The sequence below is a fragment of the Mobula hypostoma genome, chromosome 4, assembly GCF_963921235.1.
Source record: "Mobula hypostoma chromosome 4, sMobHyp1.1, whole genome shotgun sequence".
NCBI lineage: Eukaryota > Metazoa > Chordata > Chondrichthyes > Myliobatiformes > Myliobatidae > Mobula > Mobula hypostoma.
This window is the reverse complement of record NC_086100.1, coordinates 200,799,739-200,939,014: the sequence shown is the minus strand read 5'-3', so window position 1 is coordinate 200,939,014 and position 139,276 is coordinate 200,799,739. Positions and strand designations below refer to the sequence as shown.

Below are 139,276 nucleotides of genomic sequence, written 5' to 3'. Positions count from 1 at the left end.
TAATTTCTGCCTGATTCCCAGGACCTCATTTCCCTTCCTGCCTATGTCATTGGTACCAATATGCACCGTGACCTCTGACTGCTCACTCTCCCATTTTAGGAGGTCCTGTGCCCTCTCTAAGATATCCAGAGAGTCATCTCGAATCTTGCTCTCAGCCTTAATGCCCATGACTATACAGTTGGGTGAATTCCCTTCATGGAGAATGCCTGTATGTAACTTTGTTTAAAATGGGGAGGCTGACGCACAGACAGCCACTACGCAGTCATTGACAGATCAGGGTCAAGGTCCGGTGACATGGAATGCAAGACCACTGGACTCCGCTCACTGTTGCAGTCGTCCTCTACCTTCAAAGACATTGGGAGGTGTCATCACCTTCTGCCAGTTCCACCATTGAGGCCTTGGTTGGATCGCTGTCTGACTGGAACCTCTCCTTGTCCTTATCACCAGGAGCCAGTCTCCAGACAGTATCACACTCAGGATCTGAGGGACTCACAAGTGCCTCTTATGACCACAGTGATGAAGTGTGTTGAGAGGCTGGTGTTGAACTATATCAGCTCCTGAGTGGCGACTTGTATCCACTACAATGTGTCTACCAAAGCAATAGATCGACAGCAGATGTTCTTCACACAACCCTGGAACATCTGGACAGCAAAGACACATACATCAGGATGCTCTTTCTTGACTACAGCTCAGCATTTAATACCATCACGGCTTCAAAACTGATCAGTAAACTCCAAGACTTGGCATCAATACCCCCTTGTGCAATTGGATCCTGGATTTCCTCACTTGTAGTGCCCGGTCAGTCTGGATTGGCAAAAGCATCTCCTCCACAATCTCCATCAGCACAGGAGCACCACAGGAATTGTACTTAGCCCCCTGCTCTACTTTTCCTCACTTGTAGTGCCCGGTCAGTCTGGATTGGCAAAAGCATCTCCTCCACAATCTCCATCAGCACAGGAGCACCACAGGAATTGTACTTAGCCCCCTGCTCTACTTTTCCTCACTTATAGACCCCAGTCAGTTTGGATTGGCAAAAGCATCTCCTCCACAATCTCCATCAGCACAGGAGCACCACAGGAATTGTACTTAGCCCCCTGCTCTACTTTTCCTCACTTGTAGACCCCGGTCAGTCTGGATTGGCAAAAGCATCTCCTCCACAATCTCCATCAGCACAGGAGCACCACAGGAATTGTACTTAGCCCCCTGCTCTACTTTTCCTCACTTATAGACCCCAGTCAGTTTGGATTGGCAAAAGCATCTCCTCCACAATCTCCATCAGCACAGGAGCACCACAGGAATTGTACTTAGCCCCCTGCTCTACTTTTCCTCACTTGTAGTGCCCGGTCAGTCTGGATTGGCAAAAGCATCTCCTCCACAATCTCCATCAGCACAGGAGCACCACAGGAATTGTACTTAGCCCCCTGCTCTACTTTTCCTCACTTATAGACCCCAGTCAGTTTGGATTGGCAAAAGCATCTCCTCCACAATCTCCATCAGCACAGGAGCACCACAGGAATTGTACTTAGCCCCCTGCTCTACTTTTCCTCACTTGTAGACCCCGGTCAGTCTGGATTGGCAAAAGCATCTCCTCCACAATCTCCATCAGCACAGGAGCACCACAGGAATTGTACTTAGCCCCCTGCTCTACTTTTCCTCACTTATAGACCCCAGTCAGTTTGGATTGGCAAAAGCATCTCCTCCACAATCTCCATCAGCACAGGAGCACCACAGGAATTGTACTTAGCCCCCTGCTCTACTTTTCCTCACTTGTAGACCCCGGTCAGTCTGGATTGGCAAAAGCATCTCCTCCACAATCTCCATCAGCACAGGAGCACCACAGGAATTGTACTTAGCCCCCTGCTCTACTTTTCCTCACTTATAGACCCCAGTCAGTCTGGATTGGCAAAAGCATCTCCTCCACAATCTCCATCAGCACAGGAGCACCACAGGAATTGTACTTAGCCCCCTGCTCTACTCACTTTACACCTACGACTGTGTGGCTAAGTACAGCTCCAACAGCATATACAAGTTTGCTGATGGCACCACTGTTGTGGGCTGTATCAAATGTGGTGATGAATCAGCGTACAGGAGGGAGGTTCAAAATTTGGCTGAATGGTGTCATAACAACAACCTCTCACTCAATATCAATACAGTAATGTCAGAATCAGAACCAAGTTTATTATCACCGGCATGTGTCACGAAATTTGTTAACTTAGCAGCAGCAGTTTGAGACATCCCACCTCTCCCGGAAGTTCCGGGAGTCTCCCGCATCTCGGTAGTGGCTCCCTGACACCGGAAATTATATACAATATCCCGGAAATAGATTTTTTGAGAGGGAGTGGGAGAGGGTGAGCGAGCATCCTGATTGGTCTCTCTTTGTGCTAAGAGTGGTCCCCAACCACCGGGCTGCGAGGAAACAATGTGATTTGGCGATATGAAATGATATGAGTCAGCTGCACCTTTCCTCATTCCCTGTCACGCACTGTTGAATTTTAATGCACGCGAGGTCATCAGTGACCCGAGACGAGCAAAGGAATGGATCCGTGACCCATTTGTGAATGTCCCCGGTGAATCATCCATGTCAGCGCGGGAAAAAGATCAACTCCTCGAGCTTGCGAATGACGGCCGGCTGAAAAGTATTTTTGACATAACATCTCTGACGGCATTCTGGATCAAAGTCAAGGCTGAATGTCCTGAGATAGCCACGGAAGCACTGAAAACGTTGCTTCCATTTCCAACATATCTCTCTGAAGCGGGGTTTTCTGCAATGAATGCAACGAAAACTAAATTGCGGAACAGACTGGACATAAGGAACCCCCTTCGAGTATCGCTGTCTCCCATCACCCCTTGATAGGACCATCTTGTTGCAGGAAAACAAGCCCAGGGCTTCCACTGATTCAGCGATATTGGTGTGTTGCTATAATTTTATATGTTCATACGGGGAAAATATGCGCTGTGTGTTTAATATCCAAACGTTACTTAAAATGTTATGATGAGATTGACTTATCACCTATATTCCGGTTGTGATTAATACCCCCGCCCCCCCCCCGTCGGCCGGTCCGCAAGAATATTGTCAATATTCTTCCTTCAGTTAATCCTGACGAAGGGTCTCGGCCTGAAACGTCGACTGTACCTCTTCCTAGAGATGCTGCCTGGCCTACTGTGTTCACCAGCAACTTTGATGTGTGTTGCTTGAATTTCCAGCATCTGCAGAATTCCTGTTGTTTGTCAATATTAAACCGGTCTGCGGTGCAAAAACGACTGCGGCCCCCTGCTAAGTAGACCTATCAGTTTTCTCTGTGGGTGGGCTTTACAGTCGACCTCAAAAATAATGACAGTGTTGCTCGCTGCACTGTTTGCAACAGTGACTTTTCTATTGCCCATGGTGGGTTAAAATGTAAAAGACATGTTGAGGTGAGTTTAACACATTCGTTCATTAGCATAGCTAACGTTATTTAAACTGGTTGGCTGGCTGCTAAGGAGCTATGCTATTGATGTCCTATGTAATGAGGCCAAACTCCCTGAAGACTTGCTTAAAGTTGTAATAGAATAAACATAATAATATAATATAACATAAGTACATATTTTAATGTCACATTTTCTGCATATACCCAACTTGGTTTACAGATTAGACAAAATCATTAAACAAAGTATTACGTACACCCTTGGAGGTCGACCGTGGGGCGGGGGGGTGATATGGGGCTGCGGGGGGGGGGGGTGGCGGGGGTGATACCTCCCTGAAATGAGTTTTTGCAGGGTGGGGTGTCTGCCTGCAGTTCAATGTAATACATAATATAGACGAAGAATAATAAAGAAATAGAAACATAGAAACATAGAAAACCTACAGCACAATACAGGCCCTTCAGCCCACAGTGCTGTGCCGAACATGTACTTACTTTAGAAATTACCGAGGGTTACCCATAGCCCTCTATTTTTCTAAGCTCCATGTACCTATCCTGGAGTTTCTTAAAAGACCCTATAGTATCCGCCTCCACTACCATTGCCGGCAGCCCATTCCACACACTCATCAATCTCACAGTAAAAACTTACCCCGACATCTCCTCTGTACCTACTTCCAAGCACCTTAGAACTGTGCCCTCTTGTGTTAGTCATTTCAGCCCTGGGAAAAAGCCTCTGACTATCCACACAATCAATGCCTCTCATCATCTTATACACCTCTATCAGGTCACCTCTCATCCTTCGTTGCTCCAAGGAGGAAAGGCCAAGTTCACTCAACCTATTCTCATAAGACATGCTCCCCAATCCAGGCAACATCCTTGTAAATCTCCTCTGCACCCTTTCCATGGTTTCCATATCCTTCCTGTAGTGAGGCGACCAGAACTGAGCACAGTACTCCAAGTGGGGTCTGACCAGGGTCCTATATAGCTGCAACATTACCTCTCGGCTCCTAAATTCAATCCCATGGTTGATGAAGGCCAATGCATTGTACGCCTTCTTAACCACAGAGTCAACCTGCGCAGCTGCTTTGAACATCCTATGAACTCAGACCCCAAGATCCCTCTGATCCTCCACACTGCCAAGAGTCTTACCATTAATACTATATTCTGCCATCATATTTGGTCTACCAAAATGAACCACCTCACACTTAACTGGGCTGAACTCCATCTGCCACTTCTCAGCCCAGTTTTGCATCCTATCAATGTCCCGCTGTAACCTCTGACAGCCCTTAACACTATCCACAACACCCCCAACCTTTGTATCATCAGAAAACTTACTAACCCATCCCTCCACTCCTTCATCTAGGTCATTTATAAAAATCACAAAGAGAATGGGTCCCAGAACAGATCCCTGAGGCACACCACTGGTCACCGACCTCCATGCAGGGTATGACCCGTCTGCAACCACTCTTTGCCTTCTGACGGCAAGCCAATTCTAAATCCATAAAGCAAGAAATAAGTAATCAATTACAGTATATGTATATTGGAGATTAAAAATCATGCAAAAACAGAAATAATAGATATTAACGAAGTGAGGCAGTGTTCACTGGTTCAATGTCCATTTGGGAATCGGATGGCAGAGGGGAAGAAGCTGTTCCTGAATCGCTGAGTGTGTGCCTTCAGGATTCTATACTTCCTACCTGATGGTAACAGTGAGAAAAGTGCATGTCCTGGGTGCTGGGGTCGTTAATAATAGATGCAGCCTTTCTGAGACAGTTTTTGGGTTCAGCACATTCATATTTAGCAAATGAGTTTGGCTATCAATCTTCATAAGATACAGGAGCAGAAGTAGGTCATTCAGCCCGTCAAGTCTGCTCAGCTATTCAATCATGGGCTGATCCAATTCTTCCAGTCATCCCCACTCCCCTGTTTTCACCCCATACCCTTTGATGCCCTGGCTAATCAAGAACCTATCTATCTCTGACTTAAATACACCCAATGACTTGGCCTCCACAGCCACTCGTGGCAACTGAATATGTATTGTGGATATTATCTGGAGTGCACCCCTGAACAATAGGGTCCTGAAAGCTCTGAATCTCAGGCCAAACAATGCTGATTAAAAATCATTTGGTTGTCTGTGTTATGTGTGCAAATATGGAGATGTGAATTTTCTGTGTAGTTTCAAAGAAAGCATTGTCCATACTTTGTAAATATGGAATTGTTCTTTGATGTTTATCACATAAAATATCGAGCCCCATGTTGGACCAGCAAGACATATCAACCGAAAGCATAAGACCATAAGATACAGGAGCAGAATTACTACTCTCTGCCTAAAGAAATTTCTCCGCATCTCTGTTTTGAGAGGACACCCCTCTATCCTGAGGCCGTGTCCTCTTGTCCTAGACTCTCCTGCCATGGGAAACATCCTTTCCACATCTACTCTGTCTAGGCCTTTCAACATTTGAAAGGTTTCAATGAGACCCCTCCCCATCAATCCTTCTAACTTCCAATGAGTACAGGCCCAGAGCCATCAAATGTTCCTCGTATGATAACCCTTTCATTCCTGGAATCAGCATTGTGAACTTCCTCTGGACCCTCTCCAATGCCACCACATGTCTTCTAAGATGAGGAACCCAAAACTGTTCACAATACCCAAGGTGAGACCTCACCAGTGCCTTATAAAGCCTCAGCATCACATCCCTGCTCTTGTATTCTAGACCTCTTGAAATGAATGTGAACATTGCATTTGCCTTCCTCACCGTCGACTCAACCTGCAAGTTAACCTGCAGGGTGTTCTGCATAAGGGCTCCCAAGTCCCTCTGCATCTCAGAATTTTGGATTTTCTCCCCATTTAGAAAATTGTCCATATATTTATTTCTACGACCAAAGTGCATGACCGTGCATTTTCCAACATTGTATTTCATTTGCCACTTTCTTGCCCATTCTCCTAATCTGTCTAAGTCCTTCTGCATCCTACCTGTTTCCTCAACACTACCTGCCCTTCCACCAATCTTCTTTTCATCTGCAAACTTGGCAACAAAGCCATCTATTTCATCATCTAAATCATTGATATACAGCATAAAAAGAAGTGGTCCCAACACCGACCCCTGCAGAACACCACTAGTCACTGGCAGCCAACCAGAAAAGGATCCTTTTATTCCCACTCGCTGCCTCCTACCAATTAGCTAATGCTGTAACCATCTTAGCAACTTTCCTGTAATGCATCGGGCTCTTAATTTGTCAAAGGCCATCTGAAGTTCAAATATACAACATTCACTGCATCTATCCTACTTGTAATCTCCTTAAGGAATTCCAAGAGCTTCACCAGGCAGGATTTTCCCTGAAGGAAACCATGCTGACTTTGTACTATCTTGTCCTGTGTCATTAAGAACTCCATCACCTTGTCTTTAACAATTGACTCTAACATCTTCCCAACCACTGAGGTCAGGCTAACTGGTCTATAATCTCGATATGATGCCTGCTGTATCTTGTTTTGTCGAATAAAGAAGCTGCTTTGTATCTACCAGTATTTATCTCTGGTGTCTTCATTCACGCAGCAACATTTGGTGTCAGAAGTGGGATACCTTCATCACCCATCGCGTGGCCAGTAATCTTACTGGTCTAAGTGGGTGAGTATTTTTAGAAATTAGCACTCACACTTGGATCTGTTTGAGTCGGTGGTACATGGGAACACGAGGTATTACAAACACGGAGAGCTGAACTGGTAGACATAAAAGTCGTGTGTGTGTGTGTGTTTGTGTAAGAGATGAAACTTTGCGTATTAATTTGGTGAAACGGAGCCACCATTTGTGAAGGGTGGTTACCAACGGTTCAGGACGCCAGAGTGGGGGCGTGTATACTCATTCAGGGGAGTTTCATTTTAGCGTACACGTTTTGCAAGTGTGATGCAAAGGAATACAACAGGCATCATGAGTTCAGATGCTCAAAAGTGGCAGATTGCGGAGTACATACTCTGCAGTTTTAAGTATGTGCTGTTTAACTGGTACCCATCTTTTATACTTTGTGAAGTGTGGGGATTCGTGTGGAGATATTTCAGGGAAAGGTTTTACCCAGATATATCTGTCAGGATGGCACCTATTGAGATCTGGCAACGTCAGGTCGAGATCCCTGATGATCCGAGCCAGCCCGTGACTCTGATTACGACCATTCATAAGCCCTTCAACCCCACCCCCCCCCGGGAGAAACAGAGCATTTTGTCAGAGTTGCCCCCACTTAAAGTTGCATGTGGGAATTCAGAATTCTGGTGCAAGCTCGAGGAACTGGTTGAAATTCATCAGATGCACCCTAAAGATATACATGTGTTGGTAAAAGCAAAGTGCCCAAGGAATATGTGGGACAGGGTGACCCAGGGAGTGCGGATTGGTACCTGGGCAACTATCGGGAACGCCAGCAATAAAGAAAGATATCGCTTTTTTAAAGGGGAAGTGAGGCAGCAACTGGGGGGAGGCAAAAGTAACTGGGGAACGATAATGGCAGAGGATCAAAGAGCTGATGAGACAGCCATGGATTATGCAGAATGTAAATATCGAGCGTATGAGGAGTATTCCGGGTTGGATAATCCAGGGAGGGATGAACAAGTCTTCCTGAAAATGCTGAAAGAAGGTCAGAGCTCAGCCCACCAGGAAATTTTAGATTTAGGGTGGGGTCAACCTACTCTGTGATAGCTTTGTGGGCCAGTGAGATAGACTGAAGAACGTGCAAGAGAGATCATAAAGTGGCTATAGCTGCTGTGATATACCAGAGAGTTTGTTTTGGTTGCCGGTGACCAGGGCTCGAAGCAAGGGACTGCTGGAATAGATGTGGGAGGGTAAGGGAGTTGATATGCTCCAGGTGTGGCCTATTGGGACATGGTTGGGGGCAGTGTCCAAAAAAGAGGAAAGAAAAACAGGTGAATGTCACAGCAGACACGCAATCTCTCACCCCACCGGCGCCCAGTCTGACTGTCGATCAGATCATAGGGCTGGTAAAAACGGCTTCTAGGTCAGGAAAAGATGTGGCGGCGGCCCTCACTGCCAGTGCTAATGACCCGTGGATGTACACAACAGCATTGTTAGGGGGACGGCAATGTAATATGTTAGTGGACACAGGGGCATTGGTATCGATAACAGACCTACCCTTGCCAACAACCGGACAGGTAATTTATATTCAGGGTGTAGAAGGGAAAACAGTGAAAGCAGAAAGAAGGGATTCGCAAATACTCGAAATCCAGGGAGTGCAGCTTCCAGAGAATTTCTGAGTGTGTCCAAATAATGAGGGGTACCATCCTTGGAATAGACAACCTAAGGGAAGCAGGGGCTGTTTTCGATGTGTGAAAGGGAGAAGTAACATGGACAAGTCAGGGGCAGCAAACATGTACAACCCACAGAATACACAACACACACAACACTGGAGGAACTCAGCAGGCCAGGCAGCATCCAGGAAAAGAGTACAGTCGACGTTTCCGGCCGATACGTCTCTTGCGTAGAAGAGAAATTACAGGTTATGGGGAAAAGGCAGGTGGGTGGAGATGAGTCCGTGGTCAGATCAGCTATGATCGTACTGAATGGTGGAGCAGGCTCGACGGGCCAGATGGCCGACTCCTGCTCCTATTTCTTATGTTATGAAACCCTTCGGCAGGACTGGAGAAAAAAGCCGAGGAGTAGATTTAAAAGGTGGGGGAAGGAGAGAGAGAAACACAAGGTGACAGGTGAAGCTTGGAGGGGGAGGTATGAAGTAAAGAGCTGGGAAGTTGATTGGTGGAAGAGACAAAAAGAAAAGGGGAGGAACACCGGAGGGAGGCGATGGGTGGGCAAGGAGATGAGGTGAGAGAGGGAAAGGGGATGGGAAATGGTGAAGGGGGGGGCATTACCAGAAGTTAGAGAAAGGCCCCCCACACCCGCCCCTTCTTAATTACGAGTTGCGGGGAGCCTGGGGCTTACAGGGATAGAGTGACACAGTGTGTGAAAGACCTCTGTAACCAACTTAAAGTGTTGAAGAACTGAGCAAAACAACAGCAGTGCAGTGCTGATCGGAGAGAGCCAGAGGGCAAGGAGATAGTCCTCCCCCAGCCTGGCAACCAAGTCATGGTGAGGGTGCTGCCGGAAAGGCCAGGGTTTGCTCCCAGATGGATAGGACCACAGCAGGTACTTTTGACAAGTGACACTTGGTCTGTGTGCAAGCTCGGCGAGGCAGCTAGTCGAAACACTGGACTCAGGTTAAACCGTACGACTCACCTTCTTGTTGCTCCACAGACAGAGCATTTCAGTGTCTGACCGTCACTCCAACCCATCCTTGTGGACCGTATTTGGACACACAGGCTACACTCGCACTCACACTCTCCAAGGGCACTGGACCTTGATCTATTGTGCAAGTGCATCAACAGTACCATCCACATGTAAAAAAATCTGTTAAGCAAAGATGCTTTCAAAAATAAAGAAATACCCAAATATCAAAAAATTAATATAAAGAGCAGTAAATAGTAAAAAATGAAATCAAATCAATGTTTGCTGTGACCATTCTTTGCCTTTAAAGTTATATTCTGTGGATGCAAAGAGGAAACACAGATGGTAGTTTGTCTCCCAGGTGCCAAGGTCCGAGATGTTCCTGGACACATCCACAATATCCTGGGAGGGTGAGCAGCCAGAAGTCGTGGTACATATTGGTACCAATGACATAGGAAGACAAAGGGAGGAGGTCCTGAAAACAGAATACAGGGAGCTAGGAAGGAAGCTGAGAAGCAGGACCTCAAAGGTAGTAATCTCAGGATTGCTGCCTGTGCCACGCGACAGTGAGGATAGGAATAGAGTGAGGAGGAGGATAAATGTGTGGCTGAGAGATTGCAGCAGGGGGTAGGGATTCAGATTTCTGGATAATTGGGACCTCTTCTGGGGCAGGTGAGACCTGTACAAAAGGGACGGGTTGCACTTGAATCCAAGGGGGACTAATATTCTTGTGGGCTGATTTACTAGAGCTGTGGGTGGGAATAGTTTAAACTACTATGGCAGGGGGATGGGAACCAGTATGATGGAGCTGAGGATGAGCCAGCAGGTTTACAAGTCGATGATGGGTGTAACATGAATGTAAGGAAGGACAGGCCAATGATTAGGTACAAATGCAGACAGAGCAAAGAGTTAAATTGTACCTCAGAGGCAAAATTCAAAATGGTGAAGAATGTAGGACCGAAGGTTCTGTATTTAAATGTGTGTAGCATTCAGAATAAGGTGGATGAACTTGGGGTGCAATTAGAGATTGGTCAGTAATACATTGTGGGCATCACTGAGTCATGGCTGAAAGAAGGCCGTAGTTGAGAGCTTAACATCAAAGGATATAGTTTGTATCGAAAGGTCAGCCAGGAAGGCACAGGCGGTGGTGTGGCTCTGTTGGTAAGAGATGGAATTACATCTTTAGAAAAAGGTGACATAGGGTCAGAGAATGTTCAGTCTTTGTGGGTGGAGTTAAGAAATTGCATGGTTAATAAAACATTATGGAAATAATTTAAAGGCCTCCAAGTAGTAGCCAAGATGTGGGGTTGAGATTGCAAAGGGAGCTGGAAAGGGCATGTAATAAGGGTAATGACACAATTGTCCTGAGAGACTTCAGTATGCAAGTGGAATATTCAATATGTGCTTGAGCCTACTCGGGGAAAGGCTGTCTTAGATTGGGTGTTGTGTAATATCCCAGATCTTATTAGGGAACTTAATGTAAATGAACCCTCAGGAGGTACTGATCATAATACGATTGAATTCATAGTGCAATTTGAGAGGGAGAAACATAACTCACATGTATCTGAATTGCAATGGAATAAAGGGAGAGAGGAGCTTGCCGAGATGGATTGGAGGAGGATACAGGCAGAGATGACGGCAGAGCAGAGATGGCTGAAGTTTCTGGGAATAGTTCACAAGGCACGGGATAGTTATGCCCCACAGAGGAAGAAGTTCTCAAATGGCAACCATGGCTGACAAAGGAAGCCAAGGAAAGGGCATATAAGGTAGCAAAAGTGAGTGGGAAGTTGGATGATTGGGAAGCTTCTAAAATCCAACAAAAGGCAACTAAAAAAGCTATAAGAAGGGAAAAGATGTAATATGAGGGCAGACTAGCCAATAATATAAAGCAGGATACCAAAAATGTTGTCAGTTATATAACAAGTAAAAGGGAGGTAAGAGTTGATATTGGGCCACTAGAAAATGATGCTGGTGAGGTAGTATTGGGGGACAAAGAAGTGGCAGATGAACTTAGTACTTTGCATCAGTCTACACTGTGGAAAACACTAGCAGTGTGCCAGAGGTCCGTGAGTGTCAGGGAGCAGGAGAGCGTGCCATTGCTGTTACGAAGTGTAAAAGTGCTAGACAAACTCAAAGATCTTAAGGTGGATAAGTCGCCTAGACCAGATACGCTACATTCCAGAGTCCTGAGAGAGGTTGCTGAAGAGATAACAGATGCATTGGTCATGATCTTTCAAGAATCACTTGATTCTGGCATGGTCCCGGAGGACCTGAAAATTACAAATGTCATTCCACTTTTTAAGAAGGGAGGAAGGCAAAAGAAAGGAATTTATAGGCCAGTTAGCCTAACTTCAGTGGTTGGGAAAGTGTAAGAGTTTATTATTAAAGATGAGGTTTCGAGGTACTTGGAGACTAATGATAAAATGAATCAAAGGCAGCATGGTTTCTGTGAAGCGAAATCTTGCCTGTCAAATCTGTTGGAGTTCTTCGAGGAAGTAACAAGCAAGGTAGACAAAGGAGAAGCAGTGGATGGCATTTACTTGGATTTTCAGAAGGCATTAGATAAGGTGCCTCGCGTGATTATCGAGAAATCATGGCATTACAGTTGGGCAAAGGCATTACAGGAAAGATACTGGCATGATAGAGGAACAGCTGACAGGCAGGAAGCAGTGAGTGGGAATAAAGGGGGCCTTTTCTGGTTGGCTGCCAGTGACTAGTGCTGTTCCTCAGGGGTCAGTGTTGGGATCACTACTTTTCACCTTGTTTGTCAATGATTTGGATAATGGAATTGATGGCTTTGTGGCAAAGTTTGTGGATGATACAAAGATAGGTGGAGGGGTAGGTAGTGCTGAGGAAGCAATGCGATTGTAGCAGGACTTGGACGGATTGGAAGAATGGGCAAAAAGGTGGCAGATGGAATACAATGTTGGGAAATATATGATAATGCATTTTGCTAAAAGGACCAATCGTGCGGACTACTATCTAAATGGGGGAAATGTTCAAACATCAGAGGTGCAGAGGGACTTGGGAGTCCTTGTGCAAGACTCCCAGAAGATTAATTTACAGGTTGAGTCAGTGGTAAAGAAGGCAAATGTGATGTTGCCATTTACTTCAAGGGGAATAGAGTATAAAAGCAAGGAGATAGTTCTGAGCCTTTATAAGACACTAGTCAGGCCACAAGGAGTATTGTCAACAGTTTTGGGCCCCATTTCTCTGAAAAGATATTGTCATTGGAGAGAGTCCAGAGAAGATTCATCAGAGTGATTCTGGGGATGAAGGGGTTAACAAATGAGGGACGTTTGGCGACTTTGGGCCTGTACTTACTGGAATTTAGAAGAATGCGGGGGGATCTCATCGAAACCTACTGAAAGTTGAAAGGACTAGATGGGGTGGATGTGGAGAGGATGTTTCCTATGGTGGGGGTGTCCACAACTAGAGGGCACAGCCTCAAAACTGAGGGGTGAACTTTTCAAACAGAGGTAAGGAGGAATTATTTTAGCCAGAGAGTAGTAAATTGGTGGATTGCTCTGCCACAGACTGTGGTGGAGGCCACATCCGTGCGTTTTTAAGGCAGAAGTTGATCATTTCCTGATTGGTCAGGGCATCAAAGGATATGGTGAGAAGGCAGGTGCATGGGGTTGAGTGGGATCTGGGATCAGCCATGATGGAATGGCGGAGCACACTGATGGGCTGAATGGCCTAATTCTGCTTCGATGTCTTATGGTCTAATATCAATTCTGTTCAGCGCAGGGGCGGCGATAAGATGGTGCTAGCTGGGGCTATAGCCCCTGCAGAAGTTGCAATAGCCCCACCATAACACCACCAAGAAATTAACTGCAGCTGCTTTGCTTTCTCCGTATAGTTTTGAATACAGCTTGTTTCTCCAGTTGATCTAGTGAAACAGATCCCCCAATTACCATAGCACCCACGCAGCAATAAAGTTATAAACTCTGTCAGATCCACTCTACACTTCTGCTTATTTTTCGTTGTCAATGTCTTGCCGTTGCTGTCCTCCGATCAGTTAAGCTGATCTAAGATCACTTAAGGTGGTGATGTCACTCACTCTCACTCACGCGAGAGATTGATAGTATACATTGAGGCACAGATTCATGGTCTCGCGAGATCAACGGATGCCACACGTGCACATTGTGCTTTTACAAGCGAGCGTGGGCCTGGCACGTGCATTATTTTGGCCGACATGAAGAATGGATCGATTTTTAGTCAGAAAATGACCTCATCCAGAGGAATCAGTGGTGTCTCAGCCTGAGCCTGTCTTAATTGAAAGTGACATGCAGAAAGAAGTAAGTGGGGATGAGGACGACAGCAGTTCATCGAAGGAGTTTGAGGGCCAAGTACAGGAACAAGAAATGAAGCGGGATTCAGAAAATAAAGGACATGTAAAGATTGTCCAAGAAAATCGTGAAATCGTGAGAGCAGTGGTTGAGTCTCTACGCTATACTGCGTGCCAAGGCATTGCACAGCTAGCACACCTGGAGGATGATTCATCTGGCAATACGTGAAACTTTGTTGAGTTGCTCAGTGTAATTGAGAAGCTTGTTAAGACTGTAGCTAAAAAAATAGAGGACAATCCTGGAAATGCAAGAACCACCCATCACGATATCCAAAATGAAATTATGGGTATTATGGCAGATATGGTCAGATGTCAAGTAAGTGCAGAAATCAAGGAGGCTGGATATTTTGCCATCATGGTGGATGAAAGTAAAGACTTGAGTGAAAAGGAGAAAATATCAGTGGTGGTGCGGTATTTGAATAACGAAACAGTGCTTGAAGAATTCTTGCACTTCACTCCAGTAGAAGGGTTGGACGCAGAGTCGCTTCTTAAAAGCATTGAACAGACACTCACCCAGTGTGTTATTGATACGAACGCGTGTATAGGTCAGTGTTATGACGGGGCGGCAGTGATGTCCGGGTGCAATAATGGGGTACAAGAGAGGTTCAGGAAAGAGGTCCCGCAGGCATTATATTGAAACTGTGCAGCTGCTTTACAACTTCTTTTCAAACTCTGTTGCCCATGATCTTTTCATGAAGAAACAGAGAGAACTGGAATCAACTGCACAGCCTGAGGAGTTGAAGAAATTGTTAGATATACGCTGGGCATGGCAGTATACAGCTTTGTGAGCTATAAGGAAATCACTCCCTGCCATTCTAGCTACACTACAGGATATTATGGGTCAACCAAATACACGGAGGAAAATGGAGGCCAGAGCTGTAAATGGACTGATTGACGAGCAGTTTGCTTTACTTCTCACTCTGTTTGAGGATTTATTCTGAATCACCAAGTTCATGTCAGACCAGCTACAATCTCCCAGTTTGGAACTTTCATCCGCTGTGGAATTGGCTCAGCCTGTTATCGATGCACTCTCAGCAAAACTGGGAGAGGAATCATGGAGTGAAATTCAGACAAGAGCTAGGGACCTGTGCGTCAAGGCCGGTATACAGAGCAGACCACATGAAAGGAGACAGGCCCAGCCACCCTGCCGCCTACATGATTTTGTTGTTGAGGCCCAGACTGAATGCACGCCTGTCACATCCTCTGATGACCTTCACAACCACTGTTTCTATCCAGTTATAGCCAGACTTCTGACTGAAATGAAAAGACGGTTCTCAGTTGAGACTGGGGGTGTTCTGACTGGAGTCTCAGCATTGAGTCCCAAACACAAGTTCTTCTTAGACAAGAATTGTCTTTGGCTAATGGCCCAATACTATGGAGTGACTGAAGTGAAACTGACTGCAGAGCTACATCAGGTTCGGCGTCTGCTGGAAATAAAACAAAAGCAAGGACAGACAGTGACATCCAGAAAATCATTGATGCTTTCACCACCAATCACAACAACAGATGGATTGTACTTCTCTGAAAACATTTATGGTGAGTGCAGTTGAATTTTTTAAAAATTTGGGCCAAGACTAACGCTGATTATTATTATTATCATAGACCAACGTAAGTGCATTATTGCCACCTACTGTTGCAGTGTGGAGCAAAGACAGAAAGTATACCCACTAATTTCCCCTCCACAAAAAAAATCTCAAATCGAAAAGGGTAGATACAGGATGAAGGAGTTTACTTTTGAATGTGCGCAGTACACAGAACAAGGTAGATGAACTTGTAACATGGTTGTAGATTGGCACGGATGATGTTGTAGGCATCACTGAGAAAAGACTATAGCTGGGAGTTTGATGTCCAAAGATACGCATTGTACCAAAAGGATGGACAGGTTGGCAGAAGGGGTGTGTAGCTCTGTTGGTAAAAAAATGAAATCAAATCATCAGAAAGAGGTGACATAGAGTCCAAAAGTGTTGAATCATTGTGGGTAGAACTGAGGAACTCAAGGGTAAAAAAGACCCTGATGGGAGTTAGAAATAGAACCCAACAGTAGTAAGGATGTGGTCTACAAATTACAACAGGAAATAGAAAAGGCATGTCAAAAGGGCTATGTTACAATAGTCATGGGGGATTTCAATATGCAGGTAGACTGGGAAAACCAGGTTCGTGCCGAATCCTAAGAGGGGTAATTTCTAGAGTGTCTACAAGATGGCTTTTTAGAGCAACTCCCGGTTGAGACCAAGGTGTTGTGCAATGAACCAGAATTAATTAGAGAGCTTAAGATAAAGGAACCTTAGCGACAAGTGATCATAATATGATAAAATTCACCCTGCAGTTTGAGAAGGAGGAGATAAAATCAGATGTATCAGTATTACAGTGGAGTAAAGAGAATTTCAGAGGCTTGAGAAATGAGTTGGCCAAAATTAATTGGAAAAGAACACTGGCAGGGATGACGGCAGAGCAGCAACAGCTGAAATTTCTGGAAGCAATGTGGAAGGCACAGGAGATATACATCCCAAAGAGGAAGAAATATTCTAAATGCAAGGTGACACAACTATGGCTAACAAGAGAAGTCAAAGCCAAAGAGAGAGCATATAAGAGAGCAAACATTAGTGGGAAGTTAGAGGATTGGGAAGCTCTTAAAGAGGATAACAAAAGTTTCTTCAGGTACATCAAGTGAAGATGAGAGACGAGAGTGGTTATTGGACTGCTAGAAAACGATGCTGGAGAGGTAGTAATGGGGGACAAGGAAATTGCGGACGAATGGAATAAATACTTTGCATCAGTCTTCACTATGGAAAATACGAGCAGTATGACAGAAGTTCAAGAGTGTCGGGGGCAGAAGTGTGTGAAGCTGCCAATACTAGGGAGAAAGATTTTGGGAAACTGAAAGATCTGAAGGTAGATAAGTCACTTGGACCAGATGGTGTACACCCCATTTTCTGAAAGAGGTGGCTAAAGAGATTGTGGATGCATTAGTAATGATCTTTCAAGAATCAATTGATTCTGGAATGGTTCTGGAAGACTTGAGAATTGTAAATATCATTCCACTCTTCAAGAAGAGAGAGGCAAAAGAAAGGAAATTATAGAGACCTGTTGGTCTGACCTCAGTGGTTGGGAAGATTTAGGGGTCAATTGTTAAGGATGTGGTTTCAGGGTACTTGAAGGCACATGATAAAATCGGCTGTAGTTAGCATGGTTTGTTGTGTCTGTACTCTTGACTCGGAACTTCACTCTTGACTTGGACTTGGAACAGACTTGACTTAGATACAGGACACATAACACTGAGCCGGGGCTCCTTCTTGGACACAGGACATAGAGCTGGGACATAACCGGAGTACGGAATCCACGGACCGGACCGTGAACTGGAATGCGGACATCACGGACCGGACCATAACAGATGATGCTGCTGCCTGCTACTCAAAGATGTCAGAGTTGGTGCATGAAAGTTGCGTGCAGTGTAACCATAAATGACAGTTTTGGATGATTTTCTTGCGATCACAAGACTCTGTTGGACATTGATAATGTGAAATGCTGCAGGCTTGTTTCCCTTGTTTGGTGACAAGACAGGCGATGAGGCAGCAGTGTGGCCTTGATTGCAGCAAGGACTAGGCCTCAAGCGGGCTTGCCTGCTGTTGCAGTCCAGGTGAGACAACGCTGGAGACAGTGTAGCATGGCACCCATGTTCAGATAGGAGATGGCTTCTCCCATCAGTGCTGCCCTCCAGTGTTTGACTGGAGGAATGACAGGCGGGATTGCTTGGAGCTGTACCATCAATTGCATGTCACTCAGAAACTGGACTATACATATGTTTTCTTACATAACAATGTGAGTTGTTGTTTTCTTCTCTCACTATTTTGAACATATGTTACGCACCTGGGCCTGGAGGAATGCTGTCTCGTTCAACTGCATCCATATAGGGTCTGAATGATAATTAAATATGATTTGATTTGATTTGAAACATTTTCTTCTGTATGTTATTTTTTATCTTTGGTTGTGCTTTTTGTTGCCTTGCACACTGTCTCTATGTGGCCTTGTCTATGACACTTTCAGCAAGCCTTTTCTTTGAACCAACATTCATTTGCATCATGGGAGTATTTATCACATCGATAAAATTTTTGGTTTTTTAGGGACCATTCAGGGACATTTTGTGCATTTTACATTCTAAACTCTTTTCCTGTAGTTCTGCTGCATTCTTTTCTGCAGTCTCTAACAATATTGCAAAGGTCGATGCCCATTCTAAGGTTAGGTCTTTCAGGCAGTAGCCTCTTCTGAGTGTTTTGACTATGCATTCCACATACAACCCTATCCCTTAACGCATTAGAAAGTCCATCACTAAAGTCACAGTATTGGGAAAGTTTGCACAGTTCTGCAATATATTCAGAAATGCTTTCGTCCTTTGACCGGTGTCTTTGGTGAAATCTAAATGTCACAGCTATTACTAGCAGTTTTGGGTTCAAGTGACTTTGCAAAATTGCAACAATTTTGTTGAATGTCCTACTTGCTTGCTTTTCAGGAGTAACTAAATTGCTGAAGAGACTATATAATTCTAGCACCCGTTAAGCTAAGAAGTGTGGAGATTTTCTTTACCTCATCCACATTGTTAGTATTACAAAACAGTTCAACCCTCTCGGTATACGATTCCCAGTCCTCATTAGCAATATCAAATTCATCAGCTTCCCTGATTAAGGCCATTGCCGTGTTATTTTTGTTTTAGCTTTGCTATACATGAATACTCATGTACAGGGTCAAGGTGCAAAAATACATTATTAACAGCCAGACACAGCGAGCACACACAAGACCACAATCACGTAATAAGACCACTCCCTCCTTTGTGATGCTGTGAGTTGATGCACAGTCCTCACACATACAAGTCAACAAACCCATACAGAATTTCAGTAAAAATACAATGATGCAGAATATGCATATAGAGCCCAGACCCACACCCCCCAGCCCAGCAATATCATCTGTCGACAGGCCTCTGATGCCCACGAGGTGACATCATGGCTCTGAGCCCCAGTTCTCACCCCGATGCCCGACTCCAGTGAGACAAATCCGCGGGTTTGAGGCCCAGCTCTCACATTTACAAGCACATATAGAATATTAGTAGAAGCACTGCCACACAAATACATATGTGTATAATCCAGATCCCTCAGTTCTTTGAAATCTTCAGTCACCACGAAGCTTGTCTTCTGTCGAGCAAAACCCTGGGAGGGCAGCACCAACTTCATGTATCTACTGCCCCCGATGAAGGGCAACAGCTTCATCCCCTCATTCCAGACAAATGTGAAAAAGGCGGCACTGAGGCTTCAGGCCTAGTGCTCACTACGACCGAGGACTAGCCCCCTCCATAAAAGGGTTGACTATTTTCTAAACAGAGAGAAAATTTAAAAACCTGAGGTGCTTGGGACTTGGGAGTCTTTGTGCAGGATTCCCTAAATGTTAATTTGCAGATTGAGTCTGTGGCGAGGAAGGCAAAATGCAATGTTAGCATTATCTTAGAAGGGATGTGCTGCGAGTCTGTGGTGGCCAGTGCGATCATGTTTGCTGTTGTGTGCTGGGGCAGCAGGCTGAGGGTAGCAGACACCAACAGAATCAACAAACTCATTCGTAAGGCCAGTGATGTTGTGGGGATGGAACTGGACTCTCTCAAGGTGGTGTCTGAAAAGAGGATGCTGTCTAAGTTGCATGCCATCTTGGTCAATGTCTCCCATCTACTACATAATGTACTGGGTGGGCACAGGAGTACATTCAGCCAGAGGCTCATTCCACCGAGATGCAACACAGAGCGTCATAGGAAGTCATTCCTGCCTGTGGCCATCAAACTTTACAACTCCTCCCTTGGAGGGTCAGACACCCTGAGCCAATAGGCTGGTCCTGGACATTTCATAATTTATTGGCATAATTTACATATTACTATTTAGCTATTTATGGTTCTATTACTATTTATTATTTATGGAGCAACTGTAACGAAAACCAATTTCCCCCGGGATTAATAAAGTATGACTATGACTATGACTAAACTGGAGAGGGTTCAAAGAAGGTTCATGAAAATGATTCTGGGACTGAAAGGCTTTTCACATGAAGAGCTCTGGGAATTTAGAAGAATAAGGTGTGACCTAATTAAAACCTATTGAATGTTGAAAGGCCTTGATAGGGGCCGTCTGGTGGCATCGGCACTGGACCCGGGAGCGGAGGTTCCCGGGTTCGAAACTAGTCAGGTCTGCTCCCGAGTACGCTTTCCATCCGCGCCGGGTTGAGCGTCGAGGTCGCAACTCAACCTCGTAAAACAAAGGGAGAAATACTGCGAAAAATATCTGTGTGAGGAGTGGCGCGCCACACAGTCTCTCTCTTTTGCTCCGCGCCTTGTAAAAGCCATGAAAAAGACATCATCACAGATGCACACACGCACACACACACACAGACTCACACGCACGCAGGCATACGCAAAAAAAAAAGAAAGGCCCTGATAGTGTGGACATGGAGAGGATGTTTCCTTCGGTAAGAGAGTCAAGGACCAGAGGACACAGCCTCAGCATAGAGGGGTGTCATAAGAACATAAGAAATTGGAGCAGGAGTCGGCCATCTGGCCCATCAAGCCTGCTCCACTATTCAATAAGATCCTGGCTGATCTGGTCATCTCCACCTACCTGCCTTTTCCCCATAACCTTTAATTTCCCTACTATGCAAAAATCTATTCCAACTTGTCTTAGATATATTTACTGAGGAACCCTCCACTGCTTCATTGGACAGAGAATTTCACAGATTCACCACTCTCTGGGAAAAGCAGTTCCTCCTCATCGCCGTCCTAAATCTACTCCCCCTAGTTCTAGTCTCACTACCAGTGGAAACACCTTTCCTGCCTCTATCTTATCTATCCCTTTCATCATTTATATGTTTCTCTAAGATCTCTCATTCTTCTGAATTCCAGCCAGTACAGTCCGAGGTGACTCAATCTCTCCTCATAGTCTAACCCCCTCATCTCTGGAACCTCCTCTGCACCACTTCCAAAGCCAGTATATCCTTCTGGTAAAGAGACCAGAACTGCATGCAGTACTCCAAGTATGGCCTCACCAGTACCCTGTATAGTTGCAGCATAACCTCGCTGCTCTTGAATTCAATCCCTCTAACAATGAAGGCCAACGTTCCATTTGCCTTCTTGATAGCCTGCTGCACCTGCAAACCAACCTTTAGTGACTCATATACAAGCACTCCCAAGTCCCTCTGCACAGCAGCATGCCGCAATTTATTACCATTTAATTAATAATCTGTGCTTTCATTTTTCCTTCCAAAGTGGACGACATCGCATTTACTAACATTGTACTCCATCTGTCAGACCCTTGCCCACTCACTTAAGCCATCTATATCTCTCTGCAGACTCTCTATATCCTCTGCACAATTTGCTTTTCGACTCAATTTAGTGTCATCAGCAAACTTAGATACACTACATTCGTGTCCCCTCTTCCAGATTGTTAATGTATATCGTGGACAGCTGCAGGCCCAGCACCAGCCCCTGCGGCACACTGCTCACCACTGCTTTCCATTGGTTAACCAATCTACTATCCATGCTAATACATCACCCTCAACTCTATGCATCCTTATCTTATGGATAAGTCTTTTATGTGGCACCTTATCGAATGCATTCTGGAAATCCAAGTAAATAATGCCCATCAGTTCCCCTCTATCCACTGCGCTCATTATATCCTCAAATAGCTCCAGTAAGTTTGTAAAACAGGGCCTACCTTCGCTAAGTCCATGCTGTGTCTGCCTGATGCCTCGCTATTTCTTCTTTAATGATAGCTTTAAGCATTTTCCCAACCGCAGATGTTAAACTAACAGGCCTATAGTCACCTAATTTTTGCCTAGATCTATTTTTGAACAGTGGTGTGACATTTGCCATCTTCCAATCTTCAGGGACCTGCCCAGAGTCCAGATAATTTTGTTAAATTATCACTGAAGCCTCTACTATAACTTCTGCCATTTCTGTCTGTACCCTGGCATGCATTCCATCATGACCAGAAGACTTGTCTATCTTCAGGCCCACAAGTTTGCTTAGCACTACTTGTTTAGTGATAGCTATTGTATCGAGGTCCTCACCTCCCATCACATCCATAACATCTCTCTTTGTGTGCAGTTTTGGGCTCCTTATTTTAGAAAGGATACACTGACATTGGAAAGGGTTCAGAGAAGATTCACAAGAATGATTCCTGCAATGAAAGGGTTACCAGGTGAGGAACGTCTGGCAGCTCTTGGGCTGTATTCCCTGGAGTTCAGGAGAATGAAGGGGGATCTCATCGAAACATTCCAAATGTTAAAAGGCCTGAACAGATTAGATATGACAAAGTTATTTCCCATGGTAGGGGAGTCTAGGACAAGAGGGCACAACTTCAGGGTTGAAGGACGTCCATTTAGAACAGAGATACGGAGAAATTACTTTAGTCAGAGGGTGGTAGATCTGTGGAATTTGTTGCCATGAGTGGCCGTGGAGACCAAGTCATTGGGTGTATTTAAGGCAGAGATAGATAGGTTCTTGATTAGCCAGGGCATCAAAAGGTATGGGGAGAAGGCAGGGGAGTGGGGATGACTGGAAGAATTAGATCAACCCATGATTGAATGGCAGAGCAGACTTGATGGGCCTACAATAAGATAGTCAGATATGTACTTATATACATTCCGATGGCAGTGATACTCTAACAAAATTTTCCTGTTAAACCGGATCTGTCCCAAAGATCTCAATTTCAGAATTAGATGGTTCCTCTGCTCCTTGGAGGACCTGCGTTCAAACAATGTACGTTGCACCATTTCTACACAAGTGCACTCCCTACAAATGTCCGTATCATGTATATTAATTCTGAACAAGGTTGATTCAACCTGTTATGTCCAATACACAAACGTGCAAGTATAACTTCATCGCCCCTCTTGTACCCATCTCCGGTTGAGGTCCCACCACCCTCTCAGTTTTATATAAATTCTGTCCTTCCTTTTCATTGTCCCAACTTTGCTGCCACAGAGATTGAATGGGCTTTTTAATTATCATCTCCCCCTTTGGCAAAGACACCACTGCATTGGAATCCCTAATAGTAAGTGATTGCTTGGCTAGAATGTCTGCCACCTTTCATTCAACCCCAACATGGGCAGGACCTGTTATGAAATGTCTACACACGCCTAGACCCTCTCAGGAAGAATATCTGGCCTACAGTTTGAAATCCTGAAGAAGGGTCTCGGCCTGAAATGCCGACTGTTCACACTTTTCCATAGATGCTGCCTGGTCTGCTGAGTTCCTCCAGTATTTTGTGTGTGTTGCTACAATTTAAAATACCTGTTTTAATAGATGTCAAGACTGAGAATGAATCAGAACACCTCAGTACATAATCAGGGCGTACTTCTTTGCCCAACTCTAAGGCTAAGAAGATAGCAACCACCTCAAGTCTTTTCTTACTAGTCAGCTGAAACTTTGAACATAATCTAGCTACAAGAACTTGTCTGGAATAGATAGTGAAGTGCTTCTCAACTCTTTCACCATGAATTATCCATGAATTGATCTTGAACAATTGTTTAGTAACACATCATTTAAAACAGCATTGTTTATTTCAGGGTCATGAAAATGTAATGCATGAAGTGAAGTGTGCAAATGACTATTCGTCGATTTTGGTTCGCTGCAGAAAACCTCTCCAACATGAGGTGTGCATGTATGGATGAGTTGTTTCTGGCATTGGACCTGTATTTAATAATGTCACAATAGCATAAAATGATACTGTTTTTCTAGTGTTGCTAGGTGAAATTTAATGATGTTCTTCCAAACTGAACTGTCATTGGTCACTCACAAGCCAACAAGATTTTAAGAATAATGATGGCTCTCCAACTGTGTTATTTAAAAGGATACTCATATTGTCACTTGCCACATATGGATTCTGCTGCAGGGCACTCTGGAAGCTGTGAGTCATTCTAAAGTACACTGAGTCACTTTAGGTGTTTATAATGAGCTTCAATGGAATTTCATAATTTGGAAGCTCTTATGTATATGTGATGCTTTCACTGATGTAGCAGTAAAACAGAATGGGATTTCAACTGGTAGAGAAATCAAGACTTACACAAAATTTAAGGGAGGAAGCATTTAAAAGGTGGTAGCCGAAGACCTTACCCGACAGAACCTGTAGTCCTACCTTGAGCACTGCAAGTATCCACATTTCTGTAGAGTCCTAGGGTCCATGGACCCCTCGATTAATGGTAAGATTCCATGGCATAAAAAAAGTTGTGAAACCCTGCTGTAGACGGCAGTTAACTAAGGTAGTTGTCACACAGATCTACAATGTTCTGTAGTCTCAACTATAGATTCATACCCTTATCTGACTGCTCTACAAGTTAAGATCAAGGTAGCTATTAAACTGTAGGGTCAGTACAGCCAGCTTATTGTGATCAATGCCATATTTTACAGTTTGCCCCTCTTTACTGTATTGCTAATTTCACTGATGTGCTAAGCTGTAGGAAATAAAGTGAATTTGTGGATTTGCCAACATTACTGGCTTCCCCAAATTTCAGCCCATCTTCTTTTATACTTAAAGCTTCCTTCAGGATCTGGAGGTTTTTCATAGATCACTAGCACTTTAACTCAATCAATTTATGGTCAGCTGTGAGAGAAACTTCCTTAAGGTCAATGTTTGCATGCCTCTTTCATTTTATGGTGTTAATAGTTATTACCTTTCTGGGAGGGGGCAGTACAGTTAATATAATGCTATTACAGTGACAGCTGTAACATCGGAGTTCTGTAAGGAGATTGTATGTTCTCCCCGTGATGGTGTGGGTTTCTTTCCACATTCCAAAAATGCATGGTTTGTTGTTATGGGCAAGTTATCCCGGCGCCTGGGGGGGGGGGGTGGCAACGCTTGCGGGCTGCCCAGCACAATCTTTGCCAAGCAACACACATCAAAGTTGCTGGTGAATGCAGCAGGCCAAGCAGCATCTATAGGAAGAGGCGCAGTCAACGTTTCAGGCCGAGACCCTTCGTCCACGTCTCGGCCTGAAACGTCGACTGCGCCTCTTCCTATAGATGCTGCTTGGCCTGCTGCGTTCACCAGCAACTTTGATGTGTGTTGCTTGAATTTCCAGCATCTGCAGAATTCCTGTTGTTTACAATCTTTGCCAATTTGATTTGATAGAAACAATGCATTTCACCGTATGTTTCAATGTACATTTGACAAATACCATAAAACTAATTTTGAATCTTTTAAATTTTTAAACATACTGCCCTGTTAGATGGATATTGCCGAATGAAAGCCTCACACTCTTTTCCTGACTTCTGACTCCCATGGGTTTTCCAGCCACTACTGCTTCAATGACAGGTTCAGGATGCTGCCTCAAATATTGTGTTTTTGCCTTTTTGCAAAAGAAGGTCTTATATGATCATTATGCATTATGATCAGAGATTAAGGCAGCTAGGGCTTTACTCTTTGGAGAGAAGGAGGATGAGAGGAGACATGATAGAGGTATACAAGATATTAAGAGGAATAGATAGAGTGGATAGCCAGCGCCTCTTCCCCAGGGCACCACTGCTCAATACAAGAGGACATGGCTTTAAGGTAAGGGGTGGGAAGTTCAAGGGGGATATTAGAGGAAGGTTTTTTTACTCAGAGAGTGGTTGGTGCGTGGAATGCACTGCCTGAGTCAGTGGTGGAGGCAGATACACTAGTGAAGTTTAAGAGACTACTAGACAGGTATATGGAGGAATTTAAGGGAGGGAGGGTTTGAGGGTCGGCACAACTATGTTCTATAAAATTACACCTGAACACTAACTACTGGATGTTTTGGACCATCTGTTTAGATATATAAGAACGCATAATATCTGCCTGTCAGATATAGCTGAACTACCGGTCTGTCTTCAGGCGCCACCCCGCCTCCACCCGGTTGCGCGGGATCCATCCAGAGCGCGGCGTTTGAAAGTCCCGCTCAGCCGCCTCCTCTATGCTAATTAGCCTGCGTTGGGCAGCCAGTCAGAGCCCGCTTTGCTACGAGGTGGGCCGGTATAAGATGCTGCGTCACGCGGCGCCGAGCCTCAGTCGGAGCGGGAGGTTGTCGAGGGTGGCGGCGGCGTCATGGTGAGCAGGCCTGGGTCATGGCGCCGTGAGGGAGTCGGGCATGGGAGAGGGGAGCGCGGGCCGGGTTAGGCCTCGGGCTGTGGCGAGGGGTGGGGGAAGTGAGGAGCGGCGTGGCCAGCTGGGGTCTCCGGGGTCGAGTGCGTGGCCGCCCCCTGACGCTGTTTCTGCCACCCTGCAGGTGCTGCTGCATGTGTTGTTCGAGCACGCCGCCGGCTACGCGCTGCTAGCGGTGAAGGAGGTGGAGGAGATCGGCCTGCTGCTGCCTCAGGTGAGGATATCGTTATCGATCGGCCGGCCTGTTGGCATCTCTCCCCTCCCCCCCCCCCACCAGGGCCGCAGCCACCACGTGTGGGGCCTGGACTACAGGCCGCCCTCTCCCGCAGTACGCACGCTGAATTCTTCCTGACCCTTTCGTTTCTCGTCCGGACGTGCCGCCAAACTTGGCGGATGTTCTCGTCACGTACATACTTACCCGCTTACTAAATTCCTTTATGTCTCAGCTTCATGCTCTTGCTGAACTTTCATCCCCTTTATACGTGCTATACCCGTTATATTTTGTTTACGTCCATTTTAGGCTTGCGGCGTCAGACTGCTGTGTTCAATATTGACATTGCAGTCCGGTTTTTGATGCTTAAAACATAAATCCGACTTAGTTACAGATTTATATGTCGTGAAATTTGGAGGCAGAAATGCAAAAGCATAAAATTACTGAAAAAGTGACGAAAATGTCTATCTTGTGTGTGCTTCTTCATTGATTCTGTTTTTTTGTATTTTAATTACATACTATAAAAATAAGTTTACTTTAAACTTTAGATTTCACTGGGTTGGGGTCACATTTTGGCTCATGGGATCTGTGTGGGAATGAGCTAATGTTGGATTTTATTTCTGAATTATTGAGCACAAGATGCTCTTTGAACATGGTCACCTCACTACCGGAAGGATGTGGAAGCCATAGGAAGGGTGCAGAGGAGATTTGATTTACAAGGATGTTGCCTGGATTGGGGAGCATGCCTTGTGAAAACAGGTTGAGTGAACTTGGCTTTTTCTCCTTGGAGCGACGGAGGATGAGAGGTGACCTGATAGAGGTGTATAAGATAATGAGAGGCATTGATCGTGTGGATAGAGGCTTTTTCCCAGGGGTGAAATGGCTAGCACGAGATGGCATAGTTTTAATGCTTGGAAGTAGGTACTGAAGAGATGTCGGGGTAAGTTCTTTCTATGCAGAGAGTGGTGAGTGCATGGAATGGGCTGCCGGCAGCAGTGGTGGAGGCAGATACGATAGTCTTTTAAGAGACTGCTGGATAGGTACATGGAGCTTAGAAAAATAGAGGGCTATGTATAAGCCTAGGTAAAGACGTGTGGACATGTTTGGCACAGCTTTGTGGGCTGAAGTGTCTGTATTGTGCTGTAGGTTTTCTGTTTCTATGACCATGGTGTACCTATCATGTAGTTTCTGCCTGACAGGTGGAGGAGAGCATTGTGTCCATTGGAAAGTTCAACAACATTGTTAAACTGGTGGCGTTCTCGCCGTTTAAATCTGCGCAGAGTGCCCTGGAGAACATCAATGCTGTTTCTGAAGGTGAGTGTTTCAAATGGGGTAATGGGTTAACTCCAGTGAGTGAGCTGCTCACTATCTCCAACATGTGCTTATATCCCCTGGCATGTACATCAACAGCCAATCCACCCAGGGATGTAGCCGGCAGGTGTCACCACGCCAACATGACATGCCCACCACACCATGTTCAGCAGAGCACAACAGCAAACAAGTCCCCGTTGCTCCCATGTGAACAGACCTCCCAACATGTCAAGAGTTTGATATCCAGGCTTCTAATTTATTCCCAGGGTGTGGGTGTTGTGGCAATCCATGCAACACAAAATTCCGGAGGGACTCGGTAGGTCAGGTAGCTTCTATGGAAAAGAAGTAGTGCACTTGTACATCTAGCTCACTCAGTGTTATTCTCATCCTGAGCAGAATAAACATAATACTTAATGTCACAAATAAAAAAAACCTGCAGATGTTGAGAATCAAAGCACTTTATGTTGTACATCTCTTCTCCCTCCCCCCCCCCCACACACACACACACCACCTGCTTTCCATAGGGATCACTCCCTAAGGGACACCCTTGTCTATTCATCCCTCCCCACTGATCTCCCCTGGCACTTATCCTTACATGTGGAACAAATGCTACACCTGCCCCTACGTCGTCTCCTCCCTCACTACCATTCAGGGCCCCAGTCTTTCCAAGTGAGGCAACAATTCACCTGCGAGTCTGTTGGTCATACACTCTGCTCCCAGCGTGGCCTCTGTATATTGATGAGACTGCTTCGCTGAGCACCTACACTCTGTCTGCCCAATAAAAGCAGGATCTCCGGGTGGACACCCATTTTAATTCCACTTCCTATTCCCCTTCTGATATGTCCATCCATCATTGTCAGGCCACACAATGGCCTGAACATCGATTTCTCAAACTTTTGGTAGTTCCCAACCCCAACCTTAACCATTCCCTCTCCCCTTGTCTGCCTGCCCATCACCTGCCTCTGGTGCCCCACCCCTCTTTCTTCCATGCCTTCTGTCCTCTCCTATCAGACTCCCCCTTCTCCAGCCTTGTGTCTCTTTCACAAATCAACTTGGTGAACCCTTCAGGTTTCACCCATCACCTTGTGTTTCTCCCTGCCCCCTCCACCCATCTTTTTCTCTAGTTCTGCTGAAGGGTCTCAGCCGGAAATGTTGACAACTTTTCTATAGATGCTGCCTGGCCTGCTCAGTTACTCCAGTATTTTGTCTTGATAATATTCCAAGTATCGAGTTCAGCTGTAGTGTGACTAGCAGCAAGCTGGGTGAGGAGGGATGTAGGAGTACAGTTTGTTTGGCTGGTAATTGGTTGCGACAGCTCTCAGTTTGCAGTGACTTTTCCTGGCTGGCTGAGTTGCTTTCTCTGCTTGGTCTGGGGTGGAGAGTTTGTGGGGACTGGCATTGGGCATTCCTCAGTGCGATGATGACTCATTAATCAAATCTGTCAATCCACTGACTTCCAGTGAAGTGAACCAGTGAGACTGAGCACTGCAGCGAGCAACGCGTCTCCCTCCCCTGCTCCAGCTCCGCTCCTCTCAAACTGCAACTTGCTCCCTCCCAGGTATCGTTCATGAGGACATGAGGCTGCTGTTGGAGACCAACATGCCGGCTTCCAGCAAGAAAAGGAAGGTGATGCTTGGCGTGGGCGATCAGAAGCTGGGAGCGGCCATCCAGGAAGAGCTTGGCATCCAGTGCCAAGCAGGAGGGGTGGTGGCCGAGATACTTCGTGGTGAGTCACCTGATGAAACAAGATAAGAGGCATAGTAGACAGCAGGATGTAATGGGGCATAATTTTAATGTGATTAGAGGAGCAGATAGGGTGATAGCAGAGTATCTGGAATGCCCTGCCAGGGGTGATGGTAGAGGCAAATACATTAGAGATGATTAGAGACTTGGAAAGGCACATGGATAGAAAAATAGAGGCTGTGTGGGAGTGAAGAGATTGATCTTGCAGTAAGTTTAATGATTAGTACAAGATCTTGGGCTGAAGGGTGTGTACTGTGCTTACTCTATCTGCCTGTTCTTGCCGCCCTGAGTGCATAATGCCAATCTGTTAGGCCATTAGATAATGGGGTGAGAGTGTCTCCCTGTTGCCTGGTTGGTGTTGTGAGGTGTCTTCTGTTGGTGTGTTAACCTCTCCTGATTCACTGGTTCTCCGCTGTTTTGGTCTAGGTGTCCGCCTGCATTTCCATTCCCTGATCCAGGGCCTGACTGCACTCTCCGCTGCCAAGGCCCAGTTGGGGTTGGGCCACAGCTACTCGCGCGCCAAGGTCAAGTTCAATGTCAATCGGGTTGATAATATGATCATTCAGTCCATCAGCCTGTTGGACCAGCTGGACAAGGACATAAACACTTTTTCCATGAGGGTCAGGTAATTCAGCAATTCTCTATGAGGGTCAGGTACCCGCAGGCTTGGCCAATAATTAGCGTATTTTAGAATCTCATTGTAGGAAGGATGTGGAAGCTGTTGGGAGTTCAGGAGATTTTTCAGGGTGCTGACTGCACTAGAGAGCATGTTTTGAAAGGTTGAGCGAGCCCAAGCTTTTCTCTTTGGAACAAAAAAGAAAGATTGCCTTTAAACTTGCCCAACATGATCTCCTCCCACCCCCCCGAATGTTAAGCGTGTGTCCTCTGGTGTTTGATGTAATACAGTGCTATCCATCCGCCCTGATCGTTGGATGTGTATTGAATTACCGGCACCCATGGGAGAAGGTAGGGGTGAGTGACCAGGAGCTTTTGAGGTACTGGATCTCCCCAAGCTTACCACAGGCTCTGCTCTCGTTTGGAGAACCTGTACAGGAAGGGGAGGCAGAGCAAGATCCCTGTTACACCCCAGTCCGGCTCTTCCTGTGGCCTGGGCTGGATTGTTGTCAGGGAGACACAGATTGCTGGCTTTGACAGGCTGTGCTGCACATTGAGGACGGGGATTGCCTGCTCTGCTATATCCTGACATTCTCTCATCCTTGCAGAGAGTGGTATGGCTACCATTTCCCAGAGCTCATCAAGATTGTGGGTGAAAACTACACCTACTGCCGGCTGGCAAAGCTGATCGGAAACAGGAAGGAGCTTACCGAGGAGAGTCTGCCGGCGCTGGAGGAGATTGTGATGGATAGTGCCAAGGCCCAGGCCATCCTGGATGCATCGCGCAGCTCCATGGGTAAGTGGGTGATGGGCTCTAGACTGTGGGGTGGGGTCTGGAGAAGGGATAATCTAAAGGCAACGCTCTGCCATTTGTGGAGCAGCTAGTTATTTGCTCCTGGGTTAGTCGTTCCCCTCTGCCCCATGATAGGGTGCTGGGTAACTCCACAATATGAGGTGCCTTCAGCTTCAATTCAGTTCAGCTTGGTTATGGATAGGACAAGCGTAGAGGGATATGGGCTAAACATTGGCAATTCGGACCTGCTTGGCTGGGAATGGCACAGACCAGTTGGGCCAAACGGCATGTTCCTATATACTGCCTGACGTGACCACGACCACGTGTGCTGGAGGGGGCCTAATGTTTTCAACATGGGGCATTAATTTAAAGCATTTACCTATACTTCAGTAGTTGCACAGCTTGGGTTTGTTCTGGTTCCAAGATGTCTGTCAATAATTACTCTCCTGTTGCAGGAATGGATATCTCTCCCATTGATCTCATTAACATCGAGAGCTTCTCGAACAGAGTGGTCTCTCTTGCCGAATACAGGAAAACTCTCCAGGAATATCTGCGTTCCAAGATGAACCAGGTGGCACCGAACCTGGCCACGCTCATTGGAGAGGTGGTAAGTGTCTGGTGTTTGTCTCCCGGCAGCTTAGTGCTCAGAATATGCTTGCCTCTGCTGGGATATTCCTGTCAGGCCTCCAGCAGGTTAGAGAGCACCTGGTCATGGAGCGGGAAGATTCCCAGATTCACTTAGTGTAAGTGTTGTCGTGGCCACAGATGGCACAGTGATTAGATTACCTTTATTTGTCACGTGTAGTCTGTCGCAGTGCATTCACTGTGTTTTGATGTACACGTGACAAATAAAGGTAATCTAATCACTGTGCCATCTGTGGCCACGACAACTCTTACTCTATATATGGGGAGAACGTATGCTAATGTGCTAGCACTGTATTCCTGGGGAGTGAGTTTCTGGGCAGACAATCTGCTCTTTTGTTCAGTAAGTCACGTGACTTCCTGGTGGCAAGGACGGGAAGGGTGCTGAATCTCAGAAAATAAATTCTAAACTAGAAAAAGAAAGAGCAAGGAATTAAAATGGATGGCGTCAGACAAAAATTAAGGGAGATTAATTGATAAAAAGAACAAAGCTGATTCTGGTATTTGCTTGCAGTTTAAGTTGTGGTTTTCTCCCTGCAGGTTGGAGCTCGTCTGATCTCGCACGCAGGCAGCCTGACTAATCTGGCCAAGTACCCGGCCTCGACAGTACAGATCCTGGGAGCAGAGAAAGCTCTGTTCAGGTACAACTGCAGGGTGGCTGTGATGATGGCAGCAGACTGGGAGTCCTTGTTGATGCACTGTCCGCAGTGTGTGTGATACCAGACCCCAGGCTCTGAGCAGCCACCACTTTGCTTCATTATGGTGCAGTGTGCATGTCTGTTCAGGGGTTTGGCAGGTATTTTGTCTTTCTGTCATGTTCCTCCAGTCTTGTTCTAATTGTTATCTTTAAAGTGGTGGTCCTCTGTGTTCTCCCATGACATACTCAATGGGCTGAATAGTGCAGCTGACTCTTGGGGTATTTAGTCAGTACCAGTTCCCTGTAACCCATTACAACATAGACCAGTACAGCACAGTGTGCTGAAGCAGTTAAATTAGTGATCAAACAAGCCATATACTTACATTTCCTTCACATTCATGTGCCTGTCTGAGTATCTAATCTTTCTGCATCTGCCATCACCCCAGCCACTCTTGTCATGCCCATTTACTACCTCCCACTAGTCTTCAGACAGTAACTAAACTGTCCATGCTTTTGGACTTGGGAGCAAAATTAGGCGAATCAGCCCATTTCATCATGGCTGATTTGTTGTCCTCAACCGCATTCTCCTGTCTCCCTGTAACCTTTGATGGCCAGTGACTTGATCTCTACAACTGTTAATGGCAGTGAATTTCAGACTAACTACCCTCTGGCTAAAAAAATTCCTCATCTGTTCTAAGGCAGCGCCTGTGTTCTGAGGCTATGCCCATTGGTCCTGACTCTGCCACTACAGGAAAAAATCGCCTCCACATCTGCTCTGCTCCTTTCAATAATGGATTTTGATGAGATTATTCTCTCTTCTCTCCCCCCCCCCCCCCCAAAACAGCATCAGGCCCAGAGCCATCAAATGCTTCTTGTTCATGGGAAGCTGGAAGCCCTGGGAGAGCTGTCAACTACCTAGGCTCAGGACCAGATGTGGGTCTCAGCAGCTCACCTATTGTGCTGCCTGCTTGTTGGAATAATTGCTCATTGGTATGGCAGAGGGTTCCGGTCCTTGTGGTGAATGGAGTCGTGTTTTAACCTTTGCTTCCATTTTTGCGGACTGCAGGGCCCTGAAGACGAGGAGCAACACTCCCAAGTACGGTCTGATCTTCCACTCCACCTTCATCGGCAGAGCAGCTGCTAAAAACAAGGGCCGCATCTCGCGTTACTTGGCTAACAAATGTACGATTGCTTCCAGAATTGACTGCTTCTCAGGTGAGTGGGTGTGGGGAGGTGTCTGCTGCTCCACTCCAGGCAGCTGCAGTGATGCTCTATTTTTCGTCAACAGCATCTCACTGCTGTGAATGTTGACAGCTACCTTCTGAGCAGAGTGGTGTGCTGTGTGGGGTTCCTTCGGTTCCCGGTGTTAGTCCATCACACATTCCTTGTCCAACCTTCCACAGAGGTCCCCACTAACGTGTTTGGAGACAAGCTACGAGACCAGGTTGAAGAGCGGCTGGCGTTCTATGAGACGGGAGAGGCTCCTCGCAAGAATATCGATGTCATGAAGGAGGCTGCTGCTGAGGTGGGTGTCAGAGCAAGCTGTGTGTTTAGTGTGCCTCGTCCTGGGCAGATCTGATGGAGGTGATGTGACATTACCCACCTGACTAACACTGGAGGGAAAAGACTGATTTAATGAGGCTGATCCAATTGGGTCTGTTTGGTTTGGTGATTCCAGCAGGGCTGCTGGTGTGTGTTACCTGGCCCTCCCTGCCACAGCAGAACTCACCAGCAGTTGTCTCCTTGCAGGCAGCGGAGGTGACAGCACAGCTGAAACGTAAAATGGAGAAGAAAGAGAAAAGGAGGAAGAAGAGGGAGAAACGAGCACTGGAAGCTGCAGCAGCGGAGAGGGAGCTGGCTGAGGAGGACCAGGAGCCGCCTGAGAAGAGGGTTAAAATAGAGAATGAGGTAAGGATCTGACTGAGTAGAGGGTTAAAACGGAGAGCACGAGCTGCCTGTCTTCTAACTCGAACACTCTTGGGTCTTCCTGCAGGTTGGAGACACAGAGCTGGTGAAGAAGAAGAAAAAGAAAAAGAAGGTGGAGATGCAGGTTGAGGAAGAACCAACAGTGGACAGTGTGGCAAATGGGGTGCAGGAGACTCCAGCCAAGAAAAAGAAGCATCGCCAGCCTCTCGAGGCTGAGACACCAGAGATCCCGGTACTGGACAGTAAAAAGAAAAAGAAGAAGAAACACAAAGGTGGGGAGGAAGCCTCTCCCCTGTGACCTTTGGTTGCTGGAGCCACCTGACCTGTGAAGTTGTCCCGGTGGGTTTGGTCTTTGTGGACCTGGTCCCCTTGGTGAGGAAGACCCACTGCTGAGCCTCTTCCTTCACCAGTGTCTGGCAGCTCCCTTGTCACTGCTGTCAGCTCGCAGGTGCCACTCAGATTACAGCAGTCATGTATTTGGCCTCTGGAGAGAGTGGGTTGCAGACTCGTCTGCCTTGTAAATATGTAAAGACAATAAAACTCCAAACTCTTTCAGACTGAGTTCACTGGTGTAAGTTGTATACAGCCACAGGGTACCTGGGTGGATCAGGACGCTACTGAAGGCTGACAGTGGAATATTGCATTGGAGGGAAGCCCTGTGATAACTGGGAATGAATGGTAATTGCCACTACTCCTTCCCACTGGTAATACTTGGATTTTTTTTTTATGTCTATTGAGATAATTCTGGAGTAGACATGGGTTACATCCCCTCAATGCCAGTCTTTGCAAGTGGATGTCTGGAACTGCAATACTCCTGGAGTGTTCAGAACAATGCTTTAATAGTTCACTTGTGCTGCTACAGACAACCCTTCTCCTACACAAACATAGACCAGTGCGGCACTTGAATGGGCTGTTTTGCCTAGTGTTGTACTAAACCAATTTAGTAATCAAATGCCAACTAATCTCTGCCTACGTAATGTCTGTATCCTTTCATTTCCTATTTCCTCCCATTCATGTGCTGATCTAAATGTCTACCACTACCACCTGCCACTGCCCCAGGCACCCACCATGTTATTTAAAACCTTGCTTCTCACATCTATAATTTTCCCCACTCATCTTAAATGCATGCCCTCTGGTATCCAGAACTGCATGCAATATTCCAAATGTGGCTTAATAAGTTTTATAGGGTTTTGCAACAGAACTTGCTGACTTTTGAATGATGTCTTGCATATTAATCACCCTACCCACCTGTGTAGCCATGTTCTGGGAGCTATGAACCTCTGCACATCTCCACTGAAGGGCAAGGCCCTAGTGTGGTTTCATTTCACAGTTGACACCAGGTTATTTCTCCACCCACAACTAATCTACATTCTTTGCCAGTCTAATGCTGCTGGACCAGACAGCATCAGCCCCAGGGTACTGAAGGTCTGCGAGCCAGCGGTCTGGTATTTTGCAGCACCTTTACAAGTCTTGAGTCAGGATAAGATACCAGTGCTATGAATGACTTTGTGCTTGGTGTCTGTACCCAAGGAGATGCCACCTGAACTTAAATGACTACAGACAAATTGCCCTCACGGTGTTGGAGAGGCTGGTCCTGACTTGCCTAGAGCTACAGGTGAGATCTTCATTAAACCCTTGACATTTTGCCTACCAACCTTCTGTGAGAGTGGACTCACTCTCACCTGGATGATGCTGGTGGCATTGAGAATCACATTTTTTTGATTTCTTGCACCTTAAATACAATCCAGCCACTATGTGAGAAGCTGAATTACTGACTAGCTGACAGATAGACCCCAGTTTGTACAGCTGGGTAGTTCTGTCTGAGATGGAGGAAGGGATGGGACTGACCTGTCTGCATTTCTGTTCACACTCTTCATCTTGGACTTTTAGTAAACATCAGAGTCTCCTGCAGTGGTTGGGGGGAAATCACTGCTGAATTTGGCCAAAACCAGGGAGATTTTAGGATGAAGAGGACATTTTGGGAGAAGTGATTGTGTTGGTGGAAGAGTACCTGGACACCAGACTTGACTACACCAAGGCTGTCCACAAGAAGGGGATGCTGGAGATCTTTTGCAGCATGTACAGCTGCCTCTGCGGCTTTACTTTGGGGGAGTGGTGCTGGTGATGCCAGAAGGCTGGATCAGTCCTTGGCTAAAAACCAAACAGGACACAATCTGCAGATCCTGGAGGAACTGAGTGGGCCAGGCAGCAGGTATGGAAAGCTGTGTTGCTTGTCTAAAACATGGACTCGAGCTAGTGGGGGAGTGGTCAAGTAGGCCACGGAAAGGATATTCCTGATTGTCCAGTAGTGGAGCACCCTTTCGAACAGACTCATTTAACTCTGCTGTCACAAGGATTGTTGCAGAAAACCTTTCCTACCAAATGTAGTGAGTATATTCAACAATTCATCTCTACAACAGGAGAACACACACAGTACAATATCATACATTATTGCACATTGGTAAATTGTGTATATTCTGTACTTTATTGATAGTTAATATATTTGCTTTTAAATGCTGTAAAATAATTTCCCACTCATGATCGATAAGTACTCAGTGTTAATAAAAATGTCTGCAAACTTGGGCATTGAAGGTTACTGGATGATGTTCAAAAATCTATCGGTCTTTGCTTTAAATATACTCACACCCAATGCTCTCTGAGAACAAATCATGTAGATTCACCACCTGCAGTTTAAAATTCATCTCTGTTCCAAGGGTACATAGATTCAACTATAAGAAACACGCACACCCTCAAGGTCTTTTAATATTTGATGGGTTACAATGAAATCTCCCTCATTCTTCTGAACTCCCAAGCCATTCCCAGAATGTTCCCCGAATCCTATGGTGAGAATAAGGAGTTTAAAAAGGGAACTTTGCTACTACAGATTAACAAAATTCACACATACACCAGTATGATTAATTCAATTTAATAACACCACAGATGTGTGGACCGGGCAGCACTAAAACTAATGGGTAGGCTTGAGAGTCTGGTGGTCTCAGCTCCTCTGTGTTCAGGTGCCAAGGTTGGTGATCACAGCTGCTGTGAATTCTGCTGAGGTTGAGTATCCGCCCATGTCGGCAGTCCGGACCTGGGAAAGAGAATCTATGTTGAAGGCTGTTAACAGTCTGCTATCAGTGAGGGTTACAGCAGCACTGGTCACAGAAAGCTTAATAGACCCACCTTTCCCATTCTGGTTCATCCACAACTCCAACGTTTACCCTTAAGGCAGTTATGCATAGGTGCTCATGCTGACTGACTACCATCACTGGAGATGCAGACATAGTTTCATTTAATCAGTCAGCATCAAATGTTAGGGGGGGAGGGAGGGGTTGAGAGGGATAATAAATCAGCCATGACAGAAATAGCCCAATTCTCCTAAGTCTTATAAGCAAAGCTGCTTTAATGAGGGCCACAGATAAGTCTTCCTTTCATCCCACATTCCCAATACCTGTTGCCAATGGAGCAAGGAAGCTTTGCACGCACCGTTTATAAACATACTGTCTGACTTTGTAGAAAAAAACCAATTCCTTGCCCCAAAGACCCATTAATCCTTCTCATCGAGGACGACTTCTTCCTGCGCACTGGGGACACTCCTAGGAGATGGAAGAGCAACACTTCATTCTGTCTAAGTACCATCTAACCTGATGGCATGAACATTTGCTTTTTCTGACCGCTTAACTTTTTTGCCCTCCCCCTTCTGTCTCCTATTCCCCACTCTGGCCTCTTTCCTCCCCGCTTGTCCTCCTTCCCCTCCCCCCACATTTTTGTCACCCTCCTTCCTTTCCAGTCCTGATAAAAGGTCTCGTCGTCCTCCTAAAACATCAGTTTTCCCATTTCCCTAAATACTGTCTGGCCTGCTGAGTTCCTCCAGCATTCTGTGTGTTACTTTGGATTTCCATCAACTGCAGAATCTCAAACGAGAAAACCTGCAGATACTATAAAAACAAACACACAATGCCGGAGGAACTCAGTAGGCCAGACATCTTCTATGCCAACATTTCAGCCCGAGACCCTTCAACATGACTTGGGGGGGAAAAAAAGATGAGTGATTTCTTGGTCTGAAACTTTTGGTTATACCTTTTCCCTATAGGTGCTGCCTGGCCTGCTGAGTTCCTCCAGTATCTTGTGTGTGTTACCTTCAGAATCTCTTCAGTTTATTATTTACATCGGGTACTGACCACTTTGCTCCATGGAGGAGCAGAGGGATCTGGGGATACATGTCCACAGATCCCTGAAAGTGGCCTCACAGGTAGACTGGGTAGTTAAGAAAGCTTATGGAATGTTAGCTTTCATAAGTGAAGGGATAGAGTTTAAGAGTCACGAGGTAATGATGCAGCTTTCTCTCACTCTCTTTCTACACACATTCTTTCTCTCTCTCTCCTTTCTCCCCCTCTGTCTCTCTGACTATACCCCTTGCCCATCCTCTGTTTCCCCCCCCCGCCGTCTTTCTCCCTGGGCCTCCTGTCCCATGATCCTCTCCTATCCCTTTTGCCAATCACCTGTCCAGCTCTTGGCTCCATCCCTCCCCCTCCTGTCTTCTCCTATCATTTCAGATCTCCCCCTCCCCCTCCCACTTTCAAATCTCTTACTCTTCCTTCAGTTAGTCGTGACGAAGGGTCTCGGCCTGAAACATCGACTGTACCTCTTCCTACAGATGCTGCCTGGCCTGCTGCGTTCACCAGCAACTTTGATGTGTGTTGCTTGAATTTCCAGCATCTGCAGAATTCCTGTTGTTTGCAGCTCTATAAAACTGGTGAGGCCACACTTGGAGCACTGTGTCCAGTTCTGTCGCCTCACTATAGGAAGGATGTGGAAGCATTGGAAAGGGTACAGAGGAGATTTACCAGGATGCTGCCTGGTCTAGAGAGTATGAGATTAAGGGAGCTAGGGCTTTACTCTTTGGAGAGAAGGAGGATGAGAGGAGACATGATAGAGGTATACAAGATATTAAGAGGAATAGATAGAGTGGATAGCCAGCGCCTCTTCCCCAGGGCACCACTGCTCAATACAAGAGGACATGGCTTTAAGGTAAGGGGTGGGAAGTTCAAGGGGGATATTAGAGGAAGGTTTTTTTACTCAGAGAGTGGTTGGTGCGTGGAATGCACTGCCTGAGTCAGTGGTGGAGGCAGATACACTAGTGAAGTTTAAGAGACTACTAGACAGGTATATGGAGAAATTTAAGGTGGGGGGGTTATATGGGAGGCAAGGTTTAAGGGTTGGCACAATATTGTGGGCCGAAGGGCCTGTACTGTTCTATGATCGGTGTTGGTCTCCACACTTAGATAGACCTTCCTTTGACAGAACGTCACAGGATAGGACACATTTTCCCTGCTCCCTCCACACTAAACACACCCTGGATTGTCAGTTCATGCTGGAGCTGCAGCCCAATTAAATTTTCCATCTCCATGCAAGAGTCAGGATTTTTCAGAGAGTGTAACAGATGGTCCATTGATTGGACTCTTTCTCATACCACACCAGTGGTTTTTAGATGCCTCCCTTCATCTAAAAACTCAAAAAGATCTCAACAGATGGACGTGGAGGAAATCTGCAAGAGGGACCAATCTGCTGTAAAACAGCCGCGAAAGGAGAGGCTGATCGAAAGACACAGCCGCCTGAGGACCCACCAATAGACATTCCCTTAGGGATCATACTTGAGTTCAGTGATCACACCACCATCCCTTCAAATAATCTCAGTCTTATGATTCTGTTTAATTTGTTAAAAAAGGACAAAGGAGATCAGGTCTGACCGGAGGGAGGTGGTTATTGTCAACACGCCTCCGGCACCAGCAGCATTTTGCGTTTGCATTCCCAGAAGGAGGGCTAGTCTGCTGGGTCCTGGCTCTGGGGCGCAATTAGTAGGAGGAAGTGGTCATGCAGGCACCACATGTCTTCCCTCTTCGATGCCCCCATCTCTAATCCAAAATGGCCAGCACCCAGTGGGATGTTTAACATGGCCCCTGGGCCACCCCCAGAGGAACTGAGGTGGGGCTCGAGAAGGCGGGCAGCCCCTGCCCTGACGGTGTGGCACAGCACTAGCGAAGGCGAGGAGGGTACAGGCTCTCGATGACGTTCTTCAGGAAGTCACTGGTGGTGCTGTAACCGCCCATGTCCCGGGTCCGCACCTGATCCGGGGAAGAAAGACCCACGGGAGAGACGAAAGTAAAAGAAAATGAGTGGAAACGAAAGAAATTGGAAAATTAACAACAGTCTTGTCAGCCCTGGACCCTGTGTACACACACTCACCATCATTCAGATTGGGCTGGCATGGCTAGAGTAACGCCTTACAGCATCAGCAACCGGTTTCACGTCCCACCGGTGTCAGCACATTCTCCCCGTGACAGCATGGGTTTCCTCTCTCAGTATAAAGGCATGCGGATTAGTACACGGGCTCACTGGGTCAGAACGGTCTGTTACCATGCCAGATCTCTAATCTAAATCCATTAAAATTTAACCCCAGCTTCTCCAGGCCACAACTCTCTATGGGTTCCTCTGGATTTCCAGCATCTGCTTCCTGTCTCCCTGCGACTCTGCCAGCCCTAAGGATGGTGGGCAAATGAGGAGTGGGGTTACACAGCCACTGTGGTACAAATCCCGAGGTCCACACTCGCATTCCAGTTGTGCCACAGACGGTCTAAAGCCCGGCTGCAAAAGGAGGAGGTTTTGCATGGGGCTGGCAAGCCAGTGTTAAAGAAACGGCAACAGGAATTACAGGGACCTCATCACTGGGAGAGGAAGGATGGGTCTGAAAGACTGGCCCAAGACAGAGGACCCTGGTGAGTTGCTGTTGGGCTTAACAAGAAGATACATCCAGAAACAGGCATTCAGGTCCCACCACAGGCTCAGGCCTGACTCCAGGTTCTGCGACACCAGTCATCCAGGTCACCAAGTCTGTGGCTCAGCTCTGATTCCCAACCTCAAATGAGTTGTAGGGAATAGAGAATCGACCACCCAGCCTCACCTGTCTCTCAGGGTCTGACACCACACACACAGGCCACAACTTTAGTGGTCAAGACCTCCCCTGAGACATAGGCCGTGGTACACCCCCCGCCCCTCAAGCTCTGTCCAAGGGCAGGACACCTCCCCCTATCGGCCCCCAGTCTCACCTACCTTGCCCTGTTTGATCACCTTCTTCACGGCCTCGGCGACCAGGTTGGAGTGGAAATCCAGGCTGCAACAGGACGAGAGGTCAGACTAACACTGCCACGCACATCCTGTCAGACCACCCACCTCGGGCAGAGTGGAACAGCCCCACCCCTCCCTCCAGAAATCACACCGCAGTACGGAAATGCTCAGCCTCAGACATCCAGCACTGTCTGTAGAGTTCTGCATGTGACATAGAAACATAGAAAATAGGTGCAGGAGTAGGCCATTCGGCCCTTCGAGCCTGCACCGCCATTTATTATGATCATGGCTGATCATCCAACTCAGAACCCGCCCCAGCCTTCCCTCCATACCCCCTGATCGCCGTAGCCACAAGGGCCATATCTAACTCCCTCTTAAATATAGCCAATGAACCGGCGTCAACTGTTTCCTGTGGCAGAGAATTCCACAGATTCACCACTCTCTGTGTGAAGAAGTTTTTCCTAATCTCGGTCCTAAAAGGCTTCCCCTCTATCCTCAAACTGTGACCCCTCGTTCTGGACTTCCCCAACATCGGGAACAATCTTCCTGCATCTAGCCTGTCCAATCCCTTTAGGATCTTATACGTTTCAATCAGATCCCCCCTCAATCTTCTAAATTCCAACGAGTACAAGCCCAGTTCATCCAGTCTTTCTTCATATTAAAGTCCTGCCATCCCAGGAATCAATCTGGTGAACCTTCTTTGTACTCCCTCTATGGCAAAGATGTCTTTCCTCAGATTAGGGGACCAAAACTGCACACAATACTCCAGGTGTGGTCTCACCAAGGCCTTGTACAACTACAGTAGTACCTCCCTGCTCCTGTACTCGAATCCTCTCGCTATAAATGCCAGCATACCATTCGCCTTTTTCACCGCCTGCTGTACCTGCATGCCCACTTTCAATGACTGGTGTATAATGACACCCAGGTCTCGTTGCACCTCCCCTTTTCCTAATCGGCCACCATTCAGATAATAATCTGTTTTCCTATTTTTGCCACCAAAGTGGATAACTTCACATTTATCCACATTAAATTGCATCTGCCATGAGTTTGCCCACTCACCCAACCCATCCAAGTCACCCTGCATCCTCCTCACTGCTAACACTGCACCCAGCTTCGTGTCATCCGCAAACTTGGAGATGCTGCATTTAATTCCCTCATCCAAGTCATTAATATATATTGTAAACAACTGGGGTCCCAGCACTGAGTCTTGCGGTACCCCACTAGTCACCGCCTGCCATTCTGAAAAGGTCCCGTTTATTCCCACTCTTTGCTTCCTGTCTGCTAACCAATTCTCCACCCACACCAGTACCTTACCCCCAATACCGTGTGCTTTAAGTTTGCACACTAATCTCCTGTGTGGGACCTTGTCAAAAGCCTTTTGAAAATCCAAATATACCACATCCACTGGTTCTCCCCTATCCACTCTACTAGTTACATCCTCAAAAAATTCTATGAGATTCGTCAGACATGATTTTCCTTTCACAAATCCATGCTGACTTTGTCCGATCATTTCACCGCTTTCCAAATGTGCTGTTATCACATCCTTGATAACTGACTCCAGCAGTTTCCCCACCACCAACGTTAGGCTAACCGGTCTATAATTCAAACAACAGGAATTCTGCAGATGCTGGAAATTCAAGCAACACACATCAAAGTTGCTGGTGAATGCAGCAGGCCAAGCAGCATCTATAGGAAGAGGCGCAGTCGACGTTTCAGGCCGAGACCCTTCGTCAGGACTAACTGAAGGAAGAGTGAGTAAGGGATTTGAAAGCTGGAGGGGGAGGGGGAGATGCAAAATGATAGGAGAAGACAGGAGGGGGAGGGATAGAGCCGAGAGCTGGACAGGTGATAGGCAAAAGGGGATACGAGAGGATCATGGGACAGGAGGTCCGGGAAGAAAGATGGGGGGGGGGGGTGACCCAGAGGATGGGCAAGAGGTATATTCAGAGGGACAGAGGGAGAAAAAGGAGAGTGAGAGAAAGAATGTGTACATAAAAATGAGTAACAGATGGGGTACGAGGGGGAGGTGGGGCCTAGCGGAAGTTAGAGAAGTCAATGTTCATGCCATCAGGTTGGAGGCTACCCAGACGGAATATAAGGTGTTGTTCCTCCAACCTGAGTGTGGCTTCATCTTTACAGTAGAGGAGGCCATGGATAGACATGTCAGAATGGGAATGGGATGTGGAATTAAAATGTGTGGTCACTGGGAGATCCTGCTTTCTCTGGCGGACAGAGCGTAGATGTTCAGCAAAGCGGTCTCCCAGTCTGCGTCGGGTCTCACCAATATATAAAAGGCCACATCGGGAGCACCGGACGCAGTATATCACCCCAGTCGACTCACAGGTGAAGTGATGCCTCACCTGGAAGGACTGTTTGGGACCCTGAATGGTGGTAAGGGAGGAAGTGTAAGGGCATGTGTAGCACTTGTTCCACTTACACGGATAAGTGCCAGGAGGGAGATCAGTGGGGAGGGATGGGGGGGACGAATGGACAAGGGAGTTGTGTAGGGAGCGATCCCTGCGGAATGCAGAGAGAGGGGGGGGAGGGAAAGATGTGCTTAGTGGTGGGATCCTGTTGGAGGTGGCGGAAGTTACGGAGAATAATATGTTGGACCCGGAGGCTGGTGGGGTGGTAGGTGAGGACCAGGGGAACCCTATTCCTAGTGGGGTGGTGGGAGGATGGAGTGAGAGCAGATGTACGTGAAATGGGGGAGATGCGTTTAAGAGCAGAGTTGATAATGGAGGAAGGGAAGCCCCTTTCTTTAAAAAATGAAGACATCTCCCTCGTCCTAGAATGAAAAGCCTCATCCTGAGAGCAGATGCGGCGGAGACGGAGGAATTGCGAGAAGGGGATGGCGTTTTTGCAAGAGACAGGGTGAGAAGAGGAATAGTCCAGATAGCTGTGAGAGTCAGTAGGCTTATAGTAGACATCAGTGGATAAGCTGTCTCCAGAGACAGAGACAGAAAGATCTAGAAAGGGGAGGGAGGTGTCGGAAATGGACCAGGTAAACTTGAGGGCAGGGTGAAAGTTGGAGGCAAAGTTAATAAAGTCAACGAGTTCTGCATGCGTGCAGGAAGCAGCGCCAATGCAGTCGTCGATGTAGCGAAGGAAAAGTGGGGGACTGATACCAGAATAGGCATGGAACATAGATTGTTCCACAAACCCAACAAAAAGGCAGGCATAGCTAGGACCCATACGGGTGCCCATAGCTACACCTTTAGTTTGGAGGAAATGGGAGGAGCAAAAGGAGAAATTATTAAGAGTAAGGACTAATTCCGCTAGACGGAGCAGAGTGGTGGTAGAGGGGAACTGATTAGGTCTGGAATCCAAAAAGAAGCGTAGAGCTTTGAGACCTTCCTGATGGGGGATGGAAGTATATAAGGACTGGACATCCATGGTGATAATAAAGCGGTGGGGGCCAGGGAACTTAAAATCATCGAAAAGTTTAAGAGCGTGAGAAGTGTCACGAACATAGGTCGGAAGGGATTGAACAAGGGGTGATAAAACAGTGTCGAGGTATGCAGAAACGAGTTCGGTGGGGCAGGAGCAAGCTGAGACAATAGGTCGGCCAGGACAGGCAGGTTTGTGGATCTTGGGTAGGAGGTAGAAACGGGAAGTGCGGGGTGTGGGAACTATAAGGTTGGTAGCAGTGGATGGGAGATCCCCTGAGCGGATAAAGTCGTTGATAGTGTGGGAGACAATGGCCTGGTGCTCCTTAGTGGGGTCACGATCGAGGGGTAAATAAGAGGAGGTATCTGCGAGTTGTCGCTGTGCCTCGGCAAGGTAGAGGTCAGTACGCCAGACTACAACAGCACCCCCTTTATCAGCGGGTTTAATAATAATGTTAGGATTAGTGCGGAGGGAGTCGAGAGCAGAGCGTTCCGAAGGAGTGAGGTTGGAATGGGGACAAGGTGCGGTGAAGTCGAGACGGTTGATGTCCCGTCGGCAGTTAGCAATAAAGAGATCCAGAGCAGGCAGAAGACCAGAGCGGGGTGTCCATGGAGAAGAGGAGGGTTGAAGACGGGAGAAGGGGTCATCGGTGGGGGTGGAAGAGTCCTTGCCGAAGAAGTAGGCTCGGAGACGGAGACGGCGGAAGAAAAGTTCCGCATCGTGGCGAACACGGAACTCGCTGAGGTGTGGGCGAAGGGGGACAAACGTGAGGCCCTTACTGAGAACAGAGCGTTCTGCCTCCGACAGTTGAAGGTCGGAGGGGATGGTAAAGACCCGGCACGGATGAGAGCTGGGATCAGAGGGGGGAGAGGGGAGGCTGGGGGTGTCAATGGAGAGGGGAGGGTTGGGGTGAGAGAAAGATGGAGCCTCTGAGGGCCCAGGAGCTGACGGTGGGATCTGAGGAAGACGGGGCTGCGGAGTGGTGGTGGGGGAAGGGGAGACGGGAGTCACAACAGCAGCACATAAAGACCCGGCCTGGTGTTCAAGGTCTATAATTCCCCGGTTTCTCTCTCCCTCCTTTTTTAAAAAGTGGGGTTACATTAGCCACCCTCCAATCCTCAGGAACTAGTCCAGAATCTAACGAGTTTTGAAAAATTATCACTAATGCATCCACTATTTCTTGGGCTACTTCCTTAAGCACTCTAGGATGCAGACCATCTGGCCCTGGGGATTTATCTGCCTTCAATCCCTTCAATTTACCTAACACCACTTCCCTACTAACATGTATTTCACTCAGTTCCTCCATCTCACTGGACCCTCTGTCCCCTACTATTTCTGGAAGATTATTTATGTCCTCCTTAGTGAAGACAGAACCAAAGTAATTATTCAATTGGTCTGCCATGTCCTTGCTCCCCATAATCAATTCACCTGTTTCTGTCTGCAGGGGACCTACATTTGTCTTTACCAGTCTTTTCCTTTTTACATATCTATAAAAGCTTTTACAGTCCGTTTTTATGTTCCCCGCCAGTTTTCTCTCATAATCTTTTTTCCCCTTCCTAATTAAGCCCTTTGACCTCCTCTGCTGAACTCTGAATTTCTCCCAGTCCTCAGGTAAGCCACTTTCTCTGGCTAATTTGCGGGTTTCCCATGGGTGCTCCTGTTTCCTCCCACTTCCTGACGAATGTAAATTGCCCTGTTTCTGGTGAGGGGGAATGACTCAATGGGTCAAATGGCCTAATTCTGCTCCTATGCCTTAGGGTCGAAGAAGGTAACATCCAATGATCCCTAGCATCTTCTCAGCTACCACCGGGCAGGAGGTACAGAAGCCTGAAGTCCCACACCACCAGGTTCATGAACAGTTACTTCAACCACTCAGTTCTTGAACCAACCAGCACAACCCTAATCACTACCTCCGTACAGCAACACTGTGAGCACCTGGCACTGCAATGGATTTATTTTTGTTCTAATTGTGGAAACTTTGTGTGTAATTGATGATTTTTTTCTCCTGAATTTCACAACATATAATAAAGGTGATTCTATCTGATACTGTGTGCCTGTGCGTACAGGTACTGTGCCCCTGAGGCTACAGCCAGTACCCAGCGGGGTCAGCCCAACGCGGCAGTCGGTACCCAGAGGAGTCACTTACTTCAGGTGTTTCAGCATGTTGGCGGCGCTCAGTAACATGGCGGTGGGGTTAGCGATGTTCCGGCCCATGGCCTGAGAGAATGGGTGGCGAGCTCCCTGAAACCAGACACTTTGTTAGTGGACGAACAGGCGGATACCTCCCCTCAGGTAGGCTCACAACCCCGTACCCACAGGTCCATCGCGGGTAGACATTCCACCCCCAACACCGAGCACATCAGGAAAGCAGCATCCGTACTCAGGGACCCCCAGCACCCAGGACATGCTCACTTCTCACTGCTGCCAGGCAGGTGGTACAGGAGCCTCAGGACTCACACCACCAGAGTCAGGAAAAGTTATTACCCCTCAACTATCAGGGCCCTGAAACAGAGGGGATAAATTCACTCAAATTCATTTGCCCCGCCACTGCAACCTATGGACTCACTTTCAAGGACTCTTCATCTCATGTTCTCGATATTTATCACATTTATTTATTTATTCTTGTTGTTTTTGCACAATTTGTTGTATTTTACACACTTGTCCATCTTGTGCACAGTTTTTCACTGAGATTCTTGTACTTACTGTGAATGAATCTCGGTTGTATTTGGTGAGATACATGTACTTTGATCATACATTTACTCTGAACTTTGAGGTAGGTGGTGGAAAGGGCACTGGGAACTGACTGGGAAGTCCCGTTACTGCTGAACAAGACAGGTTTTGGTGCAATCACACTGCAGGAGGGAGTGCAGCAGAGATTCGCCAGCATGTTCCCTGGAATGGAGGGCTGTACTTAGAAAGGCATACGGCTGATAGAAAAATGGAAGGCTACGGAGGAGGGGAGAGTTAGATTGAGCTTAAAGTTAAAAGGTTGCCACAAACTCATGGGCTGAAAGGCCTATACTGAGCAGTAGTATTCACACCCCTATCTGAGTGAGTGAGCAGTGGGATGGAAATCAGGTCCCTTTTAAACATTTCCTTTCTCAGAAAACTCCATACAATGTGCCTGACCCTTTTTGCTTGTTATTTTTGTTGGGGGGAGGATTTGGGGGTTGACGCGCCTGATCAGCTTTGTTCGTTTTTCTTGTGTGGGAATGGGAGGAAGGATCTGATCGGCTTTGTTTACTTGTTTGTTATTTTGCAGGGAGGTGGGTTCTGGGGGTTGATAATCATGTTGCCTTTTTCTTTTTCTCTCTTGGTTTCATTGCTACTAGCTGTGTATGTTGATAATAAAATGAACCTTTGAGATTGGTTACACATGACTTGCCACACACAAAGTCATGTTAACTATCCCTAACCAGGCCTTGCCCATCCAAATACTTTTAAGTACAAAAAGGTTGAGTTATGCCTGAACCCAGGGGGACCAATATCCTTATAGTAAGTTTTGCTAGAAGGTTTAAACGGGGGGACGGGAATTGGGGTGACAAGGCAGAGGATGCAAGTATACTTACATGTACACACATACAGATAGGAGCAGTGTCTCCTGAGACTGAAGAAGGATAGGCAGTTGATAGAGCTATGTTCTATGTTGTAAGGAGAGACTGGATAGCAAATCATAAACACAAGAGACTCTGCCGAATATCTTCAGCAACACGCAGAAAAATGTTGGAGGAAATCAGGAAGCATCAATGGAGAGGAATAAACAGTTGACATTTCAGGCTGACAGCCTTCGTCAGGACTGGCTTGACGTGCTGAATTTCTCTAGCATTTTGTGTTCGTGTGTGTTGCCAGTGATTGAATAGCCTGAGCTTATTCTCACTGGAGCTGAGTGTTTATAAAATTATGAGGGGCGCAGATGAGGACAGATGTCTGTCCCTCACCATTTTGAAGACGGATACACGGAGAAGGAATTGGTAGGGTGAGGTAGAGGACGCAACTGGAAGGGGGCAGGCCGGATGTCTGTCTCTTACCGTTTCGAAAACGGCATACTCAGAACTGAAGCTTTCCCCTGGCACCACGCCAGCACCACCCACCAGGCCTGCTGCAAGGTTGTCGATGATGTTTCCATAGAGATTCGGCATCACTAACACGTCGAACTGGTACGGGTCAGACACCAGCTGTGGGCCAGAGGGGCAGAGACTCAATGTGGGGGGTGGAGGGAGGCAGTGGGCTAACAGTGAGGATGGGGTGGGGGGAGGCGGTACATGACATGGGACGGGAAGTGATGGTTAGGCACACAGTGGGGGACGGAAGGAGTCAAGGGTTAGTACGTGAGAGAGGACAAAGGGATGACGGGAAGGGGCAGGGAACAGGGCATACGGCATGCGACAGTGGTGCAGGGTGGTGAGGGTTGGTGGACACAGATGGGGAAGGGTAACAGGGAGTGAGGGGGTGAGAGTTGTTGGACAGGCATTCATGAGACAGATGGTTTACCTGCATACAGCAGTTGTCAATGATAACTGACTCGTACTGGATGTTGGGGTAAAGCTGGGCTATTTCCTCACAGCACTGCAGAAACAGACCGTCAGCCAGCTTCCTGTGGACAGCATGCACAGTGTCAGAGAACCAGAGAAGGGGGCAGGTGAGGGAGAGAGGAAGACGGGTACAGGAGAGGGCAAGGGTGGGGTGGGGAGACAGTGAGTGAGGAGCGGTGGTGTGAGAGAGAGAGAGGTGCAGGTTGAGGGCAGGGAGGAGGTGAGGGGCTGGGAGGCGTCACTCACATGATGTTGGCTTTGTGCACGGCTGTGACTTTGCGGCGCCCGTTCTTGGTGGCGAAGTCGAAGGCAAACTTGGCGATACGACGCGACTTGTCCCTGGTGATGATCTTCAGACACTCAATAACGCCCTGAACACTCTGATACAAGACAGAGTGAGAGGGAGAGAGAGGGAATGCCAGGGTCAAAGGTGGCATCTGGGATTAATGGTCAGGTCTGGGCTGGTTGCAGACTTAATGGACAAGGTCAGGGCATTCAGGGGAAGGATTGAAGTTGGGTTGGTGATCAGGGTGATTAGTGAGGGGTGGGAGTCAGAGGCCGGGCACTCACCTGGTGCTCCAGCGAGCTATACTCGCCCTCAGTCTGCTCACGGATGATAACTAAGTCCAGGTTGTTGTGTCGTGTTGGGAATCCGGGCAAACTCTTCACGTGCACCACGTTAGCGAAGAGGTCCAGCTTCTTCCTGCAGAGCCCGCCAGCCAATCAGCTCACAGCACCCTGACCCCGACCTTTCCCCCCTCCTCAGACTGACCCTTCCTCTCCCCACCGGTCCTGGCCGGTACGCTGGGGTACCTTGCAGCGGCAGAACAGACGCACAGATACATATAAAACCACACACATCGCCCCCTCCCTCCGCTCTGCCCCGTCCTCAGCTGATCCCACCTCCTTACCCCTCCAACCCCCCCTCCTCACCACCAGTCTCTCACTCAGACACAGCCTCACATCCCCCCTCCTCACCCCCTCCAACCCCCCCTCCTCACCACCAGTCTCTCACTCTGACACAGCCTCACATCCCCCCTCCTCACCCCCTCCAACCCCCCTTCCTCACCACCAGTCTCTCACTCTGACACAGCCTCACATCCCCCCTCCTCACCACCAGTCTCTCACTCTGACACAGCCTCACATCCCGCCTCCTCACCACCAGTCTCTCACTCAGACAGCCTCACATCCCCCTCCTCACCCCCTCCAACCCCCCTTCCTCACCACCAGTCTCTCACTCAGACACAGCCTCACATCCCCCCTCCTCACCTCCTTACCACCAGTCTCTCACTCCGACACAGCCTCACATCCCCACTCCTCACCCCCTCCAACCCCCCCCACCAGTCTCTCACTGACACAGCCTCACATCCCCACTCTCCTCACCCCCTCCAGCCCCCCTCCTCACTACCAGTCTCTCACTCAGACACAGCCTCACATCCCCACTCCTCACCCCCTCCAGCCCCCCTCCTCACCACCAGTCTCTCACTCAGACACAGCCTCACATCCCACTCCCAACACCTACCTCAGCTTCATCTCGTAGGACGAAAGCTCCCCCTTGTATTCCATTGGTGTGTGTATCTTCCCTGGAACAACGAGGGAGGCATCAGAGGGACAAAGAAGCTGAGAGGGAGGGTACATGGAGAAACCCCAATAACTAACGCAATGTTATAACAAAGCCGGTGGCTGGAGGCTGCCCTGGAGTTGGAGGACTGTCTGAGTGGGGCTGATTTTGCTGAACATCGTGGATGTGCTGTGTCACTGCTGAAATGTATGGCAAACATTGCGGGTACCCACAGCATGTCTTCATTTATTTTGGTTGATAACATAAACAACATATTTCATTATACATGTGATAAATAAATCTCACACTGAAATTACAGGGGAATCTTAATCTGAGTAAGTGGGCTAAAGTATGGCAAATGCAATTTAATTCTGAGAAGTGCGAGGTGACGTCTTGCATTTTTGGAAGACAAATGAGGCTAGGACAGTGATGAAGAGAACAGGGTTGGTACATTACATTTGTTATGTACCCCAGGGGTTCCTTTTTGCTGTGGACTGTCACTTTGGGGCACAGGAGGGAACTGAGACTAGCTTTTGGATTTATGCTGAGAGAGAGAGGGGCGGAGTCTGTCTTTCAGCTCGTGTTTACACTTTTACAAGGACACTGACTACTGCTGTCAGTTTCTGGGTTGCCATAGAAAGAGAGAGAGAGAGAGCTGGAGTTATTTGATGGACAATCGATGTTATGGTTTCTCTGCAGCGTGTTTACTTTTTACAAGGACCGTTACAGACACAGAGAAACACATGCTCAGAGTCAAGGCGGATTCGATCAATGGAAGACACCAGTGAGTGAGGTCCTGGTTTAAACTTTCAGTAGCCCAAAAGGGGTAAGTTGAGATCGATCCTGAGTATTGATAAATGACTCTCACAAGTTTTCTGCAACTAGAATAAGTTTAAAGGAAGGGAAGCGAGGAGAGATAGGTTTGAAACAGAATAAACCTAGTGACAAAGAGGTCACTGTTTGGACTCTCTATGTAGCCCGTTAAGGGTGAGTTTGAGTTCTATTCGAATATGAAAGTGTGACTGTCACGTAGTTAATCAACAGGAGTGGGTTCTCTGGTGAGGGGAGTACCTTTGTGAATACCACTTGTGTGTTACCCTTGTTTGGGTGTGGTAGTTCGCTGAAGAAAGTCACCCCTGTGGCAAATCACTGTTGGAGTTATTTCGTATGTCGTGGAACTGGATAAATGGCTATCACGTTGTGTGTCTGGGGTAACCTTGTGTTGAAACTACCTGTGTGTGATAATCCATGCCTGGGTTGGTAGTTTTACAACTTGAGGACAGTACCTCAGTGATAAGCTACTGTTGGTGATAATCCATACGTGGATTCTGTTGGAGTATCCTGTGGCCACCACTTTAGAATGACCCGTAGCTGAATTCGGGTATGGTACCACTTGTGTTGAAAGGATATTCACTGTCGGTGGTATTTCGTATGTGGAGTGGAACAACTTCTGAGATAAAACCTACTACTATTGTTATCTTGTATTGCTGTCGTGGAATCTGTGGAATATCAACGTAATTGCCTTCTTTCGACATTTACTCTGGATTACAAATATCTCTTTCTCCCATCACCTATTCTGTGGATGAATTGAACTTTCATACGTTACCATCTCAAGACCCTAAACCTCGTTTCCCCCAAGCTCAATAGTTTGGGAGTTATATTTGCACACACATATACACGTAACACTGTTAACCTGTTTGATTTATCTGGTTTTATACTACTGTATTGCGTAGTTACTAATAAAATAGCTTTAGATAACAGCAATACCAGACTCCAGCTGTTTTCCATTTCTGCTGGTTCTTTAACCCGTTACGGGGTACGTAACACATTACAGTTGTATAAGATGTTGGTGAGACCTCATTTGGAGTGTTGTGGTTAGTTTTAGCCAATCTGTTACAGGAAAGATGCCACTAAGTTGAAAATACTGACAAAAAAGTTTATGAGAATGCTACAGGGACTTGAAGGACTAAGTCATGGAGAGAGGTTTTGCAGGTTGGGGCTTCGTTCTTTGGAGCATAGAAGGGAGACTGTGCCGGTCTGTAAATGGAGTAGCAGCAGTTTTGTGCTGCTCTTAGTTTTGTTTCTCCCCCACTAACTTAAATTTCAAATTTAAACTTTTTATTTGCTGATTCTTGAGGGGGAACAATATGTCTACGAGGAATGGGAAGAACTTGTCTGAACCTAGTGACAAAAATAATGGGAAAGGAAAGATGCAAAAGGAAAGATCTGATGAAATGCCACCATGGGCTGAAGATATCATTCCGACACTGAATTCAATTAGAGATCAGAATGGGTCAATTAAAGACCAACTGGAAAAGAATAGTAATGAAATGAAGTCATTTCTGGGAAAACTTAAAGACTTGGAAACTCAAGTTTTTACACACAAACAGGAATTGAAGATAACTAAGCAAAAATTGTTTGAAGCTACAACTCATTTGGAAAGATATCAAAATGAGATTATAGACCTGGAAACTAGGTCTCGCCAAAGGAATATACAAATTGTTGGGCTGCAAGAAGGAGCTGAAGATGGAGATTTAACTACTTACTTTGGTAAGCTTTTTGATACCTTATTTCCTACCATATTATCACAGCTGCCTGCTATAGAAACAACACAGAGCTTTTACTTCGAAATTTAAAGATCCAAATAAACCAAGGTCTGTTTTGGTTTGTTTTCATCACTTTAAAACTAAAGATCAAATAATGCGACAGGCAAGAAAACAGAGAGTTTTTAGAAAACTCTCTTTTTAGAAAGTTTCAAGAAAACGTACGATCTGCTCCCAACACCTGCCAACCTCAGTACCTGTCTTATGTTGAAGGTAAGACAGACAGGTGTGCTGCTTGTGGCGAGAAGGGAACACTTCAACATATTTTGAGTGCACGCAGAGTCAATCTTTCCAGTGGCATGTACACTTGGAGACATAACAACGTTCTCAAAGTTGTAACAGAAGCGGTTGAGCAGAGAGTACTGCAGCACAACTTATCTCATGCCCCATGCTGCACAGAACATTGCAAATCATTTGTGAAAGAAGGCTCCAAGTCAAGGGTGTACAGGGCAAGCCCACGATCAAGCATACTTTCTTCAGCCAATGATTGGTGTGTCAAAGCCGATCTGGATGGGCAAGGCAGTTTCCCAGAGCAAATAGCTTTCACAGCATTGTGTCCAGATATAATCGTATGGTCTGACACCAGTAGAGAAGTGGTTATTGGTGAACTCACAGTCCCCTGGGAAGACAACATCGATGAAGCCCATGAGCGCAAGTTAACCAAATATGCAGCGTTAAGATCAGAGTGCAGAGACAGAGGGTGGAGGGTCTCATGCTATCCATTCCAAGTAGGTTGCTGTGGGTTTATTGCGTTCACTTTCCAGAAGTGGCTGCGTGACCTTGGCTTCACTAGAAGAGAGATCAAGTCAACCAGCAGGGCTGTAGCTGAGGCAGCAGAGAAAGGATCAGCATGGGTGTGGACCAAGTATGTCCAGAGGGGCAGATAGTCAGACAGCGTATACATCTTTTGCAAACCCTTCAGTAGTTGCATAGACACCTGAAGAGTAGACTATCTGTTGGATGGAAGTGACCAACAACTCTGATAGAGGCAGATGCCAAGTTTTTAAGCTCACCAGTGGGAGGTGGTGCTTTAGCACTGCTGGCCTACCACCTCGAAGGAGTCTTGATCATAAGCGGGCCGAAACTCCTGGAGACAGGTGGCAGAATAACTGATGATCCCACTGGTGATAGCACAGGACAGTTAACATCTTAGTCCAAGTGTATTTTCAATTCATAGATTTAAGGAATCTGAGCTCTGTTTTTATGAGGATTATCTGAAGGAGGTAATGGAACAAAGATCAAGATTTGCTCTGGTAATGAAACAGGCATATGATAAGAAACTGTTTCCTTCTTTGCGTTACCCGACAAGAATTAAAGCTTTTCCTCCTAACTCTCCTCCTTGTACATTTTTTGATCCAAAAGCCGCACTGGAGTTCGTTCAAACTATACCTGCCGCCGCGACCAAATGAACTATCTGAAAGGTTGTTTGGTTATCTGTATATTATTAGCATTTCAGAAAGAAGATTTATGAAGGTTACTTGGATATTTCATTAAGCGACTAATAAAAGAAGGAGATTTGTTCATTATTGCATATTATTGGGTTTTTTTGGAAAGAAGATCTATGGTTCAAGTATGACTGTTTAAATAGTTACTTGGACATTCGACTGAGAAAAAGAAGGTAAAGGGACTTGTTCCTTTAACCTATAATCTGGTTTGATGTCTTGTTTTGTTTCTTTCTTAATTAATTAATTGGTAGTTTTTCCTACTAATGGGGCTTCTTTTTATATATATTTAGGGGAGGGTTCAATTACTTATGACATTATTAATTGGTATTTTTTGAAAATTTAGTTGCTATTAACTTTTTTCTGCTTTATTATAGCGTCTTATAACAGAATTTAAAGTTTTTTTTAGGGATTTAATGCTAAATTTAAAAATGGCACTGGTTTTTCTTCATAAGAGGTAACATTATTTTGGTTCTTTCTTGTTTAAAAAAAGATTAAATATAAATATGGGATAGCTTGTAGATGCTGGAATGCAAACTTTCCTTTGTTGAGACTTTATCGTTCCTCTTACAAGGTCAGTCGTTTTTTTTTAACTGGGGGAGGGAGGGAGAATCTTTTAAAAATTTCTTCTGTACAGACAGTGCAGTCTCTGGCTTCGTATTCTATCATAGGGTGTCTGCTTTTTTTTCGGGCTTTGGGGGGTGGAGGGTGGGGTTAGAGTTAGGAATTTTTTCCCATTGGGTGGTTTCGGAGCATGCGTGTTTTCTATGTGGTTGTATTCTTCATTGCCGCCATTTTTGATCATCCTGTACTGGTACGTGCTCTGCGCATGTGTAAAGTAGAATAAAATTATAGTATGGTATTTAAACCAATTAATGTAATAAGTTGGAATGTACGTGGTTGGAATCATCCTATCAAACGAAAAAAGACTTTTAAAATCATTAACCGATTCCAACCTGATATAATTTTTGCTCAAGAGACACATATCAGGGCAGGAGACCAAAATAGATTTTTTGGATGGTGGAGGGGTTTGCAGTTTCGCTCCACTTCTCCGAGTAAAACTACGGGCGTGTCCATCTTTATTAAATCCAATATATTTACTCAAGAGGATACTGAGTCAGATTTTAATGGTAGATTTTTAATTGTTAAAGGAGTGATCAGTAACAGAAAAGTTGTTTTGGTCAATTTGTACAGTCCTAATTTAGATGATTTTTCTTTTTTTAAAAAGGTATTTGCTTTACTGCCTGATTTAAATGAATATATGTTGATAATGGGTGGGGATTTTAACTGTTGTTTAAATCCTTTGATTGACAAGAGCTCAACCAATCAGCGACTTCCAAATCACTCTGCGTCACTTATTAACTCATTTTTGACTGATTTCGGATTGATTGAATTATGGAGATATCTACACCCTGATAACAGAGAATATTTTTTCTTTTCACATGTTTATAAAAAATATTTGAGGATCGATTATATTCTAATCTATCCTCGCTTCTTGCCTAGTGTTAAAAAATTGTGAATATGACACTATTGCTATATCTGGTCATGCGCCTCTGGGTTTGTCTTTTGAATTTGATGATGTCATTCTTGCCCGTTCACCTTGGCGCCTGTCTCAGACATTATTGTGAAACTCGCTGACTTTGTCAGTTTCATTGAAACCCAGACAAAAGAATTTTTTCTTTTTAATGTCCAAATTAATTATATGGGATACATTTAAAGCATTTTTACGTGGTTAGATCAGTTCTTATTCAGCTAAGCTTAAAAAACAGACTAAAGTAGAATTGGATAAGATTTCAAAACAAATTAAAGACTTAGCTAATATTTATGCAATTTCCCTTAATATTGATTTATTTAAACAAAGGGTGGAACTTCAATTACAATATAACCTATTATTAACTCATCCTATTGAAGGCTATTTGCTTAAGTTAAAGAGCCAATTTTATATGTTTGGAGATAAAAATAATAAACTACTTGCATCTCAATTAAAAATGGCTGCAGCCAAAAGGCAAATTTTGAAAATCCGTAGGAAAGATGGTACCCTGGCTTGGGAATATGAAGAAATTAATAAGATTTTTCAAGATTTTTATACAGAACTTTATAAATCGCAATGTCCAGTAGAAAGATTGCTTTTTCTAAAATTTCTGTTGAGAATCACAAAACTCTTGATGCCCAAATTACTGAAGCCGAAATTCATAAAGCTATTATTTCAATGCAATCTGGTAAGGCCCCTGGACTTGATGGCTATCCTGTAGAATTTTATAAAAAATTTGTAAAATTGCTTTCTCCGTACATGTTGGAAATATTTAAGGATTCTTTTGTGAAAGGTGATTTACCTTCTGCTTTCTATGAGGCTTCTATTTCTTTAATTCTTAAAAAGGAAAAAGATCCTACTGATTGTACTGATTCACTAATGATTCATTACTGAATGTTGATGCTAAGATTCTGTCAAAGATAATGGCCAATCAGTTGGAGAATATTTTGGGTAAAATTATTTTTAAAGATCAAACAGGCTTTATAAAGGGTCATTATTCTTTTTCAAATGTTCGGAGACTATGTAACATTATATATTCGTCCTCTTAAAACTCCACAATGCGTCGTCTCTTTGGATGCTGAAAAAGCGTTCGATCGAGTCGAATGGAAATATTTATTTAATGTTTTAGAGAAATTTGGCTTTGGTATTAATTTTAATAATTGGATTAGAATGCTATATAAAGCTCCTATTACTGCTTGTTATTATTAATAACTGTAGGTCTCCTTTTTTTCAGCTTTCACGGGGACAAGACAAGGTTGTCCATTAAGTCCTTTGTTATTTGATTTAATATTAGAACCCCTTGTTCTTCGTGAAGCTAAAAACATTTATGGGATTTTTGTGAATGAGACCATTCATAAGATTTCTCTTTACGCTGACGATTTAGTGGTTTATATATCTAATCCGGAGGAATCTATTCCTGCCTTGCTGAAATTATTTAATGAATTTGGAGATGTTTCAGGATATAAAATAAATTTTAGTAAAAGTGAATTGTTTCCTTTAAATGAATCTGTTTCTATATACAATAATATTCCTTTCAAAGTCATAGATTCTTTTAGATATTTAGGTGTTATAATCACTAAAAAATATAAGGATCTTTATAAAGCCAATTTTGTTCCCTTGGTAGACTCTATGAAGTATTTATTTAGTAGATGGAGTCCACTTACATTTTCACTTGTTGGTCGCATCCATATAGTCAAAATGATGATTTTACCAAAATTTTTATATTTATTTCAGAATATCCCTGTTTTTTTTTGACTAAGAAGTTTTTTGAACAGATTGATTCTATTATTTTATCTTTTGTTTGGAACAATAAAAGACCAAGAATTAGTAAACGTCACTTGCAAAAGTTGAAAAAGGATGGACGTCTCACTTTGCCTAATTTAAGAATGTATTATTGGGCTGTTAATGTGTGATACATGTCCTTTTGGTTATATTGGGTTGATAAGAACGATCGGCCAGTTTGGGTAGACTTGGAATTGAAAGCTGTGAAACAGTTTTATTTAACCTCGTTATTGGGAGCTGCTTTACCTATACAATTAACTAAAGTTGCTCATTTAAACGTGTAACCTGTGATTAAGCATTCTTTACAAACCTGGCTCCAGTTCCACAATTTTTTTAATCTTAAAAAATTTAAACTTTGTAGTTTTATTTATTGAAATTACTTTTTTAAGCCTCCTTTGAGTGATCCAATTATTTTTACTTTGAAAAAATAAAGGTATTAATTCCTTTTTTGGATTTATTTAAAGAAGATAGACTGATGTCTTTTGAACAATCAGTTGATAAATATTCTCTTTCGTACTCACACTTTTTACAATACATTCAAGTTAGACATTTCTTACAAAAATATTTAAGTAATTTTCCTGGATGCTGATCTGTTAGATACTATTATAAGTATGAACCCTTCAATGAAGGGTTCCATTGGAAGAATTTATAATTTACTATTACAATGGGATAAGCATCCTTTATTTAAGATTAAACAAGATTGGGAAAAGGAACTCAATTTGACTTTTATGACGGAGGATTGGACGCGGATTCTGAAGCTGGTTAACTCTTCTTCGATCTGTGCTAGTCATTCACTGCTTCAATTTAAAATTGTACATCGTTAACATTTGATGAAGGAGAGATTGTCGAAAATATTCCCTAATGTTGATAGTTATTGCGATAGATGTAAAACTGAGACAGCTACAGTGACACACATGTTTTGGTCTTGCTTTATACTGGAACAGTTCTGGAAGTCAGTTTTTTCGACAATTTCTAAAGCACTTAAAATTAATTTACAACCTAACAAATTAACTGTGCTTTTTGGAATAATTCCTCAAAATATCTGTGATATCTCTGTGTCTGACCAACATGTTATTGCATTTGTTACCTTGATAGCTAGGAGGGCCATTTTGTTGAAGTGGAAGGATACATTGGCTCCCACTTTGTCACAATGGTTCTCTCAACTGATGCTATGTCTTAGTTTGGAGAAAATTAGAAGTCGAACCTTTGAACCTGTTTGGCTTTGAGAAAAGATGGGGTTCATTTGCTCGTTATTATCATTTGAGTTAATTCCTCCACGATCTAATTGTAAATTTTTGGTACATTTTTTTTCTTGCTGGCGGTTTGCTGTTTATCTTTAGAAGCTTTTTGTATGACGCACAGCTCTAGGGTTGAACACCTAATGGGTTTTTTCCCCACTTTTTCTTGCTTAGTAGGGTTTTTTTAAATCACCAAAATTTTTTCAATCTTTAAAATAATGTTTTTTTTTCTTGAGACATTGTATGTGTTGTTTACTTTGATGTACTTGTGTTAATTTTGGATAATAATAATGAAAAGATTTAAAAAAAAAGGAGCATAGAAAACTGAGGGGTGACCTTACTGAGGTTCATACAATAAGGGTCATAGATAGAGTGAATGCACAGTCTTTTTCCCAGAGTGAGGTAATACAAGAACCAGTGGACACAGGTTTAAGGAGCAAGGGGAGATATTTAATGGGAAGCCAATGGTGAGGGAGGAGATGTAGATTTTCCAGCTGGGGAATGCTGTGAATCCTCACCTTTAATGGCCACCCTGTTGGTCTTCATGGAGTCAAGAACTTGTTCCAGCTTCTGTTCTGAGGCTAAATTCTGTACCTCACTGACGTGGTGCTCATCAAACACTACCGGTACCTCTGCCGCCTGGGGAGAGGGAGAACACAGTCAGCAAACACCCCCACACAACACTCCTCTGTGCCATTCATCTTACACACCTTTCCGAAAAGCAACACCGGTACCTTCACTGCCTGGGGAGTGTACAATCCCCCACCCTTGACATACAGTCCCACCTCATTCCGCCTCACAGTTATGAGCGGCTCACCTACGCCCCCACCTCATTCAAACCCAGGACCCCATCGACACAGCTCACCCAACTGCACACACCTACACCACCTCCACAGCCCTCGTCCATGAATTCCCTTTCCTTGCTCTGTTGGCCCCCAACTCACAGGTTCCTGCCCTGTCATCCCCCAAACCGCCCCTCCCCCCAGCCTCTAACCCCTCTCACCCTCCTGCACTCTCATACCTTGAACACCTCTTTAACGATGTGCATCAGTTCTGGTCCCACACCATCGCCCGGAATCATCGTCACCCGGTAACTGCCGTCACTCCTCCCCATGGCCGGGACGCTCAGCTGCAGGAGAACCATGTCCCAGGTTGGAGAGCAGGGAAAAGGGAGTTTAATAAAGAGCAGCAGGCCATTCAGCCCAAACGATCCCTACTAGTAATGTCTCCATTCCACTCCAGCCCCTGGCCATCTCTGCTCTAACCCTCCCTAATGTGAACCATCTCCCTGGTACCCGTGGACTCCCCAGCCATGCCCGACCAGCACCTCCCACAGCATCACTCTCCAGATTCTCAGCCGAGTTTCCTGGAAATGTCACAATGATTTCCCCCAGCTAAGGGCTTTCAGCACTTTAAAGATCACCATGAAGTTGCCCCTTGACAGCAGAGGCTGTTTTGGTTCAGTCCTTTCTGAAGAGCACAAAGATCCTCGGTGTGCACATAACGGACAGTCTAACCCACTTGTCAAGGTTACATCATTGTGTTACACTGAGCTGCAAAACCCTATAGAGGACAAGAAAAAAAGCCAGGATCCCCAGAGTCTCCCTCTCCCCCTTTTTGTGATATTTACCCAGAACATCATAGATGAAGGGCGCAAAACATCGTTGAGAATCCCTACCATCCATCCTACAATCTCTTTAGCTGAAAGGAGGTACAGGAGCATCAGGATCAGGACTATCGGACTGAGTAACAGCTTCTCATGTAGAGAAGCCAACTAGAGGAGAGGCTGTAGTTGATCTGGTATTGGGAAAAGAACCTGGTCAGGTGTCAGATCTCTCGGTGGGAGGGCATTTTGGAGACAGTGATCACAACTCCATCTCCTTCAATGGAAAAAGTGAGGAGCAGACAATTTGGGAAAACATTTAATTGAAGTAGGGGGAAATATGATGCTATTATGCAGAAACTTGGGAGCAGATGTTCTCAGGGAAATACATGGCAAAAATGTTTCTGCATAGGTATGTTCCATTGAGGCAGGGAAAGGATGGTGGGGTTAAAGACCATGATGTACAAAGGATGTAGAAAATCCAGTTAAGAAAATCTTATGAAAGGTTCAAGAAACTAGGTAGTTAGAGCTCTGGAAAATTACAAGGTTGCTAGGAAGGAGCTTAAGAATGGAATTAGGAGAGCCAGAAGGGGCCATGAGAAGGCCTTGGTGAGCATGATTAAGGAAAACCCCAAGACATTCTACAAGTATGTAAACAGCAAGAGGATGAGCCATGTGATAATAGGACCAAACAGGTGTGACAATGGAAACATTGGCATGGAGTCAAGAGAAGGTAGCAGGGGTACTTAATGAATACTTTGCTTCAGTATTCACCAGGGAACAGGACCTTGGAAATTGTGGGGATGACTTACAACAGACTGAAACACTTGAGCATATAGACATTAAGAAAGAGGACGTGCTGGAGCTTTTGAAAAGCATTTAAGTTAGATTAAGTCCATGGGACTGGACAAGATGTACCCTAGGCTACTGTGGGAAGCGAAGGAGGAGATTGCTTAGCCTCTGGCGATGATCTTTGCATCATCAATAGGGACGGGAGAAGTTCCGAATATTAGAGGGTTGCAAATGTTGTCCCTTGTTCAAGAAAGGAAGTGGAGATAACCTAGGAAGTTACAGGTCAGTGAGTCTGACTTTATTGGTGAGCAAGTTTTTGGAGAAGATCCTGAGAGGCAGGATTTATGAGCATTTGGGGATAGTCAGCATGGCTTTGTCAAAGGCAGGTCGTGCCTTATGAGCCTGATTGAATTCTTTGAGGATGTAACACAACACATTGATGAAGATAGAGTAGTGGATGTAGTGTATATGGATTTCAGCAAGGCATTTGATAAGGTTCCCCGTGCAAGGCTCATTCAGAAAATAATGAGGCATGAGATCTAAGGAGACCTTGCTTTGTGGATCCAGAATTGGCTTGCCCATAGAAGGCAAAGAGTGGTTGTAGACGGGTCACATTCTGCATGGAGGTCGGTGACCAGTGGTGCTCTGCAGGGATCTGTTCTGGGACCCCTCCTGTTTGTGATTTTTATAAATGACCTGGACAAGAAGTAGAAGGGTGGGTTAGTAAGTTTGCTGACAACATGTGGATAGTGTGGAGGGCTGTCAGAGGTCACAGCGGGACATCAATAGGATGCAGAACTGGGCTGAGAAGTGGCAGATGGACTTTAACACAGATAAGTGTGAAGTGGTTAATCTTGGTAGGTCAAATTTGAAGACAGAATATAGTATTAATGGTAAGACTCTTGGCAGTGTGGAGGATCTGAGAGATCTTGGGGTCCGTGTCCCTCGGACACTCAAAGCTGCTGCGCAGGTTGACAGTGTTGTTAAGAAGGCATATTGTGCGTTGGCATTCATCAACTGTGGGATTGAGTTCAAGAGCCATGAGGCAATGTTACAGCTATATAGGACCTTGGTTAGTCCCCACTTGCAGTACCGTGCTCAGTTCTGGTCACCTCACTGCAGGAAGGATGGGGATACTATAGAGAGAGTGCAGAGGAGATTTACAAGGATGTTGTCTGGATTGGAGAGTGTGCTTTATCAGAACAGATTGAGTGAACTTGATGTTTTCTTGTTGGAGCAACGGAGGATGAGAGGTGACCTGATAGAGGTGGATAAGATGATGAAGGGCATTGATCGTGTGGATAGTCAGAAACTTTTTCCCGGGGCTGAAATGGATAACACGAAGGAGCATATTTTTAAGGTGCTTGGAAGTAGGTACAAGGGGGAGGTCAGAGGTAAGTTTTTCACACAGAGAGTGTGGGTGCATGGAATGCACTGCCAGCGAAGGTGGTAGAGGCAGATACAATGGGGTCTTTTAAGAGACTCTTAGATAGGTACACGGAGCTTAGAGAAATAGAGGGCTATGTGGTAGGGAAATTCTAGGCAGTTTCTAGAGTAGGTTACATGGTCATCACAACATTGTGGGCCGAAGGGCCTGTAATGTGCTGTAGATTTCTATGTTCAATGTTCTTCCCCAGTCTGTGACACAAATGAACACCCTGCCACCACCGAGTTCTCCTCACTAGGATAGCGAGCTGTTCACTGTTTACCCGTGCTGTGTACTACACACATTTTATTAACTTATCTGTGGTAATATTTTGTGCTGTGTGATATATGTCTTGTGGATACAGGGTAGTGCAGAGGAATGTTGTATATACGTACGGTCAGATGGCAACAGGCTTGAACAGGAACCTCTGTGTGCACTGCCATTCAACAGTGACAGTACACCATGCCACCCACAGACCGATCCCGCAAGCTGCCAGTTCTTACCTTCTCTGCATCTGGGTTTGCTTTCATGGCTTCAACAAGCAGCACAGAACGTTTAGGTGTTGTGCTCTCCGACTCTGCTATGGCCATTGCACAGGATTGGAAAAACCTGCCGAGAGTTGTAAGCACAGCCAGCTCCACTGTGGGCACTGGACCCCTCGGCCCCAGCATCTTCAAAAGCTGATGCCTCAAAAAGACGGCATTACCGTAAGGTGGCTGGACATCATCTCCTAAATCTCTCACGTCTGCCACAAGGGGCGCTGGGGGACGTTGGCTGTGGTCTGGCTTAGAGAGGGAAGGGCGCTGCCAGGTCTCACTTGCCAAGACACGCGACAGCGCCCCTACAACCCACTGGCGGGTCGCAGTGATAAAGTTTAAGGGAATGGGGGATTCTCAGCAATGGGTTAAGTTCTGACTATGTCTGTGACGGCAATGTGTTTGAATAATGTCTCACAGCTGCTTTCTTTGCAGCAAGATAAGGGTTAAAGTTCACCCAGATCCACATAAGATGTCTCTGGGCTTTTCACACCTTTTGATTTTGACAAAAGGCAGAACCTGATGGAAATTAGACAGGCCATTCCCTTCTTAATTAAAACATACATTTGACGGATGTTCTTATCTTTGTACTTAAGTCGTGGCTCCAACAAACCAGGCAGGACATTCCTTTCTTTAATTAAGGTGGCTGGAGAGTCTATCAAACTGATTGTTTGATGGATTTGACCATATCAGCTGCCTCCTGATAATATGACCGGTTGAAATCGATTAAGGGGGACGCAGACTAGCTAACTTTCTTGCCCCTCCCACTTTCAAATCTCTTACTAGCTCTTCCTTCAGTTAGTCCTGACGAAGGGTCTCGGCCCGAAACGAACACTGTACCTCTTCCTAGAGATGCTGCCTGGCCTGCTGCGTTCACCAGCAACTTTGATGTGTGTTCTCACCCAGTGGCTTGTGCCTAGGCCCTTGTGTTGTGTATTTTGTGTCTATACGCAGTTTGCCTCGTTGGTTTGTCTGTGTTTCGTGTATTTGTGATTTTGGCTACTTGCTTTACTTTGTACAGCACCTTGGTCAATGTGGGTTGTTTTTAAATGTGCTCTATACTTGTCGATAAATAAGAACAACTGATAAGGGCAATAATGGGACAGGCCCTCTATACAGCTGTGTGTGAACGAACACCGGATGTTAAGTGCAGCGCTAACAAAGAAACTAGGGAAACAGTGTGGCCACCAGGAGAAACAAGCACTGAATTTAATTTGGGAAAAGAATCGCGGTAAAAAGTGGAAATTATTGATTAAAGAATGGAAAGGTAGAGCCTATACTAAATGGAATGGTACCAGCTGGAGGAATAATGCATGTGATAAAGGGATAGAGGTATGTACAGCAGAAGGGACTCCCAAGAGTTGGGAGACACTGCAGGCGGGGTGCTAATGGGTAGAAGGGAGAAGAAAGAGAGAACGAAAAACAAAGAACACAGGCAAAAGTAGATATGGACAGACAGGAAGGTTTAAAATCAGCAGTGCTGCGCGCGAAGATCTAGGACCAATACGGGATCCCAAACCCATTATCTGGCATACCGACCCTGTTTAAAGACAGTGACCGCGATGAGGATTGGGCACCCACCTTACCAGAGGCCAAGTGCACCCAGTGCTTCCGAACAATCCTCTCAGTACTCAGATACAGTGGCCGCTCGGGTAAAACAGCAACGGCAGGGAAGGGAACGCTCCCTATACCCTAGATCCAGAAAGGGAAAGAGATTATTCCGAGACTGGGAGGGAAGAATCCGATAAAACCCCAGAGTTAATGGCTCCACAGAGACAATTGCCTACCCAAATGCTGCCCAGTCCACAAGCAGCCGAGGACGGACAGCCCTTAGTCACTCTTATATGCACCCAGGAAGCCTCAAGAGATGGTAACGATCATGAATCAGGGCCCCGATAGAAAAGAAAAACCAGCACAGTTTGCTTAGTATGTCCACAGTACTACAGGTTTCCCCCGCCATCCAAAGGTACAGCGTTCCTATGAAACGGTTCGTAAGCCGAAATGTCGTAAAGCGAAGAAGCAATTACCATTTATTTATATGGGAAAATTTTGCGAGCGTTCGCAGACCCAAAAATAACCTACCAAATCATGCCAAGTAACACATAAAACCTAAAATAACAGTAACATATAGTAAAAGCATTGCGTCGTCTCTGATCTGGGCCGACAATTACGTGTCGGCGGCACCTAATTAATTAGCATGTTTATTTTGGCTTTTTTCTTAAAGATGTGAGGTGTGCCTCCCAGCTACCGTTGCATTCTCCGCGAATCGGTATCTGTTCGCGGCCTGAGGATTGGGGTGGTGGGACACTGGGGTGTCATCTCGTCGTCTGTTTCCATTAGAGCAGGCAGCTCATCTTCTTCTATCTCTGCCCGCCTCGATGTCGAAGGTCGAGGTTCGTCGTCTGCTGTGGCTAATGTGGAAGGCTTGCTTGACTGCTGAGCCTCGCGCATTTTTCTATCACACAGTTCTTTGTAAGGACTCAAACCATCCTGCAAATATCTCGTAAACCGACGTACCCTTTCAAAATTAAAGTCGTACTTTATCATTACTCATTCGGTTTCGATTGTCATCCTTTTTTCTTCCAATTGCATCAGCTCTTCATCTGTCAGTTCTTGGTGATGGGATGCCAAAACCTCTTCAACATCATGTTCGTCAGCTTCCACAAGCCAAACTCACGTTGTCCTTACTTCGTTCACCACGATCAAAATGCTTAATTATGTCTAGTTTTACGCTAAGTGTAACACCCTTACGAGCTCTTTCAGGCTTTTCTGATACCATGGAACTCATCTTGCAAACGGCTGCTCACAGGCATGTGTTAAAGCAATGCAGTTCCGAATCCGGGGAGAGCGGCTGCTCGGGGTGTGCGCTGCCTTTTATCGCACGCTGAATTTTTTTTCGTAACAGTGAAAACACCTTCTGAAAGCGAAAACAGGGTACTAATGTAGGTCCTTTGTAACAGTGAGGTTTCGTAAAGCGAACGTTTGAAAAGCGGGGGACACCTGTATACAAATGTTTAATGCAGCCCCGCAAGATTTATTCGGTCTCTGCTGCATGATTCTCTCATCTGATGAGAGGTGGAAATGGAAGGCAGAATTAAGATACCAAACCTATCAGGAGTTACAGGCGGAAATCCATAATGAGAATGAACAGACAGACTGGATTATTCAAGCCCTGGAGAGGGCTCTCCAGCAACCTGTAAATATCATTAAAGTACTTGAATGCAAACCTAAGCCTGGGAAATCGGGACCAGACTATTGAGAGCGATTTGTGGCCTGCTACGGTACTTTTGCAGGAGACCAAGCCTTTACTAATGGGAATCCGTCCCCCCAGTTTAATGCCCTACTGCTCCAATGCTTACCAACTAAGTTAACCAACAGGATTAAAACTAATAATATGGATTGGCCTGACAATAACCGAAATCGAATGTGACAAGCTTTGACATATGACTGGGACCCAGCTTTCAAATCCTGATCAACTCCGAAGGGAACTAACATTAAAGGCGAATATGTTCAGCAGGAAGAAGGATGCTTCCTGCCGTGAGTACCACCCCTCAGGAACATTGTAAGATGCTGCAATTCTAATTCCGTTTATGATGGTATAGGAAAAGGGATACCGGCTATCAGACGCTACAATCACTCTGGGTTCGAAGGCACGGAACGTACATATTCACGGACCCAGCCACTGCAGATGGAATTCCAGGGGACCCAGTGTGAGGATTCATTTACAGTCACCACTAGTCTGGAGTGTAATCTAGCAGGGAGAGACTTGCTCTGTCTGTTGAAAGTCGAGATTCTATGCACGGACAAGGGTATCACCCTGGGACTAGCGAACAACCGACCGCCCAGTGCTGGGCACTTAATTTGGACTCCGCTACATTTGAACCCCCTCTACCAGAGGTCGACTCTCATGTGACTCTGTGCTATGATCCTACAGGGTGCTCCACTGAGGAAAACCAGTATTATGCACCCCTCAAGGGACAGAAGTTCCCAGTCACGCTGACTAGAGAGGTTAAAGGAAGAGTTCTGGCTTTCCTATGGCGAAAGACAGAACTGGTGGTTCCCCATACCACCGTTAGGCTTTGCCCTGGGTTGAAGCCAAACAGTTTGGGTTCCTTGCCTAAACAAACCTCCAGCACCGAGGGAGACTGGTAAGACTTGGCCGTGGGCCAACTCCGATACTGAAAGGAGTTGAAGGTGAAGACGGGACATCTGGTAAGACACTCTTTTAATATTGACCGAACCCAAGATGTTGTACCCCACCTCTGGGCAATTTCAGGCCATGAAGTCAGTTGCACCAACTGGACTCCCCCACCCCACCAGCCGTCCGGATCACTGTGAAAGAAGACAGACTCTCCCATCCCTTCCGCAATACCCTCCTCAAGCCCGAGGCAACATTTTATGAGAGGATGGAAGCTCTTTTGTGGATCCAGCAGGAAAACAATGTTCTGGCTATGCGATAAGTGATGACAGTGAAGTAATTGAGCAAGTCTCCTTTGCAGCAGCAGTCTCCGCCCAGAAAGCTGAGCTACTTGCTCTGACTCATGCCTGTATCCTAGCAACAGACTAAAGTGCAGTCTAACAGTGTACTCAGTTCTGATTTTGAAGAATCCACCACAGAACCAATTCTTTGTGGAAGACCTGAAAAAAAATGCAAAGTCATGAATGAAAATGACTTTGAAAAGGGAGTCCACAACTATTTGGAACAAAATAAAAAAGGCCTGAATGAGGGCTTCAGTGGAGGAGACAAAAGTACAAGCCTAAGCTGGAATCCTCTTTGATTAACGTTTTGAATTTTAAAATGAAAAAGCCTGTGGAAAAGAAATCTCAAACAGATTAAAGTGCGGACTTTTATATTATGCCCGTTATGCCCTGACTACAGAACCTTGGGGATTCCTGACTTCCTCTGCGCCCCCCCCCCCCCATTAGTAATGCTACCTTTGTAAACAACTTACTCACCGCTCTACAGCTACCTCGAGTTTTGGCTATTATTAGATGTGCAGCCCGTACTGGGGAATCTGATGATTCAGCTCAGGCTGGTGCAGCAGCAAAACAGACAGCCTCGGACCCCACACTTTTAGTCCCCTCAGGAGCCCAACAAGTCCTTATTAGAGAAAACCTAAGGATGGGTATGCCAGACATGGGGGAAAATACGTAAATTCCAGGGGGACGCCCCTGAAGGAGAATGCAAACTATGGTCCCAAATGGGTTGCCACCTTGAACCTCAGACCAATTTATGGGTGACCCCTGCGGGACAGGTTTGTGTTTCCTCTGTGTTCTTATCTATCTTGATAGATTATGTAAATAACTGTACACACCTGGGCAAGGAGGGAATGGTTAATATCTTGGTGGCGGGGGCGCCCTGATTTCCAGCAAGCAGTTGAAAAGCGAGCCACAGCATGTAAAATAAAACGAATGCTGGATTGGGAATGCCTTGTGTTTACGGAACTACCCCCTTGCTTGGTGGACCTTTTTCTTGTTTATAACTTGATTTTATCGAACTACCTAGAGTACATTGTCGTAAATACCGCTTGGTATTTAGCAGGTAGATAAAGGCTATACCAACTATTGATAATACTGTTGTAAAAATGTCAAGAGAAGTGATTCCCCGTTATGGAGTACCTGAATCAATAAGCTCAGACAATGGACCTCATTTTATTGATAAATGAGATAAATGAGAAAATCTGTAAAGAACTGGCAATAAAACAGCAATTTCACTGTGCTCACCATTCAAGAGCAGCTGGTATAGTGGAGCGAGTAAATGGAACCTTAGGGAACAAGCTAACTACTAACCTGCCTTAAGGTTTTACCTCTGGCCTTGTTCCATGTGAGAATTACACCCTCGACTAGAACTGGATTATCTCCAGCAGAAATCATCCATGGAAAGCCCATGCGAACCCCACGGGGGTCGGAACTGGCCCGACTTCCCCTTCCTGAAAGGATGGACATGCATACCTTAGGGGAGGAGATGGGAAAATATTTATGCAAGTTAACTAAAACGCTCCCAAAGCTTGCAATCACAGGTAAGACAGGCCAATCGAGAGGATGACACCTAGCCTAAGGGTGACTACCCCACCATCGAGCCTGGAGATTTTGTCCTGATTAAGAACTGGGATCGTAAGAAGTTGGAACCGAAGTGAAAAGGACTGTACCAAGTGCTACTGACAACACCTACTGCAGTGAAGGTGGAAGGGCAGCTCCGATACATCGAACGGACTGTAAACACGTTACTGGCGGAACTGATAAGGACTGAAAAATGTATTGGTGATGATTTTAATGACCCAAAGGGGACCTGCCCCTGTTTCAGGAGGCCCCCATATTAACACTTTTCTGTCCCTCTGCCATACCTACGCTAAGCAAGTAGAATGGGAGCATGTTGGGTATGTTTTGTATCATGTTGTAGAAGCGACGATCTGTTCTGAAAAGTTATCATGTAATGATAAGAAGAAGGGAATGATAAAGTTTAAGGGAAAGGGGGATTCTCAGATCCCTGTAAACAATGGATTCAGTACTGACTATGTCTGTGACTGCAGCGTGTTTGAATAATGTCTCACAGCTGCTTTCTTTGGAGCAAGATAAGGGTTAAAGTTCACCCAGATCCACATAAGATGTCTCTGGGCTTTTCACACCTTTTGATTTTGACAAAAGGCAGAACCTGATGGAAATTAGACAGGACATTCCCTTCTTAATTAAAGCATAAATTTGACAGATGTTCTTATCTTTGCAATTAAGTTGTGGCTCCAACAAACAAGGTAGGACATTCTTTTCTTTAATTAAGGTGGCTGGAGTGTCTAACAAACTGATTGTTCTTTGTATCAATAGTCCATTGACTTAACTGGAATGGTTATCAACCTGATTGTTCTTTTGTATCGGTGGCCTTATAACTTCTAACAATTCTGACATCAGGCAGTGAACTTGTTGAACCGCCAGAGAGATGAGAACGTTTCTCTCTCTGATGTCGGGTCCAAGGTCTCTCGCCGGCTGAACTCGAAGAAATAAATGGTGAAAAGATAAGTAACGATCTTTTTGTGCTGTCGTTATTTGATCCAACAAATTTACATCTACAGCAGGATCCAAACCGAACATAATATTGCTGCCGCAAACTGCATCATATGATCACTGATAATAACTGATTCTGACAACAATGATCTGCCAGTTCTCTGGTGCTAATATGCAAGGGCATCATTTTGGACGAACATAAAGAATTGTGCAAGACCAGCATTTCCTGCCCATCCTTAACTGCCCCTTGAGATGGCTAATACAGCAGGGCATAATTTTAAAGTGATTGGAGGGAAGTATCAGGGAGGCTGACAGAGGTAACTTTTTATACAGAGTGGTGGGTGCATGGAATGACCTACTAGGGTAGGTGGCAGAAGATGATTTATCCAGCACATTTAAAAATCTCTGAGAAAGACCCATGGATGATGAGCCATGTGGGAGGGAAGGGCTAGTTTGATCTTAGATCTTAGAGTAAAAGATTGACACAACGTTGCGGGCTGGAAAACCTGCACAGTTTCTTCTTCTATGTTTTCTATGAACCATCTCCTAACGTTCAGTAAGCGTAACTAATCCCTGGTCTAAAGTCATGGAATCATTTCTTCCTTTGAAACTCTCAAACAACAGGGTTGCATCCTTTGGACCGGGGCTGTGTTCCACTTTGCAATGATATCATTCAAATCACTCCCCAATCACATCCAGCTGATCGGGAACAAGACCATGGGATACAGGAGCAGAATTGGATTATTTGGCTCTCCTCCACAAATGATGCTGCCATCTTCCAACCGTTCTCTGATCTCTGACCCAATGGCCTATTCACAGCTTCACTTTCCTTAATTTCATTCTTGCTTATAAAATATTTTACTCTGTTTTATGTTCCTTGATAACCTATCATAATTTCCCTTCATTGCTGTTACATTCGCCAGTGTGTGTGAAGTCACACTCAATGTTTTAGGAGCAGCTTCTTCTGGGTCTCTGAACACTTCCTCACCATTTAAAGCGCCAGCGATCACTGAACGGGTCTCAAATCCTACCGCTGTTTGTAAGCAGTTTAAATGTTCTCCCTGTGATTGCGTCTAAATGCTCCAGTTTTTCCCATTTAGTGTACGGCCGAGGGTTTGGGTTAGCGGGCGGCTGAGGGGTTTTTTCATACAAAATATCTTTACTACAAATTCACTGTTACATATGCAAAACGATTACTTCACTACAAATAGACAATACACCTTAAACCAAAATGCTTCCATCTCTATCAATGATGGCAATTACACCCCGAGGAGCCCAACAGTCCCGGAACTCCTCTAGGGTCGCTGTGGACTGCGTGTGTTCCCTTTCAATATTTACCCGGGCACGAACATACCCCCTAAACATTGGCAGGCAGTCTACCCGGGCAGATCCTCCTGCCACCTGTTTCCAAGACCCATGGATGGCTGTTTTCACCAGCCCCAGGAGCACGTTGACAAGGACATCCTCATCCCTCCATGCTCTCCTCCTTACTGGATGACCGTATATAAATAGGGTGGGGCTAAAATGCAATCATTTTATGCAATCAGAATACGAGAAGCAGCCCACCCAGATACGCAAAAAGGGGCTGCAGCCTCACACACTCCATGTACATGTGGTACACGGTCTCCTCCAGCCCGCAGAAATTACATGTGGCTGGGAGATCCGTGTACAAACTAAAGAATTTATTACAAGGCACCGCTCTATGCAGCAGCCTCCACCTCAGATCCCCAAGGTGCATGAGAAGAACTCCCTTGTAAAGGGACTTCCACTGGGGACCCCCCTCACCTCCAGGTGGAAAGACTGACCGCCATAGCGTGTCAGGACGGTGGACAAGTGCTAGGAAGTGGAGGGTATGGAGTAGCAGCCCATCCCTGAATGGGATTGTGGGTGTCGAGGAGAGGCGGCTCAAGTTGCGTGGACTCGGTTCTCGGATAAGATTGCGTGGCCTGAGTCTTTCCACACACCTGAACCGCACAGACATCCATTGAGGTAGGACAAGGGTCAGCCAGGACTGTGCTCTCTGCCAGAGGAGGGGATTCCCGGCCTGAGGCAACCATGTTCCAGACTCTGAGTAGGTCCTGATAGAAGCCGGGCAGACTCAGCAAAGCAGCACAGCTGACGCCCACCTGTGGTAGCTGCATCTCTTCGTGAAGACAGCAGCCCCTCTGGAGGAAGAATGTCACCACCTGGGAGGGTGCTTGGCGTGCAGGAATCTCTGCAGAGTCCGAGCCCAAAAGCCTGCAGGGTGCCCACCAGGAATCTGGTCTACCCGGTCAAACGCCTTCTCCTGGTCAAGAGAGAGAAATGCTGCCGGGGACCCAGTCTCCTGGAGCAGGTGGATCAGATGGCTATTGTTCTGGATGGAGCGGCCCGGGACTGTGTAATTTGATCACCCATCTCAATACTGAGCCAAGACGGTTGGCCATTAACACTAGACACTAGAATACTACAGCACAGTACAGGCCCTTCGGCCCTCGATGTTGTGCCCACCCATATATTCCTAAAGAAAAAGTACTAAACCCACACTACCCTGTAACCCTCTATTTCTCTTTCATCCATGTGCCTGTCCAAGAGGCTCTTAAATACCCCTAATGTTTTAGTCTCCACCACCATCCCTGGCAAGTCATTCCAGGAACGCACAACCCTCTGTGTAAAAAACTTACCCCTGATGTCTCCCCTAAACTTCTCTCCCTTAACTTTGTACATATGCCCTCTGGTGTTTTCTATACGTGCCCTGGGAAACAGGTACTGGCTATCCACCCTATCTATGCCTCTCATAATCTTGTAGACCTCTATCAAGTCCCCTCTCATCCTCCTACGTGCCAAAGAGAAAAGTCACAGCTCTGCTAACCTTGCCTCATAAGATTTGTTTTCCAATCCAGGCAACATCCCAGTAAATCTCCTCTGTACCCTCTCCATAGAATCAGAATTAGAATATCTTTATTGTCATTGTTGTGGAGCAATGAAACACAGTTTAGCAGCTCAACGTTTTGCAGCATGACAAAGAATATATACATAAAATAAACTCTAAAACATCAGGAGTGTAGTCCAAAATTAATAATATATGGATGGGGGTGGGGGGTAGGACTATTGCACACCTGCCATTCCTGGAAGTGTGATGCATTTAGCTGCCGCCGTCTTAGGAGGGGGACAGGAGAAGGGAAAGGGGTGTTATACATTTCACTGCTTGTGGGTAGAAGCTGTTAAGGACTCTCTTTGTTTTCATCCTTAATACTCTGTATCTCTTCCCAGAAGGCAGAGGGGAAAACAGGTGATGTTCAGGATGAGTGGGATCCTTTGAAATACAAGTAGCCTTCTTTTGAAGTCTGCCAGTATAAATGTCTCTGAGGGAGGGTAATGTTGTGCCAATAACCCGCTCTGCTACCCTCACCACCCGCTGCAAGTCCTTCCTGTTCTGTCCTGTGCAGCTGGCAAACCACACTGCACAGCAATACATCAGGAGGCTCTCTATAGTTGTCCGATAGAAGCTGATCAGCAGGTGATGAGGGAGGAGAGTGTGCTTTAGCTTCCTTAGGAAGTAGAGCCTCTGTTGGGCCTTCCCCACCTGATAAGAGATATGGGCAGTCCAGGTGAGGTCAGCTGAGATGTGGACGCCGAGGAACTTGAAACACTCTACTCTCTCCACCACTTTCCCGTATATGTGCAGAGCAGAGTGCTCGACGCGCTTTGATTTCCTGAAGTCTACTATCAGCTCCTTGGTTTTTGTGATGTTAAGTCTAGGTTATTATGACAACACCATTCTGTCAAATGCTGCACCTCCTCCCTATAGGCTGTCTCATCACAGTCTGATATGATACCTATTAGGGTGGTATCACCCTAGCTTCCACATCCTTCCTATAATGAGGTGGCCAGAATTGAACACAATACTCTAAGTATGGTCTCACCAGAGATTTGTAGAGCTGCAACATGACCTCTCTACCCTTGAACTCAATCCCCCTATTAATGAAGCCTAGCATCCCATAGGCCTTCTTAACTATCTGAAGCTAAGGGAGTTGTGGGCACTCTCACCAAAATGCTCCCCCACCAAGAGGTCTGCCACCTGACCAGATTCATTACCCAGAACTAGATTCAGTACGGCCTCTCCTCTCGGCGGCCGGTCCACATACTGTGTCAGGAATCCTTCCTGAGCACACCTGACAAATTCAGCCCCATCTATCCCCCTTGCAGGCAGGAGGTGCCAGTCAATATGAAGGAAGTTGAAATCACCTATAACTACAACCCTGTATTTCCTGCACCATTCTAAAATCTGCCTGCTTATCTGCCCCTCTGTGTCCTGAGGGCTATTTGGGGGCCTATAGACTACTCCCAGCACAGTGATTGATCCCTTCCTATTTCTGACTTCCACCCAAACTGACTCAGTGGACACTCCTTCTGCAGCGTCCTCCCTTTCTATAGTCGTGATACTATCCCTGACCAGTAATGCTACTCCCCCGCCTTTTTCTACCTCCCATCCTATTCCTCTTAAAACACCTAAACCCCAGTACCTGCATCAGCCAATCCTGCCCTTCCTCCAGCCAAGTTTCAGTAATGGCCACAACATCGTAGTTCCACATACTGACCCATGCTCCAAGCTCATCCCCTTTATTCCTAATACTCCTAGCGTTGAAATAGACACATTTCAACCCCTCTAACTGGCTACATTTATGTTTTGTCCCCTGCCTGTCCTTCCTCACCAACTCAGAACACATAGCATCATGCCTTGTCCTTCTACCCTAATCTCTGCACTCACATTCTGATTCCCACCCCCCTGCCAAACCAGTTTAAACCCTCCCCAACAGCTCTAGCAAACCTGTCCGCCAGGATATTGGTCCCTTTCCAGTTCGGGTGCAGCCCGTCCTTTTTGTACAGGTCAGACCTTCCCCAGAAGATATCCTAATGATCCAAAAATCTGAACCCCTGCCCGGGCAAAGAACTTGTAGTCCGCGCGCAAGAGGGAGACTGGGTGCCAGTTCTTCAGCAGGCGGAGGTCTCCCTTCTTGGGCAGTAGGACCACAACAGCTCTCCGCCATGAGGGGGGCATTTCCCCGGTGGCTAGGCTCTCCCCTAGGACAAGGGTGTAATCAACCCCTAGGACATCCCAGAAAGCTTGATAAAGCTCTACACTCAGTCCATCTAAGCCAGGGGACTTAGCCCTCAGGAGTTGCTGAAGGGCAGCAGACAGCTCCTACCGAGTCAGGGGAATGTCCAGATGCACTGCGTCCTCTGGGCTGACTTTAGGCAAATCTTTTCAGACCTCATTGCATACCTCTGCATTTGACGGATCTGGTGAGAACAAGGACCAATAGAATGAGCGGACTTCTTTGTTGATTTCATCAGGGTGCGTGACGGGGGAGCCATCAGCAGCCAGTAACTCCACTAGGTCTCCCCGCCACCTCTCCAACGAGTAGAAGGGTGAGCCATGGTCCAAATCCTGCAGCATTTGGATCCGTGACCTCACATGCACATCTCTGGACTGCTGCAGCTGCAGAATCCTTAGTGCATCCTTCTCCTGGTATTCCTGCCATAGAAGTTGGTCCCCAGTGATCACACCAAGACAGGACTCTAGGTCAAGCAATGCTCTCTCAAGGTGCTCAATCTCAGAGCTTCGCCTCTTTGTCGACCCCCTAGTGTACTCCTGACATAAAAACCAGATATCCCACCACAGCCGGAGGGAGCAGAAATCTCTTCATCTCTTTCTCCAGGTGACCCAGAACGCTCGGAATGAATCCCGGAATTGGCTGTCCTCCAGCAGCTGGTTGTTAAAATGCTAATACCCGGATCCCACCCGAGGGTGCAGAGGAGTAAATTCCATCCACACAAGGTGATGATCCGAGCACGACACCGGCCGCGTGGAGGATGTCGACATGCGGGAGATGTAAGCCCGAGAGATATACAGGCCGTCTATGCGGGAACCTCCCCCTCTAGATCTTCTCAAGAAGATGCTGGAGTCGGGGTGAAGATTCCACCAGCTGTCCACCAAGTCAAAGGAGCCAGCTAGCTCCTTTAACTTGTTTGCCGATGCTGGGTCAGGCTGGAAACCAGAGTGGTCCTCCACCTGGAGGGTACAGTTGAAGTCTCCCCTGAGGATGACGCAGTCCCCAGGATCGATGGAACTCAGCAGAGTGGACAGCTGACAGAATAGGCGCATCTGCATCACCCCGCGCCTCGAAGCATACACGTTGATAAAATGCAGAGGTACACCATCCAGGCGCACGGCCAGGCACGACATCTTGGACTCTTACGATTTCTGGCTGGAAGGCTGGGGCCAGCAAGGTCGCCACCCCACTAGAGTCGGAGCTGAGGTGGCTCATGCATGCCACTCCAGAAGCCAAGCGGACTCATCCCCCGGATTGGTATGGGTCTCCTGCAGGAAACTCCCCGCATATCTCCCTTCCGAGGACTGAGAGATTGTTATATCTGCAGAGAGAACCTCTGCTACTATTAACATTTAGACTAGCTACAGTAGAGCTTCATGTCGGGAGTACGCTAGGCCTCGGCACCAGTACCCTTCCCAGTGAGAGCGGAGACGCCCTCAACCACACTTTCCTGAAAAAGCAAGAATACTTTTTGCTTTCCAGGCCGAAGCGGTGCCAACGCCACCCTGTAACCCACCATCTCCCGAAGGAGTGAGGCTACTTCCCACTCCAATGTCCCTCACTAGGTCATCCAGGAAGATTTCAGCTGTCGCCTGTCATTCCCCGACTCTGTATTCCTCTTCCCCTTCCCCTTCCGTCTGAGGACGACGCGCGAGGACTTAACCAGCCTCGGCATGCTGGACCAGCGAAGCGAGGCTAGTTTCGGCTGATGTTCTGCACCCTCAGAGGTGAGAATGAACTCTCTGATATCCTCCACAGGTATCAACGGGGATTTCTCAGGAGGGGTGAGGATGTCCATTGTCTCGCTATCAAAGGACTCTCCCTCCAACCCCTCACTACAAATAGATCCATCTTCCTCCCTGTATGTTCTAATAGATAGCTGCACTTGTGACCCAACTGTGCAGCGGGTACCTCACTCATACTTGCCCGCTCCACCATCGCATCAGTCTTATCCACAGTTACGACAATGGAGGGATAATCTCCAGGGACTCCCTGCGGGCCGTTAGTTGATGGGGTCGGCATGCAGAGTATATCACCCTCCCCAGGAAACAGACATGAGGAGGACCCCAGCACCTCTGGTCCTAGGGATCCACCGGCAGCCTGATGCTGAGAGTGAGAGAGCTTGGTCTCTCTGCTTGCATTATTTGATACACCCGCCTCCAGGGAGGCGCTGACTACTAAGTTTAGGGTGAGGGTACAGTTGGGGTTACATAGAACGTAGAAATCTACAGCACATTACAGACATTTCGGCCCACAATATTTGCCAATCATGTAGATATTGTGGACGTGAAAAGGACACCTGCATGGTTTGTTGCCTCCTGAGTGCCAGGGTCCGGTATGTCTCTGACCGGGTGCACGACATCCTGGTACGAGAGGGAAAGCAACCAGAAGGCGTGATACATGTTGGTACCAACGACATAGGCAGGAAGAGGGATGAGGTCCTGCAGTGTGAGTTTCGGGAACTAGGCAGAAGGCTGAAGAACAGGATCTCAAGGGTGGCGTTCTCAGGATTGCTGCCAGTGCTACGTGACAGAGATGGTAAGAATTGGAGGAGATGGCAGTTGAATGCGTGGCTGAGGAGTTGGTGCAGGGAGCAGGGTTTTAGATTTTTAGATCATTGGGATCTCTTCTGGGGAAGGTGGGACCTGTACAGATTGGATGGGTTGCACCTGAACTTGAGGGGGAGCAATATCCTTGCAGGTAGGTTTGCTAGCATGGTTCGGGAGGGTTTAAACTAATTTGCGAGGGGGATGGGACCCAGAGCGATAGAGCAGTGAAAGAAGTGCATGGAGTAAAGCCAGATCTAACATAGAGAGAGGCTTTGAGGAAAGAGAAGCAGAATAAACGGTGTAGAGGTAGTAAGGTAGAAGGGCTGAAATGTGTGTACCTCAATGCAAGAAGCATCAGGAACAAAGATGATGAACTGAGAGCTTGGGTACATACATGAATTATGATGTAGTGGCCATTACAGAGACTTGGCTGGCACCAGGGCAGGAACGGATTCTCAATATTCCTGGATTTCAGTGCTGTAAAAGGGATAGAGAGGGCGGAAAAAGGGGAGGAGGGGTGGCACTACTGGTCAGGGATACTATTACAGCTACTGGAAAGGGTGGGTAATGTAGCAGGATCCTCTTTTGAGCCAATATGGGTGGAAGTCAGGAACAGGAAGGGAGCAGTTACTCTACTGGGGGTATTCTATAGGCCCCCTGGTAGCAGCAGAGATACAGAGGAGCAGACTGGGAGTCAGATTTTGGAAAGGTGCAAAAATAACAGGGTTGTTATCATGGGTAACTTTAACTTCCCTAATATTGATTGGCACCTGATTAGTTTCAAGGGATTAGATGGGGCAGAGTTTGTTAAGTGTGTCCAGAACGGATTCCTGTCACAGTATCTGGACAGGTCGACCAGGGGGAATGCCATACTAGATCTAGTACTAGGTAATGAACCGGGTCAGGTCACAGATCTCTCAGTGGGTGAGCATCTGGGGGACAGTGACCACCGCTCCCTGGCCTTTATAATTATCATGGAAAAGGATAGAATCAAAGAGGACAGGAAAATTTTTAATCGGGGAAAGGCAAATTATGAGGCTAGAAGGCTAGAACTTGCGGGTGTGAATTGGGATGATGTTTTTGCAGGGAAATGTACTATGGACATGTGGTCGATGTTTAGAGATCTCTTGCAGGATGTTAGGGATAAATTTGTCCCGGTGAGGAAGATAAAGAATGGTAGGGTGAAGGAACCATGGGTGACAAGTGAGGTGGAAAATCTAGTCAGGAGGAAGAAGGCAGCATACATGAGGTTTAGGAAGCAAGGATCAGATGGGTCTATTGAGGAAAATAGGGAAGCAAGAAAGGAGCTTAAGAAGGGGCTGAGAAGAGCAAGAAGGGGGCATGAGAAGGCCTTGGCGAGTAGGGTAAAGGAAAACCCCAAGGCATTCTTCAATTATGTGAAGAAAAAAAGGATGACAGGAGTGAAGGTAGGACCGATTAGAGATAAAGGTGGGAAGATGTGCCTGGAGGCTGTGGAAGTGAGCGAGGTCCTCAATGAATACTTCTCTTCGGTATTCATCAATGAGAGGGAACTTGATGATGGTGAGGACAATATGAGTGAGGTTGATGTTCTGGAGCATGCTGATATTAAGGGAGAGGAGATGTTGGAGTTGTTAAACTATATTAGGACAGATAAGTCCCCGGGGCCTGACGGAATATTCCCCAGGCTGCTCCACGAGGCGAGAGAAGAGATTGCTGAGCCTCTGGCTAGGATCTTTATGTCCTCGTTATCCACGGGAATGGTACTGGAGGATTGGAGGGAGGCGAATGTTGTTCCCTTGTTCAAAAAAGGTAGTAGGGATAGTCTGGGTAATTATAGACCAGTGAGCCTTACGTCTGTGGTGGGAAGGCTGTTGGAAAAGATTCTTAGAGATAGGATCTATAGGCATTTAGAGAATCATGGTCTGATCAGGGACAGTCAGCATGGCTTTGTGAAGGGCAGATCGTGTCTAATAAGCCTGATAGAGCTCTTTGAGGAGGTGACCAGGCATATAGATGAGGGTAGTGCAGTGGATGTGATCTATATGGATTTTAGTAAGGCATTTGACAAGGTTCCATACGGTAGGCTTATTCAGAAAGTTAGAAGGCATGGGATCCAGGGAAGTTTGGCCAGGTGGATTCAGAATTGGCTTGCCTGCAGAAGGCAGAGGGTGGTGGTGGAGGGAGTATATTCAGATTGGAGGATTGTGACTAGTGGTGTCGCACAAGGATCTGTTCTGGGACCTCTACTTTTCGTGATTTTTATTAACGACCTGGATGTGGGGGTAGAAGGGTGGGTTGGCAAGTTTGCAGACGACACAAAGGTTGGTGGTGTTGTAGATAGTGTAGAGGATTGTCAAAGATTGCAGAGAGACACTGATAGGATGCAGAAGTGGGCTGAGAAGTGGCAGATGGAGTTCAACCCGGAGAAGTGTGAGGTGGTACACTTTGGAAGGACAAACTCCAAGGCAGAGTACAAAGTAAATGGCAGGGTACTTGGTAGTGTGGAGGAGCAGAGGGATCTCGGGGTACATGTCCACAGATCCCTGAAAGTTGCCTCACAGGTGGATAGGGTAGTTAAGAAAGCTTACGGGGTGTTAGCTTTCATAAGTCGAGGGATAGAGTTTAAGAGTCGCGATGTAATGATGCAGCTCTATAAAACTCTGGTTAGGCCACACTTGGAGTATTGTGTCCAGTTCTGGTCACCTCACTATAGGAAGGATGTGGAAGCATTGGAAAGGGTACAGAGTAGATTTGCCAGGATACTGCCTGGTTTAGAAAGTATGCATTATGATCAGAGATTAAGGGGGCTAGGGCTTTACTCTTTGGAGAGGAGGAGGATGAGAGGAGACATGATAGAGGTGTACAAGATAATAAGAGGAATAGATAGAGTGGATAGCCAGCGCCTCTTCCCCAGGGCACCACTGTTCAATACAAGAGGACATGGCTTTAAGGTAAGGGGTGGGAAGTTCAAGGGGGATATTAGAGGAAGGTTTATTACTCAGAGAGTGGTTGGTGCGTGGAATGCACTGCCTGAGTCAGTGGTGGAGGCAAATACACTGGTGAAGTTTAAGAGACTACTAGACAGGTATATGGAGGAATTTAAGGTGGGGGCTTATATGGGAGGCAGGGTTTGAGGGTCGGCACAACATTGTGGGCCGAAGGGCCTGTACTGTGCTGTACTATTCTATGTTCTATGTTAACCTACTCTAGAAACCGCCTAGAATTTCCCTAGCGCATAGCCCTCTAGTTTTCTAAGCTCCATGTACCTATCTAAGAGTCTCTTAAAAGACCCTATTGTATCCACTTCCACCAACACCGCCGGCAGTGCATTCCACGCACTCACCACTCTCTGTGCGAAAAAATTACCCCTAACATCCACCTATTTCAAGCACCTTAAAACTATGCCCTCTCGTGCTAGTCATTTCAGCCCTGGGAAAAAGCCTCTGACTATCCACACAATCAATGCCTCTCATCATCTTATTCACCTCTATCAGGTCACCTCTCATCCTCCGTCGCTCCAAGGAGAAAAGGCCGAGTTCACTCAACCTGTTTTCATAAGGTATGCTCCCCAATCCAGGCAACATCCTTGTAAATCTCCTCTGCACCCTTTCTATGGTTTCCACATCCTTCCTGTAGTGAGGCAGAACTCAGCACAGTCCTCCAAGTGGGGTCTGACCAGGGTCCTATATAGCTGCAACATTACCTCTCGGCTCCTAAACTCAGTCCCACGATTGATGAAGGCTAATGCACCGTATGCCTTCTTAACCACAGAGTCAACCTGCGCAGCTGCTTTGAGTGTCCTATGGACTTGGACCTTAAGATCCCTCTGATCTTCCACACTGCCGAGAGTCTTACCATTAATACTACATTCTGTCTTCAAATTTGACCTACCAAAATGAACCCTCCAAACTATCCACAACACCCCTAACTTTTGTGTCACCAGCAAACTTACTAACCCACCCCCCACTTCTTTATCCAGGCCATTTATAAAAAATCACAAAGAGGAGGGGTCCCAGAACAGATCAGTATGGAACACAACTGGTCACCGACCTTCATGCAAAATACGAACCACCTACAACCACTCTTCGTCTTCTGTGGGCAAGCCAATTCTGGATCCACAGAGCAAGGTCTCCTTGGATCCCATGCCTCCTTACTTTCTGAATGAGCCTGGCATGGGGAACCTTATCAAATGCCTTACTGAAATCCATATACACTACATCCACTGCTCAAGGTTAGGGTACGGGTTGGGGTTGTGAATTGTGGGCATGCTACGTTGGGAGCAGAGACACGGTGACACCGATGGAGTGCCGAGCACATCCTCAGACTGTGTTGGTCTTTGATATAAGCATTGCATTTCACCATGTACAGATGCCCATGTGAGAAATAAAGCTAATCTTACCTGCAACTTATAGTACATTTTATGTATTGCACTGTACTGCTGCGACATGTCAGTGATAATCAACCCGATTCTTTCATTCTCTGTTTTTCAGCAGTGATTATGAGCACCTGGGCATTTATAATGGAGCTGGAGAGAAATTTCACAATTGCTTGAGGACCTGTGCTTTCCATGTACTGTAATGCAACATCTGAGACAGGCAGAACTGCATTAAGCACCCCCATCACCTCCTCTTCCGATCACTACCATCAGACAGGAAGTACATGAGCCTGATGTACACACTCAACGATTCAGAAACAGCTTCTTCCCCTGCACTATCAGATTGCTGGACAGGCAATGAACACTACCTCGCTACTTCTGCACTTTTAAAAATATTTCTTATTGCAACACAGTAAACTTATGTCCTGGTCTGCACTGTTGTCACAAAGGCACCAATTTCACGATAAATGTCAGCGATAACAAACCTGATATCAATTCAGTTGTTATGGCCAGAGGAAGGGTCCGGACCCTTGCGGAGACGGGCCAAATGGCTCCCATAGCGTATGGTCCCATGGACCGGTCCGTTCTCCCACAGATGCTGCAGTGGTTGATGCTGCCCCAAGTACGGGTCCCCGGTCTCGGCCGCCCTCCTACCCAGCCCTGCTCTCACCCTCAGCGGAACAGCGGCCGATCACTTCTCCGTACTTTCCCCTGGAGTATCCCGTATCCTACCGGCCACGTCCACCCCGACAACGCCTGTCAACACCGCACCGGCCTCAGCAGGTGTCCGAGTTCGGGTAAGGAGACTGCCTCCCGCACCCCGCCCGGTCACGGTCCCGGTCCCCCTCTGACCTTCCTCGCCGCCCCGACAGCCGCTCTCAGCGCCGCCATTCCGCTCCGGTCACACTTCCCGCTCACACGGCTGCTCAGAGAATCCCGCTCCCGCTGACTCCCCCCTCAGGCCGGAGGCCGACACCAGCCCGCTGACTCCCCCCTCAGGCCGGAGGCCGACACCAGCCCCCTGACTCCCCCATCAGGCCGGAGGCCGACACCAGCCCGCTGACTCCCCCATCAGGCCGGAGGCCGACACCAGCCCGCTGACTCCCCCCTCAGGCCGGAGGCCGACACCAGCCCGCTGACTCCCCCCTCAGGCCGGAGTTCGGGATCCGCTCGCTGACTCCCCCCTCAGGCCGGAGTTCGGGATCCGCTCGCTGACTCCCCCCTCAGGCCGGAGGCCGACACCAGCCCGCTGACTCCCCCCTCAGGGAAAGTGAAAGTGCTGTCTGTAAACAGTTATTTTAATCACTTATTTACGCCAATAAAAACTTGACCAAGCATTCATGTTCCCCAAGTTACAGATACGACAAATCTGAATATGGCCAGATAATTTCCCCCAACAGTCTTTCTTTGTCGTCAGAGGAATTGACATCAGCGGCATCCCTTCTGTGATGTAGTAAGGAGTCTTCGTACAGATTCAGCAATTTGACCCGTTGGTCCAGTGTGGAATTTCAAACACCATCCACAGGAATGTATAACCAGATCTCCCACCACAAATCAGCACCTGCCACTTCGCCGTTCTGTAACACAGGGAGGTATAAATGTACTCACTTCTGATTAGTCACCGGTTATTTAGAAAATGCAAAAACAATTGCTCCCCAAATGCTCAATTCCTTCTGATATGTGGCCATCTCAAATCCAGAATAAAGTTGCACCAATTTCTACTCCAATTTCAAATGGCCACTATGAAAAATGAGTCATCCCTAAATCCAATTACAAAAACCATGGGGAAACAAGTAAAAAAGTAATAAAGTAAAGATTAGGGCACAATAAATATGTAACAGATTAAAAAACAAAGTAACAGATGAGAACACAAATCACAAAGCTGGGCTGTACTCCTCTTCTTTCAAGCTTCCTATGAAACTGTTATCAAAGAATGTCTGATAAGGAAAAAGCAACTGGACAGAACCCAACACATTAACAAAGGTCTCTCTCTCTCTCTCTCTCTCACTCTCTCTCTCTCTCTCTCTCTCTCTCTCACTCTCTCTCTCCCTCACTCTCTCTCTCTCTCTCTCTCTCTCTCTCTCTCTCTCTCTCTCTCCCTCACTCTCTCTCTCTCTCTCGCTCACTCTCTCTCTCTCTCTCTCGCTCTCTCTCTCTCTCTCTCTCTCTCTCTCTCACTCTCTCTCTCCCTCACTCTCTCTCTCACTCTCTCTCTCTCTCGCTCTCTCTCTCTCTCTCTCTCTCTCTCTCTCACTCTCTCTCTCCCTCACTCTCTCTCTCACTCTCTCTCTCTCTCTCTCTCTCTCTCGCTCACTCTCTCTCTCTCTCTCTCGCTCTCTCTCTCTCTCGCTCACTCTCTCTCTCTCTCTCTCTCTCTCTCTCGCTCTCTCTCTCTCTCTCTCTCTCTCTCTCTCTCTCTCTCTCTCTCTCTCTCTCTCTCTCTCTCTCTCTCTCTCGCTCTCTCTCTCTCTCTCTCTCTCTCTCTCTCTCTCTCTCTCTCTCTCTCTCTCGCTCACTCTCTCTCTCTCTCTCGCTCTCTCTCTCTCTCTCTCTCTCTCGCTCACTCTCTCTCTCTCTCTCTCTCTCTCTCGCTCACTCTCTCTCTCTCTCTCTCTCTCTCTCTCTCTCGCTCACTCTCGCATATTAATTGTTTTTTGAGCAGAAGAAACGTGAGCAGGCGGGACAGAAGCAAGTGCTGAGAGTCACCACCTCCACAAATGCTGCCACTCAGAGAGCATCGTACTTAGTGGCTAGCCGTATTGCTAAGGCTAAGAAACGTCTGTTTGAGCAGCTTCGCGAGGAAATGGATGCAGAGCACAAACGCTTCTCTTACACACTGAAGTCAGGTGGCTATCAAGGGGGAGAGCCCTGGCCAGGGTTTTTGAGTTAAGAGAGCAGCTACAGAGATTTCTTTCAGAAAAAAAGTCACCACTGGCAGCAGACTTCAGTGACGAGGAGTGGATAGCAAAACTCACTTATCTGTGTGACATCTTCAACCTGCTCAATGAACTCAGTTTGTCACTTCAGGGGAGAATGACAACTGTCTTCAAGTTGGCAGATAAAGTGTCTGCTTTCAAAGCCAAACTGGAACTGTGGGGACGGCAAGTGGACAGGGGCATATTTGCCATGTTCCCAACATTAGCTGGGAGTTTGGGAGAGACTGAGTTTAGCCTCATCACGGCAGTAGAGGAGGCCATGTATGGACATATCTGAATGGGAATGGGAAGCAGAGTTGAAGTGGGTGGCTACTGGGAGATCCTGTCTGTTGTGGCGGACGGAGCGGAGGTGCTCGACGAAGCGGTCCCCCAATCTGCGTCGGGTTTCACCGATGTAAAGGAGGCCGCACCGGGAGCACCGGATACAATAGATGACCCCAACAGACTCACAAGTGAAGTGTTGCCTCACCTGGAAGGACTGTTTGGGGCCCTGAATGGTGGCAAGAGAGGAGGTGTAGGGACAGGTGTAGCACTTACAGGTTGGAGGAGCAACACCTCATATACCGTCTAGGTAGTCTCCAGCCCCTTGGTATGAACATAGAATTCTCCAACTTCCGGTAATTCCCTCTTCCTCCCTTCCTCTATCCCTATTTCACTCTGCCCCCTCCCCCAGCTGCCTATCACCTCCCTCATGGTTCCGCCTCCTTCTACTACCCATTGTGTTTTCCCCTATTCCTTCTTCACCTTTCCTGCCTATCCCCTCCCTGCTTCCCCTCCCCCACCCCCGAACCTTTGTCTTTCCCCTTACTGGTTTTTCACCTGGAACCTACCAGCCTTCTCCTTCCCACCCTCCCCCCACCTTCTTTATAGGGCCTCTGCGCCCGAAACGTTGACTGATCGTTTCCACGGATGCTGCCCGACCTGCTGAGTTCCTCCAGCGTGTTGTGAGTGTTGCTTTGACCCCAGCATCTGCAGAGTATTTTGTGTTAGCCATTATTAAATGTTCGGCTCATCTAAAAGACGAATCTGCAGTGACTAAAGGGAATTACAGGGCCGATTTGGCAGCCAAACAGGCTGCGCAGGAGGTGACTGCTATAGTCTTAACTGCAGAACATTTGGCCTCCACCCTGACTGAAACGCCATGAGCGCCAGGCACTCCAGACAGGGCTACAGTTCAAAAACTCCACGGGGACACCCAATTCAGAAAAACAACTCTGGAAGACACACGGATGTGCGCATTCAGTGTCCACGGGCCTCTGGCATACCCCAGTTGGCCAAGTTTGTATTCCTGATGCATTGCTGCCTATGTTGCTCGATTGCTTGCATACGGACACCCACCTTGGCAAGGGGGGAATGAGTAATATTTTGCTCCGCACATGGTGGCACCCCAGGCTGGAGGAAGCTGCGGCAGCAAAAATACAAGCCTGTTTGATTTGCCAAAAGAAACGCGGGAAAGGGAGTAAAGTGTGCCCCAGGGAAAACCCCCTTGCCAAGTGGTCCTTCTGAATGTATTCAGCTCGATTGTATCGAACCGCCGCGTGTACATTGTTATAAGTATTGTTTAGTGATTGTAGATGTGTTCAGTAAATGGATTGAAGCCTTTCCGACCACCAATAATAAAGCTTCCACGGTGGTAAGGTTGGTGCTTACAGAGATTATACCGAGATTCGGAGTGCCCAGACAAATAAGTTCGGATAATGGCCCTCACTTTGTAGGAAATATAAATAAAGAACTATGTGAGGTGCTGAGCATCAAACAGCAGTTTCATTGTGCTTCCCACCCGAAGACTGCAGGAACAGTGGAACGGGCCAACGGCACCCTGATAAACAAGCTGTCTAAGTTAATGTCCGAAACCGGACTGAGTCGGCTGAAGGTCCTTTCGCTGGCTTTATACCATAGGAGAATTACCCCGCACTCCACTGCAGGGGTCTCTGCAGCTGAAATTGTTTATGGGCGCCCTGGAAGGACCCCGTGGGACGCTGACATGCAGCCTCCCACCCAAACTGATCTAAATGTCATGGGGGACGAATTGCAGAAGTACTTTCACCAACTAACATCCTCTCTGAAGTTTCTTCACTCCCAGGTGCAGAATACCCTTAAGGAGCCTGGAGGCCAGGGAACGGAGTGGCCGGAGTTGAAAATTGGAGATTCGGTACTGATCCGGGATTGGGATCGTCCCAAGCTTGGACCCCGGTGGAAAGGGCCATTCCAGATACTCCTGCAATCCCCAAAGGCCGTTAAGGTTCGAGGGCACAGCCGCTGGATCCACCTGAGTGACTGCAAACGATGGGCTCCGCAGGTGGACTAAAGACTGTTATTGGACTTTTCGTTACTAGGATTGCCCCCGTGGCATTAAGCCTGAAGGACAATTTATTTTATAAGACTCATATGCGTCTGCATGGTAACCGTACTGCATGTTATCCTTTGGTACAATCTGTAGAAGCATTGTTTGTTGCTAACCCATCGGGGCTAAATTGGGCAGAAAATGACTTAATAGTGGAGGATAGATTAGGGGCAGGATGTAAGGGGGGAGTCAGGGGAAGGTGTCTTTGGAGAGTGAGTGGTGGGACTACTGGCGAGGGCGTCGGGGATTATCCCTTCTGTTTTTCGGGAGAAGGGGCAGGAGTGCATCCTTGTCAGGGTTCCCCCGGAGATACCTTGTCTGAAGAAACATTGTCCGGACCACTGATGTAGGATAGACCAGGGAATATTCTCTTGCGAATGTATCCACGAACAATGCGTGCCCCTCTCTAAGGGAACTCAGCATGTGTGTGGATATTGCAATGGGACTCATGTGTCGGCAGGTTCAGGGACTTTTGAAAACTCCCCCCTGTATCCACAGGAGCACTTGTGGTATGATAAAATAGTGAGTTACAAAAATACCTGCTACAAGGCCAAGACAGGATATGTGTTATTGTTCAACGGTACCTGTACTACAGCTGCCACCACTCTGCCTAACCTCCTTGCAGTAGGAATGATTGGACCACCTTCTGTTCCCTGCCCCCAGGCCGCCCACGTTCAACAGCGACTGACAGCTCGAGCTGTGAGTAAGGAATTCTGTATTGACTGGAGGAGTCCTGTTACTCTGGGATCTTTTCTGGGCTACGGGTTCCTGAGCACTCTCTCTCTAGGGGGTTCGGCAGGAACCATGGCTACGATGAACCGCAACTATCTCATTTCAAGGTATAGATAAATATGGGAAGAATAGTGTGGGGGTTAGAATGTTCTACAGAAAACGGGAAGGGTCTGAATGAGGAACTGATTAAGCTTTGGCTTAAAATAATTATAACTAACTAACCAATGATTATCTTACATCTAATTGTATCGTAGCATGTGATTGAAATGATTCTAATATTGTCTAAACTTGTAATTGTAAGATTTCCTGCTACCTGATCAATGTTATAAATTGTGGAGAATTGTGTAATTCGGGGGCAGTGTCTGGACTGGCTCCTTTGGGAGATCAGTCTGTAACTTCCCCCAAAGCATGCTATGAGTAGAGAATAAAGGTTTGAAAAGAATCACGTGTGTTAGTGTATTTGTGGTACGATTGTCTTTGCATCGGTCGATCCAGTACAACAGTGTGTGTGGTGTGTAGTGTGGGTGGGGCATGGTGTGTGGTTAGTGGTGTGTGTGTGTGTTTGGTAGTGTGTTGTGTGTGTGTTTGGTATTGTGTTGTGTGTGTGTTTGGTAGTGTGTTGTGTGTGTTTGGTAGTGTATTGTTTGTGGGTTTGGTAGTGTGTTGTGGGTGTGTTTGGTAGTGTGTTGTGGGTGTGTCTGGTAGTGTGATGTGTGTGTGTTTGGTAGTGTGTTGTGTGTGGTAGTGTGTTGTGGGTGTTAGGTAGTGTGTTGTGTGTGTGTTTGGTAGTGTGTTGTGGGTGTTTGTTAGTGTGTTGTGGGTGTTTGGCAGTGTGTTGTGTGTGTTTGGTAGTGTGTTGTGGGTGTGTTTGGTAGTGTGTTGTGGGTGTTAGGTAGCGTGTTGTGTGTGTGTTTGGTAGTGTGTTGTGGGTGTTTGTTAGTGTGTTGTGGGTGTTTGGTAGTGTGTTGTGTGTATTTGGTAGTGTGTTGTGGGTGTGTTTGGTAGTGTTGTGTGTGTTTGGTGATGTGTTGTGGGTGTGTTTGGTAGCGTGTTGTGGGTGTGTTTGGTAGTGTGTTGTGAGTGTTTGGTAGTGTGTTTGGTGATGTGTTGTGGGTGTGTTTGGTGGTGTGTTGTGTGTGTGTTTGGTAGTGTGTTGTGGGTGTTTGGTAGTGTGTTGTGTGTGTGTGTGGGTTTGGTAGTGTGTTGTGGGTGTGTGTTAGTGTGTTGTGTGTGTGGTAGTGTCTTGTGTGTGTTTGTTAGTGTGTTGTGTGTATGTTTGATAGTGCGTTGTTGGTGTGTTTGGTGGTGTGTTGTGGGTGTGTTTGGTAGTGTGTTGTGTGTGTTTAGCAGTGTATTGCCGGTGTGTCTGGTAGTGTGTTGTGGGTGTGTGTTGTGGTTGTGTTTGGTAGTGTGTTGTGTGTGGTTGGTAGTGTCTTGTGGGTGTATTTGGTAGTGTGTTGTGGGTGTGTTTGGTAGTGTGTTGTGGGTGTTAGATAGTGTGTTGTGTGTGTGTTTGGTAGTGTGTTGTGGGTGTTTGTTAGGGTGTTGTGGGTGTTTGGTAGTGTGTTGTGTGTGTTTGGTAGTGTGTTGTGGGTGTGTTTGGTAGCGTGTTGTGGGTGTGTTTGGTAGTGTGTTGTGAGTGTTTGGTAGTGTGTTTGGTGATGTGTTGTGGGTGTGTTTGGTGGTGTGTTGTGTGTGTGTTTGGTAGTGTGTTGTGGGTGTTTGGTAGTGTGTTGTGTGTGTGTTTGGTAGTGTGTTGTGTGTGTGTGTGGGTTTGGTAGTGTGTTGTGGGTGTGTGTTAGTGTGTTGTGTGTGTGGTAGTGTCTTGTGTGTGTTTGTTAGTGTGTCGTGTGTATGTTTGATAGTGCGTTGTTGGTGTGTTTGGTGGTGTGTTGTGGGTGTGTCTGGTAGTGTGTTGTGGGTGTGTCTGGTAGTGTGATGTGGGTGTGTTTGGTAGTGTGTTTGTGGGTTTGGTACTGTGTTGTGTGTATGTTTGATAGTGCGTTGTTGGTGTGTTTGGTGGTGTGTTGTGGGTGTGTTTGGTAGTGTGTGTTTAGTAGTGTATTGCGGGTGTGTCTGGTAGTGTGTTGTGGGTGTGTGTTGTGGTTGTGTTTGGTAGTGTGTTGTGTGTGGTTGGTAGTGTCTTGTGGGTGTGTCTGGTAGTGTGTTGTGGGTGTGTGTTGTGGATGTGTTTCGTAGTGTGTTGTGGGTGTGTCTGGTAGTGTGTTGTGGGTGTGTCTGGTAGTGTCATGTGGGTGTGTTTGGTAGTGTGTTTGTGGGTTTGGTAGTGTGTTGTGTGTGTGTTTGGTATTGTGTTGTGTGTGTGTTTGGTAGTGTGTTGTGTGTGTGTTAGTGTGTTGTGTGTGTGTTTGGTAGTGTGTTGTGTGTGTTTGGTAGTGTGTTGTTTGTGGGTTTGGTAGTGTGTTGTGGGTGTGTTTGGTAGTGTGATGTGGGTGTTTGGTAGTGTGTTGTTTGTGTGCTTAGTAGTGTGTTGTGGGTGTGTGTGGTAGTGTGTTGTGTGTGTGTTTGGTAGTGTGTTGTGTGTGTTTGGTAGTGTGTTGTGGGTGTTTGGTAGTGTGTTGTGGGTGTGTGTTAGTGTGTTGTGTGTGTGTTTGGTAGTGTCTTGTGTGTGTTTGTTAATGTGTTGCGTGTATGTTTGATAGTGCGTTGTTGGTGTGTTTGGTGGTGTGTTGTGGGTGTGTTTGGTAGTGTGTTGTGTGTGTTTAGCAGTGTATTGCGGGTGTGTCTGGTAGTGTGTTGTGGGTGTGTGTTGTGGTTGTGTTTGGTAGTGTGTTGTGTGTGGTTGGTAGTGTCTTGTGGGTGTATTTGGTAGTGTGTTGTGGATGTGTTTGGTAGTGTGTTGTGGGTGTGTCTGGTAGTGTGATGTGGGTGTGTTTGGTAGTGTGTTTGTGGGTTTGGTAGTGTGTTGAGTGTATGTTTGATAGTGCGTTGTTGGTGTGTTTGGTGGTGCATTGTGAGTGTGTTTGGTAGTGTGTTGTGTGTGTTTAGTAGTGTATTGCGGGTGTGTCTGGTAGTGTGTTGTGGGTGTGTGTTGTGGTTGTGTTTGGTAGTGTGTTGTGTGTGGTTGGTAGTGTCTTGTGGGTGTATTTGGTAGTGCGTTGTGGATGTGTTTGGTAGTGTGTTGTGGGTGTGTCTGGTAGTGTGTTGTGGGTGTGTCTGGTAGTGTGATGTGGGTGTGTTTGGTAGTGTGTTGTGGGTGTGTCTGGTAGTGTGTTGTGGGTGTGTCTGGTAGTGTGATGTGGGTGTGTTTGGTAGTGTGTTTGTGTGTTTGGTAGTGTGTTGTGTGTGTGTTTGGTATTGTGTTGTGTGTGTGTTTGGTAGTGTGTTGTGTGTGTGTTAGTGTGTTGTGTGTGTGTTTGGTAGTGTGTTGTGTGTGTTTGGTAGTGTGTTGTTTGTGGGTTTGGTAGTGTGTTGTGGGTGTGTTTGGTAGTGTGATGTGGGTGTTTGGTAGTGTGTTGTTTGTGTGTTTTGTAGTGTGTTGTGGGTGTGTTTGGTAGTGTGTTGTGGGTGTGTCTGGTAGTGTGATTGTGTGTGTTTGGTAGTGTGTTGTGTGTGGTAGTGTGTTGTGTGTGTGTATTTGGTAGTGTGTTGTGGGTGTGTTTGGTAGTGTGTTGTGGGTGTTTGGTAGTGTGTTGTGTGTGTGTTTGGTAGTGTGTTGTGGGTGTTTGTTAGTGTGTTGTGGGTGTTTGGTAGTGTGTTGTGTATGTGTTTGGTAGTGTGTTGTGTGTGTTTGGTAGTGTGTTGTGGGTGTGTTTGGTAGTGTGTTGTGTGTGTTTGGTGATGTGTTGTGTGTGTGTTTGGTAGTGCGTTGTGGGTGTTTGGTAGTGTGTTGTGTGTGTGTTTGGTAGTGTGTTGTGTGTTTGTGGGGGTTTGGTAGTGTGTTGTGGGTGTGTGTTAGTGTGTTGTGTGTGTGTTTGGTAGTGTCTTGTGTGTGTTTGTTAGTGTGTTGTGTGTATGTTTGATAGTGCGTTGTTGGTGTGTTTGGTGGAGTGTTGTGGGTGTCTTTGGTAGTGTGTTGTGTGTGTTTAGCAGTGTATTGCGGGTGTGTCTGGTAGTGTGTTGTGGGTGTGTGTTGTGGTTGTGTTTGGTAATGTCTTGTGGGTGTATTTGGTAGTGTGTTGTGGATGTGTTTGGTAGTGTGTTGTGGGTGTGTTTGGTAGTGTGTTGTGGGTGTGTCTGGTAGTGTGATGTGGGTGTGTTTGGTAGTGTGTTTGTGGGTTTGGTAGTGTGTTGTGTGTATGTTTGATAGTGCGTTGTTGGTGTGTTTGGTGGTGTGTTGTGGGTGTGTTTGGTAGTGTATTGTGTGTGTTTGTTAGTGTGTTGTGGGTGTGTTTGGTAGTGTGTTGTGTGTGTGTTTGGTAGTGTGTTGTGTGTGTGTTTGGTAGTGTGTTGTGGGTGTGTTTGGTAGTGTGTTGTGGGTGGTAGTGTGTTGTGGGTGTGTTTGGTAGTGTGTTGTAGGTGTTTGTTAGTGTGTTGTGTGTGTTTGGTAGTGTGTTGTATGATTGTGTGGTAGTATATTGGGGTGTGTTGGTTAGTGTGTTGTGTGTTGTGGGGGTGTTTGGTAGTGTGTTGTGAGTGTTTGTTAGTGTGTTGTGGGTGTTAGTGTGTTGTGTGTGTGTTTGGTAGTGTGTTGTGTGTGTTTGGTAGTGTGTTGTTTGTGTGTTTGGTAGTGTGTTGTAGGTGTGTTTGGTAGTGTGTTGTGGGTGTTTGGTAGTGTGTTGTGTGTGTGTTTGGTAGTGTGTTGTGGGTGTGTTTGGTAGTGTGTTGTTGGTGTTAGTGTGTTGTGTGTGTTTGGTAGTGTGTTGTGGGTGTGTTTGGTAGTGTGTTGTGTGTGTTTGGTAGTGTGTTGTGTGTGTTTGGTAGTGTGTTGTGGGTGTGTTTGGTAGTGTGTTGTGTGTGTTTGGTAGTGTGTTGTGGGTGTGTTTGGTAGTGTGTTGTGTGTGTTTGGTAGTGTGTTGTGGGTGTGTTTGGTAGTGTGTTGTGGGTGTGTTTGGTAGTGTATTGTGTGTGGTGTGTGTGTGTGTTGTGTGTGTTGCTCTGTTTTGCAGCCTCTTTCAGGGAGTCATTGCTTTATTCGTAGGTGTGCATGTTGCTAGACCAATGACAGCAGGTGTGGTTTCACTTGAGTAACTGGCTGAACATTGCTATGTGACATCAACCTCTGAACCAAAAACAGAAGGGAGAGGTGTCTCCGGTCATATAGCCATGCCTGGATAGTGTAAACCAGTTTGAGCACAGCCCAGATCCAGGTCTGGAAAAAGTTTTAAGATTAGCAGAAACTACACGACACACTCAAAAGCTCCAGTGGAGGGGACTGACAAAGTGGGACATGACTATAGTTTGTGTATTAGATAGGGAAAAAGAGGAGAAACAAAAAGAAGTGAGGTCAGAACTAGATCCTGTTCCACTATATCCAAAACATTGGACTGACAGCATCGCGGTACTCTGGCCGTGGATCCCGTTCAAAGTTCAGTTATATGGCAGATGGAGTTCAACCCAGATAAGTGTGAGGTGGTTCATTTTGGTAGGTCAAATATGATGGCAGAATATAGTATTCATGGTAAGACTCTTGGCAGTGTGAAGGATCAGAGGGATCTTGGGGTCCGAGTCCATAGGACACTCAAAGCTGCTGCACAGGTTGACTCTGTGGTGAAGAAGGCATACGGTGCATTGGCCTTCATCAACCTGGGATTGAATTTAGGAGCCGAGAAGAATGTTACAGCTATATAGGACCCCATTTGGAGGACTGTGCTCAGTTCTAGTCGCCTCATTATAGGAAGGACGTGGAAACCATAGAAAGGGTGCAGAGGAGATTTACAAGGATTAGATTAGATTATGAGGACACGCAGTCCTCTTTTATTGTCATTTAGTAATGCATGCATTAAGAAATGATACAATATTCCTCCGGTGTGATATCACAGAAACACAGGACAGACCAAGACTGAAAAATTAACAAAAACCACATAATTATGACATATAGTTACAACAGTGCAACAATACCATAACTTGATGAAGAACAGGCCATGGCACAGTAAAAAAGTTCAAAGTCCCATAAGACCATAAGACAAAGGAGCAGAAGTTGGCCATTCGGCCCATCGAGTCTGCTCCACCATTTTATCATGAGCTGATCCATTCTCCCATTTAGTCCCACTCCTCCGCCTTCTCACGACAACCTTTGATGCCCTGGCTACATAGACACCTATCAACCTCTGCCTAAAATACACCCAATGACTTGGCCTCCATTGCTGCCCGTGGCAACAAATTCCATAGATTCACCACCCTCTGGCTAAAAAAATTTCTTCCCATTTCTGTTCTGAATGGGCGCCCTTCAATCCTTAAGTCATGTCCTCTCGTACTAGACTCCCCCATCATAGGAAACAACTTTGCCACATCCACTCTGTCCATGCCTTTCAACATTCGAAATGTTTCTATGAGGTCTCCCCTCATTCTTCTAAACTCCAAGGAATACAGTCCAAGAGCGGACAAACGATCCTCATATGTTAACCCTCTCATTCCCGGTATCATTCTAGTGAATCTTCTCTGTACCCTCTCCAATGTCAGCACATCCTTTCTTAATTAAGGAGACCAAAACTGCCCACAGTACTCCAAGTGAGGTCTCACCAGCGCCTTATAGAGCCTCAACATCACATCCCTGCTCCTATACTCTATTCCTCTAGAAATGAATGCCAACATTGCATTCGCCTTCTTCACTACTGACTCAACCTGGAGGTTAACCTTAAGGGTATCCTGTACGAGGACTCCCAAGTCCCGTTGCATTTCAGAATTTTGAATTCTCTCCCCATTTAAATAACAGTCTGCCCATTTATTTCTTCTGTCAAAGTGCATAACCATACACTTTCCAACATTGTATTTCATTTGCCACTTCTTTGCCCATTCTTCCAATCTAACCAAGTCTCTCTGCAGACTCTCCGTTTCCTCAGCACTACCAGCCCGTCCACCTATCTTCGTATCGTCAGCAAACTTAGCCACAAAGCCATCTATTCCATAATCCAAATCGTTAATGTACAACGTTATTTGTACATTGTACAACGATTGTACAATGTACAATCGTTAAAGAAGCGGCCCCAACACGGACCCCTGTGGAACACCACTGGTAACCGACAGCCAACCAGAATAGGATCCTTTATTCCCACTCTCTGTTTCCTGCCAATCAGCCAACGCTCTATCCACGTATGTAACATTCCCGTAATTCCACAGGCTCTTATCTTGTTAAGTAGCCTCATGTGTGGCACCTTGTCAAAGGCCTTCTGAAAATCCAAATATACATCCACTGCATCTCCCTTGTCTAGCCTACTTGTAATTTCCTCAAAAAATTGCAATAGGTTTGGCAGGCAGGATTTTCCTTTAAGGAATCCATGCTGAGTTCTGCCTATCTTGTCATATGCCTCCAGGTACTCCGTGACCTCATCCCTGACAATCGACTCCAACAACTTTCCAACCACCGATGTTAAGCTAACAGGTCTATAATTTCCTTTTTGCTTCCTTGCCCCCTTCTTAAATAGCGGAGTGACATTTGCAATCTTCCAGTCATCCGGAACCATGCCATGACTTTTGAAAGATCATCGCTAATGCCGCTGCAATCTCCACAGCTACTTCCTCCAGAACACGAGGGTGCATTCCATCTGGTCTGGGAAATTTATCTACCTTTAGACTATTCAGCTTCCTGAGTACTTTCTCTGTCGTAATTGTGACTGTGCACACTTCTCTTCCCTGCCACCCTTGAGTGTCCGGTATACTGCTGATGTCTTCCCCAGTGAAGACTGATGCAAAATACTCGTTCAGTTCTTCCGCCATCTCCTTATCTCCCATTACAATTCCTCCAGCATCATTTTCTATCGGTCCTATATCGACTCTCACCTGTCTTTTACTCTTTATATACTTGAAAAAGCGTTTAGTATCCTCTTTGATATTATTTACTAGCTTCCTTTCATAGTTACTCTTTTCCCTCTTAATGACCTTCTTAGTTTCCTTTTGTAAGGCTTTAAAAACTTCCCAATCCTCTGTCTTCCCACTAATTTTTGCTTCCTTGTATGCCCTCTCCTTTGCTCTAACTTTGGCTTTGACTTCTCGTCAGCCACGGTTGCATCCTTTTTCCATTCGAAAATTTCTTTTTTGGAATATACCTGTCTTGCACCTTCCTCACTTCTCGCATAAATTCCAGCCATAAACTCTGCTGTCCTTCCCGCCAGTGTCCCTTTCCTGTCAACTTTAGCCAGTTCCTCTCTCATACCACTGTAATTTCCTTTACTCCACTGAAATACCGACACATCAGATTTTGGCTTCTCTTTTTCAAATTTCACAGTGAACTCAATCATGTTATGATCACTGCCTCCTAAGGGTTCCTTCACCTCAATCTCTCTAATCACCTTCGGTTCATTACACAATACCCAATCCAGTACAGCCGATCCCCTAGTGGGCTCAACAACAAGCTGTCTAAAAAGCCATCTCGCAGACATTCTACAAATTCTCTCTCTTGAGATCCAGTGCCGACCTGATTTTCCCAATCCACTCGCATGTTAAAATCCCCCACAATTATCATAACACTGCCCTTCTGACAAGCCTTTTCTATTTCCTGTTGTAACTTGTAGTCCACATCACTGCAGCTGTTTGGAGGCCTATAAATAACTGCCATCAGGGTCCTTTTACCCCTGCTATTTCTTAGCTCAACGCATAAAGATTCTGCACCTTCCGAACCTGTATCACCTCTTCCTAATGATTTAATATCATTTCTAACCAATAAAACCACGCCACCCCCTCTGCCTACCTTCCTATCCTTCCGATACACCGTGTATCCTTGGACGTTCAGCTCCCAGAGACATGCATCCTTTAGCCACGTCTCAGTGATGGCCACAATATCATACCTGCCGATCTGTAGCTGTACGACAAGATCATCCACCTTATTCCTTATGCTGCGTGCATTTAAGTATAACACCTTAAGACCAGTATTTGGTACTTTTCGCTTTGATTTCACTGCAACTTTATTGCACTGCAACTCATCCCAATGGCTCCAAATGTGCCCCATCACCTGCCTGTCTTTCCTGACATCCTGGATTGGGGAGCATGCCTTATGAGAATAGGTTGAGGGAACTCAGCCTTTTCTCCTTGGAGTGACGGAAGATTAGAGGTGACCCGATAGAGGTGTACAAGATAATGAGAGGTGTTGATCATGTGGATAGTCAGAGGCTTTTTCCCAGGGCTGAAATGGCTAGCACGAGAGGGCATAGTTTTAGGGTGCTTGGCAGTAGGTACAAAGGAGATGTCAGGGGTAAGTTTTTTACTCAGAGAGTGGTGAGTGTGTGGAATGGGCTGCCGGCAGTGGTGGTGGAGGCAGAAACGATAGGGTCTCTTAAGAGACTCGTGGATGGGGGTACATGGAGCTTAGAAAAATAGAGGGCCATGGGTAAAGCCTTGGTAGTTCTAAGGTAAGGACATGTTCGGCACAGATTTGTGGGACGAAGGGCCTGTATTGTGCTGTAGGGTTTCTGTGTTTCTATGTTTCTGCAATTGTTTGGGACGAATTTGTGAAATTTATTACCCTTTGACCGGAGATCGACAGATGTCATTGAAAGTAGTGTACGGAACCACTTAGCATGCAGTACAAAGCACTTTTGAAATCCCGAAAGAAATAGAGCAGGGTTTTTCAACCCGGGTTCCGCGAGATGCGATTATAAAAAATAATGTCTGTTTTTGAACTTTACGCAATGTGCAATCCTAGCGCTCGCTGTGGTGGACTGCGACCAAGCAACCCCATCAGTAATGTGCAGTGAAAATTACAACTGGGAGGTGTTCAGGAAGCTTAATGGTCTGAGGGTGGATAAATCTCCTGGACCTGATGGAATGCACCCTCGGGTTCTGAAGGAAGTAGCTGGAGAGATTGCGGAGGCATTAACAATGATCTTTCAGGAATCGATAGATTCTGGCATTGTACCAGATGACGGGAAAATTGCAAATGTTACTCCGCTATTTAAGAAGGGTGCGAGGCAGCAGAAAGGAAACTATAGACCAGTTAGCCTGACATCAATGGTAGGCCATTTCTCAGTCCAGTTTTTCATCTTATCAATATCCCACTGTAACCTCTGACAGCCCTCCACACTATCCACAACACCCCCAAACTTTGTGTCATCAGCAAATTTACTAACCCATCCCTCCACTTCCTCATCTAGGTCATTTATGAAAATCACAAAGAGTAGAGGTCCCAGAACAGATCCCTGAGGCACTCCACTGGTCACTGACCTCCATGCAGAATATGGCCCGTCAACAACCACTCTTTGCCTTCTGTGGGCAAGCCAGTTCTGGATCCACAAAGCAATATCCCCTTGGATCCCATGCCTCCTTACTTTCTCAATAAACTCTGAATGGGATACCTTGTCAAATGCCTTGCTGAAATCCATATACACTACATCTATGGCTCTACATTGATCAATGTGTTTAGTCACATCCTCAAAAAATTCAATCAGGCTCGTAAGGCATGACCTGCCCTTGACAAAGCCATGCTGACTATTCCTAATCGTATTATGACTCTCCAAATGTTCATAAATTCTGCCTCTCAGGATCTTCTCCATCAACTCACCAACCACTGAAGTAAGTCTTACTGGTCTATAGTTTCCTGGGCTATCTCTGCTCCCATTCTGGAATAAAAGAACACCATCCACAACCCTCCAATCCTCCAAAACCTCTCCCGTCCCTATTGATGATGCAAAGATCATTGCTAGAGGCTCAGCAATCTCCTCCCTCACCTCCCACAATAGCCTGGGGTACATCTTGTCTGGTCCCGGTGACTTATCCAACTTGAATTCAACATAATTCAGAGGACACAGCCTCGGAATAGAGGGGCATTATTTTAGAAAGAGATGAGGAGGAATTTCTTTAGCTGGAGGGTGGTGAATTTGTGGAAGTCTTTGCCACAGGCAGCTGCGGAGACCAAGTCTTCATGTATATCTAAGGCTGAGGTTGATAGATTCTTGATTGGTCAGGGCATGAAGGGATATTGGGAGAAGGCAGGAGATTGGGGCTGAGAGGAAAATTGGATCAGGCATGATGAAATAGAGGAACAGACTCGATGGGCCAAGTGGCCTAATTCTGCTCCTATATCTTAGAATCAATTCCCTCATCTGTTTGTAGTGATCAGATTTTGCCAGTGTTTTGGTTTTGTAAACAAATAATGCAGGTTCCACTAACTCTGAGCAGTTGCCGATGTTAGCTAAGATAGACTGGCAAATGACACTTAAACGGTTGACAGTGGATATGCAATGACAAGCATTTAAAGATCGCATGGATGAACTACAACAATTGTTCATCCTAGTTTGGCAAAAGAATAAATCAAGGAAGGTAGTGCACCCGTGGCTGACAAGGGAAATTAGAGATAGTATCAATTCCAAAGAACAAACATACAAATTAGCCAGAAAAAGTGGCACACCTGAGGACTGGGAGAAATTCAGAGTCCAGCAGAGGAGGACAAAGGGCTTAATTAGGAAAGGGAAAAAAAGATTATGAGAGAAAGCTGGCAGGGAACATAAAAACTGACTGTAAAAGCTTTTATAGATATGTGAAAAGAAAAAGATTGGTTAAGACAAATGTAGGTCCCTTACAGTCAGAAACAGGTGACTTGATCATGGGGAACAAGGACATGGCAGACCAATTGAATAATTACTTTGGTTCTGTCTTCACTAAGAAGGACATAAATAATCTTCCAGTAATAGTAGGGGACCGAGGGTCTAGTGAGATGGAGGAACTGAGGGAAATACATGTTCGTAGGGAAGTGGTGTTAGGTAAATTGAAGGGATTGAAGGCAGATAAATCCCCAGGGTCAGATGGTCTGCATCCCAGAGTGCCTAAGGAAGTAGCCCAAGAAATAGTGGATGCATTAGTGATAATTTTTCAAAAGTCTTTAGATTCTGAATTAGTTCCTGAGGATTGGAGGGTGGCTAATGTAACCCCGCTTTTTAAAAAAGGAGGGAGAGAGAAACCGGGGAATTATAGACCAGTTAGCCTGACATCAGTGGTGGGGAAACTGCTAGAGTCCGTTATCAAAGATGTGATAACAGCACATTTGGAAAGCGGTGAAATCATCGGACAAAGTCAGCATGGATTTGTGAAAGGAAAATCACGTCTGACTAATCTTATAGAATTTTTTGAGGATGTAACTAGTAGAGTGGATAGGGGAGAACCAGTGGATGTGGTATATTTGGATTTTCAAAAGGCTTTTGACAAGGTCCCACACAGGAGATTAGTGTGCAAACTTAAAGCACATGGTATTGGGGGTATGGTATTGATGTGGATAGAGAATTGGTTGGCAGACAGGAAGCAAAGAGTGGGAATAAACGGGACCTTTTCAGAATGGCAGGCAGTGACTAGTGGGGTACCGCAAGGCTCAGTGCTGGGACCCCAGTTGTTTACAATATATATTAATGACTTGGATGAGGGAATTAAATGCAGCATCTCCAAGTTTGCGGATGACACGAAGCTGGGTGGCAGTGTTAGCTGTGAGGAGGATGCTAAGAGGATGCAGGGTGACTTGGATAGGTTAGGTGAGTGGGCAAATTCATGGCAGATGCAATTTAATGTGGATAAATGTGAGGTTATCCACTTTGGTGGCACGAACAGGAACACAGATTATTATCTGAATGGTGGCCGATTAGGAAAAGGGGAGGTGCAACGAGACCTGGGTGTCATTATACACCAGTCATTGAAAGTGGGCATGCAGGTACAGCAGGTGGTGAAAAAGGCGAATGGTATGTTGGCATTCATAGCAAGAGGACTCGAGTACAGGAGCAGAGAGGTTCTACTGCAGTTGTACAAGGCCTTGGTGAGACCACACCTGGAGTATTGTGTGCAGTTTTGGTCCCCTAATCTGAGGAAAGACATCCTTGCCATAGAGGGAGTACAAAGAAGGTTCACCAGATTGGTTCCTGGGATGGCAGGACTTTCATAAGACTGGATCAACTAGGTTTATACTCTTTGGAATTTAGAAGATTGAGGGGGGATCTGATTGAAACGTATAAAATCCTAAAGGGATTGGACAGGCTAGATGCAGGAAGATTGTTCCCGATGTTGGGGAAGTCCAGAATGAGGAGTCACAGTTTGAGGATAAAGGGGAAGCCTTTTAGGATCGAGATGAGGAAAAACTTCTTCACACAGAGAGTGGTGAATCTGTGGAATTCTCTGCCACAGGAAACAGTTGAGGCCAGTTCATTGGCTATATTTAAGAGGGAGTTGGATATGGCCCTTGTGGCTAAAGGGATCGGGGGTATGGAGGGAAGGCAGGTACAGGGTTCTGAGTTGGATGATCAGTCATGATCATACTGAATGGCGGTGCAGGCTTGAAGGGCCGAATGGCCTACTCCTGCACCTATTTTCTATGTTTCTATGTTTCCCCGGGCAAACCACTGTGGCGGGATTGCTTGAGTGTTCCTTCCTTTTGCCGCAGGAGCTTGCGAGGGCACGCCAGTCCACAAGCCAGACCTCTGTTTGTGTGAAGCCATGAGAAATCCATCGCGCGTGTTCCGTTGCACCAACCCTTGTTTGCGCTTCACAGATCTCATCGGCTGGAAGGTTGAGTGAATATCGATGCTGTCGGGACGTAACGTTAACCCTAGAGGGTCGAGACACCGCGGCTTGCTCAGCAGCGGCATCACCGCGGGAGGCTTCATCGGTTTCCCCTGTGTCTGCTACACACTTGACAATCGCCAGCTGTGAAGATAGTAGAAGAGTTTGGAGTTCATTATCCTCAGTCTCAGTTAAATGTTGAAAGGCGTGGACAGAGTGGATGTGGCAAAGTTGTCTCCCATGATGGGCCGAATGGCCGACTTCTGCTCCTTTGTCTTATGGTCTTATGGTCTTAATGGAAGAAGAGAAGCAGGGTTTCGTGCAGGGGCCCGTTGGAAAGAAGGATTGGGTTTGGAAAGCAACGTGACCTCATAACCTGTTCGCTTTACTGCGTGGATGCTGAATTTAAAAAAATAACACAAAACTGCATGGGACCCGAAACTGTCCAAGGGTGGTCCAATACTCTGGGGTCCCAACAGAACCTCAGACGTTAGACAACCAGGCATGCCCCTTAATTCTGGCGTAATTATACAGAATAATACACAATGCTTTGTCCGAGGCTGCCCTGCCGTTACAGTAAAATACCGCTAGCAAACCCTTGGCGTTCATTGATGCTTACCCTAAAAAAATAAGAACCCAACTGAATGTTCTTCATATAACCAATTTCCTCACTTAATGTTGATGCTAAAATTCTATCTAAAGTTCTGGCCCATAGGATGGAAAATATCTTACCATCTATCATTTCTGACGATCAGACTGGTTTTATTAAAAATTGATATTCCCATTTTAATATTTGTGATTATTAAATGTTATTTATTCTCCTTCTAAGGAGATATCGGAGTGTGTGATATCCTTAGATGCTGAGAAGGCTTTTGATCGGGTTGAATGGCATTATTTATTTAAAACCTTAGAAATATTTAATTTTGCGTCCAACTTTATTCAATGGATTAAATTACGTCCTGTATTTATCCCCTTTTGCTCAGGTTCTTACTAACTCTCAGAATTCTAAACCATTTAAATTTCAACGTGGATCCAGACAAGGTTGCCCTTTGAGTCCTTTGCCTCTTGACCTGGCTTTAGAACCTTCAGCTATTGCTTTTCGAGAATCTAACGATATCACTGGTATTTTACTATCCATAAAGTTTCACTTTATGCGGATGATTTATTGCTTTACATTTCTAACTTCATTACCTTTTGTGCTTTCTTTACTCTCTTGTTTTAGTCAGTTTTCTGGATATAAACTGAACCTACACAAGAGAGAACTTTTTCCTTTGAATATTTTGCCACTAACTGATATTAACCTTCCTTTTAACATCGTAAGAAACCAGTTCACTTACTTGGGTGTAACAATTACTAAGAATTATAAATACCTCTTTAAAGAAAATTTTCTTACTTTATTAAATTATATAAAAAGAACACTATCAAATTGGTCACCTCTTTCATTATCATTGATTGGTCAAATTAATTCTATTAAAATGAATGGTTTACCAAAATTTATATACCTCTTTCAGGCTTTACCCGTTTTTATACCTAAATCCTTTTTTGACTCTCTGGACTCTATCTTATCCTCCTACATATGGAAAAATAAACGTCCTCGATTGAATAAAGTCCATCTCCAGAAAGTTAAAAAGAATGTAGGTTTAGCTTTACCAAATTTTAGGTTTTATTACTGGGCAGCTAATATACTGAATCTCACGTTTTGGTTATACTATATTAATGATGAGGACTGTCCTGGGTGGGCTTCTTTAGAAGCTAACTCAGTTAATCAATTTTCTATTATCTCTCTTTTGGGATCTTCACTTTCTTTATCCTTAAGTAAGGTAACTGAAAATGTGGTAGTCAAACATATTTTGAGGATTTGGATACAATTTAGAAAACACTTTGGTTTATTGAGATTCTCCCTTTCTCGCTTTTTTTAAGCCTTCTATGACTGATGTAGTTTTTAAACAATGGGATGGATTGGGCATTACATGCTTCCGGGATCTGTTCGTTGGAGGAAGTCTTTCTTCGCTCGAACAATTGTCAACTAAATATAGTTTATCAAAAACCCATTTTTTTCGGTACTTACAAATTAAAGATTTTCTGCAATCTCAATTATATACATTTCCTAATAGTCCTGATAAGAACGTATTAGATGAAATTCTTAATATGAAATCATTTTATAATGGTTCAATATCCAATATTTATGATATGTTGTTGGGAATGAGAAATGATTCTTTAGACAAAATCAAAATCTTTGGGAACAAGATTTACAGACCCCAATTTCTGCAGAAATCTGGAATGAGATTTTTAAATTGGTTAATAGTTCATCGTTATGTGCTCGCCATTCCCTCCTACAACTTAAAGTGGTTCATAGGGCTGATATGACCAAGGATAAGTTATCTCGTTTTTATATGGATATATCTCCCTACTGTGATAGGTGTAACAATAGAGAAGCTTCACTTGTTCATATGTTTTGGACATGCCCAAGTCTTGGAAAATATTGGAAGGAAGTATTCCAAACTTTTTCTGTACTCTTTAAACTAAATTTTAAGCCTAATCTTTTGACTGCCCTATTTGGTATTGTTGGAAGGAAAGATATCATCTTGAAGACATCTGATCTGCTCATTCTGGCTTTTATCTCTCTTATGGCAAGGTGGGTGCTTTTGTTTAAATGGAAGGATGTTGTTCTGCCTAACCATGCTCAGTGGTTACGGGATGTTATGGCATGCCTAAATTCAGAAAAGATTCATTGTTCAATTTCTGAATCTAACCAACATTTTCAAAATTTGTGGGGGCCGTTTTAAAATTATTTTCATACTTTTTGAGTATAGAAGTTAAAGTACAGCATATTTTATTATCTGATAAATTTTTTTTCTTTTTTCCCCCCCAAACAGCTTCAACTTTGGTAGTGGGTGTAGATCTTTTTTTTTAATAAAATTGTTTATATTCTAATATATGAATTAGTCTAATCCATATGAATATAGAGTAAGGAGTTCGTTAATGTGATTCAATGTACTGTATCTGGTATTATTATATTTTTTCTTTTGTTTTATAATATGTATTCTCCTGAACTCCGTATTCTTCTATATAGAAATCAATAAAAATATTGGAAAAGAAAGGCGTTCATTGGCAAATTATTGGAAAGGGGCTGAATAGTCTGTGATGGGATCTTAAGTTTCATTTGTTATGGAGGGAGGGAGGAAGGAAGGGAGAGAGGGAGAGAGGGAGGAAGAGAGGAAGAGAGGGAGAGAGGGAGGGAGAGAGGGAGAGAGGGAGGGAGGAAGAGAGGGAGGGAGGGAGGGAGGAAGAGTGGGAGGGAGGGAGGGAGGGAGACAGGGAGGAAGAGTGGGAGGGAGGGATAGAGGAAGAGAGGGAGAGAGGGAGGGAGGGAGGGATAGAGGAAGAGAGGGAGGGAGGGAGGGAGGAAGAGTGGGAGGGAGGGAGGGAGAGAGGGAGGAAGAGTGGGAGGGAGGGATAGAGGAAGAGAGGGAGGGAGGGAGGGAGGGAGGAAGGAAGGGAGGGAGAGAGGGAGAGAGGGAGGGAGAGAGGAAGAGAGGGAGGGAGAGAGGAAGAGAGGGAGGGAGGGAGGGAGGAAGAGTGGGAGGGAGGGAGGGAGGGAGAGAGGGAGGAAGAGTGGGAGGGAGGGAATAGAGGAAGAGAGGGAGGGAGGGAGGAAGGAAGGGAGGGAGAGAGGGAGAGAGGGAGGGAGAGAGGAAGAGAGGGAGGGAGGGAGGGAGAGAGGAAGAGAAGGAAGGAGGGAGGGAGAGAGGGGGAGAGAGACGGAGGCTGAGTACAGTGTTACGAAAGGCAGCTGACTGAGTCGCTATAGAGAGAGAGAGGGGAGCGGTTACATGATGGACAGCTGGTGTTCAGTGTATGTGGATTTAAACAAGGTCAACTGTCTTTCTCGCAGACACACAGAGGCTGGTGACAAAAGAGCCAGTGAATGAACTTTTCGAGTGCCCACGAGGGTGGGTTGAGAATCGATCAAGAGAGATCGATCAGTGGCTGTCACAGTGCGTGTGAGGGTGACCCTATGGGATCTACCGGTGTGTCTGGGTTGGTAGTTTTACCACTTGAAGACGGTACCCTTAGTGGAGTCACATTTGGGCTAACTTGAAGGATTCGGTGGACAACGGGAAGATCGACGATACCTGTTTATTGGATTACAAATACCTCTCTCACCTCAATTCCGTGGACTGAACTGAACTATCTCACATACCATCGTAAGACTGCGACTCTGATCACCTGAGATTGAATGAGTTTGGGAACTTTATCTATACACCTATACATACATAACACTTAACTCTTGATTGACCTGGTTTAAGTTACCATATTACGTAGTTACAAATAAAAGTGATTTGGTTTTTTTTAATAGTCTTTTTTTTTATTACAAACAAAGAAACAAATAAAACAAAAAAACAGCACATCCACAAAAACCACGACCTTAACAAAATCAAATTAAATATTGAGCAGCAGAAGGGAGAAAAATATAAAGGCAAAAGTAAACATACACAGCAGAGGTGTACAGCACCAGAAAACCTCAGTCCTCACCCTGTAAGAAAACTAATACAGGGGCCCCATATCCTTTCAAAGATGCCCCCTCTATCCTCATTACATAGTCTCAGTCTCTCCAAATATAAGGTATTTGCCAGTTCTCTCAGCCACAGATCATATGTAGGCACAGAGTGCATTTTCCACATTTGCACGATTAACTTCTTAGCAATCACCATGCCAAACAATACAGCCATTTTTTCATACTTACTGGCTGAAGATAGGGAGCTTTGTTGCTCCAAGGATGGCTGTGAGCGGGTCTGGTTCCCACCACTTCCCAAAAGCCTCAGAGAAACAGTGAAAAATACTTTTCCAGTGTGCCTAAAGCTTACAACATGACCAGAATGAATGTGACAAGTTACTGTTTACATATTTACATCTATTACAAACTGGTGAAACATCAGGGTAGAAACTGTGCAACTTTTCTTTGGAATAATGGAGTCTATGTATTGTTTTAAACTGTATAAGTCTGTGTCTGACGTTGACCGAACGATCATGTATACTCTTTAAACACTCATCCCAGACCTCCTCTGTCAGCTCTATACCCAATTCATCCACCCATGCCTGTTTAAAACCTGCAGTATTCACCCGAGCTCCATTATGTAGGAGCTGATAAAAATAGGATATGGCACTATGAGTAACAGGATCAAATTTATTTATTGCCTCCAGGGACTAATGTTGGTCTAAAACTTCAAAGTTAGGTATATATTTCTTAACATAATCTCAAATGTGTAAATATCTAAAAAAACTAGATGCAGGAATATTGTAGCAACACACATCAAAGTTGCTGGTGAACGCAGCAGGTCAGGCAGCATCTCTAGGAAGAGGTACAGTCGACGCTTCAGGCCGAGACCCTTCATCAGGACGAAGGGTCTCGGCCTGAAACGTCGACTGTACCTCTTCCTAGAGATGCTGCCTGACCTGCTGCGTTCACCAGCAACTTTGATGTGTGTTGCTTGAATTTCCAACATCTGCAGAATTCCTTGTGTTTGCAGGAATATTGTAAACTGCTTGTAACTGTGCAAATGAGACAAAGTTTCCATTAATATATAGGTCACCTACACTACAGATGCCTCTCTGTTTCCAGGTGGAATAAACAGTATCATTCAGGCCAGGCAAAAAGGAATGGTTGTCACAAATTGGAGTGTCAAAATTTTTGGAGCCTTAAGGTGTAATTGAATCTGCTTCCACATTCTTATAGTGCTGCCAACCACGAAGCTGTTACTAAAATGTGACTGATTAACTGCAGTGGGGCTATTAAGGAGAGCTGGTAAGGAAGTCTTCTTACAAAGCACTCGCTCTATGAGTAACCATGCTGGGCACGAGTCTGAGGTAGAGGGTGGGCCTTTTTCCCACCATGCAAGGGTGGATAGGTGGGCAGCCCAGTAATACATTTTAACGTCTGGTAGGGCAAAACCACCTGCTTCCTTGGGCTTTGACAAGTGTTTTTTAGTAATTCTAATTGCTTTATAATTCCAAATGAAGGGTATAATAATTGAATCCAATTGCTTAAAATATGACAAAGGAATAAAACATGGAATTGACTGGAAACAATGAAGAAATCGTGGCAGTACAATCATCTTGATTGCGTTAACCCTCCCCACCAAAGAAATTGGAAGGGTTTTCCAAAAGTCAATATTGCGTTTAACCTGCTCAACTTTGTTTCGCCAATTCACTTGCAAAAGGTCATCTGAGTTTTTTGTAATAGTCACACCAAGATAGGAAAATTATCATAAATTATCTTAAAGGAAATGGACTGTAAATACGCTGTATTAAGCACTGCAGTGACTGGCATTAGTTCATTCTTATCCCAATTAATAGAGAAAACTGAGAAACTACCAAAATTATTAATTAGAGTCAGAAGGGCGGGTATTGATGTTTGTGGGCTGGAGATATATAAAAGGACATCGTCAGCGTATAACGAAAGGTGATGTTCATGTCCATGCATATCAATGGGAGATATCAAAGGGGCCTGTCTGGTGCTGACAGCCAGTGGCTCAGTGATAACTGCAGACAAAAACGGAGAAGGGGGCAGCCTTGACCAGTCCCACGATGAATTGCAAAATGGGAGGAAATATTCTGATTAGTGATAATAGAAGCAGTTGGGTGTGAATAAATTATCTCAATCCATTGAATGAAAGATGGTCCAAATCCAAATTTCTTAAATGCAAACATCATGTATGGCCATTCCACTTAGTCAAACGCACGTTGCACATCTAATGAAATGACTACAGCCTCTTCTGCATGTTTTGTATATAAAATATTGAAAAGACGACGCAAATTAAAATACATATGTCTACCTGGCATAAAGTCAGTTTGATCTGGATGAATAACTTTCTCCTTTCTCCGTTTTTGTTTGCAGTTATCATTGATAGAGTTCTTTGAGGAGGTGACCAGGCATATAGATGAGGGTAGTGCAGTGAATGTGATCTATATGGATTTTAGTAAGGCATTTGACAAGGTTCCACATGGTAGGCTTATTCAGAAAGTCAGAAGGCATGGGATCCAGGGAAGTTTGGCCAGGTGGATTCAGAATTGGCTTGCCTGCAGAAGGCAGAGGGTGGTGGTGGAGGGAGTACATTCAGATTGGAGGATTGTGACTAGTGGTGTCCCACAAGGATCGGTTCTGGGACCTCTACTTCTCGTGATTTTTATTAACGACCTGGATGTGGGGGTAGAAGTGTGGGTTGGCAAGTTTGCAGATGACACAAATGTGGGTGGTGTCGTAGATAATGTAGAGGATTGTCGAAGATTTCAGAGAGACATTGATAGGATGCAGAAGTGGGCTGAGAAGTGGCAGATGGAGTTCAACCCGGAGAAGTGTGAGGTGGTACACTTTGGAAGGACAAACTCCAAGGCAGAGTACAAAGTAAATGGCAGGATACTTGGTAGTGTGGAGGGGCAGAGGGATCTCAGGGTACATGTCCACAGATCCCTGAAAGTTGCCTCACAGGTGGATAGGGTAGTTAAGAAAGCTTATGGGGTGTTAGCTTTCATAACTCGAGGGATAGAGTTTAAGAGTCGCGATGTAATGATGCAGCTCTATAAAACTCTGGTTAGGCCACACTTGGAGTACTGCGTCCAGTTCTGGTCGCCTCGCTATAGGAAGGATGTGGAAGCATTGGAAAGGGTACAGAGGAGATCTACCACGATGCTGCCTGGTTTAGAGAGTATGCATTATGATCAGAGATTAAGGGAGCTAGGGCTTTACTCTTTGGAGAGAAGGAAGATGAGAGGAGACATGAGAGAGGTGTACAAGATAATAAGAGGAAAAGATAGAGTGGATAGCCAGCGCCTCTTCCCCAGGGCACCACTGCTCAGTACAAGGGGACATGGCTTTAAGGTAAGGGGTGGGAAATTCAATGGGGATATTAGAGGAAGGTTTTTTACTCAGAGAGTGTTTGGTGCGTGGAATGCACTGCCTGAGTCAGTGGTGGAGGCAGATACACTAGTGAAATTTAAGAGACTACTAGACAGGTATATGGAGGAATCTAAGGTGGGGGCTTATATGGGAGGCAGGGTTTGAGGGTCGGCACAATATTGTGGGCCAAAGGGCCTGTACTGTGCTGTACTATTCTATCTATAATAATAGAACAAATGTGTTCTTTTAACCTATTGGCCAGGACTTTCCCAAGAATTTTGGTTTCAATGGGCAGCAGCAAAATGGGGCGATATGATGAAACCACCTCGGGATCACGGCCTGGTTTTGGAATCAGGGAGACATTGGCTTTACATAAAGTGGATGGCAATCTGGAAGCTAACCTAGAGTGATTCAACATTCGTAAGAGCAGAGGCGACAATCTTGGACCAAATACTTTGAAGAATTCCATGCTAAAACTATACGGACCCACTGCCTTATGTCATCTAGGCTTATATCAGCATCAAGTGTATTTACTGAATCTGTTGACAGCGTGGGCAGATTCAGATTACCAAAAAATGCTTCCATAGCTTCAACCTCCGGACCGTCTTGCGATTAGTAAACATTAGCACAGAACTCCGTAAAATACATATTAATTTTTTCCGGGTCCGTCAATAAAAAGCCATCTTTCGCCTTTATACGATGTATGGCCCTGGAGGCCTGCATCCGTCTTAACTGACGGGGTAATAACTTATGGGGCTTTTCACCAAGCTGAAAATACCTCTGTCTGACATGTGTCAGTAGTTTTGAAACACTCTTGGACATTATAGAGTTAATAAGATTACTGCATTAATTAGTAAGTTATCTTATTAAGTAATTCTGCTTCCTGGTTTATTTTGTAAGAAGCTTCCGGATTTGCCAACTGATCATCTATTTCAGTTAATCTTTTCTTGAATCTTCCTTTTTCTGTTCTCTCCTATGCTATTATGCAACCACTAATAACCACCTTCATGGCCTCCCAAAGAGTAGATACTACACTCTGCTTAGAACAAACAGTTTTTAAATAGATTCGTTTGAGTGTATCTGTGCCCACATCATTGGTGCTTAAGTATAGATCGATCTCATCTGAAAGATAAGAACAAAAATCCTTATCCTTTAGGAAAGCATTATTTAAACGCCAACTATATTCACCTCTTTTGTGGTTCAATTTGACAGAGTCAGGAGTATGATCCGATATAAGTATATTATGGTAAGTGAAACCAACTACTGACGAAACCAATTTCGAACCTAACAGAAAATAATCAATCCTAGAGTAGGATTTATGTACTGCGGAGAAATATGAAAAATCCTTCTTCGTGGGATTAAGAAGCCTCCAAATATCCATTATGTTATACGATTGCATGAGATTATTAAGTGTTACACTATTTTTAAGTGAACAAACTTGGGGACGTTGTCTATCTAGGAGGAAATTTAAGATGCAATTAAAGTCTCCACCTACAATTATGTTAGAGCCAGGCAGATTAGGCATGGCCTTAAAGAGGTTCTGAAAAAAATTGGATCATCAAAGTTGGGCCCATACACATTCACTAGTGTCAATTTACTATTACATATCGGCCCCTCTGGTCAGCGATAGTTTGTGTGTGAATAAACAGTATGTTTTTTTTATTAGGATTGCAACACCTCTAGTTTTAGTACTAAATTTCGACTGGTAGACCTGAGATGCCCGGGAGGGACAAAGCACTTTCGCTGCTCTTTTCTTAATGCGCGTTTCTTGGAGAAAACAAATATCAGCTTTGAGTGTACGAAGATGTGCATACACCTTCCCTCTCTTCAGTGGACTATTCATCCCCCGTACATTCCAACTGACAAGTTTAGTCTCAACAATGCAGATTAGTTGTCATGTCTGCTGCTTAACAAAAAATATGCCGTATGGTCGTGGCGTAACACAAACTGTAACTCAAAGAAATAGATGTGCTGTAACAACCCCTTGAGAAACACAAAAAACCCTCCCAAAAATAAAAACACACCAGGAGTACTACTTCCATACCCCTAACCTAGAGTCAAAGCTACATCCAAGAGCCCACACGTGGCCTGGAATAGCGAGATAACTACCCATTACTCACTAAACACCGGAGAAACACCTCTTCACAAATACACTATGAAATAGAAAGATAAACAATAACAATCAGTCCTCACCCACATCTTAGTGTGACCTTATTTTTCAGTTCCTCATGCGCTGAACGTAACAAACAGTCTCTAGATGAAGCCACTATCGATCAACGACGAATCCAGTAGCCCAGTGTTAATCCGTTTTTAGGTTTATACGGTGTCCGAATGCCAATCTTTACCTTCTCGGCTCAGGATCTCCTCCGCTACGGCTGAAGTGCTGAATGTACTGGTGGAATTGTTAACTGTAGCCACAAACCTCGCCGGATACCGGAATCCACACCTAATTTTCCTGGCTTTGCATTTCTCCTTAATGTGCTGAAGATCCTGACGTTTCCTCATGGTAGCCGAGGTTAAATCTGGGTAAATGAACACCGGACGCTCGTCATACAACAGCGGAGCTCTCTGCCTGGACAGCCGTAGCACCAGCTCTTTAACCTGGTAGTGGTGTAGCCTCGCATAATAGCTCTTGGCCTGCCATTTTCAGCAGGTGGGCACGGTCCCCTTCAATCGGCTGGTGGAAATGTTCTTCCCGCAGCAACTTCGGAAGCAACGTGGCTACAAATACCATCGGCTTATTGTTTTCGGCTTTCTCTTGAACCCCGATAATGCGAATGTTTTGACGGCGAGACCGAGCTTCTACGTCATCCACCTTAGCCTGAGGCTGCGTGTTTTGGGATATTAGGCTATCAAGCCGCCTCTCCAACTCTTCAATTCACCCCTTGTACAATTCGGTGGCATCCTCCATTAGAGAAACTTTAAAGAATAGGAGCCTTCCTCATTCGATACTCAGGAATACAATGACTACAAAAATCAACCTTTCCCGAAATGGGAGGCATTTCAGTTCGGTACGAGGAGGTGGTACATTGATAACAGCTGCAGAATTCGCCTGGTAGCCCTCACATCGACAGTGATGAAATGCTTGGAGAGATTGGTTATGACTAGACTGCACTCCTGCCTCAGTAAGGACCTAGACCCATTGCAATTTGCCTATCGCCACAATAGGTCAACGGTAGACGCAATCTCAATGGTCCTCCACACGGCTTTAGACCACCTGGACAACACAAGTGCCTACATTAGGATGCTGTTAATCGACTATAGCTCAGCATTTAATACCATCATTCCCACAGTCCTGATTGAAAAGTTGCAGAACCTGGGCCTCTCTACCTCCCTCTGCAATTGGATCCTCGACTTCCTAACCGCAAGACCACAATCTGTGTGGATTGGTGTAACACATCCTCCTCGCTGACAATCAACATGGTGGTGGAGGCGGATACGATAGGGTCTTTTCAGAGACTCCAGAACAGGTACATGGAGCTTAGAAAAATAGAGGGCTATGGGTAACCCTAGGTAATTTCTAAGGTAGGGACATGTTCGGCACAGCTTTGTGGGCTGAACAGCCTGTACTGTGCTGTAGGTTTTCCATGTTTCTATGTATACATCCTGTACAAAATGAATACAAGCACATGTTGGTGATTCTAGAAATGTTTTCCAAATGGATCGTAGCATTTGCTGCAAAGAAGGATGAGCTCTCACTGTAGTAAAGTGTCTCATCAGAGATACAGTCCCAAGGTTCAGAGTCCCCACTGTGACGGGGGATCTCACTTCACAGCTCAAAACACTAACGCGCATTGCCAGACGTTGGGAATTAATTGGCATCTGCAACCCCAGTCACCTGGATTGGTGGAATATATGAACGAGATACTTTTAAGTACTTCTAATTTTTGCACACTTGCACAGGATTAAAGTGGCCTGAGGCGTACCCATAGTATTGTACACGCTGCTAAATCAGGTAAACCGAACCACAAGACTAACCGCTTTTGAAGTACTAATGGGTCAGCCTGATCGAACAGGAGCACCACAACCGATGACCCTGCACAGGCTGCCCTTATCTGGACGGATGAAAATGGCCAAGCTTCTGTACAGCTGTACAGGCCAACCTTGCCCAGGTTGTGCAAGCATTGCCCAGGCCAGGGAAAAGCAATTTTCACCCCTTCAAACCAGGAGGTCTGTAGCAACTTCTGACCACGAGGATGGTGTTGAAAGCAGCAGGGAAACGGCGGTACCGGGATTGCGTCCTGCAAAGCCGGCTGAGGAAGAGGGTCGAGAAGCACTGACAGTGAGTAACAAGGAAACATTGCAAGCTGATGTGGTGAAATCGCAGAAGTTATCTGGTAGGCGGCCCGTTGGGCACATTGACAGAATGTGACTTTGTGTTTTGTCCCACCAACGCAAGAACTTTGAACATGTGAAAGAACGACAACCGACCCGCAGTTACAGAATACGTGGTGGCAATTCGCTTATTATACCGCCTATCACGCCAACCTAACCAACTGTTACGTTTGTATGGCTATTCCTCGTTCCTCACACTGCCAATAGCACGTAACCGCTACCTGTGGCAAGGAAACTACCATTAGAATCATGAATTTACTTAAATCTTACATCCATCCCACAACGTGAGGGAGTAAAACATCTTTGCATTATGACTCCGTTGCATTGTACAGCCATGTGAGGTTATAAGCCTATTGGTTTGTACGAGGAAGCTGTCCCGTAGACTGCTGGTCCTGGATTTAATGCTGCGGCAGCGTTTGCCAGACTGAAGCAGCTGAAACAGTTTATGGTGGGGGTGACTAGTGTCCCGATCTTCCAGGCCTTCTTTCTGCACCTGCTGCTGTAAATGTCCTCAGTGGAGGGAAGTTCACATTCACCAATGTGCTGGGCTGTCCGCAATGACCAGCGATCAAGGTTGGTGCAGTCTCCGTAGCAGGCAGCAGTACAGCCAGTCAGGATGCTCTCAGTGGTGCCCCTGTAGAAGGTCCTGAGGATTTGGCGGCCCATGCCAAACCTCTTTAATCGCCTGAGGTGGAAGAGATGCTGTTGTGCTTTTTTGCAACAAAGTCGGTGTGTACAGTCCAGGTGAGATCATCTGAGGAACTATCATCTGAGTATACTGAGGAACTTGAAGCTACTCACCCTCTCAACTACAGACCCATTGATGCTGATCGAGCCGAGGCTGTCTCCGTTCCTCCAGTAATCTACTATCAGCTCTTTTGGTTTTTGGACACTGAGGGAGAGGTAGACACCCTGACATAGTTATGCCATCCTGGTTGCCAGAGGTTGTCATCCTGGCATAACTGTGTCAGGGTGTCAACCTCTCCTCTGTAGGCTGTCTCATCACCACTAGACATAAAGTCCATCAATGTCATGTCACCTGCGAGTTTTATCAGCAGATTGGGGCTGTGTTTAGCAGTACAACCCTGGGTGTAAAAGGAAGTAGAGTGTGTCCATTAGTTGGATTTCAATCTTGTAATATTTCTATTAATAGTTCGGATCAGACTTGTTTGAATTCTGTAGCGTCGTCGTCGTCGTGGCTATCCCTCGAGGTCGAAGATGATGGTCTTTGTTCTGAAGAAGTGGCCCACAGAGCAAAGATGCCTGTGTGTGTATTTGTTTAACATGTACTTGATGTTGCACTCCAAGAAGCACACGATACTTCATAAATCAACCCACTGATTCCAATGGCATAGAAACCACGACGATTGGAGCTGATGGATTTGTTGCAGCCTTCATCCGCCTTCACAGCCGTTGGGTTTGAAGTAACTTCGTCTGCCTGTTCCACCGTTGAGGTCTTGGTTGGATTGTTCTTTGTCAGGGACCTCACCCTCAACCTTACCGCCATGGGTGACCCTACCAGGAGCATAGCTCCAGACAGCATTGCTCTCGGGATCTCAGGACCACACAAGCCTCTCCATTGCGACAAGGTGACAATCCACGGAGAAGTCTGTAGAGTATCTTGCTTTGATTAGCTCTGTAGTTATGGGGAAATACCACTAGCAGTTTTACAAAACCGTGCTCTCCTTATTGTTTCGAAGTTTGAACCCTGGGTAATAGCTCCAACATTACTGTTGCCAAGAGAAGTGTAGGTGAAGGCCCATCTGGTATATAATTCCATCATCCTTTCCCAACTACTGCACAAACCTCGCCTTCTTTTGCTAAGGCATAGTCCAGGGCCATCCTGTTCTGCAAAGCGACTACTCGGAGATGTTGCATTTCCTGATTCATGATCGAGAATCCCTCTGTAGTTTCATTAGCTGTCGCGCCCCACCAAGGGAGCCCAGTACATCCTGTAGTTCATGTTCTCAGATTGATCGTCCCACTGTGTCAAGGGTGCAAACGAAGTAGCGCATGGGAGGAAAACCTAACCAATTTCCCTTAGACTCTGGTCCTGTGCACATACAGACCGTCATGTCCCCCTTTTATTGATTAATTGTCCTGATTTGCTTGGCAGCAGTTATTCATTGTATCTTGCAACTGTTTATTCCTCTGACATCTACCCCTTCCCAGTCAAAGGGAAAAGAGGCGGTCATCTTTATGTGAGGTCCACAAATATGGAAAACAGTGAGGAAGAGGACAGTCATGATGAATAAGAATGTTTTAAAATGTGATCGCTACCCCATTTTGCAGATACCAATCTGTAGAGTTAGTTTTACAATCAAAAAGGAGAGAATTGTGGAAGAAAATTTTGTGTATATGGTTAAAAGAGTTTTTTGTACCTAAAGTTTTGTGACCTTGTTGACATCCTGTGTTTTTCCAATTAAGTTCCAAGTATCCATAACTGAGATTATCATAAGACTATAAGACATAGGAATAGAATTATGCCATTCAGCCCATCGAGTCTGCTCCGCCATTCCATCATGGCTGATCTCAGATCCCATTCAACCCCATACACCTGCCGTCTTGCCATGTCCTTTGATGCCCTGACCAATCAGGAAATGATCAACATCCACCTTAAATATATGAATGAACTTGGCTCCATCACAGTCTGTGGCAGAGCATTCCACAGATTTACTACTCCATGGCTAAAAATATTCCTTTGTACCTCTGTTCTAATGGGTCGCCCCCTCAATTTTAAGGCTGTGCCCTTTCGTTCTGGTTACTCCCACCGTAGGAAATATCCTCTGCACATCCACCCTATCTGGTCCTTTCAACATTTGGTAGGTTTCAATGAGATCCCCACACATTCTCCTAAATTCCAGTGAGTACAGGCCCAAAGCTACCAAATGCTCCTCATGTTAACCCCTTCATTCCTGGAATCATCCCTGTGAACCTCCTCTGGACACTCTCTAATCACAACACATCCTTTCTGAGATGTGGTGCACAAAACTCTTGACAATACTCCAAGTACAGCCTGACTAGTGTCTTATAAAGGCTCAGCATGATCTCCTTGCTTATACATTCTATTCCCCTTGAAATAAATGCCAATATTGTATTTGTCTTCTTTACCACAGACTCAACCTGTAAATTAACCTTCTGGGAGTCTTGCATGAGGACTCCCAAGCCCCTCTGCATCTCTGATGTTTGAACCTTCTGCCCACTTAGATAATAGTCCACACTATTGTTCATTTTACCAAAATGCATTATCATTCATTTCCCAACACTATTTGCCCAAATCTTCCAATTTGTCTAAGTTTTGCTGCAATCCTCAGCACGACCTACCCCTTCACCTATCTTTGTATGATCCACAAACTTTGCCACAAAGCCATTAATTCCATTATCCAAATCATTGACAAACAATGTGAAAAGTAGAGACCCCAATACTGACCCCTGAGGAACACAACTAGTCACTGGCAGCCAAACAGAAAAGGCCCTCTTTATTCCCACTCACTGCCTCCTGCCTGTCAGCCATCCCTCTATCGACACCAGTACCTTTCCTGTAACACCATAAGATTTAATCTTGTTAAGCAGCCTCTTGTATGGCACCTTATCAAACACCTTCTGAAATCCAAGTAAATGTCAGCTACTGTCTCTCCTTTGTCCACTCTGCTTGTTGCTTCCTTGAAGAATTTTAACAGATTTGTCAGGCAAGATTTCCCTTCACAGAAACCATGCTGACTTTGACTTACTTTATCATTAGTCTCCAAGTACTTTGAAACCTCATTCTCCCACACATTCCCAACCACTGAGGTTAGGCTAACTGATCTATAATTTCTTTTCTTTTGCCTTCCTCCCTTCTTAAAGAGTGGCGTGACATTTGCAATCTTCCAGGCTGCTTGAGTTATGGCGATTTGCAGGGCAGCATCATAGAGCCGATATTCAGGGACCCAATGTCTGCAATAGTTCGTCATGTCCAAAGGGGCCTTCACCTGCTTCTGGGTAGCCGGCCTGAGAACCTGTATAATAGCCGTTATGTGCTCCGGTCCCATACAGCACACACCCCAGGTACAACGCCAATAAAGAGTAGTCACCCTGCCTTGGAAGTTTTCATATTTTACTGTTTTACAATATTGAATCACAGTGGATTTCATCCAGCTTTTTTGACACTGATCAACAGAAAAAGCGTCAAAGTGAAAACAGATCTCTACAAAGTGATCTAAATTAATTACAAATATAGAACACAAAATTATTGATTGCATAAATCAGTATTTAGTAGATGCACCTTTGGCAGCAATTACAGCCTTGAGTCTGTGTGGATAGGTCTCTATCAGCTTTGCACATCTGAGCACTGCAATTTTTCCCCATTCTTCTTTACAACGCTGCTCAAACCCTGTCAGATTGCATGGGGATTGTGAGTGAACAGTCCTTTGTGCCAAGCCACAAATTCTCAATTGGATTGAAGTCTGGACTCTGACCTGCCTACTGCAGGTCATTAACCTTGTTGTTCATTCCTGTGTAGCTTTGCCTTTATGCTTGGGGTCATTGTCTTGCCGGAAAACAGATCTTCTACCAAGTCGCATATCCTTTGCAGGCTGCATCAGGTTTTCCTCCAGGATTTCCCTGTATTTTGCTGCATTCATTTTACCCTCTACCTTCACAAGCCTTCCAGGGCCTGTTACAGTGAAGCATCCCCACAGCATGATGCAGCCACCACCATGCTTCACGGTGGGGATGGTGTGCTTTTGATGATGTGTGATGTTTGGCTTACACCAAAAATAGCATTTAGTCTGATGGCCAAAAGCTCAATTTTGGTTTCATCAGACCATAGAACTTCCTTCCAACTGATCTCAGAGACTCTCACTTGCCTTCCGGCAAACTCTAGCCGAAACTCCGACCCTTTGACCAAGTGCTTACCCAGACCCACTACTACAGCCACGTGTCCTTTCTGGGAGCATGTCTTCCTGCCAGCTTGTACCACACCGTTTCCAGATTTGTATTCAAGCTGCTCGATTTGGACCCTCCAAGGACCCCAGGTACTCACGTTCAATTGACTGCTCTTCCCTCTGCTGTTCCCGCCGCATTCTACGCTCCATGCTTTCCGCCATAAGGAGGTGCCTGGTGTCCCTATCCCAGTCACTTCTACAGCTCCGGGATTCTCTCTCCGCTGCCTGTAATGGACCTGTATGCTTCTTTATCCTCCGCCGGATCCACACTTTCAATCGCCGGTTTGACTTTCTCATGTCCTGCAAGGGTCGGAAGGTCACCTGTCTACAGACCACAGAACCTGCTGCCTCCTACGCCGTCAGCCCTGGCTGTCTCCAGACCGTGATCCCTGCTGCTGATCTCAATGACTCAAAGAATCCAGAGCGGACTCATAACCCAGACTCCACCGTCATCAGTGTAGATTCCAATGACTTTGGACACCTCCAAAGTGCTGATTCCACAACCTGTGACTCTGATTCCGGCCTTGAGCTCCAGGCTGGATCTTCGCATGCTGCCGCTGGAACCCACGTCTCCCTTTCCCCACCGCCACCCCGCAATCCTGTCACTCTCAGGCCCCACCACCAGCTCTTGGGCCCTCGGAGATTCAATCCCCTTACCCCACCATTCCTGAACACCCAAACCTCCCTTCCCTCCTCCGATCCCAGGTATTCAATTCTCCCTCTGACCGTCCCCTCTCTGAGGCAGAACGTTCTGTCTTCAGTAAGGGCCTCTCCTTTGCCAACCATTCCCTCCGACCTTCCACTCTCTGAGACGGAACGTTCTGTCCTCAGTAAGGGCCTCTCCTTTGTCCCCTGCGCCCACACCTCAGTGAGTTCCGCACCCGCCGCGGCATTGACCACTTCCGTCTCTGAGCCTATTTCTTTGGCAAGGACTCTCTACCTCGCACCGATGATCCCTTCTCCTGTCTTCAACCCTCCTCCTCTTCCTGGACACCCTGCCCTGGTCTTCTGCCTGCTCTGTCTTCATTGCCAGCCGCTGGCGGGACATTAACTGTCTAACTTTAACACTCATCTGTCCTATTCCAACCTCACTCCTTCCGAACGCTCTGCTCTCCACTCTCTCCGCACTAATCCTAACGTCACCATCAAACCCGCAGATAAGGAAGCAGCTGTAGTAGTCTGGCGAACTGACCTCCACCTTACTGAGGCTCAGCGCCAACTCTCTGACATCTCCTCTTCCTTACCCTTCGAACAGCACCCCACTAAGGAATACCAGGCCATTGTGTCCCACACCATCACCAACCTTACTGACCTAGGGGATCTCCTATCCAACACCATCAACCTCATAGTTCCCTCAACCCGCACCTCCCGTTTCTATCTGCTACCCAAGATCCACAAACCTGCTTGTCCAGGTAGATCCATTGTTTGTCTGCTTGTTCCTGCCTCACTGAAGTGATATCGGCATACCTCGACTCTGTTTTATCCCCTCCTGGTTCAATCCCTTCCTACCTTCATCTGTGACACCTCACATGCTCTTGATCTTTTTAATGATTTCAGGTTCCCTGGACCCCATCGTCCTACTTTCACTAAGAATGTCCGGTCCCTCTACATCTCCATCCCCCACCAGGAAGGCCTCAAAGCTCCCTGTTTACCTTCCTGGACACCAGACCCAACCAGTTCCCCTCCACCACCACTCTCCTCTGCTTAGCGGAACTTGTCCTCACTGTAAATAATTTCTCCTTTGGCTCTTCCCATTTCCTTCAAACAAAAGGGGTGGCCATGTTCCAAGCCTACACCGGCGACCATCCTGCAATTTTCCTACGCTACATCGATGACTGCATTGGTGCTACTTCCTGCACCCGTGCTGAACTCATCAACTTCATCCACTTTGCCTCCAACTTCCACCCTGCCCTCAAATTCACCTGGTCCATTTCCGACACCTCCCTCCCCTTTCTCGATCTCACAGTCTCTATCTCTGGAGACAGCTCATCCACCGATGTCTATTATGAACCCACGGACTGTCACAGCTACCAGGACTATACCTCGTCCCACCAAATGGTGTTATTTCTTGTAAAAACACCATTTGCTTTATCTCTGCTGCATCTGCCATCAATGCTCCACCATCAACGCTGCCCTCAACTGCATCTCTTCCAGTTCACACACGTCTGCTCTTACACCATCCTTTTGCCACCCTACCAGGGACAGGGTTCCCCTTGTCCTCACCTACCACCCCACCAGCCTCCGCGTCCAGCACATAATTCTCCAAAACTTCCGCCACCTCCAACTGAACTGCGCCACCAAACACATCTTACCCTCCTCCCCACCCCTCCCACTTTCTGCTTTCCACAGGGATCGCTCCCTATGTGACCCCTTGTCCATTCGTCCCTCCCCACTGATTTCCCTCCTGGCCCTTATCCTTGCAAGCGGAATAAGTGCTTCACCTGCCCCTACACCTTCTCCCTCACAGGTGAGGTGACACTTCCAGGTGGGGCAACACTGCACCTGTGAGCTTGTTGGGGTCATATTCTGTGTTCAGTGGCCTGCTGTACCTTGGTGAGACCCTATGCAGATTGAGAGACCGCCTCACCGACCATCTATACTCCGTCCACCAGAAAAAGCGGGATATCCCAGTGGCCACCCATTTTAATTCCACTTCCCATTCCCATTCCAATATGTCCATCCATGGCCTCCAGCACTGTTGCGATGAAGCCACACACTCAGGTTGGAGGAACAACATCTTATATCCTGTTTGGGTAGCCACCAACCTGATGGCATGAACATTGACTTCTCTAACTTCCAGTAATATCCCCCACCCCCTCCTTCACCATTTCCCATCCCCTTTTCCCTCTCTCACCTTATCTCCTTGCCCACCCATCACCTCCCCCTTTTCTCTCTTCCACGGCCTTCAGTCTCTTTCACCAATCAACGTCCCAGCTCTTTACTTCATCCCTCCCTCTCCCAGTTTCACCTATTGCCTTGTGTTTTACTCGTTCACCTCCCCCCATCTCTTAAAACAACTCCTCAGCCTTTTCTTCCAGTCGAAGGGTTTCAGCTCAAAACGTCGACTGTACTCTTTTCCTAGAAGCTGCCTGGCCTGACAATTTCCTGCTGTCTGGATTGTAAAATAACTTTGCGGCGAATCCCCGGTCCAAAAACTAGCCTCCCTGATAGAGAAATTACCCCTTCCTGTCCCTCATAACAATTTGTGCCATGTCTATAGTCATCAGCTAGGCCTGAGTCTCCAAAAGCTGCATAGAAACACAGAAAAAAAAGCCTACAGCACAATACAGGCCCTTCGGCCCACAAAGCTGTGCTGAACATGTACTTGCCTTAGAACTACCTAGGCTTACCCATAGCCCTCTATTTTTCTAAGCTCCATGTACCTATCCAGGAGTCTCTTAAAAGACCCTATCGTATCCGCCTCCACCACCGTCACTGGCAGCCCATTCCACGCACTCACCACTCTCTGCGTAAAAAACTTACTCCTGACATCTCCTCTGTAACTACTTCCAAGCACCTTAAAATTATGCCCACTTGTGCTAGCCATTCCAGTCCTGGGAAAAAACCTGTAATTATCCACATGATCAATACCTCTCATCATCTTCTACACCTCTATCAGGTCACCTCTCATCCTCCGTCGCTCCAAGGAGAAAAGGCCGAGTTCACTCAACCTATTCTCATAAGGCATGCTCCACAATCCAGGCAATATCCTTGTAAATCTCCTCTGCACCCTTTCTATGGTTTCCACATCCTTCCTGTAGTGAGGTGACCAGAACTGAGCACAGTACTCCAAGTGGGGTCTGACCAGGGTCCTATATAGCTGCAACATTACTTCTCAGCTCCTTAACTCAATTCCACGATTGATGAAGACCAATACACCATATGACTTCTTAACCACAGAGTCAACCTGCGTAGCAGCTTTGACTGTCCTATGGACTCGGACCCCAAGATCCCTCTGATCCTCCACACTGCCAAGAGTCTTGCCATTAATGCTATATTCTGTCATCATATTTGACCAACCAAAATGAACTATCTCACACTTATCTGGGTTGAACTCCATTTGCCACTTCTCAGCCCAGTTTTGCATCCTATCAGTGTCCCACTGTAACCTCTGACAGCCCTCCACGCTATCCACAACACCGCTAACCTTTGTGTCATCGGCAAATTTACTGACCCATCCCTCTACTTCCTCATCTAGGTCATTTATAAAAATCACAAAGAGTAAGGGTCCCAGAACAGATCCCTGAGGCACTCCACTGGTGACCAACCTCCATGCAGAATATGACCCGTCTACAACCACTCTTTGCCCTCAAAAAATTCAATCAGGTTCATAAGGCACGACCTGCCTTTGACAAAGCCATGTTGACTATTCCTAATCATATTATGCCTCTCCAAATGTTCATAAATCCTGCTTCTCAGGATCTTCTTCATCAACTTACTAACCACTGAAGTAAGACTCATTGGTCTATAATTTCCTGGGGTATCCCTACTCCCTTTCTTGAATAATGGAACAACATCCGCAACCCTCCAATCCTCTGGAACTTCTCCCGTCCTCACTGATGCTTTCCAAAAGCTCCAGCACATCCTCTTTCTTCATATCTACATGCTCAAGCTTTTCAGTCTGCTGCTAGTCATCACTACAATCACCAAGATCCTTTTCCGTAGTGAATACTGAAGAAAAGTATTCATTAAGTACCTCTGCCATCTCCTCCGGTTCCACACACACTTTTCCACTGTCACACTTGATTGGTCTTATTCTCTCACGTCTTATCCTCCTCCTCTTCACATACTTGTGGAATGCCTTGGGATTTTCCTTAATCCTGTCCGCCAAGGCCTTCTCATGGCCCCTTCTGGCTCTCCTCATTTCATTCTTAAGCTCCTTCCTGCTAGCCTTATAATCTTCTAGATCTCTATCATTACCTAGTTTTCTGAACCTTTCGTAAGCTCTTCTTCTTGACTAGATTTACAACTGCCTATGTACACCACGGTTCATGTACCTTACCATCCTTTCCATGTCTCATTGGAACGTATCTACACTGATGTGCCCTCTAGTTCTGGATACCCTACCCTAGAAAACATCCTCTCCACATCCACCCTATCTAGCTCTTTCAACATTCAGTAGGTTTCAATGAGATCTCTCCCGCATTCTTCTGAATTCCAATGAGTACAGGCCCAAAGATACCAAAATTTCCTTATACATTAACCCCTCCATTCCTGGAATCATCCTCGTGATCCTTCTCTGGACTCTCTCCAATGACAACACATCCTTTCTGAGATATGGGGCCCAAAACTGTTGACAATACTCTAAGACACACCAGACTAGTGTCTTACAAAGGCTCAGCGTTATCTCCTTGCTGAAAGAAAAAGAGGCGCTGCCAGGCTTTCTTCACAATTACATCTACATGCTGAGTCCGGGACAGGTCCTCTGCGATAGGAACACCCAGCAATTTAAAATTACTGACCCTCTCCACCTCTGACGATTACTGGCTCATGGACCTCTGGTTTCCCTCTCCTGAAGTCTACAATCATTTCCTTGGTCTGCCTGGCTTTGAGTGAGAGCTAAGCACACTGCTCTACACACAAGTGTAGATAAGTAATATCTACAGCTGGTATCATTCCGAAGTCACTAGACAATAGCATTAGGCCGACATAGCAACAAATAATGAGAACATGAAATCGCAAGATAAAGAGTCTTTAAAATGAGATCACTGGTTGTGGGAACATCTCAATGGATAGTCAAGTGAGTGTAGTGCTTCTCCTTTCTCCAGAAAGCCACGATACCAAACACCGCTAGTAGAGTCCGAAAATCCCGAGCAATTGAGGAACGAGTGTGCTTGGCTAGGATTTAGAGCTTCAGCCGAGAAAAATATAACATTATAATAACATATGAGCAATAAGTATCGAGAACAGCCTCGAGTCAGAACTGATTCCACGGTCTGGACTCACTTTCAAGGTCTCAACCACTAATTCTCAGTAAGAATTAATTGCACGTTGGTCGTCAATCTTCATTGATTAGTTTGTGTTCTATTGTGAATGCGTGCAAGAAAATGATCTCAGGGAATTCGTACAATGATGATAAATTTACCTTGAACTTTGAACAGTTCGTGGCGGAGAGGGAAAGTAGCAATTACGTCATCTAGAATTTGGGGTACCTCGCGCAACTCGCTGTCTCGTGCCAGGCCGACCATCTGATTGGACTGCAACTTGGGCGGGTGCTGATAGAATAGCCAATCGGAGCACGGTACAACTGAGAAGGCGGGGAAATGTGCAATCACAGCCGGCGTTTAACCAACCGGAAGAGGTGTAGGGAATGGCGACAGGGATTGCAGCCAATGGGGGAGGGAGGCGGGGCCCAGTCGGCCGGGCCGGACCGGACCGGACCGGAAGGAGCTGCGGCGAGGGAGGGTGCGGCAGGTGAGGTGCTGGGGAGCGGGGTTCGTACGGCATTTCTCAGGGAGCTTTGTGTATGTGTGTGGGGGGAACTCCTGGCCTGATCCGACCCGACCCATCGGGGCTCCCGTGGACCCCACAGGTTTATTGGCCTCCGCCCCACACCACTCCTGGTACTGGCTTCTCGCCACCAAAGCTCGAATGCTCAAAGTAAATTTATGATCAAGTACGTACATAATTACTATCTACTTCCTCGAAATTCATTTTCTTGAGGGCATTTACATGAAACATAAAGAAATATAATGCACTGTTGGATTCATTAGAATAAAGCACGGATGTAATACTGAGGCATTGATATTAGAAACAGAAATCTATAGCACATTACAGGCCCTTCAGCCCACAATGTTGTGCCGACCGCGTAACCTATTCTAGACCCTGGCTAGAATTTCCCTATCGCATAGCCCTCTATTTTTCTAAGCTCCATGTACCTATGTAAAAGTCTCTTAAAAGACCCTGTTGTATCTGCCTCTATCACTGACAGTGCATTCCACATACCCACCACTCTCTGTGGAAAAACTTACCTCCGACATCCCCCTTGTACCTACTTCCAACGACCTTAAAACTATGCCCCTTATGCTAGCCATTTCAGCCCTGGGGAAAAGCCTCTGGCTATCCACACTTTTTGAGTACTGTGTGCAGTTTTGGGCCCCTCGTCGAAGTAAACGTGTTAGCATTGGAGAGGATCATGAGAATGATTCCGGGAATGAAAGGGTTAACATATAAGGAGCGTTTGATGGCTCTGAGGAATATAAAAAATGTAAAAAGAATCTTAAGAAAGAAGTTAGAAAAGCTAAAAGAAGACGTGAGGTTGCTTTGGCAAGTAGGGTGAAAATAAATCCCAAGGGTTTCTACAGTTATATTAATAGCAAAAGGATAGTGAGGGATAAAATTGGTCCCTTAGAGAATCAGAGTGGATGGCTATGTGTGGAGCCAAAAGAAATGGGGGAGATTTTGAACAATTTCTTTTCTTCGGTACTCACTAAGGAGAAGGATATTGAATTGTGTAAGGTAAGGCAAACAGGTAGGGAGTTATGGAAACTATGATGATTAAAGAAGAGGAGGTACTGGAGCTTTTATACTTTATTGTCGCCAAACAATTGGTACTAGAACGTACAATCATCACAGTGATATTTGATTCTGTGTTTCCCACTCCCTGGATTACAAATATTAAATATTAAAATAGTTAAAATGAGTAAATATTAAAAAATTAAATTATAAATCATAAATAGAAAAATAGGAAGTAAGGTAATGCAAAAAAACTGAGAGGCAGGTCCGGATATTTGGAGGGTACGACCCAGATCCGGGTCAGGATCCGTTCAGCAGTCTTATCACAGTTGGAAAGAAGCTGTTCCCAAATCTAGCTGTACGACTCTTCAAGCTCCTGAGCCTTCTCCCGGAGGGAAGAGGGACGAAAAGTGTGTTGGCTGGGTGGGTCGTGTCCTTGATTATCCTGGCAGCACTGCTCCGACAGCATGCGATGTAAAGTGAGTCCACAGACGGAAGATTGGTTTGTGTGATGTGCTGCACCGTGTTCACAATCTTCTGCAGCTTCTTTCGGTCTTGGACAGGACAACTTCCATACCAGGTTGTGATGCACCCTAGAAGAATGCTTTCTACGGTGCATCTATAAAAATTAGTGAGGGTTTTAGGGGACAGGCCAAATTTCTGTAGTTTTCTCAGGAAGTAAAGGCGCTGGTGGGCCTTCTTAGCAGTGAACTCTGCTTGGTTGGACCAAGTCAGGTCATTTGTGATATTGACCCCGAGGAACTTAAAACTTAAAACTTAAAACTTAAAGGAACTTTATTCCTTTTAAGGAATATAAAAGTGGATAAGTCTCCGGGTCCTGACAGGATATTCCCTAGGACCTTGAGGGAAGTTAGTGTGGAAATAGCAGGGGCTCTGACAGAAATATTTCAAATGTCATTAGAAATGGGGACGGTGCTGGAGGATTGGCGTATTGCTCATGTTGTTCCACTGTTTAAAAAGGGATCTAAGTGTAAATCTAGCAATTATCGGCCTGTGAGTTTGACATCAATGGTGGGTAAATTGATGGAAAATATTCTTAGAGATGGTATATATAATTATCTGGATAGACAGGGTCTGATTAGGAACAGTCAATGTGGATTTGTGCGTGGAAGGTCATGTTTGACAAATCTTATTGAATTTTTTGAAGAGGTTACTAGGAAAGTTGACGAGGGTAAAGCGGTGGATGTTGCCTATATGGACTTCAGTGAGGCCTTTGACAAGGTTCCACACGGAAGCTTGGTTAGGAAGGTTCAATCGTTGGGTATTAATATTAAAGTAGTAAAATGGATTCAACAGTGGCTGGATGGGAGACGCCAGAGAGTAGTGGTGGATAACTGTTTGTCACTTTGAAGGCCGGTGACTAGTGGTGTGCCTCAGGGATCTGTACTGGATCCAATGTTGTTTGTCATATACATTAATGATCTGGATGATGGGGTGGTAAATTGGATGAGTAAGTATGCAGATGATACTAAGATAGGTGGAGTTGTGGATAATGAAGTAGGTTTTCAAAGCTTGCAGAGAGATTTAGGCCAGTTAGAAGAGTGGGCTAAAAGATGGCAGATGGAGTTTAATGCTGATAAATGTGAGGTGCTACATTTTGGTAGGACTAATCAAAATAGGACATACATGGTAAATGGTAGGGCATTGAAGAATGCAGTAGAACAGAGGGATCGAGGAATAATGTTGCATAGTTCCCTGAAGGTGGAATCTCATGTGGATAGGGTGGTGAAGAAAGCTTTTGGTATGCTGGCCTTTATAAATCAGAGCATTGAGTATAGGGGTTGAGATGTAATGTTGAAATTGTACAAGGCATTGGTGAGGCCAAATTTGGAGTATTGTATACAGTTTTGGTCACTGAATTATAGGAAAGATGCCAACAAAATAGAGAGAGTACAGAGAAGATTGACTAGAATGTTACCTGGGTTTCATCACCCAAGTTACAGAGAAAGGTTGAACAAGTTGTGTCTTTATTCTTTGGAAAGTAGAAGGTTGAGGGGGGACTTGATAGAGGTGTTTAAAATTATGAGGGGGATAGATAGAGTTGACGTGGATAGGCTTTTTCCATTGAGAGTGGGGGAGATTCAAACAAGAGGACATGAGTTGAGAGTTAAAGGGCAAAAGTTTAGGGGTAACATGAGGGGGAACTTCTTTACTCAGAGAGTGGTAGCTGTGTGGAACGAGCTTCCAGCAGAAGTGGTAGAGGCAGGTTCAATGTTGTCGTTTAAAGTTAAATTGGACAGCTATATGGACATGAAAGGAATGGAGGATAATAGAAAGGACGGGCAGGAAATGAGTCATAATCATGGCCAGTGGGATGAGTTACAGGGAAATGAGGCATGATGCAGTTAAAACAGAAAGCAACAAATACTGGACTGAAAGTGCTACAATTGAACGCATGCAGCATAAGAGATAAAATGGATGATCTTGAAATTCAGCTACAGGTTTGCAATTCTAATGTTGTGGCCATCTCTGAAACTTGACTAAAGGATGACTGCCATTGGATCTACGGTGTATTGGAAAGATAGGTTAGTCGGCAGAGGGAGGGGGGTGTGGCCCTGTGTATAAGAAATAATATTAAATCATTAGAAAGGGATGGGAGGTTAAGAGTCTCTATGGGTTGAGTTAAGAAATGACAAGGGTAAAAGGACACTAATGGCAGTTGTATACAAGCCTCCAAACAGCAGCTGGGATGTGGATTACAATTTACAGCAGGAAATAGAAAAGGCGTGTCAGAAGGGCAATGTCATGATAATCATTGCAGATTTTAACGTGAAACTGGATTGGGAAAACCAGGCCACTACTGGACCTAAGAGAGAGAATTTGCAGAATGTCTAAGGGATGGCTTTTTAGAACAGCTTGTTGTTGAGCCCGCTAGGGGATCAGCTATGCTGGATTGGGTGTTGTGCAATGATCCGGAGGTGATAAGAGAACTTAAGGTTAAGGAACCCTTAGGGAACAGTGATCACAATATGATCAAGTTCACTTTGAAAATTGAAAAGGAGTAACTAAATTCTAATGCGTCGGTATTTCAGTGGAATAAAGGAAATTACAATGGCATGAGAGGGGAACTGGCCAAAGTTGACTGGAAAGGGACACTAGCAGAAGGACAGCAGAGCAGTAATGGCTGGAGTTTCTGCAAAAAATGAGGGAAGTGAAAGATATATTCTAAATAAGAAGAAATTTTCGAATGCAAGAAGGACACTACCGTGGCTGACAAGTGAAGTCAGAGCCAAAGTAAAAACGAAAGAGAGGGCATACAAGGAAGCCAAAGCTAGTGGGAAGATAGAGGATTGGGAAGCTTTTAAAAACATGCAGAAGGAAGCGAAGGTGGTCATTAGGAAGGAAAAGATGAATTATGAAAGGAAGCTGGCAACTAATATCAAAAAAGATACTAAAAGCTTTTTTAAGTATATATAGGGTAAAAGAGAGTTGAGGGTAGATATAGGACCAATAGAAAATTATGCTGGAGATATTGCAATGAGAGATGCAGAGATGGCAGAGGAACTGAATGCACATTTTGAATTTATCTTCACCGTGGAAGACGTCTGCAGTATACCGGACATTCAAGAGTGTCAGGGAAGTGAGTACGTGCAGTGAAAATTACAACCGGGAAGTTGCTCAGGAAACTTAACGGTCTGAGGGTGGATAAATCTCCTGGACCTGATGGAATGCACCCTTGGGTTCTGAAGGAAGTAGCTGGAGAGCTTGCGGAGGCATTAATGGTGATCTTTCAAGAATCGATGGATTCTGGCATTGTACCAGGTGACTGGAAAATCACAAATGTTACTCCGCTATTTAAGAAGGGTGGGAGGCCGCAGAAAGGAAACTATATATCTGTTAGTCTGACATCAGTGGTTGGGATCGATTGTTAGGAATGAGATTACAGAGTACCTGGAGGCACATGACAACATAGGCCAAAGCCAGCATGGTTTCCTGAAAGGAAAATCCTGCCTGACTAATCTACTGCAATTTTTTGAGGAAATTACAAGCAGGGTAGACAAAGGAGATGCAGTAGACGTGGTGTACTTGGATTTTCAGAAGGCCTTTGAGAAGGTGCCGCATAGCAAGATAAGAGCCCCTGGAATTACAGGGTGGTACTAACATGGGTGGAGCATTGGCTGATAGGCAGAAAACAGAGTGGGAATAAGGGATCCTATTATGGCCGGCTGCCGGTTACCAGTGTAATTCCACAGCAGTTGGTGTTGGGACCGCTGCTTTTGCCGATGATTTGGACTATGGATTAATGGATTTGTGGCTAAATTTGCTGATGATACAAAGATAGGTGGAGGAGTTGGTAGTGTTGAGGAAACAGAGACTTAGATAGTTTAGGGGAATGGACAAGGACATGGTAAATGAAATACAATGTTGGAAAGTGTATGGTCATGCACTTTGGTGGAAGAAATAAATGGGCAGACTATTATTTAGATGGGGAGAGAATTCAAAATGCAGAAATGCAAGGGGACTTGGGAGTCCTTGTGCAAGATACCCAAAAGGTTAACCTCCAGGGCGAGTCAGTGGTGAAGAAGGTGAATGCAATGTTGGCATTCATTTCTAGAGTTATAGAATATAAGAGCAGGGATGTGATGTTGAGGCTCTATAAGGTACTTGTGAGCCCACACTTGGAGTATTGTGTGCAGTTTTGGGCTCCTTATTTTAGAAAGGATATACTGACATTGGAGAGGGTTCAGAGAAGATTCACGAGAATGATTCCAGGAATAAAAGGAGTACTGAATGAGGAACATCTGGCAGCTCTTGGGCTGTATTCCCTGGAGTTCAGAAGAATAAGAGAGGATCTCATTGAAACATTCCAAATGTTAAAGGCCTGAACAGATTAGATATGGCAAAGTTATTTCCCATGGTAGGGGAGTCTAGAACAAGAGAGCACAACTTCAGGATTGAAGGACATCCATTTAGAACAGAGATGCAGAGAAATTACTTTAGTCAGAGGGTGGTAAATCTGTGGAATTTGTTGCCAGAAGCGGCTGTGGAGGCCAAGTCATTGGGAGTATTTAAGGCAGAGATAGATAGGTTCTTGATTAGCCAGGGCATCAAAGGGTATGGGGAGAAGACAGGGGAGTGGGGATGACTGGAAGGATTGGATCAGCCCATGATTGAACGGTGGAGCAGACTCGATGGGATGAATAGCCTATTCCTGCTCCTATATCTTATGGTTTTGTGGTACACCTTTAAGATCAGGGTTCAATTACGGTCACTTCTGTAAGGACGCTCTCCATTCATCCTGTGACTGTGAAGCTTTCATTTCCTCCCACATACGGGTTAGGTTGTTGTAAGTAATAGGCATACCATGGTGGCATTGGAAGTGTGGTGACACTGGTGGGCTGCCCCAGACTCTCACTGTGGTCATTGACGCCATGCCACATTTCATGGAATGTTTTTGTACTTCAATGTGCAATGTTTATGAACGCAGACCTGCAAGAACACAGGCTGGTTACCCACCTCCTCACCGGGTCAGTGAGTCTTTGGCAGATTCTGTGATTGGGCAGGATGCAGGAACGGTTGTGACCCCCTAAGTCGGGAAGACTGAAGTTTAAGGTCTAACGTTCGAGGTCCCATCATCAGTGAGTCCAAAGTTTGAGGCCTGGAGTTCTCATTCTTTGTCATCAGCGAGTCCTGGGTTTGAAACCAACGATCAAAGGTCAAAATGTTGATTGAAGTCTGGAAGAGGAGGCTCGAGGGTGCTGCCAAGAGTCTGCTGGGGAAGATGGTGGCCTAGTGTCCGAGTCCACTGGAGGCTGGATGCCAATGTGGCCAGTCCTGGGGTTGGAGGACGATGTGTAAGTGTGGGTGGGAGGGCTGGAGAAATTGGGCTTGATTTGCTGTTGTTTGCAGACATGCTGAGTTGTCCCCAGAATGTGTGGCAACACTTGTGGGTTGTCCCCAGCACATCCCTAGGTCAAACAACATATCCACTCTGTTTCAATGTACATGTTTCTGTGACAAATGAAGGTTATCTTCATCTTTCAGGTACCTGGAGCAGGTGTGAAGCCACATCATGCCAAGGAGGCAGAGGCCGCAGACCCTGAAGCACTTATGCCTCAGGAATATGGCAGCTAATATGAAGGATGTGTGGGCCAAGGACTACACGGACAATTACCTGAGCGAGTACCACTTCCTTTACCTTGTGGGACCATTCAACGACCTGGGTAAAGGCACCTTCTCCTTCTTACTGTCCCACTTAACCCCCATTCCCAACCTCTCCAAAACCCTAAAATCTGATCAGGAACACACAAAGATTTGCCTCTTGTAAGGATCCACGAAGATGGAGCGATTTACAGACAGTAATCTCATAAGGAGCTCAGTGTTTTAAGATTAAAAGTATACTTGGAATAGAGTTGTAGACTAGAACTTAAGCAAGGGATGTATGCTCAGGAGGAAGGTAAAGCGTTTCAGGGTAAAAATGCTGAAAATAACATAACAATGGTATGTTATTTTTATTCTCCCAGTTATGCGAGCTTCTAACCTGAATGCGTGAACATCGATTTCTCAAAATCTTCTTTCCATTCCCCATTCTGGTTCCCCTCCCACCCCTTCTCTTCTCCTCACCCATCACCTCCATCTGGTTCACCTCCTCCTTCCCTTTCTCCCATGATCCACTCTCCTCTCCTAACAGATTCCTTCTTCAGCCTTTACCTCTTCCACCTATCACCTCCCAGCTTCATTGAAAGGGTTCAATGTAAGAGGTGGATAAAATTAAAAAGGGTGAATACAGGACTAATGGTGTTATATTTGAATGCATGCAGTGTGTGGAATAAGGTCGATGAACCTGTAGCACAGTTAATAATCGGAAGGTATGATGTTGTAGGCATCACTGAATCATGGCTGAAAGAAGATTCTAGCTGGGAGCTTAAAGTCCAAGAATCATATTGTATCGAAAGAGCAGGCAGGTGGGCTGAGGGCATTGGTGTGGTTTTGTTGGTAAAAAAAGTGTCAAATCATTAGAAAGAGGTGACATGCGGTGGGAAAGTGTTGAATCGTCTTGGGTAGAGCTAGGGATCTGCAAGGGTAAAAAGACCCTAATGGGAGTCATATACTGTAGTAAGGATGTGGCCTACAAATTACAACAGGAGATCGTAATAGTACAGTAACCATTCCAGCTGCTACCATCCGGGAAACGGTACCACAGCATTAAAGCCAGGACCAACAGGCCATCAGACTGATTAATTCACACTGACACAACTGTATTTCTAAGCTATATTGACTGTTCTGTTGTATATCTTAGTGTACATACTATTAATTACGATTGACTATAATTTGCACTCTGCACATTCAGATGGAAATGCAATGTAAAGATTTTTACTCCTCATGTATGTGAAGGATGTAAGAAATAAAGTCAATTCAAAATGCATGCCAAAAGAACAAAGTTACAATAGTCATGGGGGATTTCAATAAGCAGGCAATTTGGGAAAATCAGGTTGGCTTTGGATATCAGGGGAGGGAATCTGTAGAATTCCTACAAGATGTTTGTTTAGAGCAGCTTGTTGTTGAGCCCGCTAGAGGATCAGCTATTCTGGACTGGGTGTTGTGCAATGAACCAGAATTGATTAGAGAGCGTAAGGTAAAAGAACCCTTGGGGGAAAGTGATCATTATATGATTCAATTCCCCCTGAAATTTGAGAAGGAGAAGCTAAAGTAAGATGCATTAGAATTACAGTTGAATAAATGGAATTACAGAGGCATGAGAGGGGAGCTGGTGAAAACTGATTGGGAAGAACACAGGCAGAGATGACAGCAGAGTAGCAATGGCTGGAATTTCTGAAAGCAATTTGGAAGGCACAGGTTATCTACAGTTGCAAGAAAAAGTTTGTGAACCCTTTGCAGTTACTTGTGTTTTTGCGTTAATTACTTATAAAATGTGTTCTGGTCTTCATCTAAGTCACAGTAATAGACAAACCCAATCTGCCTAAACTAATAACGCACAAACAATTTCAGGGCAGAGTTTTAAGGTGCTTGGAAGTAGGTACAGGGGAGATGTCAGGGGTAAGTTTTTTATACGGAGAGTGCTGAGTGCGTGGAATGGGCTGCCGGCAATGGTGGTGGAGGCGAAGTCAGTCGGATCTTTTAAAGAGGCTTCTGGATAGGTACATGGAGCTTAGAAAACTAGAGGGCTATGGGTAACCCTAGGTAATTTCTAGAGTAAGTACATGTTCGGCACAGCTTTGTGGGCCAAAGGGTCTATATTGTGCTGTGGGTTTTCTGTGTTTCTAACTGTATTTTTCATGTCTTTAATCGAACGTTGTTTAATCGTTCACAATCCAGGCTGGAAGAAGTATGTGAACCCTTGTATTTAATAACCGAACGAGCCTTCTTTACCAGCAATAACCTCCACCATTCGTTTCCTGGAGTCGCTGATCAGACTTGCACAATGGTGAGGTGGAATTTTAGACCATTCCTCCATACAAAACTGTTTCAGTTCATGGATATTTCTGGGATGCCTTGTATGAACAACCCTCTTCAGGTCATGCCACAGCATCTCAATTGGGTTAAGGTCTGGACTCTGACTTCGCCATTCCAAAATACAAATTTTCTTTTTAAATCATTCTGTTGTTGATTTACTCTTGTGTTTCAGATCATTGTCTTGTTGCATCATCCAACTTCTATTACACTTCAGGTGATGGACCACTACCCTGATATTCCCCTGCAAAATGTCTTGATACAATTTTGAACTCATTGTTCCCTCAATGATTGCGAGCTGTCCAGGCCCTGAGGCAGAAAGCAGCCCCAGACCATGATGCTCCTTCCACCGTGCTTCGCAGTTGGGATGAGGTGTTGGTGTGCAGTGCCCTTTTTCCTCCAAATCTTTTTCTGCCAAAAAGTTCAACTCTTGTCTTTTCTGTCCACAGAACATTGACCCTGCAGGGCTGTGAAACATCTAGGTGGATCTTTTGCAAGCTTGAGACATGCAGCAATGTTTTCTTTTTGAGAGCAATGGTTTCCTCCATGGTGTCCTTCCATGAACACCATTCTTGTTCAGTATTTTTCTTATAGTGGACACACTTTCTTCGGCAGTTGAACGGGGCACGACTGTGCAAGCGCGTGTAAGTCGGACCGTGAGGCAGCGGGAGTGGTCGAAAGAGAGCAGTTTGTGGAAGTCGGTCATTTCTTTGGCAGTTGAACGGGGCACGACTGCGCAAGCGAGTGTAAATTGGACTGTGAGGCAGCAGGAGTGGTTAAAAGAGAGCAGATTAACGGAGTGGGCGACGGAGTAGTGGGAGACAGAGTAGGAAGGCTTTGGCTCCCGAGGCTTCGGCACGCAGAGGCTGAGGAAGAGCTTCACTCCCAGTGAGGTAAGGCTGGGTAAGTTACTTCAATAAATCTAATTACCTTAAGAGTAGGTAATGGAGGCAGCAGTTAGGGCAGTTGAGTGCTCCGTTTGCAGTATGTGGGAAGTCAGGGCGAGCACAATCGTCCCTGATGACTACACCTGTAAAACGTGCATCCAGCTGCAGCTCCTGACAAACCGAGTTAGGAAACGAGCTGGACGAACTTCGGATCATTCGGGAGGCAGAGGCAGAAATAGACAGGAGTTACAGGGAGATAGTCACCCCTAAGAGTCAGGAGTCAGGTAGCTGAGTGACTGTCAGGAGAGGGAAGGGGAATAGACAGAAAGAGCAGAGCACCCCTGTGGCCGTTCCCATCAATAATAAGGACATCGTTTTGGATACTGTTGATGGGGACGACCTACCAGGGACAAGTTGCAGTGGTTGCGTCTCTGGCACCGAGATGGGACCCTCAATTTAAAAGGGAAGGAGGGAAAAGAGGAGAGCTGTAGTGACAGGGGATTCGATAGTTAGGGGGACAGATGAGAGGTTCTGTGGAAGAGATCGAGATTCCCGGATGGTCTGTTGCCTCCCTGGTGCCAAGGTTCACGATATCTCGGGTCGAGTTCTCGGTATTCTCAAGAGGGAGGGTAGGCAGCCAGATGTCGTGGTCCATGTAGGGACTAATGACGTGGAGAGCAAGAGTGAGGAGGTCCTGAAAGGTCAGTTTAGGGAGTTAGGAGCCAAGTTAAAGGACAAGACCTCCAGGATAACAATCTCAGGATTGCTACCAGTGCCACGTGCAGGCAGGTTTAGAAATAGTAAGATAGCGCAGATCAACACATGGCTGAAGACATGGTGCAGGAGGGAGGGCTTCAGATTTATAGATAATTGGGCAGTTTTCCAGGGAAGGTGGGAGTGGGACGGTTTACATCTGAACTGGAGGGGGACAAATATTCTTGCAGGTAGGTTTGCTAGAGAGGCTCCAGTGGATTTAAACTAGATACAAGGGGGAAGGGGAACCAGAGTGTAGGAACAGATGTAGGGGAGAAGGAAGATAAAGAAAACAGTAAAGTTGTTTGCACCGTTAGTGATAAGCAGAGAGTAAGAAGTGGAAAATTTCTTAAATGCATTTAATTTAATGCTAGGAGCATTGTAAGAAAGGTGGATGAACTTAAAGCATGGATTGATACCTGGAAGTATGATGTGGTAGCTATTAGTGAAACATGGTTACAGGAGGGGTGTGATTGGCAACTAAATATTCCTGGATTTTGTTGCTTCAGGTATGATAGAATCGGAGGGACAAGAGGGGGAGGTGTTGCATTGCTTGTCAGAGAAAATATAACAGCGGTGCTCTGGCAGGATAGATTAGAGGGCTCGTCTAGGGAGGCTATTTGGGTGGAATTGAGGAATGGGAAAGGTGTAGAAACACTTATGGGGGTGTATTATAGACCACCAAATGGGGAGCAAGAATTGGAAGAGCAAATTTGTAAGGAGATAGCAGATATTTGTAGTAAGCACAAGGTTGTCATTGCGGGAGATTTTAATTTTCCACACATAGACTGGGAAGCCCATACTATAAAAGGGCTGGATGGTTTGGAGTTTGTAAAATGTGTGCAGGATAGTTTTTTGTAGCAATACATAGAGGTACCAACTAGAGAAGGGGCAGTGTTGGATCTCCTGTTAGGGAATGAGATAAGTCAGGTGACGGAGGTTTGTGTTGGGGAGCACTTCGGGTCCAGTGATCACAATGCTATTAGTTTCAATATAATTATGGAGAAGGATAGGTCTGGACCCAGGGTTGAGATTTTTGATTGGAGAAAGGCTAACTTTGAGGAGGTCGAAAGGATTTAGAAGGAGTGGATGGGGACAAATTGTTTTATGGGAAGGATGTAATAGAGAAATGGAGGTCATTTAAAGGTGAAATTTTGAGAGTACAGAATCTCTATGTTCCTGTTAGGTTGAAAGGAAAGGTTAAAAGTTTGAGAGAGCCATTATTTTCAAGGGATATTGGAAACTTGGTTCGGAAAAAGAGCGATATATACAATAAATATAGGCAGCATGGAGTAAATGAGGTGATCGTTTCGCTGAACACCTACGCTCTGGCCGCCAGAGAAAGCAGGATCTCCCGGTGGCCACACATTTTAATTCCACGTCCCATTCCCATTCTGATTTGTCTATCCACGGCCACCTCTACTGTAAAGATGAAACCACATTCAGGTTGGAGGAACAACACCTTGTATTCCGTCTGGGTAGCCTCCAACCAGATGGCATGAACATTGACTTCTCAAGCTTCTCATGCCCCACCTCCCCCTCGAACCCCATCCATTATTTATTTATATACACACATTCTTTTTCTCTCTTTCCTTTTTCTCCCTCTGTCCCCCTCACTATACCCCCTGCCCATCCCCTGGGGTTTCCCCCCTCCCCCTTTTCTTTCTCCCTAGGCCTCCTGTCCCATGATCCTCCCATATCCCTTTTGCCAATCACCTGTCCAGCTCTTGGCTCCATCCCTCCCCCTCCTGTCTTCTCCCATCATTTTGGATCTCCCCCTCCCCCTCCCACTTTCAAATCTCTTACTAGCTCTTCTTTCAGTTAGTCCTGACGAAAGGTCTCGGCCTAAAACGTCGACTGTACCGCTTCCTAGAGATGCTGCCTGGCCTGCTGCGTTCACCAGCAACTTTGATGTGTGTTGCTTGAATTTGTGTGTGGAAGTTCATGTTTGACAACTAGGAAAGTTGCCGAGGGTAAAGCGACAGATGTTGTCTATATGGACTTCAGTAAGGCCTTTGCCAAGGTTCCACACGGAAGGTTAGTTAGAAAGGTTCAGTCGTTAGGTATTAATATTGAAGTAGTTAAATGGATTCAGCAGTGGCTGGATGGGAGACGCCAGAGAGTAGTGGTGGATAACTGTTTGTCAGATTGGAGGCCAGTGACTAGTGGTGTGCCTCAGGGGTCTGTACTGGATCCAATGTTGTTTGTCATATACATTAATGATCTGGATGATGGGGTGGTAAATTGGATGAGTAGGTATGCAGATGATACTAAGATAGGTGGAGTTGTAGATAATGAAGTAGGTTTTCAGGGCTTGCAGAGAGATTTGGGCCAGTTGGAAGAGTGGACTGAAAGATGGCAGATGGAGTTTAATGCTGATAAATGTGAGGTGCTACATTTTGGTAGGACTAATCAAAATAGGACATACATGGTAAATGGTAGGGCATTGAA

At 45.8% G+C, this 139,276-nt stretch overlaps 2 protein-coding genes and 2 non-coding genes across 11 annotated transcripts; 3 read left to right on the top strand and 1 right to left on the bottom strand.

The window, feature by feature from the left end:
• Nucleotides 1-25,986: 25,986 nt before the first annotated feature.
• nop56 (NOP56 ribonucleoprotein homolog) lies at nucleotides 25,987-36,569 on the top strand. The gene is made up of 12 exons (XM_063047216.1): nucleotides 25,987-26,053; nucleotides 26,232-26,321; nucleotides 27,518-27,632; nucleotides 29,188-29,355; nucleotides 29,799-29,997; nucleotides 30,596-30,783; nucleotides 31,236-31,387; nucleotides 31,963-32,063; nucleotides 33,126-33,274; nucleotides 33,463-33,584; nucleotides 33,809-33,967; nucleotides 34,053-36,569. Exons 1-12 carry the CDS (start codon nucleotides 26,051-26,053, stop codon nucleotides 34,281-34,283), a joined length of 1,677 nt encoding a protein of 558 aa, XP_062903286.1. The 5' UTR covers nucleotides 25,987-26,050; the 3' UTR covers nucleotides 34,284-36,569.
• LOC134346047 (small nucleolar RNA SNORA51) lies at nucleotides 30,374-30,510 on the top strand. The gene has a single exon (XR_010017809.1). It is a non-coding gene; the product is annotated as a small nucleolar RNA SNORA51 (small nucleolar RNA).
• LOC134346043 (small nucleolar RNA SNORD57) lies at nucleotides 33,639-33,707 on the top strand. The gene has a single exon (XR_010017805.1). It is a non-coding gene; the product is annotated as a small nucleolar RNA SNORD57 (small nucleolar RNA).
• Nucleotides 36,570-36,709: 140 nt separating the features above from the next.
• On the bottom strand, nucleotides 36,710-83,529 carry idh3b (isocitrate dehydrogenase (NAD(+)) 3 non-catalytic subunit beta). 8 transcript variants are annotated; one of them, XM_063047219.1, is made up of 12 exons: nucleotides 82,566-82,628; nucleotides 65,125-65,235; nucleotides 60,208-60,315; nucleotides 59,705-59,825; nucleotides 50,552-50,612; nucleotides 49,600-49,732; nucleotides 49,276-49,409; nucleotides 48,989-49,091; nucleotides 48,526-48,672; nucleotides 46,644-46,738; nucleotides 41,093-41,153; nucleotides 36,710-37,073 (listed from the first exon to the last, which is right to left on the bottom strand). In XM_063047219.1, exons 1-12 carry the CDS (start codon nucleotides 82,611-82,613, stop codon nucleotides 36,996-36,998), a joined length of 1,200 nt encoding a protein of 399 aa, XP_062903289.1. In that variant the 5' UTR covers nucleotides 82,614-82,628; the 3' UTR covers nucleotides 36,710-36,995. The 8 variants fall into 8 exon arrangements, with proteins under 8 accessions (XP_062903289.1, XP_062903291.1, XP_062903295.1 ...); XM_063047217.1 differs by lacking the exon at nucleotides 36,710-37,073 and adding an exon at nucleotides 38,552-40,107; XM_063047218.1 differs by lacking the exons at nucleotides 36,710-37,073; nucleotides 82,566-82,628 and adding exons at nucleotides 38,553-40,107; nucleotides 83,394-83,529.
• Nucleotides 83,530-139,276: the final 55,747 nt, after the last annotated feature.

Coding starts and splice junctions, on each gene's coding strand:
- idh3b (XM_063047217.1), bottom strand. CDS start 82,613: ATGTCGCAGCAGTACAGTGCAATACATAAAATGTACTATAAGTTGCAG. Junction 59,826..60,207: donor TCGTTAAAGAGGTGTTCAAG/GTATGAGAGTGC, acceptor CCCTCTCCCCAG/GCGGCAGAGGTACCGGTAGT. Junction 49,410..49,599: donor ATAGCTCGCTGGAGCACCAG/GTGAGTGCCCGG, acceptor GTCTTGTATCAG/AGTGTTCAGGGCGTTATTGA.
- nop56 (XM_063047216.1), top strand. Junction 26,322..27,517: donor TCGGCCTGCTGCTGCCTCAG/GTGAGGATATCG, acceptor TCTGCCTGACAG/GTGGAGGAGAGCATTGTGTC. Junction 33,585..33,808: donor TGAAGGAGGCTGCTGCTGAG/GTGGGTGTCAGA, acceptor GTCTCCTTGCAG/GCAGCGGAGGTGACAGCACA.